General features: G+C 48.2%; 7 protein-coding genes and 5 non-coding genes across 20 annotated transcripts in view; 7 read left to right on the forward strand and 5 right to left on the reverse strand.

Annotated features, from left to right (window-relative positions):
- Positions 1–10,954: 10,954 nt before the first annotated feature.
- On the forward strand, positions 10,955–21,817 carry LACTB (lactamase beta). Its single transcript, XM_063169283.1, has 6 exons — positions 10,955–11,200; positions 12,104–12,170; positions 13,853–14,043; positions 14,387–14,732; positions 16,038–16,203; positions 18,878–21,817. Exons 1-6 carry the CDS (start codon positions 10,955–10,957, stop codon positions 19,419–19,421), a joined length of 1,560 nt encoding a protein of 519 aa, XP_063025353.1. The 3' UTR covers positions 19,422–21,817.
- A 549-nt stretch (positions 21,818–22,366) lies between these two features.
- RPS27L (ribosomal protein S27 like) lies at positions 22,367–26,823 on the reverse strand. Its single transcript, XM_063169285.1, has 4 exons — positions 26,766–26,823; positions 26,420–26,528; positions 23,904–24,014; positions 22,367–22,876 (listed from the first exon to the last, which is right to left on the reverse strand). The coding sequence occupies exons 1-4, from the start codon at positions 26,769–26,771 to the stop codon at positions 22,848–22,850; spliced, it is 255 nt and encodes an 84-aa protein (XP_063025355.1). The 5' UTR covers positions 26,772–26,823; the 3' UTR covers positions 22,367–22,847.
- A 9,598-nt stretch (positions 26,824–36,421) lies between these two features.
- On the forward strand, positions 36,422–65,535 carry RAB8B (RAB8B, member RAS oncogene family). 7 transcript variants are annotated; one of them, XR_010029594.1, is made up of 10 exons: positions 36,422–36,613; positions 52,649–52,709; positions 53,711–53,771; positions 55,136–55,213; positions 55,607–55,696; positions 56,495–56,560; positions 58,618–58,668; positions 59,142–59,166; positions 59,297–61,573; positions 65,345–65,535. XR_010029594.1 is itself a non-coding variant. In XM_063169289.1 (10 exons), exons 1-9 carry the CDS (start codon positions 36,490–36,492, stop codon positions 61,548–61,550), a joined length of 606 nt encoding a protein of 201 aa, XP_063025359.1. In that variant the 5' UTR covers positions 36,422–36,489; the 3' UTR covers positions 61,551–61,573; positions 65,345–65,535. The 7 variants fall into 7 exon arrangements, 5 of the variants coding, with proteins under 5 accessions (XP_063025359.1, XP_063025360.1, XP_063025358.1 ...); XR_010029595.1 differs by having other exon boundaries at positions 65,383–65,535; XM_063169289.1 differs by having other exon boundaries at positions 61,501–61,573.
- Positions 65,536–73,570: 8,035 nt separating this feature from the next.
- TRNAG-UCC (transfer RNA glycine (anticodon UCC)) lies at positions 73,571–73,642 on the forward strand. The gene has a single exon. It is a non-coding gene; the product is annotated as a tRNA-Gly (tRNA).
- A 3,134-nt stretch (positions 73,643–76,776) lies between these two features.
- TRNAM-CAU (transfer RNA methionine (anticodon CAU)) lies at positions 76,777–76,848 on the forward strand. The gene has a single exon. It is a non-coding gene; the product is annotated as a tRNA-Met (tRNA).
- An 80-nt stretch (positions 76,849–76,928) lies between these two features.
- On the forward strand, positions 76,929–77,002 carry TRNAI-AAU (transfer RNA isoleucine (anticodon AAU)). Its single transcript has one exon. It is a non-coding gene; the product is annotated as a tRNA-Ile (tRNA).
- A 2,447-nt stretch (positions 77,003–79,449) lies between these two features.
- On the reverse strand, positions 79,450–87,093 carry LOC134425071 (mitotic-spindle organizing protein 2B-like). Its single transcript, XM_063169291.1, has 3 exons — positions 86,945–87,093; positions 86,721–86,863; positions 79,450–79,723 (listed from the first exon to the last, which is right to left on the reverse strand). Exons 1-3 carry the CDS (start codon positions 87,088–87,090, stop codon positions 79,563–79,565), a joined length of 450 nt encoding a protein of 149 aa, XP_063025361.1. The 5' UTR covers positions 87,091–87,093; the 3' UTR covers positions 79,450–79,562.
- A 5,770-nt stretch (positions 87,094–92,863) lies between these two features.
- On the reverse strand, positions 92,864–111,856 carry SHF (Src homology 2 domain containing F). Of its 2 annotated transcripts, XM_063169292.1 has the most exons (7): positions 111,386–111,856; positions 104,024–104,153; positions 102,704–102,913; positions 101,128–101,256; positions 98,096–98,267; positions 96,614–96,733; positions 92,864–93,663 (listed from the first exon to the last, which is right to left on the reverse strand). In XM_063169292.1, exons 1-7 carry the CDS (start codon positions 111,854–111,856, stop codon positions 93,477–93,479), a joined length of 1,419 nt encoding a protein of 472 aa, XP_063025362.1. In that variant the 3' UTR covers positions 92,864–93,476. The 2 variants fall into 2 exon arrangements, with proteins under 2 accessions (XP_063025362.1, XP_063025364.1); XM_063169294.1 differs by lacking the exon at positions 101,128–101,256 and having other exon boundaries at positions 111,386–111,769.
- Positions 111,857–122,235: 10,379 nt separating this feature from the next.
- On the forward strand, positions 122,236–122,307 carry TRNAH-GUG (transfer RNA histidin (anticodon GUG)). Its single transcript has one exon. It is a non-coding gene; the product is annotated as a tRNA-His (tRNA).
- An 847-nt stretch (positions 122,308–123,154) lies between these two features.
- TRNAH-GUG (transfer RNA histidin (anticodon GUG)) lies at positions 123,155–123,226 on the reverse strand. The gene has a single exon. It is a non-coding gene; the product is annotated as a tRNA-His (tRNA).
- Positions 123,227–124,293: 1,067 nt separating this feature from the next.
- LOC134425074 (sodium/nucleoside cotransporter 1-like) lies at positions 124,294–134,594 on the forward strand. The gene is made up of 19 exons (XM_063169297.1): positions 124,294–124,309; positions 125,115–125,237; positions 126,413–126,539; positions 126,712–126,800; positions 127,128–127,219; positions 127,521–127,710; positions 128,028–128,169; positions 128,873–128,986; positions 129,354–129,431; positions 129,771–129,851; positions 130,185–130,265; positions 130,414–130,539; positions 131,696–131,826; positions 131,990–132,158; positions 132,321–132,518; positions 132,990–133,071; positions 133,543–133,641; positions 134,076–134,187; positions 134,281–134,594. The coding sequence occupies exons 3-19, from the start codon at positions 126,471–126,473 to the stop codon at positions 134,402–134,404; spliced, it is 1,977 nt and encodes a 658-aa protein (XP_063025367.1). The 5' UTR covers positions 124,294–124,309; positions 125,115–125,237; positions 126,413–126,470; the 3' UTR covers positions 134,405–134,594.
- A 201-nt stretch (positions 134,595–134,795) lies between these two features.
- ALPK3 (alpha kinase 3) overlaps positions 134,796–138,951 on the reverse strand; it is a 32,881-nt gene continuing 28,725 nt past the window's right edge. For both annotated transcript variants that reach the window (XM_063169296.1, XM_063169295.1), the window contains 7 exons: positions 138,296–138,423; positions 138,017–138,052; positions 137,625–137,899; positions 137,219–137,307; positions 136,768–136,985; positions 136,530–136,578; positions 134,796–136,379 (listed from right to left, as the gene is read on the reverse strand). In XM_063169296.1, the coding sequence (XP_063025366.1) occupies positions 136,058–136,379; positions 136,530–136,578; positions 136,768–136,985; positions 137,219–137,307; positions 137,625–137,899; positions 138,017–138,052; positions 138,296–138,423 (1,117 nt within the window). In that variant the 3' untranslated portion in view covers positions 134,796–136,057. The remainder of the gene's footprint in view (positions 136,380–136,529; positions 136,579–136,767; positions 136,986–137,218; positions 137,308–137,624; positions 137,900–138,016; positions 138,053–138,295; positions 138,424–138,951) is intronic.

The following is a 138,951-nucleotide window of genomic DNA, read 5'->3' on the forward strand; positions in this document are numbered from 1 at the left end:
AGAGTTATTGAATGGCTGAGAGATAAGAAAGAACAGGAACTTTGATTAGGAAGCAAGGCTAAAGCCAGTAAGCTGCACCTGTAGAGCCCTGCCCCAGCTCTGGGTCTGTAAGTATTTTGTGTATTAAATGCTACTCAAAATCTGGGTTGTCAAACTTCACTACACTGTTAATATCACAGGAATATCTATTACACTGGGCTGCCACTCACTGCTAGAATGTTCTTCAGTGTCAGAAAAAGAAAAAGTGGTTAGTCAACTAAATTTTAAAATTGAAGAAGGGAATACTTTATACATTACTCAGCACATAGAAAAAGAGAGTACTTTTTCCTTCAGGTGTTCCTCTGGGTGGGCTTCTTTTTATAATAAACCAGGAACATCAGTGAAAGATTAAGTGGAAATTGCAGCAAAAAGGTCAAAGTGGAGGAACCAAGGATAATGCCTTTTATCTTCATGGAGGACTTTTTAAAAATGCACACAGCAATAGTTATTTTAATGGAGGGAAGTTGTATAACTTACTGTCTTCAGTGTGTGTTGTTCCCAAGGTACAGAGTGTGTTCTTCCCAAGGTACAGAGAATCTCTACAAGTTTGCATCATCTCCTTGGCTTCAGTTGCAAACCCATCTAGTTTTCTGTAAGTCAGAGCTTTGCCAGTTCATAAGCTGCAGCTGAGAATTACATAAATGCAGGATGCCCCTCAATGCCAGCAGCTTAGTGAGCAGTGCAGATAGTCCAGATGGAAACAATGGGAAACAGAAGCAGACAGAAATCTTACAGACACATAAAACCCCATCACTCCTTTCCATTTGTTATTTCCTGACTCATAATGCACCAAAATAAAAGCACACTCTACAGTATTTTGGATTTGAGTATTGTGGGCCTTAAGGACACCACAGCACTGGCTTCTTCTATCTTTGCTGGTTTGAGGAATAGCTGGACAGAGATTAAACAGCCTCTTTTTCATTAAAGAAATAAAGCAAAGACATACAAAGACCCCAAGTCCTGCAGACCCAGCTGCAGCTGCCAAAAGCACATGTCATAACACACTGACATGCAGGGTTGTGAATATTGCTCTGTTCCTCACAGCAAGATTTATGGATTATGGGTATAAAGAGTTGGTATGTTTGAGGCCATGATCCAGCAAAGTGTTTTGAATGCCTTCTATTCCAGGGCCTGACTATGATCTGCTTCTTGGGATTGTTCCTTTCTTAGATGTAGTTTCCATTCTTGCCCTGAGACACAAAGAGAAATGTCAAGAATCCACGTGGTCTGTCACAGCCAAAGCTCATGGCAAACAGTGTTTCCTTGGCTAAAACCTGCCAAGTGCTGCACCTAGTGATAGCTGGCTGTGCCACTGAGGAAAAAATTATGCAGCTCTGGTGAAAGAATAATCAGGGTGGAGCAACTACAAAGCTCTGGTAAGTTGTTTTAACTTGGGACACATTGGTATTGATATTAACATGGAGATCTGTGTGAGTTTCCAGTTTAAAAATAGAGCATTTCTTTGCAGGCCCAATGGATAGGTTATTATGTTTTTCTTGACAAGAATATTACTTGGAGAAATAGCCTGGGAAAATGTTTCAGAATCTTTCCTCTGCTTTCAGGATTATGGTTTTTTGCAGCCAGCAAGGAAGAGCCTGCCAGACTTCTTTCTACTTAATCTGGATTGCAGTGCTACTTCCTTATTTTTTATTGTACACATGTAGACCATGAAACAGGATAAAAGGGTGATGTAATTGCTGCAGGCTTTCCAGAAAAAAAAAAATCTGGAACATGAATTAGGTGAGAAAATAGGAAGGGAAACAAGATGATAGAATTGCACATGGGGGCTAAGGGCCAGTTGGGAGGGTATGGAGAACACAAAGATGATCTACAGAGGGATGAATCCTCCCCTCTAAATGCTGCTGTGTTTGTTTTGTCCTGGTCCTGCAGCCTCCACATGTCTATGCAGTCACCACATTCCTTTGCCACAGGGGAAGATGTTTGCTAAGGTCTAGGTAACAGGAATTCTTTGTCAACCTTGTCTGGGTTTAAAGTATGCAGGAAATTTTTCTGTAAAAATCCTTTCAGTAGTTCTTTCCACACTGGCAGAATCTGGGTAAAATTTCTCTGTGCTAGGACTTCATTTTCAGTTATCTTAACCAGGAAAGTACAACATTAAAAAAAAAAAAAGGCAAACCCCCACCATTTTTTGCTGCTTGTCAGCAGGTAGCAAACGTGCAGCACATGTGTGTGTGCTTTCATTGCATTCACATGCAGCTGTATCTGAGAGCAAGGCATTTCCAGGAAATTAGCAACTGCTGGGAAGGATTGTGGATACAAGAGACAGCTCAGCTCACCACCCCAGCTGGCTGTTAGTCAATGGGAGGTGCTCAGTGCTGAGACTTGCTGTCATAAATTGGAATGAAAAGCACATGAGCTTATGAGGCTGTGTGCAGGAGATGCAGACATTACTGTCATTTTGAGCAATTAAGTTATTGCCTCCTCCCTCTGCATCTCCTTCAGTAGGAACACTGCAGCTGGCAAAAGGACTGATAGCAAGGGTTTGCTCTAGATCCATTATATTTGTGAATCACAAGCTATTGACAATTTGGATTTGATTAAAGAAAAATTATAAAATCCAAGTTTAAATTGGGTGCAGATTGTGTAGGGATTTGTGCCATTTCAGCTAAGTTGTTTTAAAGATCATTTTCCCAAACCACCCAGGTGCATACACAGCTCTGGCCATACACACATATGGAGCACACACAGCTCAGGCCTGCCTGTTTGACTAAGCCTTAGTCAAACAAACAGTTCCATTAGAGCAAAGTCTCAGTGTTGCAGAATTGAGCTTTAATCACCATTGCACAATGAAAAGTTCTCTCTTGTGTTAAAGCTGCTGGATCTTTAGCTGCTGTGACATTTGGTATGTAGGTTTAAAAACCAAACAGCTGCCCACAGTGAGCAGTGCAATGTTATATTTCAATTTTAGAGAAAAAACTGTGTTCAGAGATGCTGAGAATTTTTTTTAAATCTGAATAGAACATCTGCATACTGTATTAAAGGTGTGAGATGGCAGAAATCCCTTTTCAAGCTACTTTAAACCCAGAAAGCCCTAATATCTGTTTTCTCAGTTCCTCTTTTGCCCAAGTCTGTTTTGCCTGTGAATCAATAATGAAGACATTGCTGTCTAACATCAGGTGTGTCACTTATCAGTTATACACATATTTCTCAGACAACATGGGGATTTAGCTTTGGTTCTATTTAATTTCCCTGGCTGAGAATTTAGAAGAACACAACAGCCCACATAAAAAATGTTTTTTTACCCACACCTGCTGGTTAAATTTTCCAGGCAACAAGTCGAGTAGGAACTTGTTAGCTTTCATTACAGCACTTGGAAAAAATGTTGTCATCCACTAAGTAGAGCACAGCCTCCTTCCAGCACCAGCAAGCCTTGATCTCCTCTGATGGATGTGTCCTTATCTTGCTTGTCTTCACACTGCAGATTGCTGCTATTGGTGATGAAAGGATGAGAAGAGCCCAAGCTGGGTGGCAGGCACTGAGATGAGTGTGCAGGTAGTCAGTCTGTGCTACTGAGTCATGTTAATCACACTGAGGCACAACTATAAGTGTGTGATGGATATTGCTATGCACCAGAAAGTACAAGTAGCATCTAAAACAAGGAAATGGTCCTGGTTGTGTTCAAGGTAAAAGAAATAAATGACAGTATTTCCAATTCAAGCAGTTGATGAGTTACTCCAAGTCACAAGAGACATGAACTGTCTTACAATTAGGGCATATTAGAGAAGTTACTCATCCCAGGGAGTTGTCTTCCCTCAGTAGCAATTTTTTTTTTAAATTTTCTTAGTTGTTTCCCACAGCCCTGCTTGCAAAGGTACAAAAGAAATACCTCCTTTAGTTTTTGCAAATATCCTATTGCAGTATAAACCTGTGCAAATGTCATTAACTTGGTTTATCCTGTATGGAAATGGAATAAAGTAAAATTCCTGCTTAGCAATTTGTGTAGCATATAGTAATCAGACATCTTTAGAGGGGCTCTTTTGAAATATATCTAAGTTTGGGAAGAAAAATATGAAGCAAAGGAATGGAGTTTGTAGTATTCATGGACTCAGTCCCACAAGAATATGCAAGCCCAGTGCCAAATGCCTCCACCCAAATACCCGAGATGTTACTAATTTGATAAGAGTCCTTTTCCTGTTTTTTACTGGCCTGTGCAGTTTCTCAAGCTATCTGTACTCCTTTCCCACGAAGAGCAATTTTAGTGGCACAGAACATGTCTGCAAAGCAGAATGAAGGTGTAGTTGCAGCACAGGTAGGTGAAAGCACACGAGAATGGGTGGTCAGAGCAGTAAATGTGTGGGAAATGGGCTGGCAACCAGCCTGCATTTATAGCTGGGTGAGTATTTGGCATAAACTGCACAGAACCTTTTGCTTGTGGCAGTAGATATCAGTAAAAATACCTGCTTGGGCTTCAAATAATGTTGAATGGCTTGGAAAAACTGCTGGACAAGGTACTGAGCAGGATCCAGAGTCTTCTGTCTAGAAGAACAGATAAGTGCAGTAAATGCAAATCAGGACTGCATTCTTCAGACAGAGCAGAAGATTCACACAGAAAATCTGGAACCACGTTTTTCCTTCTGCTGCTGTATCTTTCCAAGCAAATGTGCCTGTTGTCTTTCTTCCTGACTTGGAGACTCCTGCTGTGGGGGTGGCACTTGGTGCTGGCACCTCAGGATGGCTGAATGCAGTGCCTGGCCCACTTCTCTCACCAGTAAGTGCCAGGCTGTCAGTGCTCACATCTGTCCTGCCACAGCCACATCTTTGACTCTGGGCCGTGCTCATTTCATTAAGATTTGTATTTTGGGGAGAAAGGGTGGAGAGAGGTTGTTATCACCTCCCTGTGAGGAGTGTGACGGTGTTCACAGGGATCTGAGGATGAGGGATGAGACGAGGATCTGACTCCATGTTTCAGAAGGCTGATTTATTATTTTATTATATATATATTACATTAAAACCATACTAAAAGAATAGAAGAAAGGATTTCATCAGAAGGCTGGCTAAGAATAGAAAAAGAAGGAATTAATAACAAAGGTTTGTGGCTCGGACTCTCTGTCCCAGCCAGCTGACTGTGATTGGCCATTAATTAGAAACAACCACATGAGACCAATCACAGATGCACCTGTTGCATTCCACAGCAGCAGATAACCATTGTTTACATTTTGTTCCTGAGGCCTCCCAGCTTCTCAGGAGGAAAAATCCTAAGGAAAGGATTTTCTATAAAATATCATGGCTACAGAGGAGCTCTTTCTAGAGCAAGCCAGAAAGCTTTCCCAAGTGCCTGCACATGTAATTCTATTTTTGGGCATATGAGCCTCACAATTCCTTGTTAAGATGTTTAATCTTTCAGGTTTTATGGCTCTTACTTTGTTTAGAAACATGTTTGAGTCTGAAAAGAGATAAACTGGAAAGTGAAGCTCTCTGATGGTGTGTGGTGCTTCTGGCACTCTGGGTGGTGATGCACACCATCATTTTCCGTGGTGCCTTGTACAGTAAGTGGGAGAAAAGCTGGAGAGGGTAAAAAGGTTACACACAGCAACTGAATTTTAATGATAAATGTGAGTACCTTCCCAGGCACAAAATTGTCCAGTGCTCTCTGTGCTGTTTTCTACCAGAATGGATTGCAACCTGGAGAATAACTTCAGGGAAAACAGAAAAAAAAAATCTGCATGTTTTCTTTTCTTTGTAAGAAGAGTGTATGTGTGGTGGTTTTCTCTTTTTTTACACTGATGTATTTCACAAATGTTCCTTCACTACATACTTTCAGCTGGTGAAAATTATTTTTCCTCTGGGTCCAAAAAAGTTTCAAGTAGGCCCTGAATTAAAACTATGAGAAAATCACCACTGCAAAATTGGAATTTTAAAACCAATGCTTTTGCAAAGAAGAAAAATAAGCGTGTGTGCCCTTTGGCTGATCTGTAACCGCAGCATGGTCTTTTCAGCATTCCTTTTTTTAACATGCAAAATATTTTCCAAACTCCCATCCTGTTTTTTTAGGAACTGTGTCAGACTGCATGCAGTTTTTGAAACTAAGGCAGTAACAGTGTGGCACTATAAAACTTGCATATTCTACTTCATTGAAAATATATAATGCCCAGATGGTACATGCTGAGTACACAGGAAAATAAAGCAAATTAAGCAGAGCTGATGATAACTGTGTTGAGCTCACTGTCTGAAGTTCCACTGCTTTTAATCCTGCTCTTTCTCTTGGTTCTCTTGTAAGATATCTTGAAGATTTGTTCCTGACTAATGTGTCCCAGCTGAGCTTGTGGAAAAGACCCAAACCACCCCAAACACCCTGGGGAAGATTTAAATGTTAAACTCGAGCTGTGAGTATGCCTTTATTTCTGCACCTTTAGGGGTTTATGCCTGGGTTTGTGCTGGCTCTGACTGTCCCAGCACAGAATGTTACAGGTGCAGATTGGTTCTGTTACTGCAGTGTACATACACTGAGAGCAGGCTGCTCCTACCTTACTTGACAAATAATAATACTCTGAGGACTGCTATACTCACCAAAACCAAGCAAAAAAAAAAATGTATGTGGGTGAGGAGACTGAGATCAGGAACTCTGGGACAACCAAGGAAGTTCCCCCTGCGGTGGAACCACTCCCTTTGCTGGCAGCCTTTAAATGGATGAGGGTTTTTACTGCCATCTACCGTGCAAATGCTTCAAGCCAGAGGGAAATAAAAGGTCTGTCTCTTGGTTCTCATATAAATGAAATTACTTCTGAAAAGAGAGGGAAAGCAGAGCTTGATTTCTCTCTACAGCTAATATTCTCTTTATTTATCTTCTATTCTAATTCAGAAAGGATTTGGGTCTTTTATTTCCTTCCTGTGCTGAGAGTAGAATCATCAGGTTTGATCAAGGTAATTGTTATCCCTTCACTCTTTGCATTTTCCATCAACATAAATTTTCCACATATCTATATATACACAGATAGTATTTTTAATTGCTGTTTTCCTGTTTTTCTTCATTTTATCTAGTACAAATATAAATTACAATCCTTTTTGACAACTTTAGCTCTTCTCTGTTAATTATGTTCTATTAGATTCAACACTTTTAGATCCAGAAATCTTTACAGAAATTAGTCTTTAATTATTGGAATCCAGCTGGAATAATGGGAATTCAGCTGGAATAATGGGAATCCATTGGACCATTTCATTGTTTCACAATAAATCCAAAAAAGAAAACAAAGGAGCTTCCTCACACTACTACTGTCTTCATTTTTAAGAGCCCTTTCCTACCCATTCATCCTACAAGCGTCAGTCTGGGGCAGTTACAAATGGCATTTAAAAATATAATAGAACAGAGATGGGCTCATGATTTCAGGTCTGCCCAGCCCTTTATCAGGGGAATACTGATATTGATCACTTGTATTCTATCTTTCATACCTTACATGTTATTTGTTGAAAACTTTACCCATTTTTTCAATGGAAGGGTTACATTTAGGGGAGTGTCACTGCAAAGTTTGTCAGTGAGCTAGAAAAGCAAATAAGATCATCATAGCAAGAAATAATGTGATCAAAGTCCAGACCTACAAGCAGGAACAGCCATAATAACATCTGTTATTATTGCTGAGACATCAGAATCCACACAAGCATTTACAGAAATGCAAGTGATAGAAGTGATGATGTTGTTTTCAAAATTCCTGATTTCTTTTTTCGCCCCAAGAGTTATGTTTTAGGAAATGTCAATGAAGCCTCACAATTTGCAAATGCCTGATGTTCCCACAAACTGGTGACCTTCAGCAGCAGAGTGAGCATATTGTGCCTTTTGCTGGTGGGCTACAGCCCTGCAGAACAGCACAAAAGCTGCTGCCCACCTCTCTGTTCCTAATCTTTGGTGATTAGTGCAGCTGCACCTCCTCAGGGGTGAGATTACCTTCTGCACTGTTTTCTTACATTCTATCCCTCCACATCTTAGAAGCTCTAAAACCTTAAGAGATTCTTGGTGGTGAGACTCCAAAACTGGGCCCAAGTGGAGGAGAGTGAGCACAGCCCTGCCTTGCTGAGAGACCCGTTGTCTCACACCAATCTTTATCATCTCAATAAGGCATATCTCAACACAAATCCAGCAAGTATAGCAGAGCAGGAGGAAAATCAGCTGGTTTAGTAATAAACCAACCATGTGGAGATTTTTCCACTGTGCCAGTGGGGTCTACAGATTGACTTTTCTGGTTATGTTGCATAAAGAAGACAGATTACAGCTGAGACTGTGCCTGTACTTCTGAGTCACTGATGGACAAGAATGGAAGAAAAACATTGTCTTTTTTGTTAAATTAGAATTGGATAAGCCTAGTGCTTGCTGTCCTCATTTTCTATTGCTATCAATAGAAAAAGAGTAGAAAATCCTCAAAACATTGTACAATTCAAAGTTAGCAAACCCAGAAGTTTAGAGGAAAATAAACCAGATAACAATTGGCCAAGTTGTGCTACTGGCCTTAGCACAAAGCTCTTCATTAAGGCAATCAGACAAAAATGGCAAGCTCTGTTTCTGGCCCACTCAAAAGTGTGAGGGCAAAGAGTGTCCATGCTGAGCAGGTTAATGTAGGAATGCAGAGAATCCTGCTGGAAAATGCTTCCAGAGACAGCTTAACACAATGAAAATGAGTTACAAGAAAGGAAATGCATCATCTTGTACCAGTTGGGTGTGAAGTTGTACTGTGATAAGCAATGGAGTTTTATTGAGAAAGTACTAATGAGCAATAAATGCCTGCAGTGAAAAGGATAGCAGCTGGTCTGCATTTGACTCACACGTGAAAGCTATCTGGCCTGACTTTCTGCCAAATCCTGCCATTTTTGAGATCTTCAGACATGAGGAAGATTGAAAGCCCTAGGTTAGCCCCTCAAAGAAGTGAGCCACACTTGTAAGCAGAAGTGGGGAGTCTGTCCTTCTAGAACTCTCCATGTGCCAGCTGTGCCATCCACACTGTTCTAGGCTGAAACCTGACCCTACAGCCAGTCCTGGAAGATTCAGCTTCTGTAAGTAATTCTTGACAAACCTAGTTCAAATATGGTCATCTTGCAGTTAAGAGGTTTTATCTGGGTGTTAGCCTAGCTTGCTGTACTTCAGCCTGGCATATGTTCAGCAGCAGGCTTTTTTCATTTGATTCTGCAAACATTTGCTGGGGAGTGCCAAATAAAGAAATTATTTTGTGGCTTGAAGTATTCTTTACCTTCCCTACCTTTTTCTTATGCATCAGAGCAATGAAAGTGTTGGTTAGTAGCAGGTTATTTTGTCAGAGCCACATTGATGCTGGTAGGAGTTACAACCTCACCTCCATCAGGAGGAGGAATGAGTAGTACTGAGCTTGCTTCAAAAAACTTATTTGAAAATAAAGTTTTTGGGGAGGATTCACAGGGGTTTGGCTCAGTTTGCCAAATACCACCTGTGGACACAGCTGGTGGCTTTTGGTTAACAAAAGGAACCAGCTCTAAGTCCCTGTACTTGGTGCTGCTGAGGCCACCTCTCAAGCGCTGTGTCCAGTTCTGTGCCCTTCAAGACAAGAGGACACTGAGGGGCTGCAGTGGGTCCAAAGAGGGACAATGGGGATGGGGAAAGGTCTGGAGCACAAATCTGGTGAGATGAGGGAGCTGGGGGTGTTTTAGCCTGGAGAAAGGGAGATTCTGGGAGACCTTATTGCCCTCTAGAACTCCCTACACCAGGAGGGTACAGCCAGCTGAGGGTCTGACTTTATTTCCACACCACAAGTGACAGGATGAGAGGACACAGACTTAAGTATGCCAGGGGAGGTTTAGGATAGGCACTAGTGTGAAAAACGCCAATCACTTGTTTTTAAAATTTTAAAAGTTTAATAGTAATAAAATGGTTATAAAAATAGTAATACAATTAGAGTAATAATAATTTGGACAATTTGAATTAGGACAATATGAGACAATAGAGACAAAGCGTTATGGATGTCCAGGTACCTTTATCTGGGCAGCATGAGCCTGAAAAAGGACCCACGTTAACAGAGGATTAACCTTAAACACAACAGCCTGTTGCATATTCATACACCTCATACATGATGCATAAATTCCATTCAAACTCAGGATTCTGTCTGATCATTGTCAGCTTCTTCCTCTGACTCTTAACAGCGCCTTCGAGGCAGGAAGAAGTTCATTTCTTCTGATAATGGAGAAATAAATTATTTTTCTCTGAAAGATTCAGGTGTCCTGTAGCTGCTATCTCGCTGCGAGTCCTTTCTTTACAAAAAGAAGTATCCTACATAGCATAGTTTCTATTTTAACATTTTTTATAACCTAAAACTATATTTAACACACTACTTAAGAGAATTAATACAGCATTACTTTCTAACCCAACGCATATAATATTCATTTTAATATTTGCGAAAAGCCAATCGTAAAATACACATTTTTCACACTAGGAGGAATTTCTTCACTGAGAGACTGGCATTGGAATAGACTGAGCAGGAAGGTGTTGGGAGTCACCGAGCCTGGGGGTGCCCAAGGAAAGGCTGGAGTTGCACTTGGTGCCGCGGTCCAGTTGATAGGAGGCGTTCGGTCACGGGCTGGGCTCGCTGAGCTCAGAGGTCTTTTCCAACCTCATCGTTCCTGTGATTCTGTTTCTCTCCGTGGCCGGCCAGTCGCGCCGAGCCCCGGGGAAGCGGCCCGAGTGCCCGGTGTGCAGCCCGTGGTGAAGGCGGCGAGCCGCGCCGCCGTGCTCCAGCCGCCGCAGGCCCCGCTGGAGCGGAGCCCGTCCCTGCCCGGAGCCCGTCCCTGCCGGAGCGGAGCCCGTGGAGTGCAGCCCGTCCCTGCCCGGAGCCCGTTCCCGCCGCCGCGGCCGCGCCGCTCCGTGAGGCGGCGGCGCTCGATGCGCTCGGGGCTCGGCCCGGCGAGGCGGTGCCTGCGGCCCGGCGCTGCCATGTCCGCCCCGGCCATGGCGGGCCTGGCGCGGGCCCTGCGGCGGGCGGCGGCTCCCGGGCGGCTCCCCCCGGCCCGCGGAGGGGGCGGCGGGGCCGAGCCGCGGCCATGGGGCTGGGGGCTGGCGCTGGGGCTGGCGCTGGGGGTTCGGGCGGCCCCGGCGGGAGGCGAGCCGGAGAACGGGCGGGAGGAGAAGCCGCCGTCGCCGCGGGGCTTCGGCGCGGCCGTGGAGAGGAGCAGGGACCTGGTGCGGAGGATCAAGGTGCTGAGGGGGGACCGCTGGGGGCTGGCGGGGCTGGCGCAGCTCAGGCCAGCTCGATACGGGGGAGCGTGGAAGTGTGGCACAGTGTGGGGTGTCTGAGAGCAAGGGGGGCCTCAAAGGCTGTAGGAAGAGAGGCAGGAGTGACCGACCGAGGGCACTTGGCTCAGCCTGGCGGAGAGACCTCACTGCAGCTTCCTCATGAGGGGGAGCGCAGGGGCAGGCACTGATCTCTGCTTTCTGTGACTAGGGAATACCAGGAAATGATGTCAGGAGAAGTTTAGGTGGGAATTAGGAAAAGTTTTTTACTCCGAGGGTGGCCAGGCAGTGAACAGGTCCCCAGGTGAGTGGGCACGGTTCAAGCCTGGCAGAGCTCCAGGAGTGTTTGAACCGCGGTCTCATGCTCAGGGTGGGACTGGTGAAGCTCTCCTGGGCAGGGCCAGGCGTTGGCCTCTAAGGTCCTTGTGGGTCTCTTCCCACTCAGGATATTCTGTGATCCTGTTTAAAAAGCACCTTGTAGTTACTTCGAAAATCCAGCTGAAGCTTTTTTGAAATCTTGCCTGCCAGTAGGTGATGCAGTTTGCCAGTTGCATAGTAACTGTCATGATTTGTTTCTTTTGCGTGTTCCATTCAGTAATTTAATTGAATTATAAAAGTAAAAATATTACCTTGCTATTCTTGTTAGGTATGCTTTTCCCAATAGCTGAGTTAAAATGTCAGCTTTGCAAAGCAGATTGTACCAGTTCAACAAAACTGGTACATAACAAAATTTCAATTATAATTTGACAACAATAAGCAGGTTTATTTGTAGGGGTTTTGTAGCTTTTTCAGTTCAAGGCTTGGGAGGAGGTGGTTTTTATCTTAAATATCCTTCTAAATGTCTTCTGTCCATTTTGTTTTTTGCAGGATGAAGCAGGAATCCCTGGTATATTAGTTGGAGTTTCTGTAGATGGCAAGGAAGTCTGGTCAGAAGGTTAGTGTGTGGGAGCAGTAGTTGTGCATGCTGTCAGGAACTGATGAACTTCTGAAAAATGAACAATTCAGACAAGCTAATCAGGCTGGGATTTTGTCTCTGGACAGTCACCAGAAATGGGTGCTTAGGGAGTATCAAATGGCACCTTCCTTGGTAAACTTCAATAATTTCCAGGAATTGATAATTAGTTAACTTCCATAATTATGCTAGTATGACGTAGTATAACAGTTAGATTGGAGAATCTTTCTTCCAGTTTTTTTCAGAATAACCTTTGAATGCACTCTGGGCACAGAGCTGTGCAGTGGTCTGGTAGCATTGGGTGTAGGAGGAAAAGAGCTGTTCTCCCCACAGGAACTTCCTTAGCAGTCAAAGGAATCAGAGCTCACATTTGGTGAGCTGTCTCCTGTTTGTGGGCTGAGGTGTGTACTGGGAAGGCACTGGGATTTAACAGGTCCCCTCCTTGCAGAAGTTGCAGTTGTTTTTTCTGGTTACACAGGGTGTAAGTAGAGTGTGTTAGTATTCCTCATATAATGTAGACATTTGATGTTTTTAAAAAACCAATCAAATTGTCTATCTGTTCTCAGAAACATTTTCATGAGTGTCAAAACACTCAGTTCTGGGTTGTTTGGGTCCCCTCCTCCCTTCTCCATGGGGGCAAAGCAGGGTCAGGTGTGAGTTGCAGGTATTCTGTGACCACAGCACTGAAGCTGCTCTCTTGCTGATGGGGATGGTGTGAGGTTTGGGAGGTGTTTTCACTGGGAGAACATCACCTGCATTAACAGGCACCAGGCACTTGAGTAGCAGCTATGTAAGAGAAAGGATCTTGGGCAAATGGCATGTCATCTATTGTATTTCTTGTGCTTTGTCAAGGTTTGTGGTTTAATATCCTGAGCAGTTCATTGTTAGGCTACAGTTGTATATAGACAGAGGTGTGTTGCTTGCAGGCCTGTCTTGTACAGAAAACTGCAAATATGTCATTGCTGCATTTTCTTGCTTTTATGCTGCAGCATCACTTGCCCTTTCTTCAAACCTCTCTCAAGGCTGGTTTGGCAGCTTGAAAATGCTCTTTTAATTCCAGTTCTTGCTACCAGACTTGTGGGTTGGTTACATAGGAAAACACTGTTACAGAGACTGCTAAACTGTGTTTTAATTGAAGTTATACTGAGTGATGTTGAAACATAGTAACACCTGGGTTCTGTGAAACCTTACAGTTTAGGTAATGGGAATAAATTTGTGAGTGATTTCCTCTCTCAGTTTCTGTATTGATACAATAAGACCCTTTACTGCTTTAGCCATTAATTTAGACCAGTAAAAGGAGTGTTTATGACTGTTGGTTAGTTATTTTACAGTCTAGATTTTGGTCTCTTTGGGTTTTTATGCTGAAAATTTGACCTCAGGAGTGTAAATTTTGGCTTAATCTTTAATCTCCTTTATCATTATGTTTGTTGTAGTCTTAATCATCAATTTGAGATGCCATTGTCTAATCCAATGGACTCTGATTACCTGCTGCTGCTACAGTAAAATGTTACTGACTGAACTGAAGCCGGGGCTGGGTTATTCCAAAGCTTCATATCCCAGTTTACCTGGGGAAAAAATATTTTCAAGAGCCAGTAAATCTAATTCATTGCATGTAATGAATTCAGCATGTGCCAAGGACTTAGCAGTGTTTTGTTTCCTGCCAGGTTTGGGCTATGCTGACGTGGAGAACCGTGTGCTGTGCAAGCCTGAGACCGTCATGCGCATCGCCAGCATCAGCAAGTGTCTCACCATGATGGCTGTTGCTAAACTGTGGGAAGAGGGGAAGCTGGATTTAGATGCTCCAGTGCAGAAATATGTACCTGAATTTCCAGAAAAGGTCTACGAGGGTGAAAAGGTATGTAATTGTTTGTTGGTAAGAGTTTTAAAAAATTTTTGTTCCTGTCGCTGCGTAGGTATCTGTGTGCAGGTGTCTGGTGTGGACCTATTCCTATAAAACACTCAAAATCATTTAGACAAGTACTGAGATTTCCTGCTCAGAAAAGCATATTTGGATCTTCACTTTTATATCAGTGTGTGTCCACATACACACCCCTTTTTTTTTTTAATACTCTATTTAATATGTGATATTTAAAATGTCTTGCACCTTTGTCTGTTCTTTGTCATGGTGAATGTTACTTTTTCAGTGATTTGTTGTTTGTCTTTTAATGAAGAGAGCTCACATTGTCCTCTCCACCTAGGTCACCATTACCACAAGACAGTTGGTTTCACACTTGAGTGGGATCCGTCACTATGAAAAAGATATTACAAAAGTAAAAGAAGAAAAGGAAAAGGCAAACAGAGCACTTAAGCTAACAAAATCCCATCAGGATAAAGAACAAAAAGCAAAAGAAGGTAAAGGGACTGAAAACACTGATTGTGTCAAACAGAAGAAAGAACATGATAGTGAGACAAAGAGCAGGAATTCAAAGCCTGGCAGGAACGACAAGGAGTTTGAACAGGAAGAGTATTATCTGAAGGAAAAATTTGAAAGTGTGATTGAGTCACTGAAGATATTTAAAAATGATCCCTTATTCTTTAAACCAGGTGAGTTTCTATTAATGTAGACTAAAATATGCTCTTCTGGTGAGAGTTTTGTTTCAAATAGTTTGACATGTAATGATGGTAGTAGAGTCCAGTGAAGAGTGTTTGTGTGGGTGTTTTGGTTTGTTCTGCTTCCCTCCCTTTTTAGTTTTTCTTCACATGCCCCATTAAAAGCTCATCAGAGAAGTATTTGGTCTGTTCTGCACAAACCATCTGGTCATGTAGTATTTATGTGTAAGACTTTTCTCCCAGGAGCAGTAAGTAATGCAGTAAGTGCTCTGAAACATACCAGTCAGTGGATTTATAAATGGTGAAGCAGAAGATAATTCTGGTAACAAATTTGTATCTACAAAGTATTTTGTAAGCAGATACCAACTTGCTGTAGTCATGTTCTGGGCCTTCTAGATAGGAAGTAAAAAGCAAAATGTTTTACTGAGACACTAAATCAGACCTAAAAAAAAAAACTAAAAAAACCCCCATATACTCACAGAATTACTCAAGTAATTTATTGTTGGGACTATTTAAATTAGGTCTAGAGAGGACTTTGAGGAGCTTCAGGTGTAAGTTTTAAATGAGGTAGGTTAAGGTAAATTCTATATATTGCTGATAAACAGTAAATAATGTGCATTTAAGGGGGAGAGGGGTAGAAAGAGGGTGAAGTTAAACACACAATCTTGGAGAGCTCACTTTAAATAAGTGATCTGTCTCAGTTGTAGGCACTTCAGCAGTTGCTCAATATGTAAATGTTCACAGAAGGCATTAGTACAAGAATGAGATTTTCAATATGAAACACTGTTTTGTAAATAAATTCAGTTGTCTTAAATAATACACATGCTTGTGTTCATATAATCTTTTGGGATATTCTAGAACTAGAAACGCTGTGCTTAAAGTGATGAATACCCTTGAAAAATGTGAGTATTGCTGTTGTTTTCCCTTCTCCAGGGGATGGACACACAAACAAGTCACAGTAGCTGAGCATCTTTTAAGCAGTGATTTTATGGCTTGTGTCAGCTTTCCAAATCCAGACATCCTTGTTAGACCTGATGTGGTAAATCTCCTGGAAAGGATGTTAAATGTCAGCATTGACACCTTGGCATGAAACCTGAGTGTACACAGAGATCTCTGGGAGATTTTAGTGCTGTTCTCTTAGCAGGATGTGTGCCTGCTGCAGTACAGAATTTCCTAGGCCAGGATCAACAACAGTTGATTATTAATTGCTGTATATAGTTTTATTTGTACATATGATTCCATTTAAGCATCATGCAATTAACCTGGGGTTTTTTCCCTTTCTCACTGTGTTTCTTCAAGGTAGTCAGTTCTTGTACTCAACATATGGCTTTACTCTCTTAAGTGCTGTTGTGGAGAGAGCTTCAGGACAGAAATTTACAGATTATATGCTGAAAATGTTTCGTGACTTGGATATGCTGTCAACTGTCCTAGATGACAATGAAGCAATGATATACAACAGAGCAAGGTACACAGGGGTGGAGCTCTGCTTTTTCCACAACAACTGTTCCCCTTTCCATCTTCATTAAGACACCTGAATTAAGAATGTGTGATTTTTCTTTTCCCAGAGATTTAAATGAAGTGTTGTATGTTACCTCAACATTACTTTTTACATTTACATTACAATTTACAAGGGAATTCCTCAGCATTACTCATGTAGCTGCTTCCAGTGCCATGGTATATGTTCTGTAATTAGCATGTAAAATTACAGAATAAGAAATAAATATTTCTTGTTTTAAGTATGGATATGGGAGGTGAGGGGAGTAATAGGGGTGACTTCAAAGTTTACATTTACCTTGGATACAAGCAAGCACATAAATGCAAATTAAATAAGGAATAACTAGGAGATCATGTTGAAATATATAATTACCTTACCTTGCTTAATATACTAGCATTTAAAGGGTTCCATGGAATTGTAATAGTCTCACAGTAACACAATGTTTTCATAAATCAAATTTCAGTATGCATGTTGACCAGAATTAAAATTCTGTTTAACATCAATTTAATTTTAAAATTAATTTAACATAGGAAAAAATAACCAACACACCCCACTGCTCCAGATCTACAAAAAAACCCCCCAAACAACACCCACAAAACAACAAGCTGAGATAAATTTCGTAACTGGATAATCCATTCCAATATAGTGGATCAGGCTACAGTTTCTTGTTTTATTTTATTGAATTTCCTGTCTGGGCTTAGAAATTGATTATTGACTCCCCTGTTAAATTTTGGTGTGGGACAAGAATTCTATTGAATGACAAAGTAGTTTTCAGTAACAATCTCATGAAAATGAGACTCAGACTTTTCAAAAGTTTGGCTTCTAAAATGTTCTCAAAGAATGATAAACATGTTGTAGCTGATGTTTATAAGTACAGGTGTATATTGAAAGTGTGTGCACAGCTTTACTGCTCTGTTCTAAGATGCTTTCTGCTGGTGTTCAGTTTGCTTGCAAAATTTCAGAGGCTCTCTGGCTGTAGGATCAGAGGCTCATCTAGATGATAGTGATGTTCTTATAAATTATCAACTTTGTACAGTCAAGGTTTTTTAGAACATGTGTATGTTCATCCTTTTATAAACTGAAATATGGGAGGGATCAAGGAGTTGGGAGAGATGCTCTTTTGGATGTCTTTTGATAGATATTTACTGTTAAGCAAAACTGAGATGCTGATGGATTTGCTTCCACAAATTGGAGCTTGATGCCTCAAAATAGAATGTACTGATGTGTTAAGGTTTGTTTAATGGTTTGGTCATACTATATTTATCTAACAGGCAAATGCTAAAAAATCCATGTTCTAGATCTTTTAGAGATATAAGTCAATATAAGTCAATGTCTTTGTAACAGGTTTTTTTGTGATAAAAAAACTTGTTGTCATTATGGGGACAACAGGATACTAAATCACTGTCAGTTTTGCATCCTGGACCATTCATCTTTCTTCCTTCGTTTCAACCTCTGACTTCCAGTGTTATAAGTTATTCAGAAGTTTGTTAGAAAGCTTTCCAACACAAGTGAAATCTAGGTAGGGTTTTTCCTTTTCATAAACTCTCCACAGACCTTAACTGGTCAAAAGACCAAAGGCTGAAATTCCTTGGGTTATATATTTATTCAACAAGTCCTTTTCATATGTTGTATGAAATTACCCAAGTCATGATTGGACTGTTTCTTTCAAAAGCACAATTTGTTCTGCACTTCTGTTGTATTGTTGCTGACAGTTCATTCTGCAGCCTGGTTTGCAGTTTCTACATTTGTGTTATGCAAGATTTTAATGGTCCTTGCTTTGTTCTAGAGTACAGCAACCATAATGGGGCAGTGGGGGGAAGTCAGCCATAAGTGGGAACTACTGTCTGGGAGCAGTCACCTAAGCCTCAGTTGTAGAATTCCTTGTTCTTTTAAACATTTCTAGTACAGGCATTTAAGAAAAAAATCTGTGTTGCCTGATTAATTTATCTCTGTCACATCTCTTATTTGTATATTGTCTTTATTCTTAGTATATCCTAAGATTAAGCAGGATTAGTACTTTTATTGAAGTTCAGCTTCTAACCTAAGAAGTCACCTTAATTTTTGCTTTGCTGTCTGAATTGCTTGTTGATTTTTCTGCACTAAATAGTATTACTGCGCTTGAGTGGGTCGCAGCTGGTGATAGAGAGATGGTGAATCTTGTTTCTTGATCAGAAGGCTTGATTTATTAAGATAATATATATAATACATTATGACTATACTAATAGAATATAGAGAGAGGTTTGCAGAGTAGCTAGGCTAGCTAAGAATAGATAGAAAAGAATTTATAACAAAGTTGTGTTCAAGGATTCAGTTTTCTAGCTTGCACTGGTGATTGGCTTTTAATTATAAACATAGGAAATGAGCTAATTAAGGTGTCTCTGTTGCATTCTTCAGCAGCTGATAATAATTGTTTACCTTCTCTTCAGAGGCTTCTGGCTTCTCGAAGACGCAGAAATCTGAAAGAAAGGATTTTTGTGGAGAAATGTCTGCGACAAAATAGATTTTAAAAATGTGTTTTAAAAACCCTCTAAATGTTCACGAGAATGAGCTAATACATGCTCAGCTTGCTCTTTTAAGGTAGGGCAGCTTAAAATCATTGTGCATAGTATATGAGAATGACAAATTGAATTTTCTTGCATTTCAGGTGTTACATTTACAACAAAAAGGGACGGCTGGTAAATGCACCATATGTGGACAACTCTTACAAGTGGGCTGGTGGTGGCTTCCTGTCATCAGTAGGTGACCTCCTGAAATTTGGAAATGCCTTGCTGTACAGTTATCAAGCTGGACAATTTCAAAACAACAACAGCAAACTCCTCCCAGGGTACCTCAAGCCAAGCACAGTTGCCATGATGTGGACTCCAGTGCCAAAAACAGAAGTGTCGTGGGACAGGGACGGTAAATACGCCATGGCTTGGGCCGTGGTGGAGAAAAACCAACAGTGTGGCTGCTGCAGACAGCAGAGACACTATGCATCTCACACTGGGGGTGCTGTGGGGGCCAGCAGCGTCCTCCTCATCCTGCCTGAAGAGCTGCACCCCGAGGCTGTGGGTGCCTGGCCAGTGGCACCCCCCAGAGGGGTCGTTGTCACCATCATCTGCAACATGCAATCGGTCTCACTCAACAGCACCGCCCTAAAGATCGCCAGGGAGTTCGACAGAGAGAAACAGGCACAGAGTGAGGGCTGAGAGCTGTGGGACTGAACCCACTGTGCTGCAAAACAAAGGGTGGAATTGGACCTCGAGTTCACTGAGAATATGGGAAGAAACAGCATAAATAATTCACTTAATTAACCTCTGCTAGTGGTGCTAATCTTATGTCCAACTGGAATTCATCTCTCAGGGAAGTTCCTAACTTACAGAAAATGAGAATGTAACAGTCAAAGATAACTTTCTGTAGTACCTGTGTAAATTATCATTATATTAGCAAGTTATTTTTACCAACTAGTGAAACACTTGACCAAGATAAAAAAATAGCCTTTTTTTTTTACACTAAGTACAAATTACCTACGTTGAATGTTAAACTCTTGAAAAATTTCACATCTTGATTTGACCACACAAATATGTTGCTTGTTATTCTTACAGTTCCAGTCTGCCAAAACTATTCAGTATTACTTTTTAAAGAAAAATTGTGTCACCATTGCTTTTTGTTTTCACATGCCACTTCCCTTACTTGCTTAAAAAACCAACGAAACCCAAACCTTGAAGCTACTACCTCCAGAATGCAGATTTATACCAGAAGCAGGCTTTTATCAGAGCTGTGGATTAAGAACTAGAAAAGAATGAATCTAGAGCAATGTAAGTAAAATTCTTTTTGTTTTTTAGATATTATCTCATCCATTTTTATTGGACACAGAATGTGTAGGATTAGTTTACTGTGCAATAAAAGTATTATTTCCAGAGTCAAGTCCACCCAAATAGCACAATGTGGCAAGCTGTCAAACTGTCCTGTTGTTTTTGAGTGCTAAACACTTGGTAGCCAGAAATGGCACTGTGTTCTGTAGCCCAGATACTCCCTTGTGAACAGGAATTAGGAATTAGGAACTCCAAGAATGGGCTTGGAGCTGTATTGAGCTATTGAAGGCAGAAGTCTCACCAACAAACATGGCCCTGGCAGCTGGGGCACAGCTCAAAGTGCTGCATCCAGGGTGAGGACTCCAACACCCCCATGGGCAGCTCCTTCCAATGCCTGATCCCCCTTTCTGTGAAGAAATTCTGCCTGTTGTCCAAGCTGAACCTCACCTGGTGCAGCTTGAGGCCATTCCTCTTGTCCTTTCACTTGTTCCCTGTGAGAAGAAGCCAACCCCAGCTCCAGCCTCCTGCCAGGGAGTGATAAGGTCACCCCTTCTCTCCAGGCTCCTTCAGCTTCTTGTCAGACTTGTGCTCCAGACCCTTCCCCAGAGAAAGGAAAGAAAGGAAAGGAAAGGAAAAGGAAAAGGAAAGGAAAGAGTCCCCTGCCTTTCTCTGGACATGCTCCAGCTCCTCAATGCCCTTCTTGATGTGAGGGGCCCAGAGCTGGATGCAGGACTAGAGGTGGGAGATTTTCTAATCTTGTTTCACAATGGGAATAAAGTGGCATCTGAAGTGTCCTTTATTATTTCACAATGGCATGGGAGATCTCTGTCATCTCAAAGATTTACCCCACCTCACTTCCCCTGCAGCTACACTTGACAGCACTTCCAGGCTGACACAAAACAGAGGAGTATCTTTAGGAAAGGTTTCAATACTTCCTTTCCTGCACTGCTCTGCTGCTCTGAATTTAAGGAGCAAGATGTCTTGGTTAGCAGCCAGCAGATGACAGCCCTCCCTGCCTTTTTCCCAAACTAACGTTTTTAATGTTATCCTCATAGCTGTTACCTGCCCTGGGATGATACAGCATGCTGCCATCTCTGCTCCCACTATGCCTGTGGTAATATTTATTACCCAAGAACAAGAAACCAGGAAATTTAGTATTTTGAGGGGTCAGTGTTTTACCTATATTTTTAATTAGAGCTAATAAGACTAGTTTAGTATATTCTTCATAATTACAATCATTATTGTACCTTAAAAATGGTTTGCTTGGGGTTTCTGGCCCACTCACCAAAATTTCACTTTTTTATTCATTATTAATGTATTGTTTTTATCTCAAGAGTATCCAATCATTTCATCTTCTAGCACCTGGAACAAAATGGGTCCCTGACAGTCTCTGCTTTGGTATTAAATTAATCATGGGTTCTTATATTTTAGGGTAGAGAAGGCAGAGATATGAGAGACTAGGAATCAATGTGGCCTTAGCATATGTATTCAGGTCACAATTAATATTGCTACTTTGATCTTTGTTCTAAAACCTGTAATCTGATGGGCTGCCATTGTATGTGGGAAACTTAACTAGACTATATCTGGTTAATTAAAGCAGCTTTCCTGATAAACTCACCTGTGAGTGAACCTTTGTTGTGAGTGGCACTGACATGAACCCCAACTTTTCTTAGAAGGCACGTGCATTCCATGGGTACACCTGTTTCTGTATCAAACACCTCCTTCTGCATATGGTAATTACATGTTTGCTGTTTGAAATAACAGAAATAAAACTTACCTTGCAAATGCTACCAATTGCAGTAGCAGGTTTTTGGTTTATTTTATTGACTAGACATGTAGGGGTTTTTAAAGTCATAAAAAGAATTAGAAAATCCCAATAATAATTAGCTCACCAAGACACCTGATACTTGTAAAGAGCTATTGATACATAACTTGAGATATTATTTAATAAGATATATGTAAGATTTTGTTTTAATATTTTCTCATGGTTAAAAACAAAATCCATTTTTACCAGCCATTTAGAAAGACATGGCTTTCAAAAAATAATTACATCCTTTTCCTTATTGCAAGAGGGCAATTATTTAATGCCAGTATTTAATACTAACAGTATGCACAGGTTTGCTGTGCCTAGATACCATTCACACCTCTCAGTGTAGTTCCATGACTTAAAATTGTTTATATGCCAGTTGCCTTCTCTATGCTGCAGGTTTTCAGTGCTTTGCAAAGTACTTTGGGGTTTTTTTGGATAGACATCTCAGTTTAGAATACCAAGTGCAGTCTTGAGATCAAATCAGCAGGAGGGAAAACCCATGCACTCCACAGAAACAGCTGAACAGAGGTGAGTAACATTTCATTTTTATTTATCACCATATTGCCCAAGAGGGGGAAGGGACTACAGCAACATTGAAAGCAAATGAGCCATTTTAAATCTTATCTAGCTTTTGCAACCCTTGCAGTTATGGTGGCTGCAGTAATAAAATAAAATGCATTTTAAAGCAATTTCTGTAACTATATGCATTATATAGTTACAGAACTATGAACATTATGAACACTGCTGTAGTTTATGATTAGCAAGGGGAACGATGCAGGAAGTCCAAGGTTTTTACTGTTCAAACTTATAAAAATAGAGCTTGGTTATCTGCAAACTTACAGGAAGAACTTGCACTTCAGATCATTTATTGGAAAAGAGATTCCAGCAGATTAGTCAAGGAGCATGTAATTTGTACAAAATCAATCATAATCACATTGTTGTTGTAACAGGCATTTTTAAACTGGTAAGGCTTTCAGGAACACAGATCCAAAAATCACATGCTGAACTGCTCAGTGTTGCTTTCTTCTAAATGAACAGCCTGCAAAGAAATCACATGAGTAGAGATATGAATAGTCCTTAAATTGTCAGACTGCCTTGAAAAATTGCCCATCCAATGAAAGTAGAAAAATCCATGGATTAAATATATTTCATGTACCATGAGAGGTGAAGATTTAGCTATATAAGTCTTCTCTAGCTCAACCTGTGCAACATGGTTGTCATGCAATTTATCTCAAAATAAGATTAAGGTGTACTATTTCTTTTCTTCCAGATGCAATTTAAAATTTCAGTCTACTGTTCCATCCCTTAGTGATACAAACCCCAAACTGAAACAGCTGCTGTGTGTTGTTACCATTTCAACAGCCTCACTTCAGGTATTCTGTCCTCATGTTTACACCCCTTTGTAGCACATTATATAAGCACTGCTATGTGTAATTTGCACACATACTTACCTTTTGCCCTTTAAATAAGAAATTACTAAAATTTGGGTTAATTCTTACATTTTTTAAATCCTAAAGTGTTTCCAGTGCTTTTCACATACCCCAGAACTGGGCTGCTGGTGTTATACCAGTTATCTGTATATACATTATTGGTGGTTATTTGCTCCCTTATAATTTATATGAAACAAATATACTTTGAGCCAGGGAACTGCTTTACAGCAGGGCTGTTTAAAAACAAACAGGCAAACCATTAGTGACTAGCAGTGGCACAGGATTACTTTAGCCTGGCAAAAGTACCCCACTCCTTTGATGGTGCTTTTGAGCACTTTAAACCCAGCTCAGAGTTACACAAGCTGAAGGGAATGACAAATCACCTAAAATGAAGTGTGTTTGATGACAATGTAGGTGTTTAGCTGCCTGGCAGATCTGTACAGCCATTTAAAAACAAATAATCTGAAGAAAAATTCACAATTCTGTGCCTATTATCAATGTTTCTAGTAGCCAACTCTAAGCAATTTGCAAAATCAGTGTTCCAGTATCAGTTTCCAAAATTCAAGCTAAATATTTGCAGGCTATACAATGCATTTATATAAGTGACATATTTGGGTGGTGTAACATTGCCCTTACCTTCTGTGAGCCTGGCTTTGCCCCCAGTTGGCTGACACAGCACAGTTGAGCACCCTACACACAGAACTACTGTCTGAGCATGGCTGAACACTGTGGTGATCTTGTAGCATCCTGAAAAACAACATCATGAAACTTTCCACTGGCTATTTCTAGCATCATTTTTTAACGTGGTAATTGAATCAGGTATTCTAAATACTTGTCCAAAATGCATCTATATTTCCTTACACAACATACTTGTCCAAAATGCATCTGTATTTCCTTACACAGCACACCAAGCCAAACCAAGCAAGCCATGGTTGTGTTCTGAAGTGCTTGCCTTTGCTTACATGCACAGGAAAGCAAGTTAGGTAACAGAAACTGGTTTGATTCCATATGAAAATCAACAGGCCCTGCTGGCTGACAAACCCCAATTTGCCTATCACATCTCCTGGAAAGAAGTTCAGCAGTTCCAGGTTAGCCTCCTCTGCTGAACAGAGGAACCCATGGAGCTGGAGAAATATTTACCTTGTAACACTGGAACACTGCTGTTGACAAAGTCTGAAAGCTGGGAATATAAACACTGCTGTTCCAATCTGTGTTTGCTTTCTGTTTAATAATTGGTACATGTAAGGCTTGGTTGCATTCTATAAAACTAACATAATATTTAAATGGAAAGACTTGCACAGAAAAATTTCACTAATTCCCTATGTAATGCTTTTGTCTACAACTTATAAATTTTATGACTTAAGAAAGGATGAGATCACTCATACATGGCTTAGAAATGGGATTTTCACTGCTTTTCAATTTTTTTTCCCCCTGAAAAGTATTTTTAATTAGCCAAGAGGTATTTTTGGAGGGAGAAATCCTGTAAAGGATTTAATCTGGATGTGGATATACAAAATAAATAGGTAAAGGTGAGCAGAGATTGCATTTTCAGCACATGTGGATCAGACAGCTAAGACAGAACATATGTTGTGAGCAGGGTCCTGTGACAAAAGCTCTGCTTGGTAGGGAGAAGCACTATGAGACAGAATAACAGATCTCTGTTTAAATCACAAAGAGCAACTGTATAAATCTTTGTGAAAAACTGCTAACAGCTAAAATTTAGTCACAGCAAATTGGTTTTTTCCCCTACTGAAGCTGAACTTCCATGTTGATGAGTTTTTAATGTTTGTGAGTTGGCAGGGAAATGAGCCCAACCCATTTGAGTATCTAGGTAGGAACTCCCAATTCCACTGACCTGGGGACACATAAGGCCATCTGCTGTTTTCAGTGCCTTGTGCATAGGATTCTATCATCAAGCTCTCCTGCTTTGCTCTATACAGCCCTCAAACACAAAAAAACAATTAACCCAACAATAATGAAGATAACTCATGACCTATGGGCCTATTTTGACACTAACTGTATCACAGTGTATGCATTCATGTATTCTGGTTTGAACAAAGTGTAAAAAAACCCAAAAGCCCCAGAGGCTTAGTCTTCAACCCTGGATTTGTTTGAAAGCAATCAGAGCTTACTTTCAAGTTGTTTAAATTAATTTACCTCACTTCAGATGGAATATGTCTCAGAGCTTCTTAGAAAATTAAGCAACTAAGAAAGAATAAGATCAGAAAACCTGAGCACATCAACAATTCCCTGGTTCTATGTCAGGAAGATCACTATTGAAGTGTTTTCTTACTGCTAGAATCTTCTTGTGCTGCAGCAGTTGCTAGGAAGTTCCCACACTGTGCAATATGGATGTGACTGTGCTGAATAAAAAAGCTCTTCACTGGTAGAGCACATTCCTGTCATGGTGCTACAAAATCCCATAGTTTAGTTTATAAAAGTGAAGTTTATTATACAGATATTTCTGAGCCAAAGTACTGAGGATCTCTGAGAAGTGGACACAGGCAACTTCTTATAACCCTTGTATGTGAGTGAGATGGCAGCTTAGTTCTTAACAGCATATGCAAAAAAGGCAGTGCTGTATGTTTTACTTTTATGTATATGTGCAGTGTCCCTGCATATATCCTTGTCAAAAGTTTTTCCAGTTGCTCTTCCAGAACTAAGTTACAAGAGCAGGAAAACAACGTTGGCTTTTGTTTGAAACTTGTGCTGTGGATACTTTAAGGCATCCAGTTAATCTCACTTTATACCTGCAAACCTGGGGAGTTGGGTTTTTCCCTGCTTGCAAGAGTTTTATACCGGAAAAAACCCAACTAAAGAACTCATGCCAGAACCTCCAGAAAAAAAGTGTGATTGTTTACATTGACTTTTTCCAAAGATGGAAAACAGTGTTATTGTAAAAAAACCCAAAGCAATATGCAGACCTTTTTCTAGACAGAACACAAACTCAGATAACAAATAATAATCAACCGTTATATTAAGATCTCTATAGAATACAAACTCAGTTAAGAAACAATAATCAGCTGTTATATGAAGATCTCTATAGAATACAGACTCAGATAAGAAATAATAATCAGCTGTTATATGAAGATAAACAGTATATAAAATTCGTTTTGTTCCTTCCATAATGCATGAACGTTTCAAATATTTACCTGGACATTTTACATCCATAAAGTAGGAGTTCGGGCTCTGCACGAGACGTTTCTTTTTGTGCTTCCTCTTCTCATCCTCCAAGGAGGGATGCACCAGGTCCTTGGCCAGCTGCGTGGGGCAAGGGGAGAAGCGCCCGGCGCGTCAGGCGGGAGCCGGGCCGGGCCCCGGGGCTGCCCCAGCGCGGCCGCAGCCGAGCCCCGACAGGGCCGCCCCGGGGCCTCTGAGGGGGCTCCGGCAACAGCGGGACCCGAGCGAGCACGGCCGGGCCGCTCTGTCACCCCCCGCTCCCAGGTCCCTGCTGCCGCTGCCGGGCCGGGCGGTACCAGCGGACCGTACACAACTCACCGGCATGTCCGCGCCGGGCCGGGCCGCCCCTCAGCGCTGCCGCCCCTCAGCGCCGCCGCCGCAGCCGCGCCTGTGCCGAGCGCCGGGGGCGGGACCGAGCGCTGCCAGCCCCGCTCGTGTGCTCCGGCACCGCCGGGCGGGACACCGGCCCGCAGCGGGGGTGACTGTGGAGTTTAGTTCAAGCATGGCTTAAAGAAAAAGGCCAGGAAGCCATGCAATTGAGAGAAAAGTAACAGGTAGTTGTGAAGCAGTTCCAAAGCAGTTCTCAGCCTGATTTCTATAAGCAATTAGACTCTCTCAGGCATCATTGTATAAACAATAAGGTTTCAGGCAGTCTTCCCATAACAAGCAAAACACCCTCTCTGGGAAAAGATGGCACCCTGGGAACAGATATGGAAGTTTTGGGAACCTTTCATATCACAGTGGGAACACTAATTTTATTTTGTGTAAACAATCAACGGTATTGTAAAACAAAAGGTGTGGTTAGAGTTTTCTCTGTTAGCCTATCATGAACCTGGATTTTGGAATATGCATGAAGTTCGTTAACACTATTATTTAAACTGGCTGATCGATCAATAAACCCGAGTCCGATGCATCACAGGATGGTCGTTCTCCCCTCATTTCAACAGGTGACACCGGCCTGTAAGGGTGGGAATGCCCGCTAGAACTGCTCCGGCTTCACGCTGCATGGCGACTAAAGCATCGCTGGTATGGCACAGAATCGTGGAATTGTCAGTGTTGGAAGGTACCTAGAGCAGGTGATACAGGAACGTATCTGTGAAAAACGCCAATCACTTGTTTTTAAAATTTTGAAAGTTTAATAGTAATAAAATGGTTATAAAATAGTAATACAAAAAGAGTAATAATAATTTGGACAATTTGAATTAGGACAATATGAGACAATAGAGACAAAGAGTTATGGATGTCCAGGTACCTTTACTGGGCAGCACGAGCCCGAAAAAGGACAAACATTAGCAGAGGATTAACCCTTAAAAACAATAACCTGTTGCATATTCATACACCTCATACATGATGCATAAATTCCATTCAAACTCAGGATTCTGTCTGGTCATCATCAACTTCTTCCTTCTAATCCTAACAGCACCTTTGAGGCAGGAAGAAGTTCGTTTCTTCTGATAATGGAGCAATAAATTCTTTTTCTCTGAAAGATTCAGGTGTCCTGTGGCTGCTATCTCACTGCGAGCCCTTTCTTTACCAAAAAAAGTATCCTACATAGCATAGTTTCTATTTTAACATTTTTTATAACCTAACACTATATTTAACACACTACTTAAGAGAATTAATACAGCATTACTTTCTAACAAAACACATATAATATTCATTTTTATATTTGTAAAAAGCCAATCATAAAATACACATTTTTCACAGAACTGCACTGGCTTCACACTGGATGCTGACTAAATCATCACTCATATGGCACAGAATTGTGGAATTGTCAGGGTTGGAAGGCACCTGGAGCAGGTGACACAGGAAGGTGTGCAGGTGGGTTTGGAATGTCTCCAGAGAGGGAGGCTCCACAACCTCCCTGGGCAGCTCTTCAGTGCTCTGCCAGCCTACACATAGGTTCTTCCTCGTGCTGAGATGAAACTTTTTGTGGTTTAGTTTATGGCTATTGCTCCTCATCACATCTCTGGGCATCACCGAAAAAACTCTGGCACAATCCTCTTGGCACTCACCTTGAAGATATTTATATGAATTAATTAGATCCCCTCTCCATTTTCTCTTCTCTAGCCTAAACTGGCCCAGCTCCTGCTGTATTTCCTCCTAAGAGGGATACTCCAAAATCTCTCATCATCTTTGTGGGCCTCTACAGGACCCTCTGCCTGTCTTTCTTGTTCTGAGGAACCCAGAACTGAACATATGTTTGTTGTGTCATAGTAAAATATACATTACATGAAGCTGTACCTGTGAGCTTATTCTTTTGCAATTTCCCACCCCAGTCAAAAAGAAAAAAGAGGAAAAGGCAGAAGAATTTATGTTAGCTATCATTTATGTGCTTAAATCAATTTAGAGAACTTATGAGACATAAAAATATTGCAGAGAGTGGAAATTTAAAAAACTTTTTTTTTAACAGGCTGAGTGTTTTTTTTTTTTGTTTTTTTTTTTTTTTTTTGTTTTTTTTTTTTTTTTTTTTTTTTTTTTCCTGCAAGTCAGTAATCACAAATGTAATCTGTAAAATCACGTATTTTATCCTGGAATATTTGGAATATTTCAAAGTGCAGTTCAGTAGAAATCCTCCTGGTGGCACAACAGACCTTACAAAAATCTCTCGGTATGAAGTCTTCCTAAAAGCCCAACGGGAACGTGTCAGGACACTGCCTTTCTGAGAGGGAACTGATGCATTCAGCAAAACTTATTTGAAAAGTTTGCCATGAGCACAAGTGAGGGTGTAATTTCACAGAAGCATATCACTCTGACAACAATATTCTCAAGGCTGGGCTTGGTGTCTCCAGTGCTATAACAACTTTCAAAATACTTTCCACCCCAAATTCTTACATTACTCTGCCAGAACAGTCCCATGTGTTGCAGTGCTCCAAGCCATTATATTGGTTTTCCTCTTCTCACTGTCCCAGCCCTGTAGCACTGTAATGCTGTGTTAGCATTTTTTCCTTATGTGGTGATGACACACAGATAGAGGCATTTTGGAAGTATTTCTTGTTGTATCATGGGGAATTTACTAGGAAGGGCTCTGACTCATACTTTCCTCTGCATGCTGTGCTGTGAAGCTAACAGCACAAACCAGTTAGGAGCACAGAGTCAGCTCTTGTGTTTTAAGCTGTTCCTACTACCCTCCTGTCCTTTTCAAATACATGTTATTTATGTGCCAGCAGAATGGAAAGAGGATAATTGCTTAAGGCTTTTGATTTAGTATCTGCAGTAGAGTTGTTTTTCTGTGTTAAATAAAATAATAAAATATCTTCACCATGTATAAAGTGCCACTTACAATAAAATAGAACTTCTGAAGTGCCATCCTTCTTCACCTCTTCCTCCTGGCTTTCCCTTGGAACTCTTTCCTGTAAAGAACCTCTGGTGCCTGAGGAAGACTTCAGAGTCACATTAGAAATTGGCTTCCATGGAAGGAAGGGCACACAGGATGATCTGAAAACAGGATGTGTTTTGGACACATTCCTCTGGTTCTCTATTTTGGTTTTGCTTGTAGATTCATTTCCTTTTTGTAACAGCTAGAAGTTCAGTGACCTGCTGTATGAGTAAATTCAAATGGATTACCTCTAATCTTACAATTTAAGCTTTTCATGATGTGTACTCTTATGAAAACAGAAATGCAGCACTGAGTGTCAGTTAGCAAGGAGAGAAATTCTGTACAACAGTGACTTGGCCTACTGAGACACAGAGAGATTCAGGTCTAAGAGAACAACTTCCTCTTTCCAGCCTTCTCCCAGCAAGCAAGGGCTTTGATCTCATTTTAGGAAAAAAAAAAAAAAAGAAAAAGAAACTTTGTCTCTTTGCTAGAATGACAACAGAAAAATTCCAAAAGCTGATCTGGAATGTTTTAAAACAACATAATGACAGTTGGGTTTTCTCCTGCATTGTGTCAGTCTCAGGACAGGCATTGTGGTGGTTCCTGCTGGGCTGGGACAGCCTGCAAACCCTCACTGTGATGAGCACCTGCTGCCCCTGGTACTGCTTTTCTCTGCTCCATTTGTGGTCTTCTGCACCTGAATTTGGGTAGCTCCTTAGGATTTGCTCTCTGACAGCTTTTGGGAGGTTTTACTACAGAACCCTGTCTGTGGTCACTGACAAAGTGTGTAATGACTGATTTTAAAAACCCAAATTCATGCTACTAATGCTCATAGTGGTTGTCTAGAATACTAAAATGGGGGTGGGTATCTCTGTAATACTATTGTTAAGAGCATTTAGATTTCTTTTTGCTAACCACCTTTAAGCTGCACTCAAAATAAGTTCATTTCAAGTGGTATGTTTGATCCAGAATGTGACCTGTCTGTGGTTTTGCCTATACTGCAGAATTAGTTTCAATTGATTGTAAACTAATGCTGTAAACTGTGGCATGTAATAATTAGGTTTAAATATGCTTGTGCTCAGATAGTTTAGATTAGCAGTGGAAACTGAAGAAACTCCACTTTTAGCACTACTGTAATAGCAAAATTGAAAGTAATGGATTTTACAGATAATCTTACAGTGTTTTTTCCTTCTGGAATTTAACTGTACATACTTTGTGTAATTTTTTTCTCAATAATGACTTTATTTAACCTCTTCTATATAAAGTTCTGCAGTATATACACATGGAAAATTCATACATTTAGATCACTATAGTAGAGTACTGTTCTCTGTACATTAAACCAATGCATTGATCTTAAAACTAGGAGTTGAAAGCAGGACATATCAACCTAACAAATGCCGTAAGACAATGAGTATAGAAGTATTCACCTTCTAGTGAAATAAGTGAAAGACTTATTTACTGGAAACAGGTAATAAGTGACTTTTTTAAAGGAGTGTCAGATGATGGTTATCTACTGTAATGAATTCCAGAGGCACCTCACCTGCCAAAGTCAGAGTTGTTAGAGATATGCATCAGAAGTATTATTATATTGGGTAGCAGAGTTCAAAAGCTAAGGAGCAAAGCTCATGTTAATGACTTGTGGTTAGGTGGCATTCAGGGCAGGACTGCCTCATCAGATTATTGTTGGTAGGACTTGGACCTGCTGATTCCAGTTAGTGCCAAAATAACAGGATCTTATTTCTACCAACATGTTTTAAACTCTGTCGTTTTTTTCAAACCTTGTACTTAAGCAATTAAGATGCAGAATTTTCTACAATTTTGTGTGTGTTGAGAAGAGCTTCTTTGAAAACAGATTTTCTCACAGTTGTCTTTTTACCTACCCAGTCTCATCTTTGAACTAAAGGGGGAAAGGGATGTTTGAAAGCTAGAAGTAATGATGCCTATCATTTGAGAAATTAAAAATGAGAGTGGGAATGAAGTAGCAATATGATCTGTTTTTTTCTTTAAAACGTAGGTGTTGGTAAACAAGCATTTTCTGGCTTTTTTAATGTATATATAAAGATTTTTGAACATAGTGCATATGAGTAGAGGTCATCCTTACACATTGATATTCCTATTAGTTCCTTTCTTGAACTGAGGGCTTTAACAGATGCACTTTACCTGCGCCCCAGTGACTAAGGGAATTCTGCCATGCCTTGATTAGGACTCCCCTGTTCATTGGATGAGCTTGAACTATGGCACTGCTCTCCTTTTATGGGCAGGTGACCTGCCTGGGGGGTGAGGGAAAGGCTCTGCAGTCTGCCTGGATTTCAGGAAGCCTTTGGCACTGTCCCACAGCAGCCTCCTGGAGAAGCTGCAGCCATGCCTTGCACAGGTGCACTCTCTGCTGGGTTAAAATGTCTGGCACGGTGCTGAATGGTGCCACATCCACGTGGGACCAGTCACTGGTGGTGTTTCCCATGGATGAGTACTGGGCCTGGTCCTTTTTGAGGTCTTTATTGATGATCTGGATGACAAGATTGAGAGCACCCTTAGGAAGTTCATGGATGACACAAAGTTGCATGGGAGTGTTGATCTGCTGGAGGACAAAAAGGCTCTGCAGAGGGATCAGGACAGGCAGGATCTGGGTGCTGTCCCTGGGTCACAACAAGCCCCTGCAGCACCACAGCCTGGGGCAGAGGGGCTGGAAAGCTGCCCAGCAGCAAAGAACTGCCTGGTGACAGTGGTTCAACATGAGCCCAGGGGGCCAAAAAGGCCAATGGCACTGGGCTGAACCAGCAATGGTGTGTCCAGCAGGACCACGGGCATGTGCTGGGGTGTGCCAACCCAGGGCACTGGGAATATTTGTGTCTGCTCTGGGGTGCCCTGACGCCCAGGGAGCACTGACTCTGACCCTCATTCATGGAGAAAGTTCCCCAGACTTCAAGATAGCCTGGAATCCACAAAAGTGTGAAATAGAGTATAGAGAGTAGTGTAGGTGTATCACTTGATGAGAAATTTAGGTTTTGGGGTTTTTAGCGTGTTGTGGATGGAAGCAAGATGGAGGGCACAGGGTGTCATCCTGGGTTTCTTCTTCACCCTTCTTCCTTCTTCTTTGTTATTGTATTGCAAGAGTTCTACTGTCATTACATTGCAAAGGTTCCATATTGCTAGAGTTTTGTACCTCCTTGATGTTTCTTGTAGGCAGCTCCTCTAGGCACTGACTCCTCCTTGTCCTCACAGCAGCCAACTCCAGTTCCCACCAATCCACTCTTTATAACACTCTTCTTATTGGCTACAGCTGTGGCCTGTTAACATCAGGTCTGCTCCTAATCCTTAATAATTAACCAGCTGCAATTCTTTAGGGGGTGAGATTACTTTCTATACTTCCTTTATTTACTTATGTTCTATCCCCCTACACCTCTTCATGGGTTTGGGTGGCATTTTGTAATTGGGCAGAAAAGTCTGCATTGCATCTCTGTGGGATCAGTTATTGGGTTAAAAAGGAAAATAATCTAGGTGTCAGTTCTTAATTGGATAGTTTAATCTTTAAATATGTTGTAAAATGAGATTGTTGGCCATTTTGTGCCTTCTAATGAAAAGGTGCTGAACTCACAGCAGTGAGACTGTTTTACTGATAAGAAATAATAAACACTTGAGTCTGAACATGAACTACCCTCTCAAGTGCCTTCAGTCCAGACCCAGAGAAACCAACAACTGGGACCCCCACACTGGGGGCACATCCAGAGGGCTCCTCAATTCAGGAGAGACATTGAAGTGCTGGAGTGAGTCCAAAGCAAGACAGCAGAGCTGGGAAGGGCCTGGAGCACAAGTCTGATGAGGAACAGGTCAGGGAGCTGGGGGCGTTTGGCCTGGAGAAAAGGAGGCTCAGGGGTGAGCTTCTCACTGCTGAAAGGAGGGTGGGGATCAGGATCTTCTCCCAGAGAACAAGTGACAGGCTGAGAGGACATGGCCTCCGGCTGCTCCAGGTTAGGTTGGACATGGGGAAGAATTTCCTCACAGAAACAGTGATTAGACATTGGAATGGGCTGCCCAGGGAGGTAACAGAGTCATTATCCCTGGAAGAGTTCAGAAAAAGACTGGAGATGGAACTTTGTGCTCTGGCTTAGTTGACAAGGTGGTATTTGGTCAAGGATTGGAATCAATGATCTCAGAGCTCTTTTCAAACCTTAATGATTCTGTGATTCTATTCAGGCAAAATGGTAGTGTAGTAATTTAGGAATTGTAAAGAGTTTTTAAATTCTGCTTTTTTGAAATGTACAAAACAGAATCAGACTGTTACAGTCCCATCTGCTTTTACATAGTGACAAAATGTAAACCGTAGTTTCAAATCTGTTCTATTTCCTACACGTTCAGTGCTCCCCTCAGAGGTTCTCCCATGCCAGAAAAGAAAAGAATTGTTGATCTATTTGACTGTAATGCAATATAAAGCAAATGTTAACTTTTCCAATTTGGTGCAATAACAAAGACTGAGTTCCATTGTTTTCGTGGAACAGGTATCATAGAGGTGTGGCTATTGAACCTTAACAGCTTTGATAGTACTCCTCAAAGTTTTACTAACGTATTACAAGGTATACAATTGAACAATTAGAGGATATTTTTCATATTCTAGACAATAAAAAATGCAACTTAATTTTTCTATCTTGTTTTTAAAGTCCATGGTTAAATAAACATCTGTCCCTTGAATGTGGCAAACTGGCACTTTTCCAAATCAGAACAGAACGCACCAGTGTAATTGAAGAGGGAAGTAATTTGCATTATTTTTCTATAAAAATACTCTTGAGTAACAGATGGCGATCACAAACATATTGCTCCAGAGACATATGAAAGCCTATGTGTTCCATCAAACCCAAGAGAGAATATTAACCCCCAAATCCTCTCTTCAGTGCTGAAATGCGTTTGTGTAGTCATCTTCAGCATGGCCATAATTACAGTACACAGCAACTCATGTCCCTGAAAGTACAGCTACAGGATAATATTTCAGAGACTTTTTCATTTGCAGTTTCCTATAATCCAATTATTCATGTTAGACTGCAGTAATTAACCAATTTGGTCTGACTGCTTCAGTGCCAGGTTGCCATTATAATTTATAAACTCAATTATTGTAATAACTAGTGTGACAACTCATTTTAACATTTAAAAGTTTGACTGCTAATTATACAGTATAAAAATGATCCAAGCAGCCATGTTTTCAAATTCTGGCCTGAACTAGGCAGAGATCCTCAGGTGTGTTAAAAAAAAAAAAAAGAATTGGCATCCTTGATTTGCGCTTTCATCCTTGATCATCCTTTCACCCTCATCCTTGATTTGCAGCTTTTGTTCTCCTCTATCAGATGATACCCAGGTTTTCCAGAGGTCTCAATCAAACAATTATTTTTAATAAGAATAATATTTTTTTCACTTGAATTATTATGAAGCACATAAATGTATAGATATAAAATTAGATTTTGATCCAATTAACTGGAAATTAGATTAGCATTCATGACAAGCTCTTGCTGAATTCACCTTGTATAGAGTTTTACATCACATCTGTCAATGGATTTTTCATTATATTCGCTGGGATTACCACCCAGCTGAGACCCTTAATGGGGAAAATTTGGATAATTTATAACTAGGAGCAGAATACCTTTTGCTTTTTCAAGAAGCATAATGGCTGAAGGTACTTGTTTGGAGTGATTCCTCAGTGCACAAATACAGCAGTAGACTGGCCTGGTCCTATTTCACATCAAATTGTTGTTTAATGTCACGAGGTGAATTTTTTGTGTGCTTGCAAGAGGCTAAGCATGTATGGGAGAGCTTTAATATTCAAAACTAATTTTGTTTGATTCTCTATAGAGCTCAGCATAAATATTTGCCAAGTTAACACACATACAAGGAAGAAAAAACAACCCAAAAGTGAGAAAGGACCCTACAGTATGCTGGTTTATAACTAATAGAAACCTTAATGAATTATTTGGGGAAATCTTTTTTCTGTTTTTGCTAAGAGGGAGCTGAGAACTGTTCTAGTGATTTATAGTGTTAGAGTGTTCTGTTTATAGCTTGTCTGAAGGCTACAATTTTTAGATTAAATTAAAGCAGTAAGTCCTTGTTGTCATTTTGAAGTGTTTTGTAGTGCTATTTATTTTTATAGTGCCTTGTGACATCCTGTGGGGAACACACTATAATGAATACATAATGAGGCTGCCTCGCACCAAGAGATTATTAGTGGAAAAAAGATGGGGGAAAGCGTTTTAGCTGCTCCAGAGCAGATCTCTTGTTGTAGCACACCCCGTTTGCAGTGTTACGTGGGACAGCATGAACATAATTTTTTGTGTTGTGCGCACAAGTTTCTTTGGGAGTTGACATGCCATGGGCAACATGTAAACATCTGGGGTCACAGGCAAGACTCACTCATTGCGGACGTGAGGGAATTATGCCATTATTTAACTAAATACATAACTATATGACTCTGGTTACAACTCCTGCTATGTTCGAGCGAGAATGGAGCCCTGTGGGACGGCCCGGAGCCGCCGTGGGTGAGGGCAGGCCCGCGGACCACAGCCCCCGTCGGGCCCGGCGGTTCCGGCCGTGACGCGCCCGCGGCGCCGCCTCCCTCCCTCTCTCCGCCCGGCCCTGCTTGCCTCGCTTCCCTTCCTCCCCTTCTCCTCCCCGCCCGAGTCCCGCCCTCCTTCCGTCCCGCGTTCGCCCCCTCCTGCTGCGGCGGCGAGCCGAGCCCAGGCGAAGATGGCGAAGACTTACGACTATCTGTTCAAGCTGCTGCTGATCGGGGACTCGGGCGTGGGCAAGACCTGCCTGCTCTTCCGCTTCAGCGAGGACGCCTTCAACACCACCTTCATCTCCACCATCGGTGAGGGGCCGTGGCCGGCCGCCGCCATCCCGGCGGGAGAGGGGTCCTGCCGGGGCCGAGCGGGGACGGAGGGAGGGAAGGGCCGGGGGCACCGCCCGTGCCGGGGCCGCGCTCGGGCCGTGCCGGGCCCCGTGCGGGACCGGGGGCAGCGCTAGCCCAGCACGGCAGCGCCCGGCACGGGCGGGGGAAGGTGCCGCGGGCCTGGCGGGGCCCGCAGGGTGCGATCCGTTCCTGCAGCGGCCCCGGCGCCTCCGTGCCCGCCGCAGCAACAGTTGGGCCGGGCCGGGCCGGGCCGTGCTGCCGCCGCTGTGGTGCCGCGCGCGGAGCCCGCAGCTCCTTCCCGGGAGCCCGCAGCCCCTTCCCGGGGCCATCGGAGCCCGCAGCCCCTTCCCTGGGCGCCGGGAGCCTGCAGCTCCTTCCCGGGAGCTTTCAGCCCCCTCTCGGGGCGCCGGGAGCCCGCAGCCCCTTCCCGGGGCCATCGGAGCCCCTTGCCGAGCCCTCAGCCCCTTCCCGGGGCGATCGGAGCCCGCAGCCCCTTCCCAGAGCGATCGGAGCCCCTGGCCGAGCCCGCAGCCCCTTCCCAGAGCGATCGGAGCCCCTTGCCGAGCCCTCAGCCCCTTCCCGGGGCGATCGGAGCCCGCAGCCCCTTCCCAGAGCGATCGGAGCCCCTGGCCGAGCCCGCAGCCCCTTCCCAGAGCGATCGGAGCCCCTGGCCGAGCCCTCAGCCCCTTCCCGGGGCGATCGGAGCCCCTGGCCGAGCCCTCAGCCCCTTCCCGGGGCGATCGGAGCCCCTGGCCGAGCCCGCAGCGCTGCCGGCCTGAGGCAGAGCCGCGGCTTCCTTGGGCTCTCCCCGTGTGGGGCGTCTCGTGTTTAGGTGCAGATGTTCAGAAAGCCGGGAAGGGTTGCTGGAGCTGGTGGTGGCAGTGCCTGAACGCTCTGGGCAGGTGGTTCTGCTCTCAGTTCTCCCCTCCACACTCATCGTGCATATGTGTGCTCACGGTTTGGAGATTTGGAGTGGCTGCATTGGGTAGAGCTCCTCAGTCGGCTATAGAAGCCCCTTAGCGACTGGGTGGAGGAACCTCCTCGACCAATGTTGAGTTTTGTCCCAAACTTGGTTCTGAAAAAGGGTTTGTTTCTAAGCTTCACTAACCTTTTTTAATGGCAGTGAAGTGTGATATATCCAAACAGGTGGTTGTGACTTATGTTTTTATAAGATTTTTCCGGTTTAAAATACTCTGCTGAAATAAACATAAGCCAAATTTTCAAGGCCTTCACTGAGGTAGAATTGAAACTACAGTGTGGCATGACTTGAGATTTGTGTTCAGCTCCTTGTAGCTGAGGTCACTTCTAAAGTGAGGTACAGTGTTTTGGGGATGAAAGGGAAAGGTGCAGTGCAGTATTTACTAGTATTTAGGAGGGCAAAACTAATGCTGACTTTAAAAAAATAACACCAAGAGAATGAGTAGACTCTCTTGAAAAGAAATTGCTTTAAAGATAAGGTGAAATAGTGTGTAACTTGTTTTATGTTACCCTAATGTCCTGTCCTTTTCAGACATTTTATTGTGCAGAACTTGGTGCACAAGGAAGAAACAATCTTTATTTAGGCACTTGTGATTGACTAAATTAGGTGTGGCATCATTTCTAATGCTTTTAGAACAGTTTTTCTGCATTTTTCTGGCACGTTTCTCTCTGTAACCATTTTCAAAATGCTGGATCAGTAACACCAGCTGATTAAGGCCTGAGTAATTTACCTGAAGAGGTATTATTCTGTACCTGTGGTAGAATAAAAGGCTTAATAAACATTAATAAATGCTGTATCCTTAAAAAAAATAGCCTACTTTGGTACTGTGCTGCTTCTTTATATTTCTAAAGAGCTAACATAAATGGGTGTGTCTGTCTTCCAACCATTTTCTTGACGTTTCTTGAACTGCTCAGCTCCTTGATGGATTTTTTTTTCCCCTCACTGATTCACTTTGAAGTCTTGAGGACTGTGAATATGCTGTTGTTTTTTCTTACCTTATTCAGTAAATATAGGATTTGCTCTCATTTCCTTCCTTTATATTTGTTTGTGCAAGGGCCTTGTTTGCAAAACAAGTCAGCTTGAAGAAACTTATTAATAACTGAGGCCCACTTTTAATTCCATAGGTAATAGTTGTGATTCCACAGTTACATATTCCTTCTTATGGCTCTAGTCCCCTTTTGTTTTTCAGCAAAGATCCTCCAAGCAGGAAAGTTGACAGTCAGGAAATAGTGAAACTGTTCATAAAAGTGCTGACCTATGCTTGAATAAAAAGACTTGGAGCTTTTTCAGTCTTTGTTGCATATTGTGTTTGTTGCTTGTAGGCCTGACATGTGGCTGTAATCTGTTGTTGAAGATGTGCTCCTGTGCCCTTTCTCTCTTCTCAGAACTGGTTGATTTTACAGTCATAACTGCTCCATCTGATGAGCTGGGGGGAATTCCATTTTTAACAAGTCTGCTTTTTTTCCATGACTGGTAAGTCACAGTTAGCCGTGCTGTGCAGGGAGGCACAGGGATGCTTCTCCCAGACAGACTGCCCTGCCACTTCAAGTTCTAAGGTGCCCAGATGAGCATTTCTCAATAAATCCAGAGTTTTCCTGGAGCATGAGCTGCCATGTATGTTCCCATGAAGTGGATCCTGCAGTAGGATGGTCCTTAGGATGTGTGTTCAGTTAACAGTGATTTGTGATGTTGTGGGCCCTCAGTTCTCCTTCTCTCAGTTCTTAACAAGATCAGACTTGGTTTTACTGTGGAAGTCTAAGAAGGCGTATGTTTGAGATGTGTTGACATCAAATTTTATTGTTTAATCTTATGTACTTACATGCTGTTTGTGAGATGAGTCTTTCAGATTTTTTTTCAAACTATGATGGGGTTAAATTTTTGCCAGTTTAAATTTTTGCAGGTTACTTTTTTTTTTTCTTAGATTTTTTGGTGCAGAAGTTAAAACACTCTCTGTTTCCATGATGCAAGAGCCCACATCATATCCAAGCACCAGATAACTTCCTTATAATTTCTCACTCCTATTGTGCTTCAGTAGTTTGACCAGGGTTAAACTGCAGCACTCCAGTTACCAAAACAATGAAAACACTTTCCAAAAGGAAAAAAATAAAGTAGGAGGGAGATATGGAAATGCTGTTTTATTATAGAATAATTGCTTTATTTCCCTTCAATGCTCATATTATAGAAATAAGTCAGTAATGAATTGTAGTTACTTTGTCATTGTGCGTGGTATATTCGTGTTATACTTCACAGATCCCTTTCTGTTTTGCTGTCATGCAAAACGTGCCTGTAAGGCTGCAGCATCCTTGTGGTGTGCTTGGAGGTCAGGAAATGCTCCTTTGACTTTTCTCCTCAAGACTTTGCTCATGCTCACACTCAGTGTTGGACTGTTCAGACAGCTGGGACTTCCAACCCGGTGTCCTGTGGCCAGCATTGCATAAGAAATGTGATAAAAGTGCAATGCATATGTATTTATTACTCATCAGACTTCTTTTATTCTTTTTATGGGTGTCTGTTGGTGCAAGAACCTTCATGTCTTGGTCTTCACTACCTGGCATTACTAATACCTTCAGCAGACTTTGCTACCCATTATGAGAAGTGAACCAGTGACCTTTGGATTGTTCAAAGCCATGTATTTTCACTCTGTAAAAGCACAGATTGGCCTTAAGCAACTTTAGACACGACAGGTCCTTGTCCTTCAGCAGCTTTTGATTTTTTTATACAGGGCTCTGTAGCTCTGTTAGAATTTCTGAAAGTGCTGGCAAGGCATAATGCTGCTGTGGTCCCTAGTGAGGATCAGCTTTTCACTCTGAACATGGGATAAAACTTTTTTTTTGCAACAGGAGTGTGTTATGTAAGGTTGTGTTGTTTAGTTTGCTTTCTGGGTGGAAACTTCTGCTTTTGCACATTACATGGAAAGTAAAATGCAGTTGAGTCAGCTCATTTTCATACTTAACAACTCCTAAAGCAAAACCTATCTTGGAATATCTCATGTGCATTTCGCTAGTAGTTTCAGTGCAATACACAAGAATCAGGAGCATTAATTTAGCAGTTTCTAAGTATCTTAACTTGCTTTTCAAGTAATACTGTCTGGTAAAACTGGATTTAGTTTATAATTTGAAATAATAAGGTTTATTTTTTGCATTCCTTTCAGCTTTTGTATCTATGAGAGTAAAGTCGAATCTTTGCAGCTCTGATAGCATTTCTGATTTAGTACAAAGGCTTGCTGACAGAAACAGAATTTGTCGTATTTATTTTTTTAATCCAGGATGATATCAGCATTTGGCAGGAAGTTGCTCACAAGATAGTACTGTATCTGAGAGCTGAAACCATTTGTTGATTTTACAGAAGTAACTTTTCCTTAGTCTACATCTTTCAAAATAGGACACTACTCTGGCAGGCAAGCACGTGTGTGCTGACCTTTGAACACTTCCATGAAAATCCTTTGTCAAGCAAAATCACCAGCTTCCCTTTTGCAGTGAAATTTCCATGTCTGTAAAGTGTAATGGAAATTGTTTTAGTGTATTCAAGTCAAATCATGCCTCATTGAGTATTTCTGCTCTTCTTCTTCACAGTTACTTATTTGTATGATGGACAAGGAGTGATTGTTGCTTTCTTGGGGTTTGGGGTTTTGTTACCCACCCTCCCATTAAGCTGCAGCATTTCCTGTCCTTAGTCAGTTGATTTCTTTTGGGCTTCTCCAGATGGTTGGAGCTGTAGGAGAAAACACATCAATGATAGATGAGCAGGGAAGGGAGGGCAGGGAAGCATCAGGAAAGCATTGCCAGGAGTTCTTTATTAATGGTCATTACTCCAAACTGATTGTCATCTGCCCTTTGGAGTGACTGAGGTGAGGTCGCTCCCACTCAGGTGGCACTGTTCCATGTGTCTGCAGGGTGGCAGTGTGTGTTCAAGGCTTGTGGGATCTGGGATTGGGGTATCTCTTTAGGACAGGGTTTACATGGAACAAGGGAAACAGGTAAATATGAAAGTGGAAGAATGATTCTGTTTTCAAGGTCAGCAAGATGATGTCCTGATATTGAACAGGAAGATGTAGCTGAAGGTATTGCAGGTTAAAAGCATTGAAGTTTGTGTGTCTTGTAACTTTGAATTTGATACTAACACCTAGCTGGTGGCAAAGGACATCTTAACTCTGATTTTCATCTGCTGGTGAGGTTGCATTACCTCACTGTATTCTGCAACAAGCCAACAATGGAGTGGAAATTATTTGGCTTTTATTAAAAATGCTGCTGCAGCTTTTGTGTTGCATGTTTTACTCTGAAACGGCGTGACAGATGTCTGAGTGTTGATGCCTGTTGCTAATTGGCAGATGGAGGTCTGTCTTGGTTATGTGTTACTGGTTATTTGAGTGACAGGAGGGCAGTTTGGAGCTGCTTTTGTGACTTGGTTTGAATGCAAAGTTAAGAACACAGACTAACTTTGAATAAGGGTAGGAATTGGTTGATGGATACAGGCTTTGAGAGCTTTTGTTTGGGAATTTTTAATGTACTTTTTAGGATGGATTTCCTAGTCCTGCAGTAGAAATACATTCTTTTAGTGGAAATACATCTTGGACTGTCTTACTTCAGAAATTAACTAACTATTATTATTAGTTAACTAATTATTATTCATATTATAAATTAACTAATTATTATTCATAATAATAACAACAACAATAATACATGCAGTGTTTATAATGATGGTTTATTTCATGTTTTGTGGTAGAAGTTATGTGGTTTTAACTCAAAGGATATTATATTGCCTTTTGTCTTTAATTGGATGTTATGGTGGCTTAAGTGTCAAGTCATCAGGCTGACTAAATAAACCAGCTCTGATGCTTTTCTAATATGGATAAGCTAGGACTAATAGTAGCATCAATAAAGTTGGACTGTGTCAGGCTTTTGTACAGAGTTAGGATCAGACTCAGGATATCCTGAGTTGGAATGAGCACAGAAAGATCTTTGAGTCTGGCTCCAGGCTGAGCAGACCAAGTGCCCTCATCTGTTCCCCATAAGGCTTCACCTCCAGACACTTCACCATCCTCATGGCCCTCCTTTGGACCCTCTCTCAAGCTTTCCATCTTTTTTTACTCTGGGACCCAAAACTTGCCCCAGAGGCTTTTAGTTACCAGACTTGCAGCTCAAAACATAGGTCAGTAACTTCCTGTCCCAACAGAGCTTGCAGTGGGTTGTAATTTAGTGCCTTTTAGAGGGTTTTTGACCAGTAATTGCATCTAATATCAGTTTAATCTTGTGGTTTATAGTAAACTTTGCTGTTAAATGTAAGCCATGACACTTTTGATTAGATTGTATGTAGTTAAAGGCAAGTAAAGTACTGTATATGTCAGAAGGTTTCTCTTCTAGAGAACAAACAGTTGACCAAGATTAAGATGTGTTAATTTTGCTGCCATCATGCAGACTCTTCTGCTTTGGGCACCAGAGAGAAAACCCTGATGCTGAATATCAGTGGCATCCTCTTGTATGTATGGCAACATCAAAAACATGTCAAGCAGGCTGGTCACTAGTAGGAGTCTGGCTCCACATCTGGAGATTGGGAAAACCAGGCTGAGTGTAAGAAATTGGGCAAAGCTGAAGTGTGTGTCAGCAGGGAGCACATCCACTGCTTCCCCTGCTTCCACACTCCCAACAAAATCCTCATTTCTCCCACCTGACACAGAGCAATAGCTTTCCTTTGCTGTGCCCAAATATCTTGTCTGTGTGGTGTGACTTCTGCTGGGATTAGAGATGGAGTGTCTGTGTCAACCCAGGCATGGAAAGGAGGAAAAAGAAACAGAGGAACTGCCTGGGAGAACTTCTCTGGCTTAGCAGAAGTGATGTAGAGAGGAGTACTTAGAACATGCAAAGCAGGAAAAGCAAATGAAGAAATCAAAGCATTAATTAAAATGAATTCATTAAAAGAACTTGCATGATGGAGGAGGAGAAAACAGCTGTGCCAGAAAGAAAGTGTGACCTTTCTTAATAAGTTAGGTAGCTGTGCCTGTTAGTATAGGTAGTAAAAACCTTTCCAAAAAAGGCCTATTTTGTCATTCATGTGAGAAGTTAAAGCAGCCCTTCTTTTCTCATCTCCTTGGCTTCCCAAACAAATCAGCAAATGACAAATCCATCCCATGCTTACTTATCCCTGTGTTAAAGCTTTAAAAAAGCCTCTGATGAAAATGGTGTTTTGGGGCTGCTGAGAGTGCTGTCTATAACACTAACTTCACCAACTTTAAACCTTCTGCTTTGACTTTTTGGCCTGATTTTGCTGCCTCACTGGGTACTTACACTTGCTTCTAACCCAACTGAATTTCAGACTCTTAACTGAAATTCCTAGATGAGATTATTTATTTTAACAAGGATAATTCTTGCTGGATGAGACATTTTGCTCTTCTTGGATCCTTTTGGACAGAGTGTCAGTTAAAGCCAAGAGCTGTCTTACTGATATTGTTGATATGTGTGGGGTTTTTTTTTTGGTTTTCTGTACTTTTTTTTCCAGTGTAAGCATCTGTGCCATTTAAAGTGAACAGAGTCTTTGTGCATTCCTGTAAAACTTCCAGAAATTTTATCACTTCTGTCTTTACAGTGATCATGTGTAAATTACACCTGCTCTAACATTACCCAATTTAATTATTTTTTATCTCTGGTGGTTTTGTAGCATCCCTGAACCCATCAAGGAAGTGTTTGGCAGTATAAGTTTTGGGCTGTAGCAGTGCTCACCTGTCCATGCCAAATGTTCCCATGGTATTTTCCATACCTGTGCTAAACCTGCAGCTGATGGGGTTTTTATGTGGTGCCAGTCACAGGCAGGGCTGCAATAGAAGGTACAAAGTGCATTTTTTGAACTGTGTGAGGGCATCTTATCTGTGAGCACTCATGGACTTGCCAGTTCTTGCTTTGCTTTGTGGCTCCTGGGACACTCAGTGTGCTCACTTTGCGTGGAGCACCTCTTCTGTTTCAAACAAACAATGTCCTGGCCACCCAAAATCTTTATTTCCTCACTCTGAATAACCAGGTCATGTAGAGCCTTGAAACTTTTAAGAGGCTTTTTCAAGAAGAAGTGACATCTCCATTTCTCACTGGCCAGATGTATAGATGTACCAGGAACAAAACCAATCCTAATCTTTTTGGGCTGTTCTTGTTGTCACAGCTGAGGCTTGGTATATAAATAGTAAAATATGAAATTTAAATCATGGTGGCAAGGGAGTATTGATTGTATGAGACTTTTTTAATAAGCCATTTTCTCAATCTTTTGGATTCTTAAGATGCTAACTTTGGTCAAAGTAATTATTTTTGTCTTTTTCCTGACAGCAATATTCAGTTAGAGTTATTTTGGTTAAAGACATAATTTTCTATGTTTTCTACACCTACAAACATAGTTCATTTACAGGCAAGAAATTCAGGAGAACTCTTTTATTTTTTTTCCTGTTCTTGAGAATTCCACTTTGGGGGAGCTGCTTTTTTTTTTTTTTTTTTTTGGTCTTACCTATTAATTTTTGCTTTTGATAAGGATCAATCACATGTTGTCTTGTATTAAGCACTAGACTTCTGGAAGAGGCATCAAATTTTTGTATTCATAAGCCACCTTCTAGATGGGGAAATCTGGTGTTCTTACCCATTAGAGCATGTGGCAGAGTTTTTCATGTTTACTGCACTCCAGTTGCATCTTGGCTTGAAAGGAATATGTCCTCTAAGCAACTAAGTTAATGCATTCCTCTTAGACACAGGCAGTCTATAAATAATCCTTAAAATAAACAAACTTTGCTGTCTGTATCAATAGTACAATTTTAATCTATTTAAAAATTGCTTTAGATGAAACTGAGTTACCATCAAGCATAGCTTATCTTGCATTGAAAATAGAATGAGAGGTAGACCACAAGTTAATTCCTGTGCATTTTCATGGTGTCTAGATTGTAAGCTCTAAAATACACTCTGCAGGGACTCAGCCCTTTTAAAGTTGGGCTTTTGTGACAGTTGATAATTTCACTCATGTCAAATTTCAACTAAGTTTCTAGTGTTATGTTGGTTTGTAGTCTTGAATTTTATATTGAGTATTTTTTGCGTTTAAAATAATGTATTTCAAAGGTTGCTCAGAGCAAGCTGCAAGTTGAATTCAAAACACTGAAAAGAGAATTTTGGTGCTCAGGATGTTGCAGTGTCCACCCTGAAGCACTGCAGTGCGCGGCTGTGGGGGCAGAACTCACAGGAGCCCTGCATTCAGATCTCAGTGTGGTAGTCAGAGCACACTGTGGGCTGGTGAGCTGTGAAACACATGGACATTCCAAATGTTGGTCTGATTCTGTTGGTTATAAATTGTGTTCTGAATCCCTTGTTCTCTTTCAAGTAGAAAGTGGCTTGTCTAAAGCAAGGCAGCTTAGGTGGCAGTTGTGCCACAGCTGAGGGGACACGTGCTGCAGGAAGTGGCACAGGGCTGGCACCCTGAGCTGATGTTCCTTACCAGCCTCAAGGCTTTAGGAGCAGGAAACATGCACATGGCATCCCCATTCTTTATTGCCTTACCTCCTTCAGCCATTTCTATAGATTTGTTTTGCCAGTATTAAGCACTGGACTTGTGAAAGAAGAATCAAATTTTTGTGTTCATAAGCCACCTTCTAGATGGGGAAATGTGGTGTTCTTACCCATTGGAGCATGTGGCAAAAATTTATTTCATGTTGTACAAAGCTGCACACTGCACATCTTGCAGACCTGAGGGAAAGAAGAGCCTAAACGAAACTTTCTAAACTTCCAGAGCCTTTCTGTATTAATAACTTCCAAGGTGCAAGACACTGCTCTGTGCTTCATGTGGAACTCTGGGTTTGGGTTCTTGGTGGGGGTGAGGAGCCAGATGAAGAAAGGCCAGTTAACCTGAAGGAGCCTGTTCAGCCCACTCAGGGTTACCAGTGTGTTGTGGGCTCTTGTGGGCTGCCCAGAAAGAATGCAAGTCACTGTGTCCCTTTAAGTTGTGAAACAGTAACAAGAAGTGGTTGCACTTGTGTTTAATTCTAAAATAATTCGCTTTACGGCTTTTGAGAAAATGTTGACCTTTAGCCTGGTGAGGTGTTTCATGTTGGTCTGCTGTGTTTCTGAATGGTGCAATAAAAAAACTCCTGCCTCTTTAATTTACATACTGATACAAGGCATTGCTGAGATCATCTGAAAATTCTCTGCAGATGTTACTAGGGACTAAGGCTAAACGTTCAAGTTCAAAATGGTCAGACTTTGTTCTTTTGTATGAGGCTGTATGACACACTGGGATGTTGCAAGGGTTCTCTGTCCTGCCCTTTACCGTAATCCTGACTCCTATTTTGTCATTTTTTATTTTTGCTATAATTATTGTAGGAGTATTAATTTAAAAGCAACTTTCTGAAGTTTCATTTATCTACCTTTGTAGATTGAGACAGTACACTGATGTAGCACAAGAAAATGTTCTCTTGAAAACCACATTAAAAAAATAATTGTGTATTTAATCCAAACCTTGCAATAGCTCCTGCTGAGAACAAAAAAAGGAGTGATCTGTGGGTAAGCTTGTGGGAACAAACTGATGTCCCTTAACTGTTGGATAGATATGAAAAGAGCAAGTTTGTGGAGAACTGATCTGTCCATGGAGGGTGTGTTGTGGTGTGTCCTCAGCCAGCTCTGTGACCAGTGCTGGTCCCTGCTGTGTGTCACCTGGAGTGTGACAGGGCCCCAGTGCTCTGTTCCTGTGTGTCCTCACCCAACTCCTGTGTGATCAATGGTTTTCCCTGCTGTGTGTCACCTGGAGTGTGACCAGTGCTGGTCCCTGCTGTGTGTCACCTGCTGATCATTGTGCTGGTCCCTGCTGTGTGTCCCCTGTGTGTGACAGGGCCCCTCAGAAGGATGGCAATGCCCATGCAGAGGTGATGCTGGAGGAGCTGCTGTGTCTCAGGTGAGAGTTTGCTGCTGAGCTCTCCCTTGCAGGGTGAGCAGCACTGCTTGCTCTTCCCTGCTCCTCTGCGCAGCTGCAGCCACTGCTGCCCACAAATGCACAGCCTGGAGGGAGAAGTATCTCCTGAGTAATTCTCTCCCAGGATTCAACAATCTGAGGGTGAAGCATATTGATTTTCAGTTATTTATGTGCCTCTTCTCACTTTTTTTTTTTGAAGATAAATTACAAATGTACTTGCTTGGTTCAAAGTTACTTTTAATTCACTTAACCCAAGTGACTGCAGAAAATGTTTTCCTTTCTTTTTGTGCATCTTAAGACTCTTACGTGTCCTGCAGTAAAGAATTCCTGAGGAGTTCTCTTTTCCCAGCTCAGCCTATTGAAAAAAATCAACACCCCACCACCTCATGTATAAACCAAGCAGGCTAGAAAGGACCAATGCTGTGAAGCTGCATCAAGCCTGGCTTAAGATTTGATGCATAAACTCCAATTTTTCCCATGCTGACTTGCTCAGAGGGGTAATGAGACTTTGTACCTTGACTCTTTGCCCCATCCCTTTTATTGTGGTCTGTCTCCAGTGGTGGTGAGTGCCACTAAGTTCTGTTTATTGTGGAATCCCATTAAAAAAAAAAAAAAAAAAAAGTTTTTTATTTCCATTTCATTCTTCCATTCTTACTTCAAAGGAGTAAAGTTAGATGTAAGACCAATAGGAAGACAGCTTCTTTAAGAGGGTGAGGCTTTTATTATATGCAGGTCATGCAAAACAGTTCCCTTTTTGTTTTAATAAACTCTGGTGCATCTTTTATGCTCTTTGATAGATAGGACTAAAATAAGATTTCTCTGGAAAGCTAATCTGGTATTCATGTTTTCAGTGTCTTTGCCAATTTTTGTGTTCACTGACTTCTTAAAATGTCTTTGGCTTATATATTAAATAAAACCAAAAGGTAAACAAATTAAAATGCTAGTACATTGAATACTTAAAGTATGGATTTGTCAGAGATGGAGCAATACTCTGCTGGGGTAGATATACAGGCTATCAGAGTCTGATGTTTATTTACATCCTGAATGGTGCTGATTTCCTGTCTGATTTCTTGCTACAGCTGCACACATAAGGTCCTCCTGCTGCAAACTAGTGTTGAGCCACATGAAAAATTAACTTAAAATACTGCTGAATTGGGTAATAAAGGTAAAGGTCAAGAATTCTAATATTTGCCTGTCAGTGGCAGGATTTTTTGTTTCAGTTTCATTTGTATAAATTGCTTTTGTGTCTGCATTTTACTGCTCGTAGAAAACATTCAGGAACTTGACCCTTCCAGAAGCATTTTGCTGAGCAGACTGAAGTCCCCCTAAAGAAACCTTTACCTTCAGGAATTATTTTCTGGTACAGTTGGAACAGCTTACTGGCTCCAACCAGAATGCTTCAGTTTGATTTCTTTGCTTTCTTTGTGCTGTAGCATTTCTGCAACAGCAATTTTGTTGAAAAGAACAAACAAGACAATCTGTCCAGGCAGTGGTGCTGTGCAGGGGAAAGTTGTAGTGGAGTCCTAGCTGGAACAGATACTGTAGCATGAAAAATATGAGATATTGGCTCTGATGGCTACAGGGTTAAAATCAGGGTGAGGGGAGAACAAAAGAGTAACAGTGATGCCCTGAGAGTGAGCTACTGTTTTAAAAACTAAAGTAACAAAATGAACTTTTCCAGCCTCCCTGCTCAGTTTGTCCTTCCATTCCTGTAAGGGCTGCGTCAGGCTGGTTTGTTGAGGTTCATGGTAGAAAACCCCTGGTACTAGAGCTGGAAAGGGAACTGCTCCCTGTGTGCTGCTGGGCACTTCTGGTGCTTACTACTGTAGTGTTGTGAGCTCTTTCTAATATTTCACTGTGTCTTTTGAAAATTATTGCACGGCAGCTTAATTATGGGTAAAATCTGCCCAGGTGGGCAGAAACAGCTGGGAAGTGGAGTAGGGGAAAAGGCAGTGGCAGAAGAGCTTTGGGATATGAGGTGGACATGAGTTCTTGGCTTAAACCAGAAGAGGCCAGGTGAGGCCAGACCCTGTGGCATTTGGCTGAATGTCACTGGGCAGGCATGTCCTGAATGTTATCAGCTGTGCAGAGCAATGCAAGGTGGGCACAGCAGCACAGAGCTGCCAGGGGTTCTGTGAGAGCCTTTGTGTGGCCCTAAGGATGCTGCCCAGTGTGCTCCTGGACAGGGTTTTGTTGGGAGCTATGGAAGCAAACACCCTCAGTGAAGTGAGGAGAGAGGATGCCCCTCGGCCTGTAGTTAGCAAGGATCTGGAAAGGATTTTGAAGAACAATAAACCCACAGCTGCTTTTACCCCATGCTGCAAGGGAAATGCAAGCAAATACAGCCCTAACTAATGTGCAGTTCAGATTGCACATTCTGGTTCTATCCTTGCAGAATGCAGGTTTGTGATTCCTGCAACAAATGTTTCTGTATAGTTCTGATCTAATATTTACTGACATGCTAGTGTGACAACTCCAGTTCAGCAGTTAATTAATCTGTTAGCATCTGCACTCTTAAGCATTAATCTGGGTCTGTGTTTTCTGAAAGTTTCTAAAACTTAACTTCAGAGGGACATCCAGATGTTTCTGGGCTTTTTCTCCCTACTGGAAGAACAGCATTTCATGTTGCATTTTAAAACTGCAAACCGTATGATCCTTTGCAAGCAAACTTTAATTCACTGACTCATCTTCATTTGGCCTAAGTAACTTTTCAAACTTTTGTATCCCAGTGTATGACTGTGCAAAAGAAGAATGGATTAAGAACAGAAATGCTCTGTGAGGAGTTATTGCTGCAATCTCTAGCTGTGGAGTGTTTTCCATGGTGTAATTTGCAGGTGGCTGTGAGCAGATCGTGGTTTGTGCTTTACCATGCAAGAGCATTGGGCGGAAGTGGCAGCACATGTCACCAGGCTTGCTCTCAATGTGTGTAGCTCACCACTTCCTCATGCTGAAGAGCAAAAGAAACATCAGTTTCTAGTTCATTTTAACCTCCAAAAAGTTACAGTTGCAGAGGTACTTGCAGCCTTTCCCTTTATGTTCTTCTTTTCACTTTGAAAATCATTGAGAATTTTGGTGAAGTTCATACTAGGAATCTTAAGTTCTGAGAAGATATTTTTTGTGCAGGTCCTGACTTTTAGAAGGAGTGATTGTATAAATAATTTCAGTGCTGCAAGGGAAATGAGTAACCACGAGAAACCAGTCTGTGCAGGAGCTGGATTGGTGCAGATGGGGAGCTTGTGCTGAGTCCTGCTCAGAAAGCCACCCCTGCAGGAGCCCTCGCTGCTGTGTCTCAGCTCCAGCAGCTCTCACTGCAGGCACAATTCTCCTTCTCAATCTGCTTTTCCCGATATTTGCTTCCCAAAGCTTCAGGCCTAGACACAAATGAACTTTTGGAACTGATTTAATTTGCTGTTGCCACGATAAAATGCTCTTTCCAGAGAAATCCATATTTGTGCTTTATAACCTTTGAGGCCAAAACAAAATCCATTCAGGGCAAAGGTTATTTGTTTTCAGACCTGAATACAATTGTCTATGATTTCAACAGCTGTGATTGCACCTAGTTAAGAAAAAAATCTTTACAACAAGGGAGGCAATATCCTTTGTTATGGAAATGGAAACATTTGCCAAAATTATGTAGGATGGAAATTTTTTGAAAGTGCATATATAATTCTCATGTCATTTTTAGAAGAGTGTGAATTAATGAAAGTCTCTCTTTTTTCTACCAGTGAATCTTGTGGAGTTGCAATTGTACTGGCAATCATAGCATTTTAATTAATGCAATTAATTTCATGTGCTGTTTAAGTGCTGATGTGATATTTTTGCTCATAATTTGTATTCTAACTAATGAGTTAAGCTACATATCCATGGCACATTAAGTGGCCAAAACTTGTTATTTTCCATATATTAAAATAGTAATATTGTATGTGAGAAGAATGAAATTCAAATAACTAATGAACATCCATATTTCATATTCAGTTTCCCAGTGGTGTAGTAAAAACTCCCATAGCTTCCTGTTTAGTATCTGGATTAATTCTTAAAGCTAGAAGCAGCATTTTCCCAATTAAGATACTTTCGATAATTGTAAATTAAATTACATTTTAAGAAAATTTATTTAATTTTTTCTAACTTACACCCATCTTTTACAAACTACAGCTAAGTATCAAGTAACTATTTAAGATGCAGTGAAGAACAAGTGGGCCATTTGTTTCCAAACCAATTAATCTGAGGGATACTGTCACAAGATTGAAAAATCTGGCAGTCATGTAGTAGTGAGGCTTGAGCAGTCCCAATTTGACCTGTGTTGTAATACAGATTTAGAGATCCAAAAGTTACAGTAGTTAGGATTAAGGGGCTAGTCTGTTTGGAAATCCATTTCACCCCTCTAAACCTTTAAAAAAAATATTATTAAACACTTCTGAATTAATTTTTTCAATCTTTTTTAATAACCTATGGCTTAAAATCTGAAATTTATTTTGAAAATCATTCTTAGAACTGATGGGTACTATGTGGAAGTGTAAAGGGGAAAAGGAGAGAAGTGTTTTCTTGATGCTTTTTTGGAGCTTCCTAGAAAATTTTAATAGTTCCCAAATGAGTGTTCTTGGAAAAGGAGTCTCATATCTCCTGTGTTGTGTTACCATTTACTGTGATGTCTGATCAGACTGCAGCAAACATCAGTTTTCAAAAGTAGATGCTGGCTTTGAGAAGGAACTCTGTGGGGTCACAGGATGAGCCAGAGGTACCAGAGAATTGACTCAAACTGCAGGAACTGGTCAGATCTTCAGGAGAAATACACACTCATACCAGTGCCCTTACTGGTGTGAAATGGAAAATCTGGAGATCAAGTCTTCCTCTGATGATCTTGACTAACTAGTACTGAGTCTGAGCTTGGCCTGCTTGCATTGTGCAGAATAATTTATCCTTGCCACGTTGGATGCAGCTGAAAACTGTGTATTTTCAGCACTTCCAAGTGTGTGGAAGAAATGGCAGCTTCAGAATGGTTCTTTTGGCTAAGTTTGCTCTTACCAAATTGCCAAAAGGAAACTGAACACTTCCTTTTCATTAACTGCAAAACTTAGGAGTGTCTCTTTCTCTGGCAGGAATCGACTTTAAAATCAGAACAATAGAATTAGATGGAAAGAAAATCAAGCTACAAATATGGTAAGTGTTCCAAAGTAATTCAGGTTTTCAAGAACTTGAATTCAGTTTGAGAAAGAATACTTCAAAGCTTTTGAACTTCAGTGTACCAGAAGTTTCATACCTTTTATTAATTGACTGTTCATAAGGTTTGTGCTTTCTCCTGGCTTGCCCTTGGAGTGGTTCTGCTTCAGCAGCACTGGAAATAGCCTGCCTCACATGCAAGCATTACAGCAATTTCCTAGTTTATCAAAAACTGCCCTCTTAAATGTGCCTTTAGCTTTTCCCTGTGGAGGAGAAATATTAACTCAGTAGCTGTAAGCTAAAATATGCAAGCCTATAAAATGTAATCTCTTCTGGTACTTTGATACCTGGTTGTACTCACCAAGGCCCAGGTGAGTGATAATTCCTTGCATGGTGGCTTAGTAGAAGCTGAGTCTCCTGAGCCAGATTCCTTGTGACTGAGGAGGTGCAGTGCCACAAATGGCTGATAAAATGTTCTGTCTGTAATACAGGTTAAAAAAGCTGAGTTTGGATCAGTTAAAAAGGGTTTTGTCAGGCCTTTGGGGTTCAGCTCTGCTGTGGTGTGACTGGAATCACCAAATATAAAATATATCCAAACACTTGGGTCTGCTGGGTCACTCCCAGGCAGGTGCTGCTCTCAGGTCACCCAGGAGAGAACAGCAGCACACTGAGCTGTAGGGGCTGTTTGAACTTCTGTTTAAGACAGGACTTGGCTGCATCAGAGGTTTTTATTTTTAATTACTGGAGGGCAGGCTGTGTAGTGCTGAGTTTTATTGCCTGCATGTTAAGTGGAGTGGTTTTGTGCCACTTTTCTGGTGCTGCTCTAACTGCTGGTGTAAGGAGGGTACCTTGGGAGTGAGGAAACTGCTGAGGGCTGAAGGAACTCATGCAAACAGCCAAAGGTTTGTTTTTCCTAATGAACAAGTATAACTGCATTGTTATTCTTTAATAAGACATCTCATGAGCGTACAACAAATCCTTTTTTTCTCTCTGACCTGTAGGGACACAGCAGGCCAGGAGAGATTCCGCACAATCACCACAGCTTACTACAGAGGAGCCATGGTGAGTGCTCACACATCAAAAAAAAACCCTAAACACAACTTGTGGAACTGGTTTGTACCTCCTGAGTTTGGGTCCTGTAAGTCTTCCACTGGAGGACTGGATAATTGTGGCTTGAGATGTGGGGAATGAAGTTTGTGGTTTGATTGGGGGTTTGCTCTCTGTTTTTCCTTTTTTTAATGTGCTGGTACTCAGTCTAGGCTTGTTTTTTGTGATGAAACTTCCAGCCCTATTGTGATTTTAATATCATTAAAATTTCTGCAGATTTTAATGAAATATGCTACCAAGCTTTAATCAGATTGGTTTGGGGTTTTTTAAAATGCAGCCAACTCCTTTAACACTTGAAGTGTTTCAAAAATGGATAATGAATTATTTTAATATTAAAAGTGTGTTTCACTGAATTGCTTTTCCTTCAGCCAGTAGAGAATGCAAAGTCTGGGCTAGAAATAGTCACCTGCAACACCTACTGTTATGTTTTGCTCCATTGAGAGTGACTTGAAGTCAAATAATTGACTTAGAGCCTGCACCCTTGTGGTACAACACTTGTAATGGTTCTTAATGCTGTGACTTGAGATATTTTATGTTGGGACACCTTTAATTTTGATTTGGTGGTTGCTCCCTGTGCTGCTGTTTTAGGTTCTTTTTGCTTTGTATGAACAGATCTGTGACATTCATGGGCTGTGGGTCCAAATAACTCCACTGTTCCAGAGCACAGGGAGAAATAATAATGGTTGTGGCACTGTGATAGAGCTCTGCAGTGCTTCAAAAGGCTTTGGCAGTGAGCTGGGCTTCTCCCCAGTCCATGGCCAAGGACTTCTGTTTGTCCTATGAGGAATGATTGGAAAGGCCTCAGGAAATGGAGGTGAACCCTGCATTGTCCTTACTGCAGTGGCTCTGTGGTTTGCCATGCTTTGCTGAGATCCCATGGCAGATCCCATGGCAGAGCATGTCCAGAGCTGCTGGAAGGAGCTGAAGCTCCTGGGAGAGCCCCAGGGTTGAAAGTTCCTGCTGGCCCCAGCAGATTGGAGCTGCCAGGTTTGGGATCCTGGACTGCTTAAAGCTGCTGCATTAAATGTGACTTCAACCAGAGAGTCCTGCTGGCTGCTGTAGTAGAATTACTAAACTTGCCCTGACTGTAGGCTAATAATTTTAAAGTATAGGTGTTGTGTTTGACCTCTAACAGTGGCAAAAAATGTTAAATAGTAATATTCTGGGTAAATTCCAAGCCATGGCATAATGCCTTGAGAAAAGACTTACACACCTGTAATCCAGTGTTGAATTTTTTTTTAACTATAATTAAAACTACAGCATACATCAAAAGCCAGTTGTAGTAGCTCATCTAACTAGATTTTCCTAACTTTATTTAGGGAATTATGCTGGTGTATGACATCACAAATGAAAAGTCTTTTGACAACATCAAAAATTGGATAAGGAACATAGAAGAGGTAAGTGCTTCATTCCATCTTATGATTTCCCCGGGACAAATAAAAATCAAGTAATTACTCACTTCCATTGCAGTAGCCAGCAGATATGGCCATGCAGCACTTAGGAGTAAAGTGCCTGCTGTTACATTTCCAGAGTAGCCAAATGCCTGTGCATGTGTGCAACCTGCCACACAGGTCATTATAGTACATAGACAAATGCAATCTAGGAGTATTTATTCCAGCCTATTTTAATATTTCAATTGCTTTTTTCAAGAGTCAGCCTCTCTCAGTAATGCCTTCCCATTAGATAATTTCTGTAAAATGAAATGGTCCGTTGTGGAGGAGTTTGACACACAAGTTTCTTCTCAACAATGATGCACTTTGTTCCTGAGAGATTATTTTTTCTTCTTCCAGCATGCCTCTTCAGATGTAGAAAGAATGATCTTGGGTAACAAGTGTGATATGAATGAAAAAAGACAAGTCTCAAAAGAAAAAGGGGAGAAGGTAAGATTTGGTAGCTCACCCTAATTAGAAGCCTACTTCTTGTAGGATTTTAGCTTCTGGCTGTTTGGTATGTTTTAGGCATATGAGAGAGCATGGGTCTCAAATCTCTTGTTTCAGAAACTTTTGTATGTATAGGATGCCAGGTTTGGGGTTGTTTTGGTTTTAAATAGCGTTAACTGTCTTCAGGTTTGAATTAAACTTAATGGTACTGTTGTCTTGAGGGCAAGATCCTGTCAAGAATGTTGGCCTTTGCTATAGCATGAAATATTCTAGATCTCAATAGAAAGTTTTCTGTATATTTGACCACATTGTACTCAATTCATTCAAGGTGGTTACTTATCCTGGTTATAAGTGCTGCTACTAAAAGTTAAGTAATTAATGAGTTGTTCTACAGAGCAAACAATTGAGGAAGAATCCCACAAACTCTCAAGTGCAGCTGAAGTAGTCTGGCTGTTGGTAGCACAGCTTATGGGATGATGGCATTGTAGTTTTCTGGTCCACAATCCATATCAAAAAATTCTACCTTAATGTTCTTTTAGAGCCTAAATAAGTATTTTGGTGAGAAATTAATGTCCTTCTTTGGTTTTGTTTTGATTTTATGTGAGGGTATGATGAGTTCTAATACTTTGTCTAATTGTCTTTAATGTTCTTGCAAGAGAAAATAGAAGTGAAATGTGCTTGGTTTGGTTTTTATAGTTTGTTGTAGCATGCAGCATCTATTTTATTATGAACCTGTGTGAAACATTACTTTTACAAAGGGACTTCAAAACAACTGAGAAACTTTAACCTCTCTTCCAGTTAGCAATTGATTACGGAATCAAATTTTTGGAGACAAGTGCAAAATCCAGCATAAATGTGGAAGAGGTAAGAGATGGGTGCCACACTTGGGTGTTTCCTGAATTACTCCTGGGGAGGTTATGCTCCATGGCCTGCTAGGCTTTCTCACCTCACCTGGGACCTGAAACCCCCACTGCACTCCTGGGTCTGCTGCTATGATCCAGCTGTTTCTGGTTTTCTGGTAGGGCCTGGAATTGTTTTAAAAATGGGTGTTAACAGAGTGGTCCACTATTACTGTAGCAAACAGTTGCCTTTGATGTCTGTGCCTTGCTATTTCAATTTCAAGTCCTTTTGCACAAAGAATAGGTTTAATTTTAGAGCAGTGCCTTGTGCAGGAAATGGGAATCTGTATTTTCAGGGTAACATGCTACTGTGTCACAGAGGTTACTGCCAAATACATGCTGTGCAGATGAGGCTGAAAATTCGTGTATTAACCTGAACACCAGGTCATAAGCTCATGTTAGGGGAGGAAGAAGACTCACAATGCTATTTATAGATTTATAATCTGTTTTCCTGTAAATCAATTTCATGCTAAACCCACAAGATCCCTGTGAGAGTTTCAGGAAATAGAGTGGGAAGGAAGAGTGGCCCCAGTCCAGTCTATCTCACTATAAATCACTGCTGTCATCTCAGGGAGGATGGGGGAGGATCTGAGCTGTGTAACAAGTGTGGACAAAAAAATAACTCTACCAAAGGCCAGTTAAAATAAGATTTATTCATCCAGCAATGTAGACTTGTGTTGTCCTTATACATAATCATTTAAAAGTCTTTCTATGGGATTTTTTTCTTTAAAAGTCCTGCAAACACCTACTCAATTCAGCTTGTGTGTCTGACAAGTTAACTAGAAACTGAAGACATTGTTGCTTTAAAATAACAAGAGGGATGTTGTGCCAGCCAGAGGTGTTTTTTTTGTGATTGTGGGGTGATTGTTTTACAGGATAGAGTTAGAATGGACTGATCTGCATCATGCTGGGCTAGCCTGACCTGATTTTCAGTGTCCTTGTGATTCTCAGAGCAGGCTCTGCAAGTGGGGCCATGAGGAGTCAGTAGCAGAGGGGAGACCTGAGTTCCTCTGGAGGGATGACTTGGCTCTGTCATGACATGGCACTTTCATTTTAACCCCTGCATTGCATGAAATACACAACAGCAGTTTGTGCTTACTCCAAAATGTTTTCCTCTCTGAATATTTTTTTAAATTGTCACACGAATGGTGAAGAAAGCATTAAAAAATGCAGCTGGTGTAGGCATTTGGCAATCACTAATGATTTGGTTTACTTTCCACCAAATACTTTACTTGCAGGGAATTACAAAATTGTGATGTTCTTGGGATCTGAAGTGCATGAATTTATCTGTTGTGATTTATTTACATTAAATGAGTGCCTGTCTTTGGCTTTATTCCAAACACAATGAGAGGGGAAGTGTTTATAGTTCTTACATTCTGGAACTGTCCTTTGATTATTAGGGTCTCCAGACAGCCTAAAGTCTTGCTTTTTCCTGCTCCTGGAGAATTGCAGAGCTTTCCTGCTACTGAAGTTTCTTTGCTCCTTCATGCATTGAAATCTGAGATGCTGAGATTTGCCAGAGTAATTATTCATGGGTTTGTGTCTTTAATTGAGATACTGGAAGCTTAAATAGCCTTACACATAGTCCAGAGTAAAGCTTTTGGAGGACAGAAAGCAAGCTAACCTTAATGGGAATTCCCTTCTCAAACCTCTCTGGGTTCCTGATTGTGATGCACAGTTCAGTTTGGGGGGAAATAAAAACAGGATTAGTAAATGCAGCCTTGTCTTCAGCTGATTTTTCTTTCTCCCCCCAGAGGTATGCAATGGGGAGATCTGTTCATTTGCTTCAAAGATTGGCAAGATGGACACTAAAAATAAATATTTTTTTTCTTCTAAATCACTTTTGCTGAAGTTTTAAATATACAGATATTGTACATAGAGTGTCTTGCAACTCAAAGTGCTTCTAGTGACCTACAGAACACTGTATTGTTAATGTGTCTGGCTAGCCCAAGTTTATCATGTCCTTAATGTGTCTTGTGACTAACTCTTGTTTGTTTTTTCTTTATTTCCCCTCCTCACCAGGCGTTTTTCACACTTGCACGAGACATTATGACAAAGCTCAACAGAAAAATGGTTTGTATTTCCAATTAGCATACAAACTAGATACAGTGAGAGTACAGCTATCATAATACTGAGTAGTAGCCCTACCAAAATCTCCTGGGGATTGCATTAGTTACTAGATAAAATTTGAGCAAGCAGTGATTTATCATGCTTTATTACACATCAGTGCATAACTATTCATTATTTTGCATGAACATTCACACTGGGCAGCCTGAAACTGATGTGTTGTTCTAAAATGCAATAGTGTGATCTGTGTTTTATTGTGTAGTCCCTTTTCCAGCTAATTCTTGAGATCTGGATTGTTATGTAAATGTTAATTTTTTTGCCAAGTGCTTAATGAAGTCTGGATAACTGAGGAGCTCATGTTGCATCAGATCTCTGCTCTGATTATTGCTTTGCAAGCAGAGGAAGTGGGAAGGGAGACTAGGAAAGCTAGAGATACTATTTTCTGCATTTTGTGATGTTGACACTCTTTTCTCTTTCAGAACGACAACAGTTCATCGGGGGCAGGTGGGCCAGTAAAAATAACAGAAAATCGATCTAAGAAGAGCAGCTTCTTTCGATGCACGCTACTTTGATGAACTTCTAATGATAAGACTGCAGCACACTTAGAACCTTTTCTGCTTCTTTGAAAGCACAGGGTCACAAAGCCTCAGAAATAATACCACCAAGCTGCTGCTGAGAGCTCCATTGAACGTAGACTGCGATACACAAATACCAAGTGGATTTTGCTCACTAAGCCTATTGACCTGTCAGGCTCTTCTTTCTCAGATATGGAAGCTATGAAGTGGAGACACAAATGCAAGATTTAACTTGTTTTCCTTTTTTACTTTCTGTTTTATTGCCTGTTGCAAAAGCTGCTATGTTTCTTTTAACTTTGCACATCCATATTGGCCTCTTACTGCCTGTTACAGCACAATCTTACATTTGTATTTGCACAGTTTGACTTGTAAGTAAAATTCCTAACAGATTTGTGCACAGTTTTATTTCTCTTTTTAAACAAATTTATTTTCAAGCAGAAGAGCCAGGGGAAAAATTAAGTCTCATTTCCATTATTTTCTATGCTGTATACTCGTGGCCATGCAGTATGGATGTTGTTGCTCTAGTGATGAGAATTACTGTAACAATTGGCATTTAACAAATTTGTCCAGATTTTGTCTCTTAGATGCACAAATCTGTTTATGCAGAAGCTGTGGCTTCTATTCTGAATGTAGTATGCTTTTCTTTCTTTACCAGACTTAGCAAAGTTGTGTTCTGAATTGCCAGTCACTGTCTGATTCACAGATGCACCTTTCAGTTGTTTGAATAAACACAGTGTCTTTCCTCACCTAACTTCCCTTTGTTAGCTCAGACTGTCTGCTCCTTGTTTTGTTTCTGATGAGGAAGCACACTCTGGATTTGAAATCATCACCACAAATTGGCCTCATCACTATCACTTAAGTGGCTTGTGGAAGCTGAATGCATGAGTTTTGAGTAACCTCTTTGTGGATTCACTTGTTCAGAAATGACTGCTTCTAAAGGTGACTTCCATTTCTACTCTTAATTCTAAGGATAGTTTGTTGATGTCTGTAAGCATTGGCACTAAGGAAGCCTCTCATTAGGGCTATAATGTACTCCTAGTTTGCAGTTAATGCTGAATGTGTGTCTTTGGTCTGCTCGAGCAGTTGTTTTTTCATCAAAAACTGGTACAGTGACCTAGACTGTTAGAAGCAGAGGTGAAACATAGTTGCCTTTTTTTACTCAACTGAGCATTGTATAACCTAGTCTTTGTTCTACTACTTTTTTATCGTCTTCTGAGAAATTTCCTCAATGAGCAATTAAAACAGGTGCTTTAGTTCTGTTGGTGTGCCAAACGTGGACCATTGTAAGCTTTAACTCCAAGTTTGTGTCCAGCATGTTTGCTGTTAGGGGATGGGCGTGTTCTGTCATTGTCAAAGGAAATGTCTGACATGCTTTTGCTTCACTTGGTTGTCTGGAGTTGTAAACAGTGAGTTAGTTGTTACCACAGAGAACCATTTTGTTGTGTCAGGTACTGAATTTGTCATCTCTGGGTCTGTTTGAAATAGTTTGAAAGCAAACAGGCCGATAGCATTAGATGTAAAGCTTTTGATTTTAAAGGGTTTATCCTTAGTAGCTGGTTCCATAAAGTTTTAGGTGGTTATCAGCCTGTCCCCACACGTAGTTTAATAGAAGTAGTTCTTGTAACTAGATGGTGGATCTCATAAACTGCTGTTGCTGCACTAGAACAGAGAAACCTTCATGGCAACAAGGTTTAGTGAAAAAACAAAGCAACCCTAACTGCTCTGTTGTTTTTCTTGGACAGGCTAAAGCAGTTATGTTTTCTGTATGGTTAAAAAAAGTGCTTCTATACAGAAAGTGTTGTGACACCAATTATGAATGTTGTTTATTTTCAGTAATTTACCTCTGACTTACTTGGTGTCGTAATACTTTGATTTTTATCTCAGGGGTTGTCTGCAAACCAAAACTGACATGTTCTGTGTTTGGCACTGTTTACAGAATGCTTTGTATTGTTTTTCCTGTCTTCACTGTGTGGTTAAATGTTCATTCAATATTAGTCTCCATGAACTTCCCTTTGAAAGAGCCTGTAAGTAGTAGAGTCTATGAAGTGCTTCTTGAAGCAGCAGCGAATTGGGGTATCTGCTCTGTACGGGGGAGGGTGGGAGGGAGAAAAGAACTTGCTATTTTCTTACATTTAGCTGTGCTAAACTGTACATAAATGTGAGGTAAGACCATAGGAAATTCACTTTATGCATGAGAAAGTACTGCAGTAAATATTTCCCTTTGCTTATTGTTCGTGTACAGTTCATCTTTTTCTATTTGTAGAAGAATTTAATGCAATTTTGTTGTCATCTGCTGAAACTGAAGAATTCTAATTTCATGTGATCTTATGGATAAGGTAAAATGCAGATTTCTTTCTTTATGTCTTTGCCCCCACCCCACTTCTCCAGCAGTATTAAATGGCTGAGTGGCTGCACTTTATCAGTGTGCTAACTTCTGGTCAGTAGAGACCTTTCTGTGTACAGTCTGCCCTGTCAGACGTGGGAAAATGTGCTGTATCTTAGCATGCAAATCAGCTGTATGTTTTACTGGGATATTTTAGCTCTGGTTTCCTCTAGACAAGCGGGTGATGATGATGGTATGTCCTGCCTAGGCATCAGATGCTGGCTATTACAGGCTTTTCTAATATCACTATGATTGTTTTGTGCAGTCTCTGTTGTTACTTTGCTCAAGACTATATAATCTTAAGTTTTGAAGGACTCTTAACTATACCTCAGTCAACTAGTTAGTACTCTAATGCCCATTAGAATGAAAGTCATATACTTACTATTCACTTAGCAGCAAATGTATTTCTGTTTTCTTCCAGAAATTGCCATTAGCCTTTGAGGAAAGCAGACTTTTTTTGGTAGATTTCAATAAAACAAAAATGCTGCTTATGCTTTGGAGTTTTAGGAGAACTTTCCCTCAGCCCCATGCCTGTGCGCTATATCTTGACCTATGTTTTTCTAAATGGTTTTTTAAAAAAAAGCCAAATGAAAAACAAACTGGTCTCAGTGCTTTGCAATTTTAGCTTTCAGTCTGTGCTCAGCAAAACATGCACAAGAATTTTTTGTTGAGTGTATATAGAATGTGTTATTGACTTATCTGGGAGTTCTAATATTGCTAAAGCTTAAACCACTCATGAAACTTAATGCAGCTCACTTTTCTCTTTGGGGGACAGTCTCAAAAATGCTGATTGACTTTTCAGACCTGTAGCTCTTTTCACAGAAAATATTTCCCATTGTGACTTTCTCATACTAGTCTGCTGAAGTTAAGAGAATTACGTGGATCATTTTCACAAGTGAATAAAGTCTTGAATGTACATATCACATTAAAATATTGTGAAAGCATAATGATTTGAAAGTCCATCGATAATATGTAAAATGCATAAATGTGTTATTTGTGAAAATGCATCTGTTGTTGGGTTACCTGTTAATGTAACAGAATATTTGCAATGTTAAACTTGCTAAGGATTGGTCTGTAGGTAATAATAGGTCTTTTTTCTCCTCTGTTCATTGAACTGCTTATACCATTCTCACTCTTACAAATAAAACTTGTATTTCTTTCTTCCAAAAAAGCAGGATTTACATTGATTTTTCTTGTTTCTGGTGAATATAACTATTTCAGTGCATTCCTATGGCCTTACAAACATTTTTGCAAATAAAACTTCAATTACCATTATTTTAATGCTATATAGCTACTAAATTCAGAATAAAAAGTATAGTCCTTGAGAAAATGCTTAATTTTGAAATAGAAGTGTTCTGCTGTGTGTGTTTAAGCACATTTTACCTCTGGTATAAAGGTGTAATGTGAAAAGCTCCTGCAGATAAAAGTGAACTTGTCATGTGGTTAACTTGTAAACCTAATCATTAAATGTGTATTGATGTATATAGATAAAAAAAAACCCAAACCCAGCTCCTAAGAAAACCTTCATAGTCCAATAGTTTTATTATTTCATGTGAACTTTTTTACAATGTGTGTCTCAAATAAAAGTTACATAATGAAAAGTATTTTGGAGTATTTTGTATGAAATATTCCATGTAGTTTTTATATAGTTGGCATTTCTACTTTTGATACAATTGTTGTGGAAAGGTGTCCTGCTGGGTTGTATATGTAAAGTTTAGTTTAAGTAGTGATGAACCACAAGGGTTTTTGCCTGTCTTTGTTGTTCCTAAACTTCACTGTTCTTTAGAGCTGTCCAGAAAAATCTTTTATTTCTGTAGTGATTGCTTAAATCCAACTATATTAGTTTGATGACCTTCAGTTTCCTAGGAAACCATTCTTCCAAACATTTAGTGTCATGAAATGCCCTTTTAAAGTGACTTCTAAGCAATGCCTGTAAAGGTAACATGAGACACAATTTCCAATTTGGTTAAGAATTATCTACTGACTTAAACTGTTATCGTTCTCCTTTTTTTGGTTATTGTTTTAAATCAGCATTATTTGAAAGGTATGACTCTGAAATAACCTGGAGCACAAATATTGCATCAATATAGCAAATATTGTTTGTCCAGTGTCCTTCAACTGAGGAACAAATCCCAAATTGAGGGATTTGGCAAATACTTGTTGGCTGTTATATTAGCAATAGTTTCTGCCTTCCAAATTATTGTGATTTGGCAGTAGCTTACCAGTGGTACAAAAATTAGCAAACCTAAGGAAAGAAGGGTTTTATCTACCCAAGAAAGTTAATAGTTGAGACATCCTGAGAAGTAAGTGGCAAACTCAGGGATGACAGATAGATAGTTTCTGAAATGTGTTTTCTGTGTGTTTAAGCATTATCTTACATATCCCCTAGATCTGAATTGGATTTAGATGCTCAGCAGTCCTGAAGTCCTCACAGTGGTCAGTGACTTTTTAAGTACATTTGCATTGTGCATTTGTTAAAAGGAAATAGCAGACATACCTACACTACATATAAATGGTGATTTATTACAGCTTCTGTCTGTAATAAATAAATAAAGGAGCTATTTTTGGTTGCAGACTAGCAATTATGATACAAATACTGCCCACTTGTAGATCATACATGTAGAATGGATCCACTTTTTATAATGTGGTAAATTGCCTTTTTCATAAATTATTCTTTTTCCAACTTGGTTGACCAGTGTCTGTTAAGAATTCTTGAACTATACCAAAGTAATCAATATAAAAAGATTTCATAATAATTTTTCTTTAGAAAGATTCTAATCTCCAAGAGATGAGGTACATAAATGAAGCTTTTATCTCACCATCTGGAGATTTAAAGAAAGGGCATGGCATGGAATGCCAAACATACTGAAAAGTTTTGCTCTTGTATGTGTTATAGTTGCTTCAAAAATTTTTTACTGGCTTCAGCAAAGCACATCAGCAAGAAGCTGCTGGTGTGAAGAAAAGCTGCACGAGTTCTGTGCACATAGCTGGTACTTATTGTTAGTTCAGTTTGGGAAATAAAGTTGTAAGTTATGAGCAGGGTATGAGCATTTTCCTCATCTGAGGAATTAACAGGTTTAAAGGATTATGGAAGGTGTGTGTAACTTAAACTGCACTACTGAATACACTGTACTGCCTCCAGAGTGACCAAGAACTCTGTGAACATCCACTAAGTATTGAGAATTTCACCTTAGTTAATCCTAAATATCTTCCTTGAGTAGGTGGCTGAGGTGCCTCACTGCTGTTGGGACCTTTCCTGCCTCTGCCACCCGTCCAGAGGGGTGGGTGACACAGCTCTGTGTGCCAGGGCCTGCTGTTGGCACTGGGCTCTCACATCCCTGGACGTGCTTCCATGCAGGTTTAGGTTCCTCAGGGAAATGCTGCCATTGTGCTCCCTGACCTTTCTGCCGTGGTTTGGCACTTTTGTGGAACAGCATGAGGGGATGATGATGCTCCTGAGACACTTCCTGTGGGACAGGGCTGGCAGGGCGCAGGGCTGACGCCCTTCTCTGCTGCATCCTCTCTGTCAGTGCTGCCTCACCCACAGGCTCGTTTCTGTATGCAGTGAAAAAGTGCACACTCACTTACCCAACTCGCTGCAAGTGTAGTGCAAATTATAGAACTTTTTTTTTTTAAGAAAAGGCAAATGTTTTTTTTTATGTTGTTTGCAAATCTGTACTGCTACTTTTACTTATTTTTTCTCTTTTATTTTTTTCCCCTCCAGGCAACATAGGAACTAACTAGCTCTGGTCTGTATTGTAGATGAAGGACAGAATTTCTTCAACAAGGCTGAACAACTCCTGTCCCTGTCTTAATGCTGCCGAATGCTTCTTCTGAGCTTCCTCACCCAAACTGCAATGACTTTGTAACCCTCACACTTGTGCACTGAACCAATAAAACACAGGCAAAAGGCAACCACATGTGTCTTATGTACTGTTCATATGTAATTTTCCAGAACAGCCCTGGTAGATGTACATGAAATTAGGAAATGGCTGAGCAGCTCCTTGTGCCAGCTGTGAGGAGGGACCGGCCTTTAAAACGAGGTCTTGATTAATTATTTGAGTTCTGCTGTTTGGGCTGACAGGGCCGCGTTACCGGGCCTTCGTTTGCTTCAAGGGAGGGCAGGGAGAAGCCCAGCGCTGTACGAGGCTGGGCCGGAGCTCTTCCCCTTCCTCGGCTCCCACGTAGGAGTGGCGAGACCCCCGGCCCACCTCTGTGAGGGGATGGCGGCGAGGCCTCGCTGCCTGTCCCAGTGAGGGGATCAGCGGCGAGACCCCGGCCCGCCTCGCTGAGGGGATCCGCGGTGAGACCCTGACCCGCCTCGCTGAGGGGACCGGCGGTGAGGCCTCGCTGCCTGTCCCGGTGAGGGGATCAGCGGCGAGACCCCGGCCTGCCTCGCTGAGGGGATGGCGGTGAGACCCCGGCCCTCCTCGCTGAGGGGATGGGGCGAGACCCGGGCCCTCCTCTGTGAGGGGATGGCGGTGAGACCCCGGCCCGCCTCGCTGAGGGGATGGCGGTGAGGACCCCCCCTGCCGTGTCCCGGTGAGGGGATCAGCGGTGAGACCCCCGTGCCCATCCCGGTGAGGAGACCGGCGGTGAGGCCGCCCTGCCGTGTCTCAGTGGAGAGACCCCCGTGCCCATCCCCTGAGGAGATCGCCGGTGACTCCCCTGCGTCTCCCAGTGAGAAGACCGACGGTGAGGCCTCCCTGCCTGTCTCGATGAGGAGACCGGCGATGAGACCCCCATGCCCATCCCGTGAGGGGACCAGCGGTGAGGCCTCCGTGCCATCCCGGTGAGGAGACCGGCGGTGAGACCGCCCTGCCCATCCCCTGAGGGGACCGGCGGTGAGGCCCCCCCTGCCGTGTCCCGGTAAGGGGATCAGCGGTGACATCCCCGTGCCCATCCCCTGAGGGGACCGGCGGTGAGGCCCCCCCTGCCGTGTCCCGGTAAGGGGATCAGCGGTGACATCCCCGTGCCCATCCCCTGAGGGGACCGGCGGTGCGGCCCCTTTCCCACCCCGCTGAGGGAGCCAGCGCGGCCCCCGGGCCGCCCGCGCCCCCTGGCCCTGTGGGGCGGGCGGGGCTGCGGTCGGTGCCGACGGCAGCCGCTCCCCGGGGCAGGCAGGGCGGGAAGGAGCGGCGGCCCCGGTCGGGGCAGAGGGCCCGGGGGCCGCACGGACTCTCCGCGGAGAGGAGGCCCCGGATGGGGATGGGGAAGGGTCCGAGATGGCGAAGGCGCCTCCCGCCCGCCCCGGCCTCTCCTCCGCGATAATAGAGAACTTAGGAATCGTCATTTAAAAACGTAACTCTATTCCTTAACCCTTGAACTTTCTCTCATAGGGAGGGCCACCTTTTGGAAAGCAAGAGAATTTAAAACGAAGTTTATATTTTATTTCTCTCTGAGGGTATCATTTCAACGTGCCCTGCTTTTTAGGGTAAGACACCCTAAGAATTAACAGTGGTGTGGTTTGCTGGAGAGCTGTTCCTTGTTATTTATTAAATACACATGGAAAGCCAAGAACAAAAGAGGAAACTGGTGAAAATTGCCTGCGCCACCTCTTTCGCTCTTTCAGTTTTTGTGTAGCAATTCCGATAGGAAAAGCCCTCCTCGACAGTCCTGCAGGGGGCACATGACCGCGGCTTGAGAAAAAGGTTAGTAAGGTTTTGTCCAATATGCTCCTTCAACAAAATCATAGAGGAATAATAATATAAAACCTAATAAATATTTTGCTTTTGTCTATAATTTTCTAGTGAATGAATTCCTGGGATAATTTATAAGACCTATGCAATCTGTACAGAAGCAGGTAAGTTGAGTAAAGTAGCTTAGAAGTATTCTGTGCTGGCAGCCTTTAGGCAATCTGCTGGAAAAGTGAACATAAATGCACAGGATCATGGGTGCCTGTGCAAATATGAGGTGTGATTATCAATTGAAGAGAAGGGGCTGCTATTTGAATTTATCAGTGAAAAATGAGATGCATCCAATTTTTATTCATAAGTTTTGACAGCTGTGTGTGTTACTAACTGATAGAAGCCTCTTTTGTAAGCTATTGTTGCCACTGCTTAAAAACCATTTGTTGTTCCTGTGAAGATATTTGGGTCAGTAGTATGTAACTATTAAATTTATATTGTGTGTGCTTCCAAAATATTTCAACCTACTAAAGACCAGAGTTACCTAGTTTGGTAGAAAAATAATCCTTGAGTACAATACTTGACTTTCAATTCCTTGTTCCATAGAGGGTGTTCTGGCATTTATGCTTATTTTTACATTTACTTCTGGTAATGTTGCCAAACTTGACTGCGTGGTGTTGAGAGGAAGTAAAAGAAGTGACAGCTTTTCTGGTTTCTCGTGTGTGAGTCACTAGATGGTGCCATTTCACTTCTCTTGAATCAGAAACTATCTGACATTATTTTTAGTAACAGTTGTTGGTTGTGTTTTCAAAAGAAAACTACTGATCTTCTGAATTTTTTTTAAACTGTTGGCTTTTTTTTTTCTGAGACTATGCAATATAGATGTTTTGAGTTAATCAAACTAATATATTCATGAAAGTGTACAAAATTTTAAAGTTCTGATCTTTTAAACTGTCATCAACTTTCAGTTTTACATTCTATTACATGTTTTACTGATCTAACAATGAGTCCAGACTTGACAAAAATACACATTTTAAATGTAGAATTGTTTGAGAGTCTTTAAGTATCTGCAGCTAATGTGAATCAGTGATGTGAAGAGGTCATGGGGCATTCCCCATGGGGTCTTTTATAATTTTTACAGGACACAGCCTCCTTTTAGTCCTGATTTCCTGGCCACATTTTCCCTCCCTCTTTCCCCACTGGCTGAGGTACTTGAGAGGTACAGACTCCCCAAAAAGCCTAATACTTAAAACCCCCTTTTAATGTATAACCCCCTCCAAACCCCATTTTTCTTCTTCCTTGTGTCTCTGTTCTTTTTCTCTAAATCCAGAGATTTTGCACAGTCTTAAGTGAGTAACAGTGTGTGTCAATGAGTGGAATTCCTATGGAATTTATGGTTCCCCCATTGCTTCTTTCACCTCTCTCTATTAGGCCTTATCTGCAATCAGGGCCACAGTTTATTTGTAAAGACACCTCCTGCTCATTGCTTTCAATCCCTCCTCTTCTTATTTTCCTCAATAATTGTTTTTACAAACCTTATTCATCACTGACCTAACTTGCTGTTCCTGGGGCCTTTTTGCTTTTGCAATTATTTGCAGTGACAGCATTTTCTGTCCTTTTGTAGCCATTTCTGGATCTGTAGGCATGGCTACTACCTGCATCCCTCTCATCACATACTGAATAAGTTGCACTAAGCAAGGGATGGTAAAAAGGTGAGAGTTGCTACAGCACATAAGAGGGAAAAAAAAGCATTCTTTTAACCCACCATGAAAATGTGTCCCATTTCCATCCTTTCCATGTTTGGATGGTACATGAGCTAACTTTCTTATTCCCTTTGCTGTTTGTTTTACCACTTTTCCATGGTCATCTATTTGCAAATGGCACTTTGAGTCATTTAATTTGCCACACACTTCCCCTTCTTCTGCTAATAGATAATCTACTGCCATTGAAATATTGCACTCCTCATCTGAGTGGATTGGTCAGCAAAATGGTCAAGGCTGTAGCTGGCTGGTTGGTAATTATTTCAAGGACAGCTTGTAACCTAATGATCTGATTTATGTAAAAATGGGTTCCCTGCCACCTGATATTATTCATTAGGACTCCATGGTGTTGTATAATTTGCTCAGGTGGCCATTCATCTTTTCCCCACTTCTGGGTGCTCCTTCCAGCCAGGACTGCATCAATTGACTGCTTTTCTCTGATTAGATCATCACATATCCTGATTCCTGACTGATTTCCCTGAATTGTGACAGCAGAAAGAACAACAGTCCAATATACCCTACACAACCAATTTGGAGGTAACCTGTGATGGGCATGTTGGCCACAAATCCAGTAATGCCCAACCTCCTGGGCATGGATTGCCCTTCATTACCTCTGCCAAAATACCTCAACATTCTCCCAAGGGATTCTTTGTGGATATTTCAGGATCATCATCCCTTTCTCCAGGAGCCCTCCCTGGCTTTAACTGTGCACTGGCCCCTTCTGTGTAGGAGCAAATGTTGGGCCTTGCATTACTGGAAGTGTTGTGCAACCTTTGCTTGGTTAGTTCCTGAATGAGAATGTGTTTCCATGGGAAGGAAAAACACACATCTCCACTGTTGGAGGTGCAGATAAGAAGCTGATAAGGAGCTGCCTAGTGGAGGTCAAGGCAGGTAACCTGTAGCCACATTTCTCTTCACAGAGAAAAGCAAGACACATCTTCCCAAGAATATTTCTCAGTTTCACATTCTCTGAACATCAGAGAAAGAAAACACAGTTTTTATCATTTGCTGTGCCTGTGTTCGTGCCAAAGTAGAATGCAATATGGAGATTGTTTACCCACAGGGATGGGTTTTGTTTCCTTGGCCTGTCAGGGCCAGGTGTGTGTGTTGGGACTGTGGGCTGACAGCCATGAGATTCTGTGGAGTGTGTGCAGAGTTGATTGCATAGCAGATTCAGTTTAGATGTAATAGAGGGGAATATAGAATAGATTAAGTGTATAATAAAGTAATTAATTAGCCTTCTTTTAAGATGGAGTCAGATGCATCATTCTCTCCCCTTGTTGAGGCTGCCCGTGAATTCAATAGTAACCACTTTCTGTCCTGGCATATTTGATGTTTGCCTCAGTTTGTACAGTGGTGGAGTTGGTATCCATCTTTGGAAGGTGATCTCCTGATAGATTCAAATTGGCATGTGGTATCTACATCTCAGAGGTATCTACATCTTGAAATTCTCCTAGCACCCTCTTTCAAACAAAGTAAGCAGCTGCCCTGAGGCTTGGTGTGCACTGATCTAGTGCCCTGGGCAAGTAATGCCCAGTGATGGTGTTCTGTCACTTCTGTGTGGAGTCAATCCCCAGTGTTTTGTATTTTGGAAAAGAGGATGCCATTTCTTTTGAGATGGGCTTGTAGTTCCTCTCTTTGGCAAAGCAAGCAGGTTCTGAGGCACACACTGGGTACTCTCACTGAGTGTAAAGCTGCTCTCTGGGTTAGAGCTGTTGAGCTGTCAAGTGGGAATGGAAACACCAAACTGCTGAGCTTTTTGTCCTGGTAGTTTTAGTGTGTGAGCAGTCCCTGGTGCTGCTCCATTTGGATCCTGACTCTGAGACTGAAGGCTTAAGGTGGTACCCAGAGCTGAGAAGGGAAGTGCTGATAGCAGGGTGTGTGCTGGTAGTTTGATGGGTGCAGCTGAAGCTGTAGGCAGCAAGAGCTTTCTCAGCTGACTTCTTTGTGAGCTCTGGCTTTGACAGATGTTTTCAAGCTTGTGGCCAGACTCTGTGAGAGTGAAAAGATTTGTTAGGGCAAAGGAGTTTGTGTTGCCTTTTAAAAGTGGTGGAGAGAAGGGTTTGCACTTTGAAGTGGAAGATCAGTGAAGCCTTTTTGTCCTGATGTGGCTGATTTGAGAGACGTTTGTTTCTTGGCTCTGTGCTGGGGGTGGTTCCAGCTGGGCTCTGTGCATTTCCTTCTTTTGTGAGTCGACACCACCATCGTGTGGTTGTTTTCATAGTGCTGACAGTGCCCAGGAAAAAGCCAAGCACTTTTCTGCCCCTGCCCCATTTGTGTGGGAGCAGTTTGTGGAAGAGCTCTGCCATGGATCCTGGCCCTTGGTGTCTGACAGAGTGGGATCCTGCATGTACTGGTGAAAGAAGAGGAATTGTTTCATCCTTAGCTGTGCACAGCTTATAGGTTACAAAAGAAAAGGCAATTCCAGCACAGCATCTTTCTTTTGGTGTGTTTTCTTGTGTGATCAGCTGTTGAACATGTAACTCACACCCATTGAACTGCATCCAGCTCCATAAGAGATGTGTCCTTTCCCTCAAGCTCCATGTACCATCTTACCCTCTCACTCTTGCACATCACAAACCCCTTCCAAACGTCCAGCAGGTATTCCCAAAGGAAACACCCAACAACAAAAAGCCAGTGCAAGCTTCATCTTCCCTTTGCAGTCTCTAAATTAAACAAAACACACTAGTGATTTGCATTTGCCTTCTCAGCTATATATATAGCATCATCACATTCTCTAAAGGCAGCAGGGTCCATCACTAAAGTGAAGCATTTCCAGCTGCAGTTCAGACTGAGAAATGTGCCAGGAGACAAAGCATTTGCTGACCTTCCCTCTTCCCTGTGAAACCTGATTTTCACAATGCAATCACTTTCAAACACCCTCATTGTTGCCTAATTGAAGCATCTGTATCTGCCAGAGAAGGAAGTGTCAGGACAAAAGGCTTTATGAAATTACCCTCTTACCTTTTGTGCTCTTAAAGTGCACAAACATGCTGGGACTATGCACCTTCCTTCTCACATGTACAAATCAGACATTTCTGGGTCAGTTCTAGACAGAAATGTGAGGGGCACACTGCCTAGCACTGGGCTTTGAGGCCGGCAAAGCTGAGCTTTATAGAGAGCTCAGGGGTGGCATGGCCCTGGCTGGCTTTGCACTGGGGCTCAGTGTCACTGGCACAGGGACTGCAGCATGGGGGCAATGAATCCCTGCTGGCCTCACCCCGGGGAGTCACCCCAGGAGCAGCCATGACATCAGTGTCACCTGCAGCAGGTTACACACCCCACGGCTGTGGCAGGGACAGGGCCAGGCATGGGCACAGAAGGGACCATGGCACTGTGTGCACGCTGTCCCTGCTGATCCCAGACACCCTCTCCTGGAGCCAAGAGGCCACTGGGACACCGGGGGGACTTGGGGAAGGGAGGGACCATTGTGACACAGCAGGGCTGCACAGAATCCACAAACCTGTGTGAACCTTTTTCAAGGTATGTTGTGACCCCGTGGGACCCAGGAGACCCTTGTGATGCTGTGCAAGTTCACAGAACTCAGGCACTGTGACACCACAGAAGCTCAGGGAACCCTGGAGACCATAGGAAAGCTATGGAACCTGACAGAAGCCTGGGGAGCACTGGGATGCTGTGGAACCTGGTGGGACCCAGGGCCCTAGTGACACTGTGGGGCCTTTTGGGACCAGGGAGACCCTAGTGAGAATCCACATGGGGAAAGAAAGAAGGGTCAGGAAGGGCAGAGAGACAATTCAGAATGCCATGCTGCTTTGGTTTCAGGAATGTTGAGTGAAGCAGACAAGCTGATCCTGGGTAAGAGCAAGGAAAGGTTGTGTTTAATGTTTGTTTGGGTTTTTCTTGTTACTCAGCATGTGAACCTTTTTCAATTGGCCAAACATTAATTTCCCCAAGTTGAGTCTGCTTTGCCAACAATCATATTTGCAAAGCCATGTCCCAGGGTTTATTTTGTCCTGGAAGAATTCTCATTTTGTTTTCTATGCTTCTCATTCACAGACAGTGGAGCAGGGGTGAGCAGCTGGGTGAGCAGCTGACTGTGCTTACCCCACCACAGACATGGACCCACAAATGCACCTACATGGCACAGTGTGTGTGGGGAGTGATGCTGTCACCAGCGTCCCCTACAGCACCACCAGCACCCACATAAACAAGGGAGACTGTCTGACCTTTTTCTACTTCTCTGGCTGCTCAGGGCTGGAGATTGGTGCTGGAGACCCAGAACCATCTCTTCCAGACACACCCCATAGGTCTGTGCAGCCTGTGCCTGCAGCTCAATCCTGACCTGTCCAGGGTCCTGCTCCAAGCCTGGGCACCCCCTGGTGCTGATCTCCTCTAGTCGGTGTCTGGCCCAGCTTGAGTTTTCCAGCCAATACCTTACTCACAGAAACACCCATCTCCTGTGGCAGCCTGTAGCAGTGCCCATAGAAACAGAAGGAGCCGGTGTGTGCCTGTAGCAGTGCACGGAGCAGTAGGAGCCAGTGCGCACCTGGAGCTGGGTGGAATGTGACCTGGAGGAGCAGGCACCACCCTCCCTTCGCAGATGCGTTGGTGGTATAGTGGTGAGCATAGCTGCCTTCCAAGCAGTTGACCCGGGTTCGATTCCCGGCCAACGCAGAATGTGTTTTGCTCCCTCACCTGCTCCCGAAAGCGCAGAGGCCACGAGCCTTCTCGTGCCTCTGTAACCTAGGAAGACAAACCACAGCTTGTGGCCTGGTCCTCCGTTCCCTGCCGTGACACACCCTGCTCTGACGGACAGGTTTCTTCTCACCCCCCACTATCCTTTCCAGGGATTCAGATGGAGGTGATGACAAAGGTTTATCCAGCGTCAGCTCTCGGGGCCTAGGAGGACACTCTGCTTTCAGCAGTTTATTTTTCCACCTGAGATGGCTCTGTTGGTACAGGTTGAGAGGGATTTTAGGGTTGCTGCTGCAGCTGGTTGCACCTGGCAAGAGAAGCATGCTGCTGTGGCACTGTAATGATGGAGACTGACAGTGCCCAGGTGGGGACCCATGTGATGGTGTTCACAGGGGTCTTATGTGGAGGAAAGAGATGGAGATCTGACTCCATATTTCAGAAGGCTTGATTATTATTTGATGATATATATTACATTAAACAAAGAATAGAAGTAAAGGTTCTCAGAAGGCTAGCTAAGCTAAGAATAGAAAGGAATGAATAACAAAGGTTTGTGGCTCGGACAGAGAGCCGAGCTAGCTGGGCTGTGATTGGCCATTAATTATAAATATCTAAGATGGGCTAATCAAAGATCCACCTGTTGCATTCCACAGCAGCAGATAATCATTGTTTACATTTTGTTCCTGAGGTCTCTCAGCTTCTCAGGAGGAAAAATCCTAAGGAAATGATTTTCATGAAAAGATGTCTGTGACAGACTCAAGCATGAACTGCACTGCATGAGGCCAGTTCTGCAATTTGGGGGATAGTGGGAGGAGGCCTGTTCTATATAAAATGTCTCAGTGTATCATTGGGGTGAAATTGCTCTCCATCCTCCACCTATTCCATCTCTACAGTGCCAGCTTTGACAAATGACAAATGCTTTGTCATTCCCCTTCAGAGGGATGCTGGTACATACAATGTCTGTGTTCACAACACACAGTAATTTCATGTGTAGGACTCTTTCTTGAATACAAACTGTGGCACATGTGGGAATTTCATTTGGAATGACCTGGTTAGCAATCATGACTGCACGTCTCAGACACCCAATGTCACCAACCCACAGGCAGGGCTGCTGTTCTTATTGGGGCTTCTTGCAACTTAGATACTCCCTCACTTTCCTAGGGACCAAGGTGAGGCTGACCAGCCTGTAGCTCTCTGGGGCCTCTTACCCTTTTCAAGACAGGAGTCTTTTGCCTTGTTTTAGTCCTCAGGCATCTCTCCCAGTCACCATGATCATTCAATTATTGAAAAAGGCCTGACAATGACATCAGCCTGCGCTGTCGGCACTCATGGGTTCATGGGCAGGTTCATGGACAGGGGGATTGGAACTAGATAATCTTTAAGGTCCCTTCCAACCTAAACCACTCCATGCTTCTGTAATTCTCTGATTCTATAAGTTATGTATGTCTGTTATTCCCTGACCTGATCTTCCTTCCCCAAGGATGCACCATGCTTACCCCAGAGCCCCTCTCAGGCCTGGGACTCCTGAGGCTTGGTTTGCAAGTGAAGACCAAGGCAGAGGAGTCATTCAGTGCATCAACCTCTTCCATGTCCTGCCTCACCAAGTTCCCAGCTCATTCACCAGTGGGCTGTGTGTCCCTTTTGTCATGTGGGTAATTACAGAAACCTCCTTGCTGTCTTTGACATCCCTGGCCAGATGCAATTCCACTTCAGCTCTGGCTATCATAACTGCATTTCTGCATGCTCAGACAGAGCATGAAGATTTGAATAATAATGATTGCTAATTAGCTTATGCACTTTTGTGCTGTAAACTGCCAGCCAGATGCTTTAGAGAATATATCTGCATGGCCAATCAAAACACTTCCACCCACACCCAGGCGTGCACATACACACCCCACACACTGCAGGAATCCTCTGAAGAGAAGGCAGAGGCCAGGAGCCCTGGAGGCTCAGGGGAGGATGATGGAGCACTGGTTCACAGCTATTGCAAAAAACCCCAAAATCATCTTGATATGAAAAGGAACTGCAGGTGTTCATTGTTTTATTTTGACAAAAGAGCCAAAACTACAACAGCCAGTTGTAGGAATAGAAATGCAGAACTAGAGCAAGGGTGAACACATGGGTGACATCCTCAGCTTCTCCTCAGAATGAATCACATCACAGTGCTGACAGCACATCCTCTTGTTGTGCCTGAGTCCTGCTGCCACAGGGCTGCTGTGAACACAGTGCTGCTGTCCAAGGCAGACACAAGGTGTGTGATGTGCTGAGCAGCCCCAGTCCCAGGCTTTATGTTCTCATCTAGTTTTTTTCCAAAATATTTATATCTCCCACTGCCAGCAGTTTGGGAAACCATGCTCATGAATTTGTGAGAAATGTCTGCAAAAATCCACCCACCTGGCTTCTTATATGTTCCCCATGAGAAGTTTGCCTGGTTTCCTAAAATCTGATGGATGAGTGGTTGTATACCACAGGTGAATGGTGGCTGCTAGCAGGCAAGCCAAAAAGCAGAAGATACCAGATGGGCTTTGTCTCTGTTCTGCTTTCAGCAGCACAGTGGGCACTTGTAGCAGGACATCCCTGACGTGGTAAAAATTAGCATTGACTCCATAGTTCCAGAAGACTGATCCATCACTTTATTATACTGTACTTATTAAGAAACTCATCACCCTTACAGACTGTCTGACACAGTTTGACCCACTTGGTCCCTTTAAGTAAAACACCATCACCAGTGGTCAACCAAGAAATCACCCTTTGGTAAACAAATCTCCATAACAGATTTCACATGTTCACAACAACAGGTGCAGCAAGCGAAGATAAGAATTGTCTCTCATTCTTTTCTCTGATCTTCTCCCAGCCTTCCCCAGGACAATGCCAGGGAAAGTTGTGCCTGCTGCTCTCTGTGACCAGAGAGCGGCTGCCATCGGGGTGGATCCTGGGAGGAGGTGAAAGCTAACAGATAGTGGGGCACCACAGTGTGTTATATTCGCTGTTCCCCGTTTTGGGGCTAACGGGGTGCTGCTGTCACCCTGCACAGGCTGTTAGTGCTGCTGAGGTTGCAGGGCGGTGTGCAATTATAGATGGGAATATCTACTCTGTGAGGAAGGGCTCCCACAGAAAGCAGAGTGGCGCAGCGGAAGCGTGCTGGGCCCATAACCCAGAGGTCGATGGATCGAAACCATCCTCTGCTAAGAACTCTTTTGTTGCCTTTTTCCGGGAGGCGGAGCCACGGCCGGGCCACGAGGTGGCGGCGCGGCGCTTTCTTCAGCACGGCCGGTTAGCTCAGTCGGTTAGAGCGTGGTGCTAATAACGCCAAGGTCGCGGGTTCGATCCCCGTACGGGCCAGCTTACCTTTTCCTCAGCGTCAATATTTTTTCTTCCCGTCCGGCTCTCCTTTTTTTGGCAATGATGGTACAGGGAAATATACTCTGTAGGAAAACAGGGATCCTGCCTGTGCTGCTCAGCCCTGACGGATGGTCTGGAAGAGCTTCTAGGTTCTCCCCCTGTTTTCCCTACTCCTCCTTTTGCAGGTGTTCATTCCAGTTAAGGATAAACTTCACTGGTGCTCATGGCAGGTGCATCATCTCCAGCAGCCCTCAGACCTGGCAGTGACCTCACCTGTGCCATGGCTGGATTCAGGTGTGCAGCACTAACCACTGCAGCTGCTGCTGCTGGGCAGGGGCTGAGGGTCACACCTCGGCCAGCAAGGCTTTTTGTGGCCATCTGATGACAGGTAAGAATCAGCTGGGGTACAGATGGAGCCTTGGTGGGCAGGCAGGGCAGTGGAGTCAGTTGTCCTGAGAGAAGGACTCTTAGGTTTCCCTCCTTGTATCAGGATGCTGCCCAAGGTCACTCTGTGAGATTGAGAGCCCTCAGTTTATGGGGTGAGTGTTTGCACATTCTGTGTTACCCTTTCTTTTGCACATTCTGTGTTACCCTTCTAAAATCTTGAGAATTCAGAAGTCACTCAGGTAGTACAAATTCCACTTGACATCACACATCTCTGTGCAAATATTGACAGAGCCTTAATTAGTTTGATTTGCTTATCTGCTTTAACTGCTTTATAAGGCAAATCTCATAAAATTATCTGTGGATTTTATAAGCTTCCTTGGCAATGCTACAGTCAACGTTGCCCATTTAAATGGTGAATAATTGTCAGAAAGCAGGTTTGCACAGGAAGTGCATCAGTCAGCGTCCTGCCCTAAGGACCCTAAGAGTGACAAATGTCCATGTCCCCCACTTTCAGCCACCAGCGAGGCTCAGTGTGTAACCCCAGGAGGCACAGGCTGTCTGTAATCCCACAGTGGCAGAGGGGCATTAGATGCCATCCGGGCCATCATATCTTTATCCCTATATTTTCCCACATTTATGGCTCTCCAAAACCACCTTGGTCCCTCCTTTTCCCCACTTTTCATTCCTGCCCTGAACGTCCCATAAGTCACAATCTGAAATTGCTCTTTCCTTGTATCCCACAGTGTGACTTTGCCCCTAGTGAGGGACCAGCTGTGACCTGCAGTGGCCCCATTCACCCTCTGGCTGGGAGCAGCTGGGACAGGGAATCCCTGGCACTGTGGAGGTTCTCAGGGCTACTCCACCTCCCCCTGCTTGTCTTTATTGCAGAAGATGAGCTCTTAACCACCTAACCTAATGCTCTCATGGGGTAGGAGTGTTCCCTGCAGCCCTGGCTGACCCTAACAACCCTCAAACACTCCACATCCTGCCCTGTCCCTTCCAGTGTCCCTGGCAACCTCAGAGGACCTACAGCCCCCAGGACACTGAGCTGAAGTGACAGAGGGCAGCCCCTGCCCCGAGGTGCTGTACCCCAGCCAAGCCCAGCTCACTGCAGCTCCCAGCAGCATCTGCAGAGCCTGCAGAGAACAAGGCTGAGGGGATGAGAGGGGTTCAATATGGGGTGGGGGGTGACAGAGGCCAGGGAAGTGGCCCCAAGAAGGGGTGTCAGGGCTGTAGTTGAGCTCAGACGTGGGATGCAGCTCTGGGTTCTCAGGTGAGACCACTCTTGAGCACTGATAATGTAGAATATCAGCCTTCTTTCTTGGGTGCCACTTCCCTCCAGGGCTTGATTCCATGGGACTGCATCAAGCAGGATGCCAAAGTTTGCTCTCCTGACACCCAGCATTGTGACAACTTGTGTCTGGCTACCTCCTTTGGGCCTCTGAACTCCAGCACCTCAGTTTTACCAAGGGGAGCAGCTGCACTTTGTTATTTGATCAGAGTAGGAGATATCCAGACCTTGCAAATCTCATTTTAGCACCTGTTGAAGCAGGCCTGTGAGAGGGAGATCTTGAGTTTAGGAATCACCATCTTACTCCCATAGAATGGAGGCACTTTCTCCTAATTAGGGACATGGAATTCATCAGCAGCCCCTGAGCCCCCAGAGCCATTAGGAGGCACCCTACTGCCTGGAGACCCTCTGGAACCATGCCTGGTAACACCTGAGCTCCAAGAAACCCACTCACCTGTTTTAGGTACTTGTATGTGTTGTGCCCTAAGTGATGGAGCTGTTCCCTCTCTTATCTGGCCCAACCTCCCCCTCTGACCTGGCTCCTGAGGCAAAGGGGGCTGTAATGTTGTGTAAATGAATAATCACATCAGCACCACTGGGAGGACTGAACCTGGGATTGTGTCTTGGGAGGGATCAATCTGGTTTCAGAGAGAGGTGCTGGAATGCTGTAAAGAGGCAGATGGGGAAACAGGAAAAGCCAAATGCAGGAACATTTCCAAGCAGCCTGCATGGCCAAAGGAAGTTTTGGAAATAAGAACCAACAGCTCTGTTTTCTGTATTACAAATCATGGTTTTAGTTTAATACATACAACACAGGCAGCTTCAAGAAGCACAATTTACAATCATTGTCAAGCTCTGCAATCCGTGTGTTCCAGGGCTCTCTCAGGCACTGCTGCCTGCCCCGCTGCCCTTGCCAGAGGCCGCTGCCTTCTGCCCGCGGCTGGCGCTCGGCTGCCGGGGCATCCTCTGGGCAGATCCTTCCCGGCTGCTTCTCTCGGCCAGAACCTGGGAGCCACCCACAGCACAGCTGCTTTTATTCCTCCCTGAATAAACAAACACATCCATGAGCTTCCACATCCCAGCCCCAGCATCCCCACACAGCAGCTAGCCACAAGCGTTCCCTCAGGAACCATGCAGGAGGCAAAATTCCATTAATGTCACAAACATCTCCAGCATCCAGTGCACAAAGCAAATTGGTGAATTCAGCCCAACAGGTATTGGTGCCACTAAACCCAAAGAAGTGACTGTAGAAGCATTTTTAATTCTCATGAGGTTTAATCTCCAAAGTAACCAGCCACTTTGTTCCAGTCATTGCACACAGGAGCAGCAGCACAGCAAACAGCACTGCTGGAGCACCAAGAGTTTCCAGCACCTCGAGCTGGGATAAGTGAAAGGATGTGCCAGTGTCCACTGGTGTCTGAGACTGCTGCCACATCATCAGATCACACACACCTCTCTCCATATCACTTCTGTCACTCAATGAGCAGATCTGGATTTCCTATCATCTCCTGAGATTCTCAGGAACTCAGACTCCTACACAGGATTTCAGATGTTCTCACAGAGCTCAGGAGGTGAGAGTTCCCCTCCTGCAGGCACAACTGATGGGCTCTAAGAGGCAGGGTGGGAGCAGGGAGCAGCAGTGGGTACAAAGGTAGAAACTGAGGGAGGCAAGGGGCAACAGGATCCTGACAGAGGAGAGAGTGACAGACTCACTGCTGCTGAGGGAATGAGGGACACTGACTTTTCCTGCCACTCCCTCAGGTGAGAAGCAGGACTCACTTTAGGAAAGAGAATAAAATGAACATGATGTACAGCTTTTACTAAAGATGCCAACCTCCATAAAGCATCATAAAATGAGGAAACAAACCAGGAATACAGAGGGCTGTAGTTACATGCATGCAATTAAAATGAAGAGTGACATTTTGGCAACCACTCACAGTGCAACCTGCACAATATCAACAGCTGCTCTACACTCTAGAGTCTCCATGGACATGATCTTGGGTCATCTGTGCTATGGACAGCCCACAGTTACTCACCAGACCATCCTGTCTCCTTGGAGCAGCTGTCTGGGAGCAGGACTCACGTCAATACTACCACTTAACACCTTGATGCACCAGCAAGACAATCTAAGAACTTCCAAGCAGGAGCAGGTGGCTGTTATTAATCCACAGAATTTGGGTGGCACAAAAATCCATTCACTTATCCCAGCCAAGTGAGGTGCTCTTGCTAAACTCTCTTCTTGTGAAGCAGGGCAGTTTTGTGCCAGCAGCCACCACCCCAGGTCAGCCTTGCCAGCTGTGCTGTAGCTCAGGCACCTTAAGCAGCTTCACTAAAGCAAGTGCTGTGGATGAAAACAAACACACTGGGCAGAGGTAAGATGTGATCTCACAGTATTTGAGAGAAAAGTGGCAGGAGGAATAAAAGCATTATTCACCATGATGCTTTTAGCAATCTTGGACACATCCCCAATGTCCTCCCCTTCTCCCATGCATCTGTCTGCTGAGAGGGGAGGTCCTGAACCCACCCACAACTGCAGCTGTGTGCACACCCTCACTGGTACCCTAAAACAATCCTGGAGTGGGGCCTTGGTGTTCTGACCAAAACAGCTTGGGGAGGAAGAGTCATTGGGCTGAAGAGAAGCTGGGCTCAAAGCACATGCCCTCCATCCCCTAGTCTTGAATCACAGTAAAACAAACCACTTAAACTGCATAAATACCCAGAATATCTCTGGAAGCAGCCTGTGCAAACCCATGTACCAGACAAAGACAGCTCCTGAAGTGTGCAGGGACAGACATGGTTTGTGCTTCTCTCAGTTACACTATCACAGATAACAGATTCAATTACCACAAAGCACAAAAGCAGCTCAATGAACACAAACTCTCTGTAATTCAAGTACTACAGAGGAACAAAAGGACTCCACTGATACTTTCCTTGCTGACTGTCATGGTTTGACACTGGACAGATGCTGGGCACCCACAAAAGCCATTCACTCACCCATTAACTCATGTTACACCCCTGCAGTGTCCCTCACTTTTCTCAGAGCTCTGCTGAGTCTGATTTTTTGAGTGTTTCTTTGGAAGGGTGAGGGAAAAGAATGAATTGTCACTCAGTTATAATTCAAACTTGTATCTCATTACTGTGCAGCAAAACTACATGACAAATTTGGCATTTACAGTATTCCTCTAAATCCTTTTTCTTCTGTCAGGTCTTGCCTTGCAGAGCATGAAAAGGAGGGGAAAAAAAAGCTTGATAACCAGCCTGAAAAGACATATTGAAAAAATTATGGCACTGCAGCAGAGAGGAAAGCTCAGAGCCTCAGGTAACCCTGCAAACCTCCTGCAGGAGAAGTGTGACAGGGGAGAGACCTCCATGGCCACCCATTCTTCTGGGATTAGAGCCACAGCAGGTTGTGAGTATTCCAGCCTAGACTTTTTGCAATTTACTTCCCTACCCATCACCTGTATTTTGAGAGGTTCAACTTTTATTAATACCTCCTGGGAGGGGAAAGGTACAGGAACTTTTAACCAAGGCAATTTCAGCCATCCCAGAAAGCACAATACAGCTGAGAAAATTTTTGTCAGTTCTAAAATAATTGACACATTGATAATTTCTGTACCAAAAGATAACAGAGGTCTATAAATTGAAGCTAGTTGGTTGCCTACAATACAGAAAAAAAAATCATTTTGGAATGTGAGCCTGGGGGAAGGGAGAGAAACAGCAACAACTTCACATCAGGAATGCTCTGTGCACAGAACCTGTCCCATGCATTTACCATGTCCATCATTAGACAAAACATGAATAAAGGCCTCTCATCCAAAAGGCTTAAACTCTATTGTTTATGGTAGGAGAAGCTGGGAGGAGTGAGAGTTGCAGGGTAAGATCCAGAAGGCAACCTTACTGCTCCTCAGTGACTGCAGGAAGTCCAATCATTGGAGTGGTATTGATGGAGTGCTGGAAAAAACCCAAGTAAGAGCAACTAAGTAAGAAAACCATGATCAGGATTCTGTAAGTCCTTTAATTAATCCTATATAAGTCACCAATAGGTCATTCTACAGATCTTTTTTCAGAGAAGACATGCAGACCATGAAGTGTCTGGGAATATTTTCAGGTGCAAGGCACACATCACCACCACTCAGACCCCTTGGGGATATTTCATTTACAATTAAAGCATAATAGCCAGTATAACCCACAGAAAAAATTCACTGCATGATGTATAAACCCCAGATTAAATAAATGTAAGATAAATCCTTTGCATATCCAAGGGGATTCCCTCTGCCATATTAGAGCCTTACACAGAATTCTCCTTGTCAGCATTATCCTTATCTCCTTAATACAGAAGTCCACACTACAAATCCCACATCAGGGTGAGCCCTGAGATAACTCAGGGCTGAGTGGAAGAGCAATGCAAAGCAGCTGGCATGGCAGACCCAAGAGTCTGACAGTCACCACTGCAAAGGCTGTTCACAGCTAAAAACAGGCTGCACAAAGGGAAAGAAACAAGTGAGAAAAAGGGATAAACAGGGAAGGATAAAACCCCACAAAGATGGCAAGCAGAACACACAAGAAGGACCAAGTTAGGAACAAGCTGTGTTATACACCGAGGAATATTTATGAAACAACTGAACAGCAACGCTTACAGTTCTGAGGCCTTGACTGCATCTAAGTATTTACACAGGAATTAAATAGTTAAAAAAGCAGGGCAGAAAAGGACTTGTGATTGTCCACAGCATATTTTTCCACACAGACCATAAAAACTCACCATGAGAACGTCTGAGAGCCCATGGCTGGTGATGGGCTCAGTGTATTTTCCAACAGGCACTGGAGTTTGTGAGTTTCCCTGGGCAGGAGAGCATTCTGACCCTGCTATGCACAACTCCTTTCCTCCTGTGCCTTGCAGCCCTAAAATCCACACACCAAGTGACAGCCCCACAAAGGAGACAGGTTTTGAAAAGCAGGCTCATGTTAACAACACATTCAGAAGAGAAATTAGCTGGGGCAAAGCTTCAGGAAGTAATTTTATGGTAAGACACTCTCTGGGGAAATGGGGAATGTGAAAAAGAGGTTGGAGTGCAGAAAGTGAGAGAAGCATCAGAGACTACTCATCAGCCCAAAAAAGAGCAGGGCACTGATATATGCACGTGTATAGAGAGGTAGAAAACTGCAGGGAACCAGCAGGGACTTGAGGGTTGGCTGATGGAAACAGAAAGCACAGAAATATGTGAGAAATGGGTTACTTAATTACACATATGTCTAGTCTAGCCAAACTCATCACTGTCCTTAACCCTGCCCCTCACACACACACAAAGGACACCTGGGAAATTCCTTCTATTTCAATCCAGCACTTTCCCTCCCAAATGAAATGCTGAATTCCCAAATTCATTTTGAATGAAGCTTAAATTAAGCTGCATCCAGCTAAATATGCCAGATGGATGCTGCAATACCCACACAGAGCAATTTTGCAGGCAGCTGTCAGGGATTCAGTTACCAGCCAGCACAGAAGGCCATGGCTGTGTGCTGTGGGAAAATACAGAGCTACTGATTTCAGACTCCCTGATGCTTCATCAGCACAAAAGCTGAAATAACCACAGGGCAACCCCCAGCACCAACAGTGCAGATCAGAACTGCTGCATCAGCTTTATTTTAGCTGGTTTTTAAAGCCTCCTGCACCAGGATGTGCTGGGAGGCCTCAGCCAGATCTCATTCCTGATACAAGTGGGGCAGAGCAGGCTTGGTGGGACCAGGATTCCCTGAGCCACTTGTCTGCCTCCTGGCAGGGCAGGGAGTGCAGGGCTGAGCTGAAAGGCACCAAGCAGCTGGAGAAGCTGGCACAGGACAATGCTGCTCTTGTCACAAGCACAGAGCTTGGGCTGCAACCACAAAAACAAGAAGAGGCATCTCCCCTAGCAAATGCCTGGTCCTGCACGGAAGCTGCAGCATCTTCTTCTTAAATGGAAGCAGCACCTTCCAACAAGAGATTGCAGAGCCAACAGCAGGCAGCACTTAGGGTCCCCCTCCTTACAGCAGCTCCCAAAGGGAAAGGAGGCAAGGCAAGGCAAACCCACCAGTCCTGCAGAACAGATCCACCCCCAGACACCCCAGAGACACTTACCCACTCCTGAAGGATGCACCTGGACTGTGCCCACAATGAGAAAGCTCAGTGAAAGAGAAGTGATTCTTTTTCAAGTTGAAGGATGGTAAGTTTAGATCAGGTATTGGAAAGAAATTCTTCTCTAGGAGGGTTGTGAGGTCCTAGAACAGACTGCCCAGAGCAGCTGTGGCTGCCCCATCCCTGGAAGTGTCCAAGTGTCCAGGAGCCACCTGGGATAGTGGGAGGTGTCCCTGACCATGGCAGGGAGTGGAATGAGATGAGCTTTAAGGTCCCTTCAACCCAAATCATTCCCTGATTCTGTGATCCTTACAAGGAGGACTGGACAAAATACATCCTTCATATCAACAGGATCTCACCAGCACTTCTTATACCCACAGAAATGAAAACACAGGGCTAAAGTTGTGCAAAGCCCCTGCTGAGCTTAAATTCTGCCTAAAGCATTTTCTGAGCATCAGCTTTTCAGTGACAGTTTTATTCACAAAAGAGTTAGCTGATGTCAGCAGATGCTGTGTGACAGCAAAGTCACCTGGGCTGGCAGAAACTAAAGAGAGAATTCACTCTCACTTTCATTCAAACTGAGTTAGGGCTCTAATTTAACACGAGCTTACAGAAAACCAAAAACCTGACGCAGCTGGGAAGACCAAGCCTTCTGACAAGGTACAGAAGTTCTGTCCATTGCAATTTGGTCAGGGATGAATGTGAAAAGAAGAGGCCCAAGTGCCTCTTCACCAGCATTACCAAGCAACAGCTTTGCAAAGAGGGCAAATCCAAGCTTAGCATTTAATGTTTGACCACATCTGCAGCACAACTGTGGCTTGATGGTACAATCTTCCTGTTTCAGCAATTCCAGTGCATTAACTTGCACCAAGGACATATTTTAATCTTGGGAAATAAGACAGCAATTGGCCAAACTGGCTGCTGAAAGCCAAACTAATACCAGAAATATTTACCACAAACAACACCACAAGAGAAATTAACTTTTCCACTGTGAATCCAGGCTTAGTGACAGCAGATTTTAGTTACTTATCTTTAAACCTTTTGGAAGTAATCCACTGAGTTGTCGAGCCAAAAGTCACTTCAGGGAGTAAATAGAAATTTTATTAGAATTGGTTAGGAATAAAATAAAATTATATATATACCTACATATGGCACAGGTTCAGGGCTATGGTTGTTACTGTCCATGGACATTAGAGTATTAAGGAGAGATAAATACATTCAAAAGCAGTAACTGCTTTAGCTGACAGCCTTCTACTTCATCTTCCCACACAAATACCATCCTAGAGGATGGAAACCGCTGGATGAATGTTAGAAACCACCATGCACATGGGGATAAAGGAAGCAACACAGCTTTCCTCCTTTTCCAGGAATTCCTCGTGGCCCGGAAACTTTGACTTTTTTTGAGTTACATACAAAGAAAGCAGTACTGAATAATACCGTAGATTAAAGTGAATTTTTTTCTGGTAAGGGCTTGGCGAGCAGAAGTAGCACAAGTACTGCAGCAAACTCTCCCCAAAACCCATGAACATTAAGACAAAAGAGTTCGGGCCGGGGCTGTCCCGGAGCGGGCCCCTCGGGCCGGGCCAGGGCTCACCCGGAGCGGGCCCCCCGGGCAGAGCTGCCCCCGGGGCTCACCCGGAGCGGGCCCCTCAGGCCGGGCCGGGGCTCACACGGAGCGGGCCCCTCAGGCCGGGCCGGGGCTCACACGGAGCGGGCCCCCCGGGCGGAGCCGCCCCCCGGGCTCGGCCGAGCGGCCCGCGGGCCCCTTCCCGCGGCGGCCCGGGCACGGGGCAGCGCCAGGCGCGTTCCGGGCCGCAGCGGCCGCAGCGCGGGCCCGGGGGCCGGCGGGCTCCGGCCGTGCTCGGGAGGCTCCGCCCGGGAGCTGCCCGGGGAAGGGCCCCGTCCGCCCCGTTCCGCCCCCGCCCGCCGCGTACCTCGGCTGTCGGCGGGGATCGGCGCGGGCGCGGCGGGGCCGCTCTCGGCTGCCGGCGGGAGCCGCTGCCCGGCGCACATGGACTTCAGCACCTGGAACACGGCGAGCGGCGCCACGTTCATGCGCAGCAGGTCCAGCAGCACCCTGCGGGGGACACCGGCAGCGCCCGTCACAGGGGGCTCCGGCCTCACCGGCGGCTCCCGCGGGGGCGCCCCCACCGCTCACCGGAACACCTCCGGGTCCAGCCCGCTGCCCGCCGCCTGCGCCAGTTCGAACAGCTCCGCTTCCTCCGCGCTCAGCAGCTGCTTCCGCCGCAGCCGCGTCTCCGCCATCGCCGCCGGAGCCGCCATTCCCGCCGGCCCCTCCGACATGGCTGCGCGGCCACGCCCCGGGCCCGGCCTCCTCACACCAGGCCACGCCCCCACAGTGGTCAGCCCCGTCCCTCCAGCCCGGCACGGCTGCTCCCGGCGCGGCCGGCAGGTGGCGTTCCAGCCGCGCCCCGGCCACAGCGCCCGCGTAGGGACGGTGAGAGGGCTGAGGGTGTGCGGGGTGTGAGGGTTTGCGGTGTGTGAGGGGTGAGGGTGGGCGGTGGGTGAGGGGTGAGGAGTGAGGGTGGGCGGTGTGTGAGGGGTGAGGGTGTGCGGTGTGTGCGGTGTCCGCTATGCGGTGTGAGGTGTCCGGTGTGCGGTGTCCGCTATGCGGTGTGAGGTGTGCGGTGTGTGCGGTGTCCGCTATGCGGTGTGAGGGGTGAGGGTGTGCGGTGTGTGCGGTGTCCGCTATGCGGTGTGAGGTGTCCGGTGTGCGGTGTCCGCTATGCGGTGTGAGGTGTCCGGTGTGCGGTTCCGCTATGCGGTGTGAGGGGTGAGGGTGTGCGGTGTGTGCGGTGTCCGCTATGCGGTGTGAGGTGTCCGGTGTGCGGTGTCCGCTATGCGGTGTGAGGTGTCCGGTGTGCGGTGTCCGCTATGCGGTGTGAGGTGTCCGGTGTGCGGTTCCGCTATGCGGTGTGAGGGGTGAGGGTGTGCGGTGTGTGAGGTGTCCGCTATGCGGTGGCTGAGGGTGAGGGATGTCCGCTCTGCGGTGTACGGTGTGAGGTGTGCAGTGTCCGGTGTGCGGTGTCCGCTATGCGGTGTGAGGTGTGCGGTGTGTGCGGTTCCGCTATGCGGTGTGAGGTGTGCGGTGTGTGCGGTGTCCGCTATGCGGTGTGAGGTGTCCGGTGTGCGGTGTCCGCTATGCGGTGTGAGGTGTGCGGTGTGTGCGGTGTCCGCTATGCGGTGTGAGGGGTGAGGGTGTGAGGTGTCCCGTATCCGCCCCGCCGCCCTCCGCGCTCGCCCCTGGGGCCTCCCCGCGGACGCCTCCGCTCCCGAGCAGGCCGGGCCCAGCGGGGCCGCTGTGCACACAAAGGGCCGTGCTGCAGTTCGGGGTGTGGAGATCCCTGCGGACCCGTGGGGCCACAATGAACCCCCGTTTTCACCCCGGCTGTGCCCCGGGCCCGGCGCAGCTCCCCCGAACGCGCTGCAGCCCCCGAGCCCAGAGGGCATCTGGGGTTGCGTGGGGAGAAAACGGGAAATTGGGGTCTTGAGTCGCACCGTGGCGAAGCGCTGGCAAACTGAGATTGAAATTCCTCTATCTAAATGGAAATGAGCTGTTGCCATCAGGGAGGGATGGTTCGTCACCGCTGCCCCGGCCCAGCACACACAGGCGCAGAGCTGCGCTGTTAATGGAGAGCAGAGCAGAGCGGTCACTGTGTCCCCCCATCACTGCTGTGACAGACCTCATCCCACCCCCACACCAAGCCACAGCACACAGATGCTCCCACTCCACATCCCATCTGTGAGTGTCACAAGGTGACCCAACCTTGTGCCCTGCTGACAGACAGACATCTACTGCAGACACCAAGACAGCGGTGACATGGATGATGATAAAAGAAGGATCTTGCTCTCTATGGCCCCAAGCAGGACCAGCCCAGCAAGAACAATTATGGCTGTTTTGAGTGGGAACAGCTGCTGCCAGCACGAATTACTGTGCTATATCAAAGGGATATCTCTGAGCAGCCCCAGCACTACTCCCCACCTCAGCCTTGGGATGCCCCCGCTAATGTTAACAGCAAGAAGCTGGTAGTGTGGGATCATCATGCCTGGGATGTCCTGGGGAGGGACAGCCACACCACTAGCACTGGGATGGTCTCAGTGGAAGATCATGGAATCCTGGGTTTGGGTCAGCAGGTCATCTAGTCTAACCTCCTGCTGTGAGCAGGGACATCTTCAATTAGAGCAGGCTGCTCCAAGCCCTGGCCTTGAATGTTTCCACACATGGGATTTCCACCACCTCTCTGAGCAACCTGTACCAGGGTTTTACCACCCACACTGTAAAATCCTTCTTGTATCTAATCTAAATCAACGTTCCTTTTAGCTTAAAGCAACTTCCCCTTCTGGGTGCCTGAGCCTGGTGGTTTGGAGACAGGCCTCCAAAACTGTGCACAAAAAATGACAGAACTGCTCACAGGTGTAGACTCAGAATTTGGTGGAGGCATCCAAGCAGAAATGTCTTGGGACAATTTCCAAACAGGACACCAGGAGCAAGTCAGTGGTTTGGAAGGATGCTGGGAACCATCCTGAAGGGATTGAGTGAGGATGATCTCCAAGTCAGAAGCTGAAATTTGTCCTTTGGGTCAAACATTTGGTCTTTAGGAAGAGATTGGAGAGGAGGCATTCAGCTGTGCCAGTGCACATGTGTGCTGTGTAGGTGCCACCCTGCACATTGCACTGGCAGCCCAAAGGGATCAGGAGCAAATTTCTCTCCTTTTCTCCAAACTCTGGCAGCTGAGCTGTTATCTGATCCTCCTGCAGATTGCTGTGCTTGGAGGCAAAACAGAGGGCACAGCACTCTCAGGGGTACCCAAGTAACTTCAGCATCCCTGGTTTCAAACTAATCACTGGGGTCAAAACCAATCATTGGGGTTTCAAACTCATCACCAGGCTGGGCCTCAAGGAACTGCTCCAGGCCAGAGGGCAGGAAGGGGGCATGGATGACAATGCCAGGGTTTAACCCAGCCCCACAAGGATCAGCTCTGGTTCTCTCCAGCCTCTGAGGTACCTGGCAGCCTCGATGACTTGTGCTGGGATGGTGATGTGAGGCTTGGCACTAACCAAAGGGTTTCATTTCTAGCAGGTGGGAGACATTAGGACAGAATTCAGTGAACACACCCCAGCTTCCCAGGTAGGCAAGCTCCAGTTCTGCCTTCTATCAGTCTTTTATCACTCTTGGTTGCCTCCATCCTGCAAAACTACATATTTTCATAGAATCATTAAATGGTTTGGGTTGGAAAGGACCTTAAAGCTCCTCTTGTTCCAATCCCCTGCCATAGGCAGGGACACTTTCCACTATCCCAGGATGCTCCAAGCCCTGCCTAACCTGGCCTGGAACACTTCCAGGGATCCAGGGGCAGCCACAGCTGCTCTGGGCAGTCTGTGCCAGGGCCTGCCCACCCTCTCAGCCAAGAATTTCTTCTTACCTCATCTAACCCTGCCCTCTTTCAGTTTGAAACCATTTTCCCTTGTCCTGTCACTCCAGGCCCTTGTCCAAAGTCCCTCTCCAGCTCTCCTGGAGACCCTGAGGGCACTGGAAGAAGCTTTAAGGTTTCCCTGGAGTCTTGTCCTCTCCAGGCCTCCCAGCCTGAGCTCCCCCAGCCTGTCCTCATGGCAGACAGCCCTGTGAGCACCATTTTGGCCAGTGAAGTGCAGGGCTGACACAGCCCCAGGCTGACCCAGAACCAGGCAGAGAGACACGAGGCCAGGGCTGCACCAGCTCAGCCCTGACCCCCTGCACAAGCTGTTCCAGCAGTGCTAATCCAATTACAAAACAAATTTCCTGCCCCATTCTCAGAGCTGCAGCATGCTGAACCAGGCCTGGGATTGTGGAGGGCTTTGTGAGGAACCAGCAGTGAATGGCAGAGGGAGGAGGGACACAGAGCACAGGCAGCTGGGAGCACATGGGGCACTGCTGGGACAAGTGGATTACAATTATTACAAACAAAGGTCTTTGGTCTAACTTTACACTCCCAACAGGGTTAACCTTAAAGCCACACAAGGTTGTTCATGCCCTTTTCCCTCCTGGGGATTAGCATCCTCATGAATAGGGATCCCTGTCACCTCTCTAGCCCTACTGGATGCCTGCCCTCAGCCACCCCATTCCCAAACAAAGCTCATTCAGTCACAGGATGGCAAAGGCAGCACTAAAATACCCTTTCAAGAGAACTTCAGTTCAAATTTTCTGGAGAGAAACTCCTGCTAGAACTGGAGTGATATATTTTTGGTGGTCAGGACAAAGGAAGGGGTTATTTCCCTTTATTTGGCATTGGTGAGACCATACCTGGATACTGTTTCCAAGTACATGAGGAGAGTCAGAGTCCTGCTGAGGATGGTCAGGGGCAGAACAAGGGAGTTTCACTTCTTTACCTGGAGAAGGGCTCAGGAGGGATGTGATCCCCACAGCAACGCCCAAGAGCCATTTTGCTGGAGCACCTGGACACCCAGCCCAGCTGCAGGCAGTGCTGCTGGCCCATGCCTGGCTCTGGGCAGCTCCTGCAATGCACACAGGTCTCATTCCTCATCCCTGTGCTCAGCAGGGATGCTCTGAGATGGAGCCAGCTGACTGAGCAGGATTCCACCACAAGGCTGCACAGCCAGCACTGCCTTCCAGGCACGTTGCTCCCTGCCACAGCTCCTCAGGAAAGCAGCCCCACGCTGTGGGGAGGGGCATGGACACAGGAACCCTCTTCTTTCCCACCCCAGCTTCCAAGAAGGCAGAGGATCCCCACGATGAGCTCTTTGCTGAAGGGGTGAAGCCCTTCACACTGCAGGGCTGTTTAAGTGCCACTTGAAACCTTCCAAGTGCAGAAAGGGCACCCAGATTTCTGCACCTCCAGCCCTTCCTGCAGGCTTTGGGTGCAAAGCCCTCCCACTGGAGTCACCCCCATCCCCAGTGGACAGAATGCCTCCCTGGGATGGGAGAGGCAGGCAGAGCTGCCAGCAGCCAGAGGCTGTAAGGAGACACCGGCCAGCTCGATCCAATGCCTTTTAAGGAGCGGCAGAGGCTGAGGCATCCTGGACCAACCCCCCAGCCTTGTGCAGCCTCCAGTCACGGGGTGCACTCACAGACCACACTGGCCATGCCCAACAGCCCCCAGAGCAGCTCAGAGCTGTGCAGGGCAGCCAGGACAGCTGTCTCTGTGCTAAGATCGAGTCTGAAAAACCCCAAACCCTGGTCAGCAGAGCAGGGTTCCTACAGAGGCTGCAGCACTCACCCACACAAAATCACAAAATCCCCCCAGTGCCATCAATCACCTCAGTGTCCCCCAGCAACCAGCAGGGACAGCTTCTTCCTGGCAGCAGGCACAAGGGAGGATGATGCTTTTACACAAAGCCTTCACCAGAACACTGCTAACTCATCCCACCAATTCCCCAGGGCTTTGCTCCACTAACAGAAAAGGTTTTGCTGGTCCAGTAGTGAATTTGCTGGAGAGCCAGCTGCAGAGAGCAGAGGGGAAAGGGAATGTGCTGCTGGGGAGTAACAGCAGGATGGAGCTGAGGCTGGATCATGGACAGAGGAAATGCGTGTGCATGGGTATAGGAGCAACAGCAGGAGCAAGGTGAAAAGGCAAGGATGTATGAAACAGTACAGAGCATCAGAGAAAGGTTCAGCCAAAAAAATAAAGAGGAGCAAGCTGGCCCAAAGACAAGGTGTCAGGAGACAAACAACAGGAGTGGAGCCAGTCATTTCTCAGAGGAGATCAGGAGCTCTGTGAAATTCAGAGACTTTGCCTAAGATTTCTGAGAGGTGAAGGAAAACAAGAAGGCAAAAGATCCCAAAGAGCACCCTCTTCTAACAGGGAGTAACAGGCAAGTCCAAAATCAGTTCATCACTGCCCACAAAGGCTCTCAAAGACATGGCAAGGACGTGACCACCAGCATCCTTTGTCCCCTGTGTCTCAGAGGGGACACTGGCTGGCCACACCAATCTCGGTGTATCCAACGGCACAGGCAAAATCAATTCCCTTAAAGCTCTTGTGTAACAAAATTTCCCTTTGCACTGTTTTGCTACACTGATCCCCCACTCAGGGGGGTGTGGGCACACAGTCCCATGAAGCAGGAGACAACCATGCACCGCTTTATTGGGCAGTGGTGCTGCACACATGGCCAAGGCCGGTCACTGTTCACGTTTGGCACAGGATGGCAGCGAGCACTGAGCAGGGGGCACTGAGGGCAGCCTGCCTGGCACTCTGCATGCCTCGCTGGCCCCAGGCAGGTCCTGCTCACCCCTGCCAGCCTCCTCACCTCGAGCACAGCCATTTGTCTCTCATGGGCAGAGCCAGGCACCCTCACGGAGGTACCTCAAGCCTGCTACCGGATGATTCATCCCCGTCCTCGCACACACTGCCCCCCTCCCTGGACTCTCCAAGGTCCCACTCCAGTCCTGGCATGCCAAGCTCTGCCAAGGAGGCAGGTGTGGAGGTGTGGACAGCCCCACTCAGCTCCTGGCACAGGGGGTCCTTCCAGTGCCACACCAGCACAAAACCAGAGCACGGGAGCCCCCGGGCGAGCAGGACGAGGGGCCCGGCCGCAGCAATCCCCGACGGCAGCGGCTGTGCCCAGCGAGCCGCCCACGGGCCTGGAGCCCATCCTGGGCACGGCGGCGCTCAGCCCTGGGGATGGGCCAGTTTGGGTGCAGCCAGCCTGGAGCCTGGCTCGTGGGGTGATCCCTATAGGGTACGGATGGCCACCGGGTACAGCAGGGACATGTGCTCGGCCCCCTTGATGGGCAGCTTGCGGCTGGCGTAGTGATGGATGATCTCGGGCACGCTGTCGAAGGGCGGGCTGTGCTGGCCCAGCACGTACTTGTTCTCCTGGGTCCGTGACAGCTTCATGTGCATGAAGCCCTGGCTGCTCCTGCAAGGACAGAGCAAGGCAGGGTTAGGGGGTAGAGCTGGCCCTGGCCTCCCCTCATCTCCTGATCCCCAACACAGGCAGCCTGCCCCTGCAGCTGAGGGGGACACTGCTGGCTCCTGTCTGCAGCCATGGCTCTGCTCCTGGCTGACTCCAACAAACCCCACAGAGCAAAGCAGGGACATGGCCAATGATGCTGCACGGTGCCCACCCAGGGTGTGTGTGGTAGGGAAGGCATCACTGCTGTAGGGTCACAGAGGGGTACTGGCTTTTGCTCCTTGCATGTGACAAAGCCCCTTTTTCTCTGGTTCTCACAAGATGCCCTCAGCTCGCAGATCTCCGGCCTCACCGTGGCAAACCAGGTTTTTCTCCTTTGGCCCACAGCCAAAGGATTTTTCCTTCCCCCTCTCCCCATGCCACCGCTGCAGGCTCCATAAAACCTGCTCAGCACAGCAAGAGCATTTCCCAGCACAGCACGGGCACGGAGCCACGGCAGGCTGTGCAGGCAGACCCTGCCACGAGCACCAATTCCAAGTGACGGACTAATGGCCCTGTTGCTATTAATTTGCGTCTCCGAGGAGAGCCACAGCCTGTCTGCAGCGTCTGGATTGCACATTATGGCAAAATATTGATGACTTAAAAGCAGACAGGACCTCATCAGTGATGCTGAGCTGCTTGGAGTGCTGCACAGCCCGGCCCCATCCCCCCGGCTGGAGAGGGGCCATAATGGACAGCCCAGCTGCATTAGCAGAATGGCTCTGCAATCCATTTAGAGACAGCAGCAAGGAGCCAGCTGTCCTGAGAGACAGCCACAGCCCCCCAGCATGGGCTGAGCAAAAGCAATAGCTTGGCTGTGTCTTGTGTCCCAGCTGGGAGGGAATGGAGTGCTGCCACACAGGAGCCATGGAGAGCTGACAGTGGCTGTGCTTAGCCCCAGGTGCTCCACAGGACTCTGCCACAAGCTCAGGGATGTGATGGGATCACACCCCCAGGGAGATGACTGAGGGAACAGGCTGCAAACACCAGCAGCCAGAACAGGGGGTGGGTGCTGCTCCTGCTGAGCACCTCTGCAGGCACAAGGAAGGACACAAAGCTTTGCAGTGTGGCCTCAGCCACTCTCTGGACTCTCCAAGCATCTGAGGCAATGACATGACCCTGTCCATGACAGCAGGGGGCTGCCCACCCTGGACCAGCCAGCACTGTCACAGCAGGGTTAAATCCTTCCAGCTACCTGACCTGCTCCTGGCTGCTCTCTCTTGTGCATATTTTCCTTTAAAGCAACACCAAAGTGCTTTAGGTCAGCATTGGAACGCTTTTCAGACCATCTCCTTGGCTGTGCCTCCTTCCCCAAGGAAAAAAAAAAAAGAGTTTAAAAAAACTAATAGAGAGAGCTGCAGACAGCCAGCTTACAGCTATATAAAAACATCCCAGGGGATTTTCCTTGAACAGGCTCTACAGAGAAAGGCAGTGGAGTAAAAATCCTGCTCCTGGGGCTGTGGGTTCTCCACAAACTCTGCAAGGACAGGCAATGCCCAGACAACTCCCTGAGGGGCTGGGGAAGGTGGGATATTGCTGCACACCATGGCAGAACCACACATGCCCTCTGAGAGAGGAGGATTTTGCCATAAGACTGAGGAGGATGGAAAAAGTAAGGGAAAAACTACTAAGAAACAGGTGGCTGGCTTGTGGGGAGGTGATGGAAAGCCACCTTTGGTGATGGAATGCCACCTTGGGTGATGGAATGCCACCTCCCAGGCTCTCCAACACATACCTGGCTAATGCCAATCCCAAGGCAATGGTGAGACCTCTTGCAGCTTCAAATGCAGCCCCCCAACCAGAAGAAGCTGTTGCTCCAAAATGGCTCACAAGCCAGGGGTAGGAAAAACCACAGAAAATTAAAATATCAGTAAAAATTCTAACCAAAAAAAAAGGGAAAGGAGGGAGCTCTTTCAGAAGGGTTTATTGGCTGATCTGAAAGCTCTAAATGAAGAAGGAAGAAAATGTATTTTCAATGGAGCTCCTGCCCTGCTTTGGTGCTGAAGGCAACAAAAAGAGTGAAAAAAATGTGAAGAGAGAGCAGTTTAATTCACAATTGTGCCACTGGGAAATAAACAGAAAGGCTGAAAGCCCTTGGGAGCAATGCAGGTAGAGAGACCAGTGGGGAAACTCAAAGTATACTGAGAGAAGCACAGGGTTAAGGGGCCTGTTGTTGGGCAGGGATAGCTGAAGTGCTCCATGAATACTTATTTCCCATCTGGCAGGAACAGAGCTAATATAGCTGTCCAGCAGCAGAGCAGGAAGGTATTTGCTCATCCATCATCATCTTCAGACAGTAACAGCTTTGATTTTGTGGATTTGTGCTGCCCCAAGAGCCAGGAAGGAGCTGTGGGCAGTTCCCCCCTGTCAGGACACATGCAGAGATGCTTCATGCAATTTTGGCATCCAGGGAATCTGGAAAACTTGGGGAGAATATAAAGATTCCCCAAAAACCACAAGCAGAAACCATGGTGTGCTGTGGGGATGGCAAAGCAGAGCAGGGCAAAGCCCTCTCTACAGCTGAGCAATGGACCTGTGGGCTGGGGAGGCAAAGATGGGTACCCACACTTCCATCAACAGTGGGCTCTTACAAACTTTCTTTTCCCATAAAACTAAGCTACAAAAAAAAAAAGGGGGAAACAAGAAAACAGAGCTGGAAGCTGTAACCAGACACATCTGACTGAGAAGTGAGGCACATCATTTGATCCATCTGAGGGATTATGAGCACTGCCAAGGAAGAGCAGCGGGCCTACAGATTTCCCCGAGAGATTTTTTTGGCGAGACACCAAACCAGAAACCTGTGCCACAGCCACAAGTAATCATCTCATATGGGCACAATTCACTTGGGGCACCCACCCAAGGCCACCTAAGGGTCACCTGTGCTGGGTGCACCCCCAGGCCTGGCAGGCTCACTCACTTGAGGGACAGGGAGAAGTCGTTCTTGCTGGTCTCGCTGTTGCGCACCAGGTAACTCGCCTCCTTGCACAGCCGCAGCAGCGTCTCCGCGTCCGTCCGGCTGATGGCCCCGTGGTACCAGCTGCAGGAGAGGGCACAGGGCACTGGCACGGGCTCTGCTGGGCACAGGGCACACCTGGCAAGGGCTCTGCTGGGCTGGGCACAGGGCACGGGCTCTGCTGGGCACAGAGCACACCTGGCATGGGCTCTGCTGGGCACAGGGCACACCTGGCACGGGCTCTGCTGGGCACAGGGCCCAGGGCACTGGCACGGGCTCTGCTGGGCACAGGGCACACCTGGCACGGGCTCTGCTGGGCACAGGGCACACCTGGCACGGGCTCTGCTGGGCTGGGCACAGGATACACAGCTGGCAAGGGCTCTGCTGGGCTGGGCACAGGGCACTGGCACAGGCTCTGCTGGGCACAGAGCACACACTGTGCCATCAGCTCTGCTGGGCACAGGGCATACCTGGCACGGGCTCTGCTGGGCACAGAGCACACACCGTGCCATCGGCTCTGCTGGGCACAGGGCACACCTGGCACAGACTCTGCTGGGCACAGAGCATACCTGGCACAGGCTCTGCTGGGCACAGAGCACACACTGTGCCAAGGGCTCTGCTGGGCCGTGCACAAAGCACACACCCTGGCAAGGGCTCTGTGCTGGGGCAGCAAGGGGACAGGGCTCTGCTGTGCTGGGCACAGGGCACACCTGCCAAGGGCTCCGCTGGGCTGGGCACAGGGCACTGGCAAGGGCTCTGCTGGGCACAGGGCACACCTGGCACGGGCTCTGCTGGGCACAGAGCACACACTGTGCCATCGGCTCTGCTGGGCACAGGGCACACCTGGCACGGGCTCTGCTGGGCTGGGCACAGGGCACTGGCAAGGGCTCTGCTGGGCACAGGGCACACAGCTGGCAAGGGCTCTGCTGGGCACAGAGCACACACTGTGCCATTGGCTCTGCTGGGCACAGGGCACACCTGGCACAGGCTCTGCTGGGCACAGAGCACACACTGTGCCAAGGGCTCTGCTGGGCACAGAGCATACCTGGCACAGGCTCTGCTGGGCACAGAGAACACACTGTGCCAAGGGCTCTGCTGGGCTGGGCACAGAGCACACACTGCCAAGGGCTCTGCTGGGCTGGGCACAGGGCACACACTATGGCAGGGGCTCTGCTGTGCTGGGCACAGAGCACACACCATGCCAAGGGCCCTGCCCTGGGGCAGCAGCAATGCCAGCACCTCCCCAGGGACTGCAGCCACACTCAGGGAGAGGGAAGGGGGTGGCATCACTGGGGTTGGGAGACAAGGGGCAGGGACAAACAGGCTGAAATGTGGGGCCAAGGAAGAAAGAAGGGCCAAGGGTGCCCCGGGGATCCTCATGGTGTGGCCACAGGGCTCCCTGTGCAGTGGGAGGGTTGGCAGCCATGCTGGGCAGGCAGGACTCACCACTGGCTCTCCAGGGGCAGGGCAGGGTCGATCCTCTCCCCAACAAAGGGGCCAGGCTCAGCTGTCAGTGTCTTTGTGTTCTTGAGGCTGCTGGAGCCGTGCCTGAGGACAGCCCTGGCCTTCTCCTCCCTGCAGGGCGAGGTGCGGCCATACCCCAGCCCCTCCGAGGGACCTGCAAGACAGACAGACAGACAGACATCACAGGCTGGGATCAGAACTTCCCCTGGCAGGAAGAGCCAGAGCCACTTACATCACACTGGGTCACCCCACACTGCCCCATCCCCCTGGCCTAAGCAAGGGCAGGGCAGCTCTTGGGCTCACTGCAGTGCCCAAGCTGCAGCCAGTAGCTGAGCCCATGGAAGACATTTCCAGGGAGGCTTCAAAAGCTCAGGAGGTTTTGCTGATGCAAAAATAGATTCAGTGGCTGTGGCACAGGGTTAAGTGAGATACAGCAAGAAGAGGTTCCCCAATCTCAGAGGAAGAGGGGATAGATGGAGCTAAAGGAAGCTGTCAGTTTGGAACCAATGGACACATTCTGCTGGCACAAACAAACGGGGTGAAAAAACAATTCCTCAAGGTGGGAAGGTGATATTTGGACTGCAGGTACCTCCCTGACACTGCCACCTGCCTGTCACCAGCCCAGCCACAGCAGGAGTGCGGGGCATTGACTGAGCTGTGCCCCAGGGACCTGGCCTCCCACTGCCTGTTATTTCCACGCAGGATGATTTCAGCATTAACAATATCAGCTCTCCTTCCTCCCAAGAGTTCATTATTGCTCCCTGTACCACCAATCCCCTTGCACAAATTACTTATTGATCAGGCAGAGCTGCCACAGTGTGGGGCTGCCAGGGGCTGACACTGTGGCAGCACAGTCACTCTGGAGGTGGCTGAGCCCAGAAATGCCCTAGGACTATTGGAATGCCCCAGACAGAACAACCCTTCATGCTCCCTGGCTGCTGGAGGGGGAGGTAAAAAATACCAGAGGGATGTTTTCCTCTCCAGCAGGGCATCCTCTGAGGCAGCTGTTTGAGTGATACCTTTTCCAAGCCCTGTGCAGGTGAGCAGGACTCAGCCCCCCAGCACTGCAAGGAGGGGAAGGCAGCCATGGCATAACCCCCCCTGAGCACAGCCCAGGGAGGAGATGCCTGGCATTGTGGCTTGACAAGCCCTGCTTCTGCAGCACTCTGGCTTTTTACCAGCCATGCTCCCCTTGTACATCACACACAGGCTTCAATTTCAACTCATCACCTTAAAAAATTGGGGCAATCATTAAAAGCCAGGCAATCAAACAGCCCAAGTGTTTGCTGGCGGCACAAAGTCATTGTGTTCCAGGCTCAAAAGAAATGCATTGCACCTGTCAGAGGGAGACAGAGGCAGGTGCATGATTAAACAGGATATTAAAAACAAGCCCTTAGGAGGAAGAAGACATCCTTCAAGACGTTCAAGTCACCCCCAGACATGGGAAATAGAAAATGAGACAAAATTCTGGCAAGATAAACTTAATACAACAAAGCAAGGCAAGTCAGAGGGGGAAAAAAAGAGACCCTGTGTTGCTAAAACCAGGAAAAATGACAAAGTGATGTGTTCATCAGGAGCAGGATGCATGTCAGAGCCACTGTGGGGATAATAAATGAGAGGGGAAGAGGGGAGCCTGCATAACAAAGAGATCCATTTCTCTCGACACCTGCACTCACTGCAGGAAGAGGATCAGAAAATTCCCACCTGCCAAGACCTTTCTTCTTGAGGAGTGATCTCAGCCTGCAGCTCCCCTGGGGCTTTGGGAAACACCCAGCAAAGCCCTGGCAGAGCAGCCAGGGCTCTCGAGTGCCCCCACAATAAGGCATCCCCTGCAGCCTGTGCTCAGGCCCACCCAGGAGGCAGCAAAGGCCACTCTGGCTTTTATCTTATGGAGCTCTGCAGGGATCTGGGTAGCTGCAGATAAGGGAATCAGTCATGTGCAGCTGGCACTGCAGTGAGTGCCCACCTGGACAGCACCAGTGACACACAGGAAAAGGCACAGCCTGCATCCCAGCTCCACACTGGTAACAACCCAGTCATGGCTTTCCACAAACTCCCCCCACCTAATGCTCTTGGCAAAATCCTAATTCACCACAGCATAAGAGCAAGGTCCTTGAAATATTAATAAAGGGTTAAAAGAGAAGCAGCAATATTTGGCTTTCATAAGTGAGACTGCCAGCAGCATCCAAAGGGGATTTACTCAGGGGCTCTGTGCTCAGCACACAAAAAAAGGTTTCACAGCAAGGCAAACCTGAGATGACAAAGTGTACCTGGGAGATTTGGCTGCTCAGGATAGCAAAGAAAGAGTGGAGAATCCACAGGGACCTCCTGACACTAAGCAGCAAGGTAATAAAGCAGCAGAGGAAACGGAGCAGTGCTAAATAATGAAGAGGGGAAAAAACAGCCCCAGCTTCAGCACTGGGATCTGAATTAGCTGCTAACACACCTGTAAGGGACCTGGGCATTAAAAAATCAGTCAATGAAAGAAAACATCACCTAAATACTCAGTACAGTTGTTGAGAAGACCTTAACAGCAGCCATCAAATGTTGGGAATTCAGAGGCAAAGAGGAGAGAACAAAAGGGACAGTAACAACTCTGCCATGCCATGGAATAATGCCCCAGAGCAGCTCTGCTGCTGAGAGCTGAGGCACCAAAGAGACAGTGCCTCTGCAGCAGAAAATACAGCAGGACAAACACCTGGGGTCCAGCACAGGACAACTGAAGGGCCAGGAGGAGCTGGAGAGAGCAGAGGAGGAGCTGGGGAGGGCAGAGGAGGAGCTGGAGAGGGCAGAGGAGGAGCTGGGGAGGGCACAGGAGGAGCTGGGGAGGGCACAGGAGGAGCTGGGAGAGGGCAGAGGAGGAGCTGGGAGAGGGCAGAGGAGGAGCTGGGGAGGGCACAGGAGGAGCTGGGGAGGGCACAGGAGGGGGTTCACGTCTGGCACTGCCCAGGGCAAGCCCCGAGGCAGCCCAGCAGTGCAGAGTCTCGGACACGGCGCTGGCACGCAGGACCCACCATTGGCGTCTTCGTAGCTGTGCTGCGCAGGGAGGGGGGCCCCGGGCTCCCCATCCGGGGGGCTCTCACTGCTGTCCAGCTGTCCCACCGGCGGGGGCCATGGCAGGTCTTTAATGACCTTGATTTCAACTGGATGGGGGGTGGGGAGGGTGTGGGAAACAGAGAGAAAGAGAGAGAAAGAAAGGGTTTAGAAAAAACCATCAGCAACACCAGAGACCCACAGAGAAGGAGAACAGTTGTGGGGGAAAAGACCTCAGGATTCCCAGGAGCCCTACATCAGCTTGGCCATCTCATCCCCTCCACAGTACCAAGCAGGGACGGGCCTGAGGTGGGGCACATTCCCAACAGAGAGACCCTGCTCCACCCTCTCTGGGGTTTGGGGGAGCCTGCAATCACCCCATTCCACATACTTGTCTGTCTGGGGGTCTTGACCAAGTATCCCATTGCCATCTGTCCTGCCTGTGCATCTGTCCTGCCATAGGTACCTCCCAGTGACCCACAGGGTGCACATTTCCCTGCCAGGCACCAGTGGGTTGCAGCCTTGTGCCAGTAGCAGCTGCCCATCAGCGGAGGTCTCATGGACCCCTTGGCATCACTGGAGAGAAAAAATACCCCACAGAACACAGCAGCATGTGCCCTGGCTTCACAAAAAAATGGGCAGCAGGCCCCACAGCGTGGCCCAGGGAACAGCAACCTGACTCCCTTGGGACTCAGAGCAGGCCTGAAGCACCCTGGCCAGCAGCCACATGTGAGCCAGACCTGTGAACACACCACCTCCACCCAGGGATATCAAGTAAAGCAGCTCATCCAGAGCACAGACACCTCAGCACAAACCCAGCCCAGCAGAGCACTGTTCCATGATGGAGCCTGACACACCAAACCCTTGGCACAGGGTGCTGTGGGACCTGTACCCCAAGCACAAGTGACACTGTGACACTGAGCCCAGCACACACATCGCCCAAACCCAAAGGGTGAACCACTCCCCAACCCCAAAGTTCCACGTCTCTCTGCCATCATCTCCACACAGTGGCACCAGCCTGAGCACCCTCAGCAGCAGCTGCAGCACAGCCACACAATGCTGCAATTAAAATGCATCCTAGATAAGAGCGCAGCAATTAGGCAGCAGCGGCAAGGAGCCAGTGCTAATGCACAGCATGGATTTCCTCATTACCAAACACAAACACAATCGATCCCACAGCATGGATAAATAGGTCAGGGGGCTGGATGAAGCCTCCTTGGCTATCCTCCTGCCCTGAGGAAGGAAGGATGTGCTTGAGCCCGGGGTTGAACCCAGCCCTGCAGAGCAAGGTGTTAATTTGCACCAGAGGCTGTGATCGGTCAGAGCATGGCAGAGGCAATGGGAGAGAGGTGTTGGACAGGTTACCAAGGCAGATCTGTCCATCACTCTGTCCAGCCTGGCTCCCTGCTCAGAGAAACAGCTTCTGCAAGAGCACAATACTCCCTGAGCTATGACAATGCACAGACCAACATTACTGACCCCTAGAAGATGAAGCAATCCCAAAGATCCAGCTTCACAAAAAGTGTTGTTTGCTTTATGGCTGCTCCCATCGCTCACCTGCAAAGGCTTTGGAGATCCTCTCCTTCTTCCATTCCCAGGGCTGGTCATATTCCTCTGGTGGCCTCTCATCATCCTCAGGCAGCCGGGACTCCCTGGGCCTGGGGCAGGCCGAGCAGTCGCTGTCCGTGTCCAGCACAGGCTCATAGGGGGTGTCATAGAGGGGCAGCGGCCGCGCGGGCGCCTCCCGCAGGCCCTTCTGGCGAATCTCTGCCCACACAGGAGGGAAAGGACCATGAGCCTTCTGCCAACACAGCCATGGTCCCCCCCAAAACGGTGCTAGATAACAGGGATCAGTGTCACTCGTGGTGAAATGGGGCAGGGAGCACCAGCACAGGCTCATAGGGGGTGTCATAGAGGGGCAGCGGCCGCGCAGGCGCCTCCCGCAGGCCCTTCTGGCGAATCTCTGCCCACACAGGAGGGAAAGGACCATGAGCCTTCTGCCAACACAGCCATGGTCCCCCCCAAAACGGTGCTAGGTGACAGGGATCAGTGTCACCCATGGTAAAATGGGGCAGGGAGCATCAGCAGATGAGGAGACAGCAAGCAGCTGCCAGGAGCAGGAGCACCAAGATGCCCACAGCCCACTCCTGGCAAAACGGGGACAGAGTGCCCTGAGCCTGATTTCCTGCAAGCAGTGAGGCTGGGCTTCTCCCCTGGACCCCCAGAGTGGTTGGTTTAATAAAATGCCCATCCCTCAAGCAAAACAAAGTCTCTCCCACAGGCACAAGCAGTCTCTCCACTGCTTGCTGGTTTTTCCAAGAAACATAATGGACTACTTGAAAAAGCCACATGAGCTTTCCAGAAACCACTTACTCCAGGCAAACCACAGAGCTGCAAAGCAGAGGCAGAGCCAGCATGGTGACCCTGAGCACTGCCTTCAGGAGCACATGCTCCCAGCTCACCACAGCTTTCCAGCCCCACACAGGCCCACTGGGGGCCCTGCTGCTGCAGCAGGCACTGCATGTTCTGGCCCAGTCAGTCCTAACTGAATTAAACAGCTCCCACATCCATCTTAGTTTTAAGCCAGATGCATGGAATGTCAGGTCTCTCCTGACTCCACCTGGCAACTGGGGTCCTGGGGGACAGCACCTCAGGGAGAGATGTGCCTGTAGTGCTCAGACAGTCTTTGCATGCTCCTGCAAACCCAGTGCACAAGGATAAAGCTGGGAAAATTCGCCTGCAAAATGGCTGTCCCCCACCAGAACCATCACCCAGGTTTGCCTCGTGTGGGGGCTGCAAGGAACAGAGTACAGTGGCCACCAAACTCGGGGACCAGAGGTGTAAAGAGTGGCCTTTGTGTGACACCTTCCACCTTACCAGCCATCATCTTCTGGGCTTCATAGGGCTCCATATATCCATCATTCTCCATCACCTTCTCCAGCCCTGCCTGGCTGCCTGCCACCTGTGCTGCATCAAAGGGATCTGCATAGTCCTCCAGAACAGCCAGCTGGAACAGGGCAAGAACAGGAAAAGGGTTAAGGCACTCTCTGCCTTTACTGGCAGGTGGAAGGCAGAGCCCACCATGAGCTCCTCCAGCAGCAAGAGAACCCAAACCCACACTGTGGCAGCCCTGCAGAGCCCTGCAGGCAGTGACAGCTTTCCAGGCACCAGCAGTTGGCTGTGGAAATGCTCCAGCCTTTGTCCTGAAAGCTGAGATGGAGCCAAGCAGAGCAGAAGGCAGCTCTGCCCCTCCCTCAGCACCAGGCCCCACCTGCCAGCACCCACACGCATGGCCTGGCTGGTGCCCACTGCAGCACAGGGCTGCCAGCAGGGCTGTACCCCTCCATGGCACACACATGCTCTCCTACACAGCCACAGGGTGGACAAGGGGCACAGATCCCAAACACGGGGTGTCAGCTGGCACTGGCACAACTAGGAGCTCACTGCTGATTTTCCAGGGCTCCTGTGCACTCATTTGAGGAGCTTTTCTTACAAAAAAGCTAAGAATAGCCTATGGCTTCCTCTCCAGAGCACCCCCAGACACATCCCAAGTTAAGTCAGACAAGATAGAACCTTCCTCCAGGAAGCCAAAGCAGGAGCTCCTCAAGTGCCAGGTCACAGGGTCAGCACTAAATTCCTGAGATTTGCACTTATTAGTGAAAGGGATCCTGCAGTAGGATATGGGGCATGTCCCAGAGCTCAATCCCCTCCAGCACTGCAGCCACATGCCTGCTCTAGCATCTCAGCAGCTTCCCATCAGAGCACCCCATGACATGGCCCTGCAGGCCCCAAGAAGCCTGGAGCTGTACACCCACCTCCACCCCAAAGCCTGCTCCCAAAGTGGGGCCAGGCAAATTTCCAGCAGCAATCAAATGTACCCAAGCACCCCCCAGGACACACACCCCCAGCTTGGGGGGATTTGCTGCCACAAAAAGGGCTGTGCAGATGTCCCACAGCAAGGACCAAATGTCCCAAGCATGGTGTGGCACCCACCTGGTGCCAGGCTCCATCCTCACCACGATGCTGCCCTGCTGCTGGCCAGCCACGGGGACCATGGCTGCTCACACATCCCTCTGCAGCTCCAATAATCAGCTCAAAACAAAAGATTTCTCCCTCCTTCCTGAGCAAAATGCCCAACAATAGCCTGTGACAGAAAGCCCAGCAGGAAAAGGGAACAGGAACTGGAACTGTAAACATCTCCATGCAGTCCCAAGGCTTGGCATCCCTGTGAGCTACATGAGGCTCCGTGCCTGGCTCACCAGCTCCTCCCGAAATGTCCCAGCTCCATGGGGCATGGGGAACAGGCTCAGCTCTCAAACCAAATGTCCCAGCTCCATGGGGCATGGGGAACAGGCTCAGCTCTCAAACCAAATGTCCCAACTCCATGGGGCATGGGGAACAGGCTCAGCTCTCCAAACCAAATGTCCCAGCTCCATGGGGCATGGGGAACAGGCTCAGCTCTCCAAACCAAATGTCCCAGCTCCATGGGGCACGGGGAACAGGCTCAGCTCTCAAACCAAATGTCCCAGCTCCATGGGGCACGGGGAACAGGCTCAGCTCTCAAACCAAATGTCCCAGCTCCATGGGGCATGGGGAACAGGCTCAGCTCTCCAAACCTGGTCCCTGCATGCCAGGGCACGAGCATTGCTTGTGGTCACCCCCAGACTGCCCCAGAGGAGCAGAACAGGGCTCACACGTGGGAGCTGCAGGTGCTCTCTCTCCCCTCAGCAAGGCAGCAGAGCACAGGTGGTGTCAGAGCTCCACCCCAGGCAGGGGCAGTGAGCCAGGACAGGGCTCAGGAGCAGCCAGCCCCAGCTCTGCAGGGGGAGACAGGCAATCTGCTCTCACCTCCATCATCCCAGGGGTGACAGGCATCACTCAGGCCCCAGCAAGCACTGGGGACACAAAAGAGCACAGCTGAGCCCAGGGTCTGCAGCCCTCTGCAGGGCTGCTTTCCCCAGGGCAAACACAAGTCCCTGGTGACTCTGACAGCTGCTTGGCCAAGCAGGACCCGCTTCCCACTGCTGCCTGAGAGATCTCAGTGAGGCTGCTCCAGACAGGACACCCCATGGCCTCTCCCATAGAGGCTCTTGCTGCACCTCAACCCCTGTGACAGCAGCAGCACCTTCACACATGTGCTCCAGACAATGGCATGGGCATGCCAGCAGAGTCCCTGCACACACAGATGCACCAGCTCAACAGCCAAGGTGGGTGACTGGGCTGTGCCATGCTCAATGCTAACTTTAGCAGAGCTCTCGTGGCTCCAAGCATGCTGGGGGGCTGTGAAATGCAGTTTGCTGACCCTCCTGGGGTTAGCTGTCTGTTCCTCAGGCCCCAAGCCCAACCTGACCACATTCAAACCTGCCATGAACCCCCTTTCCTAGACAGGCACAGACCCATCGTGCTGCTGGTGCCAGTCCTGGACCCTCCCTCTGTACCACACACAGCAGCTCCAGACAGGGCCAGGAGGCTTCCCTGCATGCAGTGGTCACTGTCAGGGAATCACTAAGGCTGGAAAAGACCTCCAAGACCATCAAACCCTTCCTTATTTCCGTATTTCCAAATGTATTTCCTTGTGTTTAGGCCTGGCTCCCCAGGGAGGAATGCACAAGCTCCAGCAGGCTCACAGAGTGGCCCCACACAGATGCTTCCAGGTCTAGAAAGAAGAGGATGGTGGAGAATCTAACAGGTTTCTGTCAAGACCCCTAAAACTGGGTATTTTGCCTGCAGAAGTTTGCAGAGGCACTCAGCAGAGATTAGATGGATTTTGTTGGTAGAGGATGTGGTTTGCTGGGTTCAGTTTGGACCCAGAGCAAATGGCTCTGGTTAGAGGCAAGCTCCTTGGGTTTGGGGGAATTTGCCACACTGGTTTGCTTCTCCACTGCCTCAAGGATGCCACTTGATAGGAGCAAGGTCTCCCAACTGCAGGGTGATGAGAACATAAATCCATGTGTTTTTCACGTGGTCAGATATTACAGCAGAGAGCCACAGAAAAGGTGGGAAGGGAATTTCTGCCTCCAGGAGCATCACAACCTCAGGATGGACAAGCAAGCCCACGAGAATGGTGCCTCAAGCCCCAGGACTGAGGGGCTGGAGGCTCCAGCCAGTGCCAGGAGTGGGGCAAACAGCAGGGATCCTGCAATCACTGGGCACATCCTAATGCCCTTGCACAAGGGGCTGTACCACGGTTGCCCAGGAAACTGAATCTCTGACATTTCCTAATCCGAGTTCTGGACTTTATGAGCCACGCAGGGCTCTCAGCAGCAGCCACAGTGCAAACTGCTGCTCCCAAGAGAGGGAGGGGGCACAGCCCTGGCAGGGCAGCTCACAGGGGTGCCCTGAGCCCCCCACACTTTGCTCCAAGGCCAGGCATTTCCATGCTTTGCTCATGTTCCACGTTGCTGAGAGAGCTGCTCGCTGCCTGCTGATCCCAGCACACGGCTGTGGAGGCATTGCCTGCTCGCACAGAGCACAAGCTTTGCTAGATTTGAAATATTTTGGGTGCAAAGCAAAAGCATGATGTGCAAAGCCACCATCCCAGGGCAGCTCTTGGTGCAGACCAGTCCTTCAGGGAGCAGCCAAGCACCACTGGCACCTGGACACACATCCTGCTTGAGCACAAGTGTTTTTCACATGTTTATCTGCCACAGCAATGCACACTCAGACCCCTGCTGCAGCACTGAGGCTGGTCTCACTCTATTGTACATGCCAACAACAAGGGGGGGGGGGGGAAATCAAAACAAAATTAATGCAAAGAACCAAATCATCACTGGGTTCTCACAGTCAAACAGCTTTTATGCTGCCCACCAGTGAAGGTGACAGATCACAGCTCTTCAAGAGCATTCACAGCTCAGACACCAAAATCCCGGGGCAGAGCTGGGGTTCTTTGTCCCAGAAACATTCTACCTGCCACCACAAGATGTTCTACTCCACACAGAGGATTGCAGAGGATTCCTGGGGAGATCCTCCCCCTTAAAAACGAGTTTCCTGCCCTAGAGGTAAAGCACATTTGGGGTCTCCTCAGAAGATTGGGTAAATAAATCGCACAAACTCCGTCAGGTGCAAAATCCCTCCAGTTTTACACATCTGGCAGCTGGGCTTTTGGCAGACACGGGAGCCAAACCCAAAAGCAAACACAGAGCTGACCTCCCAAGAAGGGTCTGGTGCAGGGCCCCCAGGGACAGGTGGGCTGGGCAGGGCGCTGGGGCTGCAGCCGTGGCACAGGGGAGGGCACACACACAGCACGGCATCGGCAGCGTGTCAGATGACTCAGATGGAGGAGCTCTGGCAGGAAGGACACACACCCAGGAGCTTCCTGAGCGGCTGTTCCCACACCCTGCAGCACTGAGCCTGCACTCCCAGCAAGCACAGCACACTGCTCCTGCTGGGCACAGGACAGAGGCGTCCTCAGGCAGATCCCCCTGTCCATCTCTGATTATTCTTCTCATGGCTTCCTCAGCATCTTGGTAACTCAGATGGAAAGTACTGATCATTTAAGGTCAAAACCACAGAGCTGAACTAAGTGAATCCTACTCGGTCTCTGAGTATCTTTTAATTTAGCCTGAAAAGAAACCAGGTTTGTGTCACAGACATCTTTTTATGAAAAATCCTTTCCTTAGGATTTTTTCCTCCTGAGAAGCTGAGAGGCCTCAGGAACAAATGTAAACAATTATTATCAAGCATGCCCTGGGTGCAGGCAGTGGCAGGTCCCTCAGTGCATCTCTCCCCACTGGTGCTGCTTCTTGCGCCTAATCCAAACCCAGCAGGGACAGCACCTCCAGAGTGTCCAGCTGGCTCAGGTGAATGGCACAGGGCCAGTCCATCGCCCACTGCTGTGGGGAAAGGCCTGGCACACCAAGCAGGCCGAGGAGGACGTGTGCTGTCCACACCATTTCCAGCAGAGTTTGGAAAGCAGCACAAGCCACGGCAGAGCTCGCTGCAGATCCCACTGAAGGGGCAAAGATGTGACAGATGTGCTACAGCAGCAAAGCATGGTGCAGCCCAGGCAGGAGGGATTCCTGTACCAAGATGTTCCTGCCCTTTCCATTCTCCAGAAGAAACACGACAGCTACAGCAGGCACAGGGTGCCCAGGGAGCACAGTCAGCCCCCAGCCACAACAAACCACACGGTCTCAGCCAAACCACACAATCAGCAACCAGGGACTGCTCTGCCCACTTGTCTCCATCCTAATCATCCCCACTTGGAAGGGCTGCATATTTTATTAGAATGATTTTCCCCATCTATCATTAACAAAAGCCCTCTCTGCTCCAGCAGCTCTGTCTGTACACAGAATTGTGCTTCTCCTTCAATCTCCAGCATCACCACAACCTCAGGGGTCTGCAGCGTCAGTCCCTGCAGCAGGCAGGGAACAGTGCCCACAGCCTCCTGCTAAGCCTGTGAGCACTGAGCCCTGGGCACAGCCATCACCTCAGCTGAGGCTCCAGCCAGCTTGACACCACCAAGAGCAAGGGTCACAAGCATAAGTAACCCCCAGCAGGCACTTCCATCCTCCTGTACCACCTTCAGGAAGAGCCTCCATGATGCTGGAGCTGTTGGGGAACCCTCCCACTGCTCAGCCCAGTGGATGAGAGCTGCAAAGGGCTTTTCAGCCCAACACAGCTGCTCTACATGGTGGATGCTCCCTGGCTCCTCCAGGAAAACTGTATTAATGGACAGCTGCAAGCGCTATCAAATATTTCCACTTTTAGTCCGGTTTTGCCCAGGCTCTGGAGCTCTGTGTCCATCACATATAAGAGCCCTAAAGAATTAGAAGTCTCCTCCCTACAGTGGCATGCAGGAGACCATCAGTAATCTAATCACTGCCTATCTTGGAAAAATGAAGGGTCTTCAGCCTAGTGCCGTTTGAGCACAGCTTCCGACTTTTCTCCAAACTCCTCAGGTTCTCCCCAACCTTTGGGTCCCCAAACAGCCTGACTGTACCTGTCAGCAGTCCCTGCTTCCTTCAGCCCTGGCTCAGCCCTTTGCACATCACAGCCTGAGTCCACACGCTCCTGCTCTGATCCTGCAACACATGTTCCAGACAAAAAACCATCCAGACTGCCTCAGCAAACCACAGCACCACGGTGGCACCTCTGCTCCCTATCCCCCCTGCCACCCTCCTCATCCCCCTCTGCTGCCTGCAGCAGCCAGTTCACCCAGCTCACAAGGGGAGCTCTGCTGGGCCACTCGAGAAATCTCCCAAAAGCAATTACTCAGTACAGGCAACTTCCCAAGATCCACCAGCAACAAGTTTTTCTATCTGCTTAAAACATTCCCTAGCAGATTTTTCCCGGTGCTCATTTCATTGTGCCGCCCGGCAGTGCCAGGACCACGGATGGCATCGCTGACTGTATCCGCGATTCCCTCCGCCAGCCAGATCTGCAATCCCGTCGAGTTCGCCTGACAAGCCCCGTCTTGCAGGCGGCAGCGCTAGCGGGCACTAATTACCCCCTCCTGCCTTTATTTGCGCAGTCCCCGCATCAGCCTCTCCTCCGAGAGCGAGGCCCGGCACCGAGGGCCGCAGCCCCGCTCGGGCTTATCCTCCAGCAGGTCCGGTGCCACTCAGAGCCCGTGTGCCATGGGGAGCTCCTGCCTCTCACCGGGGATGTTTCTCGCCTGCCTGGCAGCTCCAGGCTCTGCTCTCAAGCCTGGAGAAGCCGGCGGGGGGGGGGGGGGGCGGCAGACAAAGAGGCGCTGAAGCTCCTGACAAAGCAGCACGGCATCTCTGGGGGTCCGGCCGCCGCCGCTGGCACGGGCAGCCCGGGCAGGCGGGCAGGGGAGATCCGCCGGGCACGGAGCGCTGCGAGGCCCAGGGTCAGCGGCCCCGGCCTCGGAGGGCACCGCAGACAGTGCTGCGCTCCTCGGCTTCCCGCTGGGGATCGTATCTGCTGCCCGCGGGAGCCGCAGGAGAAGCCGTGGCCGCCCCCGGTGCCGCTGACGTGTGCCCGGCATGTCGGGGCTGCCGGGGCACAGGGGAACGCGACACGGGAGCCCCGTGGAGCCCGGCCGGGCCCCCCCGGGTGCTCGAGGATCCCAACCCCGCTCCTTACTGCGGTGCCAACAGTCTGGCGGGACCACCGGGGCCATCTCTGTGACAGAGAAGCTCAGGCGCCACCTGCCCCGAGGGTCCCGGTACTGCCCCTCACGGCAGGGGCCGAGGCTTCGGGCGGTCACTCGGGACCCCGCAAGTGGCGGGATAGCGCGGGGAGAGCACCGGGGCCCCGTGTCCGGGCACTCACCTCCTGTGGCGGCTCGTCGGGCGCTTCGGGACCGGCCGAGGGCGAGCTGGGGGCAGCCGGCACCGGCGGCGGCGGCGAGGGGCTGGCGGGCACCTTTTCCACCGCCTCCACCTTGATGAGCCGGTGCTTGGGCGAGACGTAGCGGGGCCCGTCGGGGGCGGCGGCGGGCGGCGGGCCGCTGTAGGGGTCCTCGAAGTCGCGCTCCTTCTGCAGCCGGTAGGCCGCCACGATGTCGGGCTGGGCGGCGGCCAGCGGCTCGGCCGCGCCCCCGGGCGGCAGGGGCGGCTGAGGCGGCGGCCCGGCGCGGTAGTCGGGCTTGGGCGGCGCGGGCGGCGCGGGCCGGGCGCTGCGGAAGCCCAGGTGCTCGCGGAGCCAGCGGGCCATGGTGCCCACGCACTGCGGGGCCCCGCCGGCCCCCGCCCCGCCGCTGCAGCCGCCGCGCTCCGAGCCGGCCGCTCCGCTCAGCAGCATCGGCGCCGGCGGACTGAGCGCGGCGGCGGAGCTCGGGGGGGGCGCGGGGGAGGCGGCCAGTGCCACCTGCCGGAGCGCCGGCTGCGGGGCCTCCCCCGCCCCGCCCGCCGCACCGCGGCCCCGCGCCCGCTCCCCCCGGCGCGGCCCTCAGCGCGGCCCGGCCTCCCCGGCCCGCCTCCCCCGGGGCCCGCCCCGCTCCCGCCGCCTTCCGCCGCGCCCGGCCCTCCTCGCCGCTCCGGGCCGCCCCCCCGCGCCCGGGCTGAGGGCTGGCGGCTCGCTCCCGGCGGGCCCGGGCCCGATCCGGCACCCGGGGAAAGGCCCCCGGGGAGCAGGGCGGTAAGGGGTCCCTCATGGGATCGCAGGACGTGCCGAGCTGGAAGGAGCCCGCGAGGGTCGTGCAGTCCCGCTGCTCGGTGCAATCCCCTTGGAGGTGTGTGGTGGGAGCAGCCCCGTGCGGGACCCCCGGAGCAGCTCGGTCCAGGGAGACACTGAAACACGAGGCTGTTCTGAGGACCGCCACAAGAAACACTGCGGGAAGGGGTGAGCAGGGACAAGGCAGGGAAGTGCTGGGGAGGAACGCTGAGCTCAGGCTGGATGTGCAGAGACATAGGAGTGAGCGTGCAGGGCTGATCCCCGGCACGGGGACTGGATGACATCCCCTGGGATGCAGCGGGAATGGGGCACTGGGAGCAGTCTGTTGGGGCATGGCAGCAGAGCCACAAAAAACACACTAACACACGTTCTGAGTGCTCCTCCTGGACACTGCCATCACCAGCCGGCAGCTCACCCGCCACTGAGACCATCTCCCCATGCTCTCCAATGCTTCAGCAGCCCTGTCTCCAGACCTATGCCCCTAAATCCATCCCATCCCTTCCTAAATACACACCATCACCCAAACCTGCTTCCAGGCTCACAGGCTGAATCTCCTGAAGGCCATGAAGAAAGAAAAGGAGCAGGGACAGGTGCCACAGTGTGTGTCTGTGCGTCCTCACACCATTAGCCATGGCCCTGCACAGTGTGGGGACAGATGCTGGGATCTTGCTCTCGGCTGGGCAGAGAAGTTTCTCATGGTGACCTCCTTCCTACCTGCCCTGTGCAGGAGGGACAGTGAGGATGGGGCTGCAAGGAACTGGGCTTCCTGTGCCAGCCTGGCACGATACATGCCCAACATATGCCCAACATGTGCCCAGGGAGCCCACTGAGTCTCACATTTCCTGGTTCCTTGAGCACACTCCTGCTTGAGAAACACATCCGAATTTTCCAAATTTGCCAGGTCCATGTGGACACCACAGGAGCTTCCTCCAAAGGGAGAAGACAGCCATGAAACCCAGAAAACAGCGCTGGAAATTTCAAAGCATGGGGATTGCAAGATGCAAAAGGCAGCAGGAGAAAAAGCATCTGTGAGGAACAAAGTGATCATCAGGCAGTGTTTGCAGCAGTCTAGCAGCAGATCTCGTTCCCAGGCTCTCAGATGGAGATGAAGAGACTTATTAAAATGCAGAAAAGACAGAGATTCTCAATAAATTTGCCTGTCCAGCATTTGGAAGGAAGCAGGGCTAATGGCACTTGAGATTGAAAGCACTTCCACCCTCTATTAGTAACCAAGGAGGATGTTCAGCAGCAGCTGTAGGAGATAGCTCTTGTTAAATCCTCAGGCCTGGCAAACACACGCTCAGTGTCTCCAGAGAGGGGATTGAGCAGGGACCTAGCTTGTGGTGGTGTTTGTTTTTTCAAATACTACCATATTAGAGGAATTGCAAAGGTTCTTCCTTCTCATCCAGTCCTGGCACGTGCCCCACATCGCTCCCTCCTTGGAGAGGCAGCTGTGCTGGGGTTTGACAAAGGTCTGTGGCCCCTGCCCATGCAGGACCCCAGCACCTCCTCACCATTTGCTGGGCCTGTTTCTCTTCCAGGCTGGCCCAATGTAGCCCTGGTCTCTGATCTGTGCCTCTGAGGGATCTCCTCACCTCAGGCTTCAGCAGAGCTTGGAGGGGCACCAAAGTCCCTGGACTCACCCGAGCCCTCAGATTTGGGCTTCCCCTTGGCCAAACCTCCCAGGCAGCAGCACAGGCAGCAGGTGGAGAGAGCACAGCTGAGGTGAGAGCCCCCTGAGAGACTCCTTTGTGCTTGGGGAGCTTTAAGGAGCTCCAGAAGGAGACCAAATGACCTTACCACCTGCAAGGCCTGGCACAGGCACAGGCTGCTCATGTTCTTTTCTGCAGTCACGACGAGAGGCTGGTGACATCGCTCTGTTCACAGTGCCTCACTTCAGGCTTGGAGGAGCAGTGGCAGATTTCTACATTCTCCTGCCAAAGCCAGAATCTGTCTGCAGCTCGTGTGCAGCTGGTGCTGCTCCAATCCCAAGTGTTTGCACCCTCCCTACCTTATTCCTGTCAGGACCCAGGTTTGGTGGCTGCACTGCAGAGACTGCCCCCAACACCTCGGTGGTGGCTGTGATGCCACTCTGCCTGCGGGTCACTGTGACAGATGGCTGTCATGGGGTGCTGTAGGGACTGGCAGATGGCAGAGGATGGGGGAGCACAGGCTGCACCGCTTGCGTGCCAGACTCCACATTTCAGCTTTACTCTCATGCATCCCCAGGTAGGACGTGCAGCCTGGGGGCTGCCTGCTGCTGGCACTGCCCAGGAGGGAGGGCAGGATGGCTGTGAAGCTGCACACAGTCCTCAGACAGGAATATAACAACCCATGGCTGTGCAGAAGTGATTTGTGGTTCACTCTGAGGGAACAGCGGAGGCAGAAGGGCTTTCTGCAAGGATGCAGGGCTGGTCCTCTGCACTGGAATCTGCTCCCACCCTGTTCTCCACCTCTGAAGGCTCCAGGAGCTCTTTGCTGAGATCTCCAGGCTGGTGCTGACAGCACTGCCCTTCCTCTTACCAAGGGAGCTGCTTGCCTGGGTAAATGCAGACAGGTCAGAGCACGCACCAGGAAGAAGAATCCAGGTAATGTCTTCCGGGCTGCTGCCAGCCCAGCAGAAGCTGAGTGCATCCTCATCCATCCTCCGGGCCCGAGGAGCCGCTTCAGCTGCCTGGAGTGCTCCTGGTGCCCACCCCAGCTGGGGGCAGGAGCCCTGTGTGGCAGCTGGGCCAAGAGCAGCGCACAGCATTCCCTGCGCTGAGGAGGGATGGTGCCAGGCGTCGTGGCAAAGCTTCCCCTCTGGTTTAACCTCGGCTGGTGCGGGCACAGCAGCGTCCCCCGGGCGGGCGGCAGCGGCTTCCTGTGACTCAGAGTCCCTGCCCCTGCACACTCCCGGCTGACTCAGCCCGGCTCCTGTGGGGGCTGAGGCTGGCACTTCACACGTGTCACCTGAGTCAGGTGCTGCGTCCACCCCATGGACCCTGGCCTGCAGGGAAGCCTGCAGCAGCTCCTGGATCTCCGGCTGCTTCTTCCACAGCTTCAAACAAAAGCCATTTGCAGGGGGTTTGGAGTGGATGTGTGCCTGCTCCTTTCCTCCCCGGCAGCAACCCACATCCACGCCACTGTGCAGCACAGCAGGGACCGAGGGGATGTCACCTCTGCTGGGCGACAGCCGAACCAGCTCCGGGGACAGCAGGGGACGTGAGGACTGGAAGGTGGCAACTGTGGCACCAGAATTGCTTCCTGGGAGGCAGCCAGGGAGTCCCAGGCTGATAAATGACACATCTGTTCTCTGCAAATGAACAAAAATTGGCATACGGAGGAGGAAACTGGCATCGTTAGGGAACAGATGGATAAATATGACATATTGGGGAAGAGTCGATACAGCTCTCTTGCAGTGAATTTCTCTTTTCCACAGCGAGTGCTTTCTTGGAAAAAGCCAGCAGGCCCCTGAGGTGATCCAGCAGAAGTCCCTGCATTTCCACACGCAGATCTTTGACAAGATGAGGTCAACGGCAAAATCTGCAATAATATTGAATTATTCTGGAAATTGTGGATGTGTGCTGAGCATTGCAGGAGGACTTTGAGAGGCTTAGGAAGCTGACAATAAAATGAGACAAAAGCCAGTGTTAGGGGAAACCAAGCCCAGGCTCTTGTCCACGGTGATGGGTTCTGAGACTGGGAGCTCTGACAGTCTGTGAAACTGTCCCCTCAGCAAAAGTCAAAACCTCAAAGACTCTCTGACAAGCTGGGTCTCTGGGACTCTCAAAGACTCTCTGACAAGGAAGGGTCAGCAAAAAGGAGAGATGAAATCAGAGATGTCACTATTCCCTAGCCAGTCCCAGTCTACGTGCATTTCTGGTCTCCCTGTTCCAAGGATACAGCAGAGCTGGAAAATGTGCACGGAAGGGCAGCAGGAGGACCCTGCACACGGGGTCCCTGAAGGACCAGGGCTCTTTGGCACAGGAAGGAGACAGCTGGGATCACAGAGCAGAGATGTGCACAGCAGGGGCAGGCGGGAGAGGCTGCAATAACAGTGATAACACTCAGCACACAGGGGCCCTCCCTGCCAGGGGCTGCTGCAGATGCTGCATGGTTTAGGAACAAAACCACACAAACCCACAGAAAAAAATCCATAAATACATATTAAACACAAGGACTAGCACAAAGGAGACTTGTGAGATTTTAGAGGCAGGGATGGTGTCCAGGGGAAGCGTTGCTACACATTTGCACCAGGACACCATCAAAGCCTGGGCAGGATATGCACAAAGCAAGTGGAACAAATTTCTGCAGGCACTTTTTGCAGCTTTCCAGCTTTTCTGTGAAAAAACCAAATTTGTTATGCAGTTGATAGTGTAATTGAGGCAATGCTAATTGACCGAAAGAAGAGATGACAGCTTGCTGAAAGACTTGGAGCCAGATCCATTGGTCATCACCTGGAGCCTGGTCCCTGCCTCTGCTCTCTGCACTGACAACCTCAGCACCCCGAGTGTCACAGCTGCTCTGTATGCGGTCCATCATCTCATTAGCACTTTGACGAGGTGTGGAGAGCACTGGGTAACTTCATTTCCACAGGTTCAGGTGCAGCATCCTGGAGACAGGACAGTGAGAGAGCTGGGTGACAAGAGAGGAGAGAAAAATGACTGCAGGATTGACACCCAGAGGGGGGAAACACTTCTTTCACTGACAAATGCAAGGTTTGAGGGAAATTTCCAAGCAGCCATTATGCAAACTCTTTGATGTTTTTTGGGTTTGTTTTTTTGTTGTTGTTTTTTTGCAAAATCATTTTGTGTGGGCTCAAGTCCCAGAGAGCTGAATTCTCCCCACTCAGGTCTCATGGGGACAGGGGAAGCAAGACACAGGAGCTTTCCTGGAACAAAACCAGGATCATGACAGGAAAACCTCATGCCAGATGCTGGCTTGGTGGCAGCAGCTCTGCGATATCATGCAAATTGCATGGCCTCACCCAGCCAGCCACTCCACACTCTGACAGCCAGGTGGATGCTCTGGGGGCTTCAACCACAGCACAGATTCAGTCCCTTCGTTGCTTGCCCCCCATTTTTGGCTTTTATTTGCTCCTACCAAAGGGTTTGATCCTGCAAGGACAAAACAGCATCCAGCTGGGATAAAATGCCTGAATCCCTCCTCTGAATGAATGAAGGAAATGGGACCAGCTGTGAGAGCATGGATCTGAACTCAATAGCAAGTGGTAAAGTGGAATTGATTGGGGCTGCCTGCCCTCATCGATCTGAGGCTGAGCAAACGAAGGAGCTGGAGCATTTGCAGCTCAATCAGAGCCATGAGCTGCTGGGGGCTGTGCTGTGGGGCTGGCAGGGGACCTCAGTGCCCCAGGAAGGGGCTAATGGTGGGTTTGATTAATCCAGCTGCAACAGCCATGCTCTCACAGCTGGGTCCTTCTCCAGACAGCTTTATGTTGCCTGTGGGCAACACCCACCCTGGTATCTCCTTATATCTCTTAATAGGGCTGTCATCAGCTGTCAGGAAGATGGGCTCAGTGCACAAGAGCAAAACAGTGGCCATTGCTCCCACGGAGAGGGGATCAATCGCAATTGCCACCAGCCCAGTTTCTCTGGAAGGGCTGAGAGGCAGAAAATGAAGGTGAATTCAGAGATGAGTGCAAGAAGTGGGGAGGTGAGGGCTGGCAGGCTGCCTGGCAGCTCATGGGGGCCTGTCCTCTGCCCATTCAGCAGCACAAGCCTGGGTTAAGGCTGGCTGTGTGCAGGCCATAAATCCCTGCCCCAGGAGGAGGCTCCTGCTGTGCACAGACAGTGAGAGCTGGGGCTGGCAGCTGGGATCAGGCAGGGCACACACAGACATGCCCAGCTTTTATTTAGGGCTGCAGGATGGCCTGGATCTCCCCTGGGCCACTTTCCTCACGTTCCATCTTCAGCTGGATGCTGGACACACCAGGGAAGAGCTCAAGAGGCTGCTCTGGGCTGTGTTCCCTGGGTTTTGGACGGGGATAAATCCCTGCTCCATACATTTTGGGTACCATTTTCTTTTATTTCTGAGCGTTGGAGCCAGGCAAGGGCATGTCAAGATACAACCAAGCAGACAATCTTTCTGTTAGATCCTGTTTGCCCTCCCTTTCAGTTTTCTTGCAGACTGGAAAATATCCTTTGAAGTTCAGGCTTTGGAAGAGCCAGGACCCACCTCATGTGCTGTTGTGGGCTCATAAAGCCTCTGGAGAGCATCACAGCTGAACACTCGTGTCAAGGAATGCTCAAGTTCTTCTCATTCAGTCCTCAGTGCATGTCTCATGAGCTACAATCACAGAATGGTGGTTTGGGTCAGAAGAGACCTTAAAGCTCATCTCAATCCACCCCCTGCCATGGGCAGGGACACCTTCCACTATCCCAGGGTGCTCCAAGCCCTGTCCAGCCTGGCCTGGAACACTTCCAGTGATGGGGCAGCCACAGCTGCTCTGGGCAATCTGTGCCAGGATCTCAACACCCTCTCAGCCAAGAATTCCTTCCCAATATCCCATCTGACCCTGCCCTCTGGCTGTGGGAAGCCAATTTGCCCTTGTCTTGTTACTCCAGGCTTTGTCCCCAGTCCCTCTCCAGCTCTCCTGGAGCCCCTTCAGGCCCTGCCGTGGGCTCTAAGGTCTCCCTGGAGCCTTCTCTTGTCCAGGTTAAGCCCCTCACTTCTCCCAGCCTGGCTGCAGAGCAGAGGGGCTCCAGCCCTCAGAGCATCCCTGTGGCACTAGAAGAGGATGGTGGGGACAGAATGGGATCAGGTTGATGGCAATTGTCTCCCAGTTCAGGTGTTTTGTCCTTCACTCCTAAATCCCACACAAACCTTCACTTTCAAGTTGTCCCAGCCCCAGAACCTTTCCCTGCTCCTGCTCCAGCATCCAGCTCTGCCCCAGCAGCACCCGTGGGATGCTGGCCATGATGGTAGAGTTGCTCTGATTTCCTTAGGAAGGAAGGTGGGATTTCCACAGCAGAGCAATTTCCAAGTTGGATTAGTGGCCTCTGAATAGGCAGAGAGGACAGCACTGGCTTGCACCTCTGCTTTTCCATCACCAGCAAAGCACAGAGAACCTCCTCAGATCCATCCTGCCTCCCCAGCACCAGCGCTGCTGCTGGGGCTGCTTCAGCAATCTGTGAGGAAAGAGGAGGTGCTGGGGATTGCTCTGCCTGCCAGCTGCCTTCCTGAGGCTGGGAAAGGAGACCAGGGCCTGCCCCAGTGAGGGAGCAGCTGGGGAGGCTGCTGCAGGGGCAGAGCAGCCCAGACAGCATGCAGTGATGAATTGCCCTTGCCCCTCTGCCAGCTGCAGGATTTATATTTGTGCCACAGAGTGGCAATGGCTGGGTGCAGCAGCACTCTCTGTCTGGCTGCACTGGTGTTTTGACATTCCAGGCACCTTTAAAATCCCACTGAAAGCAACCCACAGGCATCAGAGGGCTCAGAGAAAGGACATTGAGGGGCAGAGCAGGGTGGGAAGAGCCTGGAGCAGCCATCCTGGCCGGGTGCTGACATCCCAAAGGGATCAGGTTACCCAGGAGGCAGATGGGGCTCTCAGTGCTCCCACAAGCTCGTCTCTTTTCCTCAGTCCTGGCAGATCCAAACCACCTGGACTAAAAACCACAAGGCAAAGGGTGTTTGGGGCCCTGACAGCCAGGCAAGGTCCCTTAGGAGTGCTCTCATCCCAGTTCTGTTGGGAGGGCAGCCTACAGCAGAAAGTTGGACAGGCCACCACCGATGCCAGCGATGGGTGGCAGCAGTTTCTCACCTCCTCCTTCTCATCCACGCCCCATGCCTTATCTCTGGTCCTTTTGCACCTCCCTGCTTACTTCCATGTTTGGCTGACTCTCCTGGATGGCTGCAGTGTTATCTCAACCATGCCCGTTCCAGCAGCTGAGGTCATTGTAATTCTGTTGACTTCCACATTCCAGAAACATCTGCCAAGAAGCCAAATCACAGCCCTGCTGCCTCCTGCAGGGCACCAAGGAGCCCACACGTGGGCTGTGCCTCCTGCCAGGCCGGGAGCTGGGGTAAAGCCATGGTGACACAGCCTCAGGGGTCCCACTCTGCCTGCCATGCCAATCCCCGAGCAGGAATCTCCTGGTCGTTGTTCGTGCCTCTGTGGGTTCTCTGTCCCCACCAGCCATGGACAGCATGTCCTGCCAGAGCGTGCCCCACTGCCTCCTGTGGGTCCCACCACACTGTCCTGCTCAACAGAGTCTAACGTGGAGCTGGGCTTATCCCTTCACCAGGGACATGGCTCATGGCACGGTGCCACTGTGGAGGAAGGCACAAGAGACCAGGCACAGGGCAGCACCAGGACTTCTTCCCTTCACAAGCTGATGATCTGGGATTCAGAGGTTGCAGTGATCCCACCTCTACAGCTCAGCTACACCTGTCCTGCAGGGGTCTGCTGGTTGGATTTGTGTCCTTGGTGCAGTCAAGAGGATGATGATGTTGTCAAACTCCTCAGGTATGGGAGGAGAACCACATATCTGCTTCCAGTGTCGCTGCACCTGCTTCGTTCCAGCATAAGGACACAGATGGGGACAGGGATGGACACAGATGAACAAAAGCAGCATCCCTGCAGCCCCATTAGAGGCATGGACTGGGATCCCCATGGACTGGGATCTTGGCACGTGGTCAGAAGGGGGAGAAAGGTGGGACTGGAGCAGGACAGTAGCATGTGGACACTCAGGTCATTCAGCATCTCCTGGCCAGCCAGTTTGACATGGGAGAGCATCTCCCACTGCAAAGGATCCCAGCATTGCTGAGGGACCACTGGTGCACACCAGCAAACTGCTGAGGACAGGACGAGGTGGGCACAGGCAAAGGGAGAACACAAAAAACCATTCTGTCTTCCTCCACCACTCTGAGCTCTTTTGGGCTGGTTGTGAGCAAGATGAGCTCAGAGTGGCAGGAGCAATTACTTCACAGAGTAATCAAGGCACACAGGGATTTTCTGCAGTTTGCCCCAAGCCTCAGGAAGACCATTCTAGATGTAGGATTTTCCAGCTGCAGCAGATACGCCAGGATGGATGGGGTGCAGGGACATGGCCAGCAGGGTTGTAGGAGTCCCCTGCCACTCCCTGTACCCCCTCCCATGTGTGTGTATGACACTCGATGAGCTCATCCCGTGTGAAGGAGCTGATGTTTCTATGACCAGCTCCAGTTCTTCAGAAGGAATGAGTCATGCTGCGATAACTCTGAAGTATTTTATGTCAGGAATTCTTTTTGATCCCAGGTGTTTGGAATTCTTTGCATATCTGTGAAAATGAAAGAACCTTTAGTACTGGGGGCAGGGAAGCAGGAGCAGTGGTGAGAGCAGAGCCATTAGGTATCAATATGTGCTCAAGCAGGAGAAACAAGGAGTCCAGCACAGATTGATATCTGTAGATGTTTCAGGGGCATAAAATCCTTAGTCTCTCTCTTTTCTCCCATCCCTCTATGCCCAGTCGTCATTAATCCTGTGGTTGGGAGAAACTTTACTCCCTGAGAAATACGCAGGGGAGCGAGAGGTGAGGTTACAGCTCAGGGAATGGAGTTACCCTCGGATACAGAGGGCTGGAATGAGGGGAAGGGCCAGGGTCAGGGTCAGAGCAGGGAGCTGGCCCGAGGGCAGAGGATATAGGCGAGGGGGTGAACGCCGCGGTGGGGTCAGACACGGAGCGAGACTCGGGGCTGAGGCCAGGGAGTGGCTGAGGGCCGTGAGAGCCCCGGGGCTCGGCCCGGGGCCCTTCACCATCGCCCCGGCCCCGCACGGGGAGCACGGGACGGAGCTCCGGAGCTGCTACCGGGGAATGCCCGCGGGGAGCGGAGCGGGAGCGCCCAGAGCAGACCTGGCGCGACAGGGGATACCCCGAGGCAGACCCACGTGTGACACGGGACACCCGGAGCTGGCCCCGCTTTGCCGCTCCCGCCTCACCCACACCCGGGCCCGCCCCACCTCACGTCAGCGCCCTCACACACAACTGCCGCCGCGCCCGCCCGCCCGCACAGAGCCCCGGTAGCGCGCCGTGATCGTATAGTGGTTAGTACTCTGCGTTGTGGCCGCAGCAACCTCGGTTCGAATCCGAGTCACGGCATCGCCCGGCGGTACCACGGCACACGGGCTCTCGTTTTTTGACATTTTCTTGCTCTGCCGCCTCGTGCTCCGGTTTTTTGTCACGTCGCGCCAATATTTCACTTTTCTTTCTTGTTTTCTGTCGGTTGGCTGCGGGGCTGAGCTGGACTCGGCGCGGGGGGGTCCGCGGGCGCCGGGGAGGGAAGGAGCGAAGGGACTGAAAACAAGAAAATAACATAAGATTGAAAAAAAAGAACATAAAAGTAGAAATAATAAATTAAATAGTAAAATTAAATTTTGAAATACACGAAAATAAGATGAGAGGAGAGGATGAGGTACAAAGTAAGAGTAAAATTGAACTAAAAATCGAATTTTAAAAATAAGTTAAAACAAAATATGTATTTAAAAATTAATAAAATTATACTAATATATTAAGTAAAATACAAGTAACTATAATAAAATAACTACATACTTAAATTTAAAATAATATAAAATAAAATATTAAAATAAAATATAATAGAAAAAAACAAAGGAAATGTAACAATTGATAACATAAAGGTAAATAAAGAAATAAAAATTCAAAATAGAATAGAGGAAAATGAAAGAAAATATTATTAAGTATAAGAATAAAACAGTAAAAATGAAATACGAAAATGAAAATTGTTACGTTAAACAGATAAAATGAAATAGAATTAAATGAAAATAAATAAACTAAATAAAAATGTTAAAATAAATTAAAAATAATAAAATTAAGCTCAAAATAATAAGATAGAATAACAAATTTAAATTATGAAATGAAACCAAAACGGCGTTTGAGGGGGGAAGAAGTCAAAAAACGAGAGCCCGTGTGCCGTGGTACCGCCGGGCGATGCCGTGACTCGGATTCGAACCGAGGTTGCTGCGGCCACAACGCAGAGTACTAACCACTATACGATCACGGCGCGCTACCGGGGCTCTGTGCGGGCGGGCGGGCGCGGCGGCAGTTGTGTGTGAGGGCGCTGACGTGAGGTGGGGCGGGCCCGGGTGTGGGTGAGGCGGGAGCGGCAAAGCGGGGCAGGCTCTGGGTGTGCCCTGCCACAGAGGGGCTGGCCCTGGGTGAACAGTGTCACAGCGGGGCTGCCTCTGGTGTGCTGTGAGTGTCACACGCCAGGCTGGCTCTAGGTGAGCCGCGCCACACGCGGGGCTGGCTCTGGATATCCCGTGTCACAGCGGGGCTGCCTCTGGGTGACCCGTGAGTGCCACACGCGGGGCTGGGGGCCCTCGCCGAGGCGCGGTGATGCAGCTTAGCCCAGCGTGGCAGCCGCCGCTCTCACGGTGTCGCCCTTTGTGACCCCCACGCTGCCCGGCGCCATCGCGCCCTCGCTCCGCAGCCCCGGGCAGCTCTAGCGGATTGGATCGGCCGAATCCTCCGGGAGAAGGCGCGGGGCTGGCACGGAGAGCGGTTTGTTTACGGGCGGCGTGTGGCACGTGGTGCCCTGAGCTAATCATCACCAATGCCTGAACTGATTCCTGCCAGCCCCGGTTTGGCACCCTCGGAGCCACATCACCGCTCCCTGTGCAAACAAAGCGCGGGAGGTACCACAGAGTGCACAAACCTGGGCATTGGATTCCCATCATCTGCGTGAAAAGGGCGTTTCGGACACACAGTGCAAGGGGATGTGTTTGCTGGCTTCCACCCCGTCCCTCTCGGATACCAGGGCACATGGCTTCATGCCACTGAAGCCTTGGAGGCCACGTGTGGCGGGCTCTGTTTTCCTTTGGGAAACATTTCCCGGGGTGGGGTAAAAGTTTGATTTCTACTTTCAATATCGCTCCTGCAGGCTCGTTTTGCCGAGGGGGAAAGTCCCGCGGCTGCCCCTCCTTTGGATGGCACGGTGCCCTGCCCGGCCGCGCCGCTGGGCTTCCCTGCCCGCCCTTCCCGGCAGCCGGGCGAGAGCTGCCCCAGCCCAGCCCAGCTCTTTGGACCGAGCTGTTAATGGGTAACCGGACACGGGCCCGGGAGCTGCGGGGCCGGCGGGCTGACGGTGAGTGCCGGGGGACGGCGGTGCCAGGGCGGGGGAGCCGTGAGGACTCGAGGCCACCGGGGGATGAGGGACACGGGGCATGAGGGACACGGGGCAGGGGGTGCCGCGGGCACGCTGCTCCGGAGGCTGCGGGGGACGCAAGGAGGAGCAGGAGTGAGCAGGGACACAGGTATGCAGGGGACACTGGGAACACCCTGCACTCCGCTCCTTCCTTCATTATCTGCCTGTCCCTGTGGTCCAGCTCCTGACGGGACAGCAGCCAATGAGACTGCACCAAAACAAGAGATTTTGGAGCTGCAGGGTGGGGGACAAGGAGGTGGCATCAGCCCTGGCAGGCACTGAGCCTGAGATGGGGACACCGCCAGGGACCTGGGGTGGTCCTGGAACTCCGTGAGATCCTGGAGGGGTCACTGAGCCCAGATGGGCACTGGGGAGTGTCCTTGCAGTGGTGATGGACTTGGGGAGGGGAGTCCTCCTGATCTGTGCCAGGGTCCTGGAGAGACATCCCTGAGCACCAGGAGCACCAGCGATGTTGGAGGCCCTGGGTTCCCACCATGGCCCTGAGTCCTGCCCTGCTGCTGAGGAGCCACAGGGACACACTGGGGCCAGGACACTCCTGTGGTTCCCCGTGGTGGCTCTGCCAGCCTGTGGAGCCCTGGCCACTCCACCTTCAGCTGCCATGAGGTCCCATGAGGATGTTCGCCATAACTCTCCACCTTCACCTGTTGCATTTGGGGCTGAGCCCCTTCAATGGACACTGAGAGAAACTGGTGATGACCCTGTGATCTCCTCCTTCTTCACACAGAGCTCTACAATTCTCCTCAAAGCAAAGACAACATCTTACTGCCTCTGTCCTCACACAGAAGTGCTTCTACAGTCGATCACTGCCTTGCCTGCGACTCTCTGCTCTTCCCTCAGCCTTCTCCAGGTAGGGGAATCGGGTGGGTGTCCAAATGGGATGCTCCAAGGGTTCCTGCCCTGGCATAACACTGGTTCTTCTGGGTTTGCTGGACCAGTTCTCCCAGTATGATTCTCTTTTAGGACCAATCCCTATGCAAACTACCAGCCATTCCTACAGCTCCTTCCTTCACTATGTTAATTATCAGCATGAAAGGATCTTCCTCATCTTACTTGGTTGTACCAAGACCTTTTGAGGATGAAGGATACTTTTTGAAAAATCCCTCTTGCAAAGGTGTTTCGTTGTGATTTCAGGGTTTACCTCAGAAACCCGGTCCCTCCCCTGATAATTTCCTCCCAGGTGTGTCAGTCACCTCTCCTTTCCCTGGAGCGCTGTCTGTCAGTCCTGGCATTCCAGAAGGGCTTTGAGTGATTGGCAGATTCAAAGGATGCTCTCTACCCCCGGGGGGACATTGGGCCATCCAGGTGTCCTTTGTCCCTTGAGACCTCCCCTCCTGTGCCTGGTTGGTGGCTCCCTACCCCTTCCCTCCCCTCTCCCCGGGGTTAAAAGAGCCAGCAGCCACGAGGTCTGAGAGTTCTGTTGCTGCATTCAGAGGCCTGCGGGCCAGAATAAAGCTCTGGATTAAAACTCTCCATCAGAACCGACTCCTCTCCTTCACCATCACCATAAAGCTTCTCTGCCAGAGGCTCCATCCCGCCACCACCAGAGCTCCTGCAGGCCTGGACCTGCCTCCATGTGCCCAGCTGCAGCATCCAGCCAGCCAAAAGTGTCTCTGGGGTGAAACACCACAGTGCCGCTATTTGGTTCAGCACCAAGGGCCAGACAAGCTCAGGCACGTCCTGTCCAGCTATACTGGTACTATTCCAATACAAAGAGGCTCACAGAGGCTGGTGGGCACTGTCACCAGCTTGGAGGGGGAGTACCAGCACTCCCTGCTGCGTACAGTGCTCTCCTGTAATTCCTTGGAAGCACAGCAAAGACCTCTCTAGAGTTAGGGGAGAACAGGAATTCAGCCCACCAGCACCATGGCCTGAGCACCCCACAGCATGGTCCCTTGATGTGCTGGGGCAGGACCTGCTCTGAACACTGACTGCAAGGGGTGTTCTCCTCTCAGGGCCCCAAAACTGAAAAGCAGAGTGGGACATTTGAGCTTCCCAGAGGTGATCCCATTCTGCTCTCCCCAGCCAGCATCGGACCCTCCCGGGGTTGCCCTTATGCACTGAAGCAAAGGAGCTTCTGGAGATGGAAGGAAACCAGATAACCCTGGACAGCCTTGACAAGGGCACAGATAACCCAGCTTTCAGCTTGGAGGTAAGTTTCCCTTCCCTTCCCTTCCCTTCCCTTCCCTTCCCTTCCCTTCCCTTCCCTTCCCTTCCCTTCCCTTCCCTTCCCTTCCCTTCCCTTCCCTTCCCTTCCCTTCCCTTCCCTTCCCTTCCCTTCCCTTCCCTTCCCTTCCCAGTGCTCAGTTAATGGTGTTTTCCAGGGAGAGAACAGACACTATGAGGAATGTGGTGGTCCACACAGTGAGAACCAAGAGGAGAGAAGAGAAGGGAGATTCTCCTCCTACTGCAGGTGGGATGATCTGCACAGATGTGTCAGCTCTGCCAGAGTACAAACCTGGTTTGGGAGCAGAGTAGGGTGGTATCAAGGTGGGGACAGTGTCTGATGGCTCTGTGTGGCCCTGTAGGGTGCCACTGGCAGGTCTCTGTCCCCATAGCAGGTGATGGTGAGCGTGCTGGGGTTCCCACCTGTACCACCTCCTGCTGCTGGCAGTGCCCAGCGGGAGCCACGCTCATGGCCTGGCTCTGGTGGGTTGGTGCACTTGGGGTGGTTTGGCTTGGGATGATGTTCCTGTCCATCTTCTGCATCTCTCCTGTCTCTGCACGTGACTCTCCCCAGGAAGGCCCTGCAGCCAGCATCCAAGGCACAGCATTTCTGCAAGGCTCATGCCAAGCTGGTGAGAAGAGTTCTCCTGGGGCTCCTTGCAGTAGGTGAGGACTGAGACTCCACGTCCCCACCCCTTTGGCTGTCTGTGCCTCCAGACTCCACTGACTAAACCCTGTCCAGCGTGTGGAGGTTGTATCCACCCCCAGCAGCCTCAATGCCCAAAGGGTTTACTGTGCCCCTGCTGCTCCCTGCTGCGGTGGTGCCCTTAAGCTCTCCTCACGCAAAGATGGGATCCTCAAGGGTGGCCAGGGAAGGACATTGGGAGGAAATGAACCTCGTGGTTGGCCCCATGGACCCATGATGCTACAGCCCTGATGTTTCTGACTCCCAATGTGCCTTCTCCAGCCTACCTGTGCTACTTCATTGCGGCCTGCTACCTCAACTTCCAGCGAGCCCTCGCCTTGGTGGTGATAACTGCTGTGATTGTCTTCTTCATCTGCTGGGAGCTCTTCCAGAAGCACTTTGGGGCAAAGGTTCTGCTGCTCCTCCGCCCTGTTGGGAAGTGCTTCCAAAAGGCCTGGCCATGGCTGAAATGGTGAGTCAGGAGAAGGAAGGGCCAGATCCCTCCCAGCACCTGGGTTCCCTCCCATGGCTCTGCATGTGCCAGGCTGGCACCGGGCAAATGGTGAGCATGGCCCAGCCTGGGGATCCTTTAAAAGCACTGCAGATATGTCTGTGTGCTCTGCCTCAGTAGTGATGGCTGTTCACAGCCTCACTTGTGCCTGAGCCCCAGGTTTCTGCACATACATGGGCCTTACAGTGGCAATCCCATCACAGTGGGCTCCTGCCCTTCATGAGCTTCCCTCTCTGTGGGGACATTGTCTTGCTGACAGTCTGGGGTTTCCTCTGCAGGCTCCTGTGGGTGGCCCTCCTGGCAGGCCTGATTGTGTGGCTGGTTTTGGACACTGGCAGAAACCCAGAGCAGCTCATCTCATTAGCTGGCTTCTCCGTTTTGGTGCTGTTCCTGTTTGCCTGCTCCAAGCACCACGGGGCGGTACGTGTTCCAGGTGTGACTGACCATCAGGCCCCTTGCAGGAGGTGATACCCAGCTCTGGAGAAGCTCTTTGTTCCCCCTGGTATCCCCTTCTCTGGAGGAAGCAGAAGCCCAGCAGAGCTGGGCAGAGCTGGGTGCAGCCTGAGGAGCTGAACTGGTTGGGTGGATAGACCCCAAAGCCACCTCGCTGCTCTTTGTCCCATTGCTCTCCTTCTCACTTCCCAACCCAGGGCTCCCCTGCATGCCTCTGTCCTGTTTTCTGCCATGTGGGTGAGACCCAGAAACCCAGCACCAGACCCACACCTGGGCTTCAGGTGCCTTGGGAGCCTTGGTCAGAAGGGATTGAAATCCTGGTGGCTTCCAGCCCAACCTGCTGCAATGCTTTGGACAGTCTCTCCATCCTGCTCCTCCAAAGGGTTATTGAACAAACAGTTTCAATCTAGCAGCTCTGTGCTACCAATCATCATAAGGTCTTTGTGCTTGTATCCCTGGCAGGTTATGTTCCAGCCAGTTCCAGAGTCTCACCAACTCACTTCTGGCTCTGTCACCAACCCACATTTGTTGGTTTCTGTAACACTTTATTGGTCTCCCCATGATCTTCACCCGGGGGCAGTGTGTGGTGTTTGTTGTGTGCTGGAAAGCAGAGGGGGAAGCCTGCAGGCCTTGAAAACATTTCATCTCCTGTTCTGCTTTCTGTCCCCAGGTGTCCTGGAGAGCCGTTATCTGGGGCCTTGGTTTGGAGTTCTTACTCGGACTCTTTGTCCTGCGAACGACTCCTGGCAACCAGGCTTTCCAGTGGCTGGGAGACCAGGTCCAGGTACTGCATCTGCTCATCCCATCCTGTGCTGTAGCCTGAGATTGACAGGAAAAGCAGAGCGTGGCACGGGGAGGGGACACGGCAGGGATTGCATGCTCGGGACTGGAGGGCAGCCAACTCTTCCCTGGTTTTCTGCAGCAGCCCAGAGCCCTCTGTGTGCTCCCCTTTCCAGGCTGTAGCAGGGCCCTGTGGCTTTGGGACAGCCCACCAGGACTGCCCCCATCTTAGGTCTCAGAGGGGCATTCTCTGGGGTGCAGTGAAGTGAGCTATGGGACTGAGGGCACAGGGCCCTCATTAGGCAGAATGAGATATCAGGGAGGAACCTGATGGAGATCTCTGTCCTACAGTGTAACTTCTTCCCTTGCAGTACTTCCTGGGCTACACCACAGCTGGCTCCAGCTTTGTCTTTGGGAACACGCTCATTGAAGATATCTTTGCCTTCCAGGTCAGTCAAGGAATGGGGAATGGGACATGGGGAGGTTTTCTTCTGGTCTGCCTCTTTGCTGGGTCCTGGAGAGCACAGAGCTAAATGCAGCCAGATCTGCTGTGGTAGAGCTCAACCATCTCAGAGATGGATCTCCCTCAGCTGTGTATCCACCTGTGGGCTTCCTCAGTGCCACAGAGGACTTGCACTGGTCCCTGTCCCTCCTGCCAGCCTGTCTGGGTGTTGTGTCACCCCAGCAGCGTGGGCTGGCTGTGCGGTACCACACCATGCCCAGCCTGGTGCCCATGGGTGCTGGGATGTGTGGCTCAGCTCTCCTTTAACCCTGTGCCTTGCCTGCAGAGCCTGCCCATCATTGTTTTCTTCAGCTGTGTGATGTCCATCCTCTACTACCTCGGTGTCATGCAGTGGATTATTCTCAAGGTAGGGCCTCACTCCTTATCTGGGATGGCAGTGGGAAGGAGAAGAACCTGCTGGGCTCTCTGTCTACTATGGTCAGCTGAGAGATGTCCTAGAAAAATTGTCATGGTACTAATTTGGGGTGACTTGTCCTGCTTAAAAGGACAGACACAACCCCTGTCTTTCTAGCATGTCCTCAGAAAGCTTAAAAACTGAACCCTAGAGCTGATGTTTCCTCCTGGTCTGGAGGTGCTTCCCAGGATTACCTCCATGCAGGGGCCAAACAGTGCCTGGCTTGTGGGTATGGTGGCAGGGTGCCTGCAGCTCTGTCAACACAGTGGCCTTGTCTTTCCCCAGATCTCCTGGGTGCTTCAAATCTCAATGGGCACCACTGCCACCGAGACTCTCAGCGTGGCAGGGAACATTTTTGTGGGACAGGTAAGATCCTGGTCTGGCAGCAGATCCAGCTCCTCAGTGCTTGCAGCTGAGCCTGCTCTGGAGAAAGGGTCTTCTCCCTCCCCCTGTGAGACCCGTGGCCCTGTATGGCCCCATCCTGAGGCCAGCAGGGTTTTCTCCTCCTCCACAGACCGAAGCGCCGCTGCTCATCCGCCCGTACCTCGCAGACATGACCCTGTCAGAAATCCATGCTGTGATGACTGGTGGCTTCTCCACCATCGCAGGCAGCGTGATGGGTGCCTACATATCCTTTGGGGTGAGTAGCTGGATCCACATGCTCCCTGCCACAGGCTACTGACGTGCAAGAACTGCCCTGGACTTGGGGAAGACCCCCAGCAGGTGCCTCATGTCCCCTTCCCCACGCAGGATGAGAGCAGGGTGTCCAGACCCACCTTGTCCCAAAGACACCTGATCCAGCCCCACCTTTGCTGGCCTGGCCAGAGCCCTGGAGCCCTGCCAGGCAGTGCTATGGGACCCTTACCCTGTGTCCCTGCACAGTGAGCAGGGCAAATCCCACAGAACCATGGGATAATATAGTCCAGAAAGACCCTCTGGTGGGGGGTCTCTAACCCACCCTCCTGCCAACTGAGGTTATGGCAACTGAGGGGATGCCCAGGACCTTGTCCAGGTTGGTGGTGAACATCCTATGGATGGAAATTCCCCCAACCTCTCTGATTTCCCCCACAGGCGCCTCAGACACAAGAAACAATTTTTCCTTATATTCAAATGAAACAGTGTCTGTGATTCTCACCTTTTCACTGACTATCACTGAGCAGTCTCCCCTCCAACCCCATTTTAAACAGAAACAGCAATACCCAGCCCCCTCCTCTTCTCCCAAGGGAGGAATCCCTGCTCCTCCAGCATTGCCTGGGCACCAAGCCTCCAGGGATGCCCTCTCCAGTTCATCAGTGCTCCGAACAAGCCTTTCCCTTAACCTGCTGCCTGAGCTCCTGCTATTTAAATGTTAATTAGTGTCCTTAAATGGGGAACCAAAGGTGGAAGGTCAGAGAAATGAGACGTTGCCAGGGGAGGGGTGAGGCTGGGAGCTTGGCCCTTCGTCAGCAGGTAGAAGGTAACAGTGTTATTCAACATATTGCTCTGATACCAATAAAAAGGGACAAGGAAGGGACAAGAACCATTATGATTAAGTCAAACAGCAGGAGCGATTAACATCACCAAGGCTACAATCTCTGCAGCTCCAGCAATCGCCTCCATGCAGGCAAGCTGCCCCATGTGCACGGCTGCTTAGATGGGAAAACAGCCAATTTTTCCACCTTCAGCAAGTGGAGAGCCCTGAACTGCTCTGAGTGTCACTGGCTGATGCCAGGCACGTGCTGGAATGCGCTGGGGTGGCAGTTCATGGGGCGCAGCCCGGCACAGAGGTGCCTATGCCTCTGGTGTGCACGTTGCAGATTGATGCAGGATCACTGATTGCAGCTTCTGTGATGGCTGCGCCCTGTGCCCTCGCCATGGCCAAACTCGTCTACCCTGAAGTGGAGGAGTCCAAGTTCAAGGGCAAAGCAAGCGTCCGCATCTCGCGAGGGTGAGTGTGAGCAGAGGGGCAGTGCGGCGGGGCTGCACGTGGCCGGGCGCCGCAGGGGAGCCGCGCTGGCACTGCGGGCTGTGCCCACATCCACGGAGTGAGCGCCGACCTGGCATGAGGGATGCCCAGCCAGATGAGTACATTGGGGTCTGTTTCCATGCAGGGAAGAGCAGAACATCTTGGAAGCTGCTAGCAATGGGGCTGCCAACTCAGTGGGGCTCGTGGCCAACATTGCGGCCAACCTCATCGCCTTCCTGGCCGTGCTGGAGTTCATCAACGCTGCCCTGCGCTGGTTCGGGGAGATGGTGGACATCGAGGGTCTTACCTTCCAGGTATCCCCAAGAGCCAGCAGATCCTGCATCCCCCACCCATCCCCACCTCAGTGGGCTGCTGAGACCCTTGCTGGGTTTTTGGCAAACACTGGCAGCAGATGTCCAATCTGGAGGCCGTGCAGGTCAGCTCTGAGTCGTTCCTTTCTGGGATGCTTTTCCCAGGTGATCTGCTCCTATGTCCTCATGCCTTTGGCCTTTCTCATGGGGGCAGACTGGGCAGACTCACCGATTGTGGCTGAGCTCCTGGGGATCAAGATCTTCCTGAACGAGTTTGTGGCGTACCAGCAGCTGTCCACGTACAAGAAGAACCGTCTGATGGGCCTGGAGGAGTGGGACGGGAGCCGGAAGCAGTGGATATCTGTGAGGGCACCTGCCACCCTGCCAGGCACAGGGCAGGGATGGAGCCAGCTGGAATGGGGCATGGCACCTGCTCAGGCAGGGGGGTGGTGGGCAGGAGAGGATCATAGTACCAGTTAGTTTGGAAAAGCCCTCTAAGATCATTGAACCAAGGATGATGGTGCTGGGAGTGGGAGGGCACTTGGATGTTTGCTAATGGCTGGGTGTGGGAAGGAGTCAGTGAAGCCTTTTCCCATTCATCCTGCTCCTTGATGGAAAGATCATGGTGCTACAGGGCCCCTTGTCCCCCCATCCCAGCCTCTTCCAGGAAGAGCCTTCATGCTTGCTCCCAAAAACAGTTGACAGAGAAGGGAATCGGGTGGGGGACTTTGCTCTATCATGTCTATCTGGGAGCTCCAGTGTGGTGCTCAGCTCTGGGCGCTCTGGGGCTGCTCCTGGGCAGACGTGACTATCCCCTGCTGCTGTGCCCTCCAGGAGCGAGCCGAGAGCATCACCACCTTTGCCCTCTGTGGATTCGCCAACCTCAGCTCCATTGGCATCATGCTGGGAGGCCTGTGTGAGTGTGACTGACGTCCTGAGTGGCTGGGCACTCTGGGAGTGGGGTCCTGGGTCAGGGAGCAAGAGCTCAGCTGAGGCAGGAGGAATTTGCTGTCCTCAAGCCTCCATGTTTGGTCTCTGCCAGATGAAAAACCAGTATTTGCATGAGGCAACCAGGATGATTTTGCACTGTACCCATGGGCAAGCCTGGGTATCACCCAGCCACAGGGGAAAGAGCAGAGAGACTCCTGTGCTGGGGGTGCTCAGGTGGATCACCCACAGGTGCTGGGTGGGCACAGATCTCTGCCAGGATGGACAGACAGCAGACTGGGTGCTGGCTGGGATCACCACATCCTCCAGACAGCAGGAGCTGGGGTGGGCAGGGCACTCAGGACTGAGGAGGGTATCATGATGTCCCCGTCTGTCCCCCATGCAGTGTAGAGCAGGAGCAAGGATCTGACTGACCCCCCTGTCTGTTCTGCCCCCACAGCTTCCATGGTGCCCGAGCGCAAGGGCGACTTTGCCTCTGTGGTGCTGCGGGCGCTGCTCACTGGCATGTGTGTCTCCATGCTCAATGCCTGCCTGGCAGGTAGGTCTCTGCCCACTGGCAGCAGGGCCAGGGAGACCCAGGGAGGGGCAGGCACAGGGCTGAAAACCCCATAAATGCAGCATCCAGGGATGGAGGTGGCTGGCCTGGCTCCCCATGGCTCTGCCTTCAAACCCCGCTCTCCCCTCATGGCTCTGCCAAGGGCAGCCCAAGCCCAACAGCTCTCCTGGGGCCCCTCATCCTTCTCTGGGCGGGAACATTTCAAGGGCAACTTTTGGAGTGTGGCAAGGAGCTTCCTGAAGTCTTGGAGGGTGAGGTGGAACCTGCACAGTCCCAGGTACAGGATTTGCAAGCAAGCATAGTCAGCGTGTGGGACTTGTGAGCAGGCATGGGGTACAGAGCTCACAGCTTGCTTGAGGTATGGAATTTGGATCCATGGTCCCTCTCAAGTCCCAACAGAAGACCTTGTCCCCCAGGTCTCCTCCATGTGCCGACAGAGGTGGGCGACTGCGCCGTGTTCTTCGGCAACACCAACTTCAGCTCGACCAGCTACACCATGTACACCTGCTGTAAGCAGCTCTTTGCCAGGTGGGTGTGAGGGGCCTCAGAGCCATCTGGTCCTGCCCAAGGACCCAGCTGCTGGGGCAGCAGCTTGTCCTGACCCTGTGTCTCTCCTTCCAGCTCAGTGCTCCAGAACGGGACTCTGTCCTTCACGGGATCCTGGGCTGACCAGTCAGACAGCGAGCAGTGGCTCAAGGAGTGCTGTGCACACTACAACCACACGTCCTGTGCATGGACATTCTAGAACTGGGGGAGCACCAGGGCCTACAAGGCCTATCCCCAACAGCAGAAACAACCCCAACAGAAACCTGAGCGTCTGGTCTTCTCCACTCCAGTGCCGACAGACAGCTGCGTGCACCCTGCAACCTGCACCCTTAGGTGCTGGCCCTGTGGACACGAGGGAGCAGCTCCCAAATAAATTATGGCAACCCTTGTGTGCTTGCCCTCAGACCCCTCTGGCCCCTGACTATGGCTGTTGCACACTGCACCCCAAGCCCACTGCAGACTGTCTGCTGCCAGCCTTGGGTTCTGGCCCCAGGCCCCCTCTTCTCCCCCACGGGACATGGATGGAACACAAAGCCAACCCACTGTACTTGGGTGCAGCTCTCCCAGAGGGACCACAGTGCCAGGGAACAGGCCAGTCCTTCTCACTTTATTGCACTCGAGAGCAGCCAGTCCAACGCAGCCGCGTTCCGTACATCGGTATCTTACAGCCGCCCAAGGACAAAGGACCTGGAGCCCAGAGCACACCACGCTCCCAGCCCAGCCCCTTCCCTCCACCAGGCTGCACTGAGCCACTGCTTGGGACCCCATCCTGCAGGGTGCAGGCACCCAGCACCCTCCTGCAACGCCCTGAGGAAGCGGATGCTCTGCAGGGTGAGCGAGCAGACAGCTCCTGTGCCTGTCCATCACTGCCTCGAGCCAGGGGCAGCAGGATTTGGAGCGGGTACTGCCAGCTGCTGCTGGAGTCCAGCCTGTGCCAAGCAGGGGTGATGCTGAGCACCAGATTGTGCTGTGGGGCTAGGGCATACAGGGTCTATGTATGGCAGGGGGCAAGGAGCAGCGATTCCTGTGGGATAGACACCGCCATATACCAAGGCAGAGCCTGGTATGGAGGGGAAGTCGCCCCTCTGCCCTGCTCCCTGGTATCCCATGTGAGGTAGAGCATCCTTACCATAGCACCAGCCACCATCCAGAGCAGCACAGCCACCCAGCAACGGGGTGGGAGACTTCCCTGGGAAGCAGGGGAGGGCAGGGGTGCAAAATCCAAGCCCTATGCAGCTGCTGGTACCAGTGGCAAACACCCTGCCCTGGAACCAGCCAACACCCCAGAGCCCCACACCATAGCAGAGGAGCCCTGCAGCAACTGCTGGAACCCTCTGCAGGAAAAAGGGTGTGCCAGGGCACTGGGGACTGCCTGGGCACTGGTGGGGGTCTCATCCTTGACAGTGCTGGCAAGGCTTGGCCCCGTCACTTTATGGGGTCACAGAGAGGGACATGAGGTGCTGGGAACCACGAGGGTGTCCAGGACTCCCAGTCTGCTGGGGAGCCAGGCAAGGACATTCTCCCTCGAGCCTACAGAGCTCCAGGGAGAAGCTCTGCCCCTGCCTTAAGGAAGGCCTATGGAAAGTTGAGAGAGGAAAGCGAGTCCGAGCGTGGAGAGGCCCTCGGCCCCACAGGCTCCAGCAGCAGCTCCTGGAGAGAGGCACTGGGGAGGTGGCCTGTGCCCCACAGCCCCCCGGCCCGGCCCAGCCACTCACAATTAGCACACACCACACAATGCAAGCGCTGCGGGCCGGGCAGGAGAAGGCCACTGCCAGGGTCTCCCTTCCCCACTGCTCACGTGCTGGGCCCAGGCTGGGGGCCAGAGCAGGAATCTCAGCTGCAGCAGCTCTGACTACTGTGGGCAGCCAGCTCTGTTGCTCTCTCCTGACCTGGGTTTGCAGGCTGTTGAGGCCTCCCCTGTTTCTGCAGCTCTCCGGGAGCTCTTGGGGCTCACAGAAGCCTTGCGGGCGCTCTGAGGACTTGTCAGCACCTTCTTCTGGAGCTGGGGGCTGGACTGGGCAGACTTCCTGCCCAGGCAGGGACTCTTGGAGCCCTTGGGCTTGGCTGGCTCCAGCATCTTCAGGCCCAGGATGCTGCAGTAGTGGTTGCACTTGTGAGCGGCCGGGAACTGCTCCAGCAGGGAGGGAAAGCAGCTCTCCTTCAGCCCCTGGTACCTGCCAACACAGCTATCCTCAGCTCCTGCTCTGCACCAGGAGATGTCCCACCAGGGCAGGGAGGTGAGGATGGAGCCTGACCACGGTTACCCCCATGGCAGAGCTGGGGACAGCCAGGGCCACCCTGCTCCAGAGCTGGAAGTCACTCACCCTTTCAGGTTGGTAGCGATCCGCACGTTGGTCAACTTCCAGCCCACTCCTGTAATTTAAGAAGACAACCAGTCTCTGTCCAGGGAAGGACAGCCACCAGTACCAAGGACAGGTCATTGCCCTGGGTAGAGGGTTCCATGGCATGGGGTGGGAGAGGGGCAGGAAGGCAAGCCTGGGGGTTTTCTTTCTTTCCAGGCTGGAGGATGGGCCATGGGCACCACACAGGAGATCCCCTTACCTTCCATGTCAGTCACGAGGATGTTTCCATTTGTCCACTGGTAAACCCAATGCTGGAAGGTGCAGCATTTGAGCACAATCTCCGAGGTGCCTCGTGCCACCAAGCTGCCATCTCTCTCAGTGACACAGTACTGCTCACAGGGCCTGCCAAGGTCCTCCTCCATTGTGGCATAAGGGATGTTGTTGGCCGGACGATAAATCAGGTACAGAGGAATTATCCTGTGTGGGAGTTCACAGACAATGTCAGCATGGTGAGCTCTCCTCCTCTGCAAGTGGAGATTCACACCACAGTCTGCAACCCTGGTTTTTGCCTTCCTCCCAGTATCCCTTCCATTTGTGGGAGTAGAGTGCACTGCCTTTGGGATGCCCCAACACCCACAGGGAAGCTTCCCACTGTCCCTACAATGCTCTGCCAGGGCATCAAGCCAGGGGAGGTGCAGCACATCACTTACTCAGGCACTGCTCCAAAATCAGGGACTGCTCGTGCCTCAGCAGCAAAGATCTTGCAGTACTCACGACTGGAGTTTTGGACTTTACATTCCTGGAAGTGCAAACAGAAGAGTCAAGAACCTGTTCCATCATGCACGACTGCCTCTCTGGGACCACTGCCAATTGTTTCCCTGTCCGCGTGGTCAAAGGGTGATGGGAAAGTCCTGGGCAACTCCACATTGCTCAGATGGAAGAGCTGAAGCTAAGAATGGCAAGGACATGTCCAGCCCCCTGGCTAGAGCACCCCAAAGCAATCCAAAAGTGGAAGGAAATAGCAAAGACGGGCACAGAGCTGGGGACTGTCTGGGGACCAACTCAGACACAGGTGGGGAGGGAGAAAGGTGGCTGATGGCCCACAAGGATGCCCACCTGGATGGTGATATCATAATTCTTCTCGACGAGGCTGTTCTCATTCTTGGTCCCAAAGACGATGAAGTTGTGCACTTTGATGACGCAGGTGTGGCCGGACTCGAAGACGGGCTCCAGGCCGTAGATGGCCCTGGCGCGGCAGGCCTTGCGCAGGAAACCGGCGCCCACCTCCAGATCCTCGCTGACCACGCGCCCGAAGAGCTTATCCCCCCAATAGCCTGCATCAGCCAAACCCTTGGCAAACACCATGGGTGTCATCTCGATCTCCTCTCCAACTGGTGGGAGGAAGAGCTGGTGAGGAGGGGACAGCGTGGGCACGTCCTGCTTCTGCCCCAGAGCTGCCTGCCCCACTCAGCAAGGGGCAGAGTCACAGCTCAGCACGTGGCCCTTACCTTCAATCTCTTCCCGCAGGATAAATCCTGACAACACTAGAGGAGACAGAAAGCAAAGAGGTGTCAAGGTCCTGCAGGATCCCACCTTGCCCCATGCACTTGCACAGCTAGGGATGGCAGGCAGGATGGTGGGAATCAATTGGCACGCAGAGGCAGAAGCACCTCACAGAGGTGGTGTTACAGAATGTGCCAAGGCTCCCCCACTGCAGCCTGGCACCAAGCCTTCTCTGCAGCTGCCCACACCCAGGAAGCTGTGAGGGGCTGCTGAGGGCTCCTCACCTTCTGGGCTGAGCAGGAAATCTGTGGAGTCGGTGCCGTACTCGTTGCTGATCACACACCGATAGACCCCACAGTCCTTCTGGGATGCCTGCACAACAGCCAAAGCTGCCTGGCCCTCATCACCAGCACTGCAAAAGAAATGGAGCATGGCCACATCCCTGTGTGGTGTGGGGCCACACAGGAGCCCTGTGACAGGCACTGTGGGTGGGCAACATCCTGCCCTTGGGGGGATGGAAGAAGGCTACAAACAAAGCCATCCCAAGGGCAGCCCAGCTGCTCCCCCAGCATGTCACAGCACCACGAGTCCTGCCCTGTGGTTTGTACTAAGAGAGATGCTTATCCTCCACACAAGCCCTACAAAACCTGTCCAGGATTGAGCTACAGACTGATAAAGGTACTTGTCCCTGAGTGAGGCTGGGTCAGGGCTTCGCAGAGAGAAGAGGTGGGACCCTCATCCTGAGACCCACTCTGCTCTGGTTTGCTGGAAGGCAATAGCCACTCCTTCCCATCCCCTCCAGGTCAAATATGTGCCCCAGGAGACAATTTCTACCCCAGAATCACCTAACTTACCATCTACTATTATAAAGGGAGCTCAGGGGACACCAATGGCATCAGGCAAATCCTAACTGATGTGGATGATGCTCCTACACAAATCC

The sequence above is a fragment of the Melospiza melodia genome, chromosome 15 (genome assembly GCF_035770615.1).
Source record: "Melospiza melodia melodia isolate bMelMel2 chromosome 15, bMelMel2.pri, whole genome shotgun sequence".
NCBI lineage: Eukaryota > Metazoa > Chordata > Aves > Passeriformes > Passerellidae > Melospiza > Melospiza melodia.

Bases quoted from the DNA above. Each gene is read 5' to 3' on its own strand.
- RAB8B (XM_063169286.1), top strand. From the start codon at position 36,490: ATGGCGAAGACTTACGACTATCTGTTCAAGCTGCTGCTGATCGGGGAC. The intron at 55,214-55,606 runs GTAAGTGCTTCA...TTCTTCTTCCAG, and splicing joins GGATAAGGAACATAGAAGAG to CATGCCTCTTCAGATGTAGA. The intron at 55,697-56,494 runs GTAAGATTTGGT...CCTCTCTTCCAG, and splicing joins CAAAAGAAAAAGGGGAGAAG to TTAGCAATTGATTACGGAAT.
- SHF (XM_063169292.1), bottom strand. From the start codon at position 111,856: ATGCTGCTGAGCGGAGCGGCCGGCTCGGAGCGCGGCGGCTGCAGCGGC. The intron at 98,268-101,127 runs GTGGGTCCTGCG...TCTGTCTTGCAG, and splicing joins CAGCTACGAAGACGCCAATG to GTCCCTCGGAGGGGCTGGGG. The intron at 96,734-98,095 runs GTGAGTCCTGCC...CCTCTCCTGCAG, and splicing joins CTGCCCCTGGAGAGCCAGTG to CTGGTACCACGGGGCCATCA.
- LACTB (XM_063169283.1), top strand. From the start codon at position 10,955: ATGGCGGGCCTGGCGCGGGCCCTGCGGCGGGCGGCGGCTCCCGGGCGG. The intron at 14,044-14,386 runs GTATGTAATTGT...CTCTCCACCTAG, and splicing joins AGGTCTACGAGGGTGAAAAG to GTCACCATTACCACAAGACA. The intron at 14,733-16,037 runs GTGAGTTTCTAT...TGTTTCTTCAAG, and splicing joins TCCCTTATTCTTTAAACCAG to GTAGTCAGTTCTTGTACTCA.
- RPS27L (XM_063169285.1), bottom strand. The intron at 24,015-26,419 runs GTAAATATTTGA...GTTGTTTTTCAG, and splicing joins TATGGATGTAAAATGTCCAG to GATGCTACAAGATCACCACA. The intron at 22,877-23,903 runs GTAAGGGCAATG...ATTTCTTTGCAG, and splicing joins CAAAGCCAGGCTCACAGAAG to GCTGTTCATTTAGAAGAAAG.
- LOC134425074 (XM_063169297.1), top strand. From the start codon at position 126,471: ATGGAAGGAAACCAGATAACCCTGGACAGCCTTGACAAGGGCACAGAT. The intron at 132,159-132,320 runs GTATCCCCAAGA...TGCTTTTCCCAG, and splicing joins TCGAGGGTCTTACCTTCCAG to GTGATCTGCTCCTATGTCCT. The intron at 133,072-133,542 runs GTGAGTGTGACT...CTGCCCCCACAG, and splicing joins CATCATGCTGGGAGGCCTGT to CTTCCATGGTGCCCGAGCGC.
- LOC134425071 (XM_063169291.1), bottom strand. From the start codon at position 87,090: ATGTCGGAGGGGCCGGCGGGAATGGCGGCTCCGGCGGCGATGGCGGAG. The intron at 86,864-86,944 runs GTGAGCGGTGGG...TGTCCCCCGCAG, and splicing joins CTGGACCCGGAGGTGTTCCG to GGTGCTGCTGGACCTGCTGC. The intron at 79,724-86,720 runs GTACGCGGCGGG...TTGTTTATTCAG, and splicing joins GATCCCCGCCGACAGCCGAG to GGAGGAATAAAAGCAGCTGT.